Genomic DNA, 140,655 nt, shown 5'->3' on the forward strand with positions numbered 1-140,655 from the left:
TCTGTTCAGTAATTCTGGCCTCTTTGATTAGCTATTCCAGCATCTCTGAATTCAAGTATTAATTAACTGCTATTAATATGGATGGGTCACTGTTCATTTCCCATCTGTGACTCTGCACAGTCTCATTCCCAGTTTGGCAACTGGCAGTGTGACTTCACAAGGTGCTGCCAAGCACAGGAGCTGACCATCCTCAATTATCACTTCCCCTTCCATCCCTAAATAGAGAGGACATGTGCAGAAGCACAAGCATTATATATTATATTATATTACATCACATATTATATTTTGCATTGTATATTACATTACATTATATATTATATTTTGCATTATATATTATATTATATTATATTACATTATATATTATATTTTACATTATACATTACATTACATTATACATAACATTACATTATATATTACATACCATTGTATATTACATTATATATTATATTTTACATTCTATATTATATTTTACATTATATTATATATTACATTATATATTCTATTACATTACATCATTTCATATTTTATATCATATTTTCCTCACTGTGCTGAGGTTCTTATCACAGTCCAAGGAAAGGGAATTGAGCAGGTTTGTCACAGAAGTCCCACTTGTTTTGGGAGCTGCAGGAGGAGTTCCCAGGTCCTGGAAGGTCCCTTTGGTGACTGTCTGAGGAGTCAGGGACTCCCTGAAAAGCAGCTCTCTGTGACCCATCTGCATTCCAGACAAGGCTAATTGAAGACAGACAAGTCTTGGTAACATTTCTGAGCAGAAGAACCCAGCCTGGCCCATTTCTCACAGCTCTCTTCATTTCTGCCTGTCAGCACCTCAGTGTCAGAGCTCCCCATGGCAGTGCCTGGGGCTGGGGGCAGCATTCCCAGCACCTGCTCTGGGCCAGCAAGGACAATCCATGTCTTGCCACGGGGTGTTTTGGGATGGGTGAAGGATTTAATAATTCCAAGTGGCTCCTGGCAGGGTGGCAGCGTGTCTGTGCACAGCCAGGGCTGCTGGAAGGCAGCACCGTGGGACATGGGGAGTGCAGGTGGAATTGCTGGGGGCTCTCAGTGACATTTCCCCTTCTCCTGTCCCATCTCTTTGCTCCCTTGTGGCATTCACATTCTCTGAAAAAAATTCCCTTTGCCCAGGATTTTCCTCCTGGGAAGCTGAGAGGCCTCAGAGAAAAGGAAAACAGATCTTATCTCATTTGCTTCTCCTGTGTTGTGCTCATGTGGAATGTGTTTGGAGATTGTTCACCCACAGGTGATTGTTCCATTGCATTCTGCTGGGAGTTGTTTTGGCTCATTGGCCAGTTGGGGCCAAGCTGTGTCGAGACTCTGGAAAGATATATAATAATAGAATATTATAATAATACAATAAAAGATATATAATAATATAATAATGTATTAAAAGATATATAATAATAGAATATATTAGATAATTTATTATATTATTAGCTAATAATGAAAGAGTTTTCATTATTATCTTTTTAGCCTTCTGTAAGTATCCTTTCTGTATTCTTTAGTATAGGTTAATTTAGTATTCTTTAATATAATATAGCATCATAAAATAATAAATTAGCCTTCTGAGAGCATGGAGTCAGATTCATCATTCCTCCCTGCAAATACAATAATCCCTCAGTGCTGAGCATCTCCCTGGGGACTCTGCTGGACCCAGCAGGCAGCTTGAGCAAGGTGTGTGTGCAGCACATCAGGCTGGATTCTCCAGACCATTTCCAAACACTCACAGCATCCTTCAGAGAGGCCACTTTTTCTTTTTTTTCCTCCACAAAGCAACTGACCCAAAATTTTGTCTGTTATTTTTGTTAAAATCAAAATAATAACGAGAAGTATGTGGGCTGTTGCCTTGTGTAAATATTAAGATGAGCTGAAGTGGTCCCTGAAATGTTAGGAAGCTGCTCTTGGAACAATCAGCAAAGGGGACTCGTGACTGGAGTCCACCTTCCTTTGGAAATTGCTGCAGCAATAGCATGAAATCCCTATTTTCCTCCTGGATTCAGCTAGTTTCAAAATTTTTTGTGGAATGCTATTCATTGCAGCCTAAACCACAAGTTTTAATTTGGAATTTTACTATGGCCAAATAATACTGTGAAAACGTCTCAGAGTAGCAGGGCCTGCTCCCCCAGCTCAGCCCTGCGAGCACATTGTTTCAAAACATTCCAGAAAGTTAAATGAGGCTTTTGAGCTTGCCTCTGGAAAATCCAATAAGCTATTCCTACTTCTTATTTAATGAAAAAGGTAAAATAAAATTCCCTTGCTTGCAGGAAATGGGAATGAGCATTATGGTTTTCTTTGGAGCAGCCACAGTGGCTGTTCCTCATTTCAGCTTAAATTTGGTGATTAAGCTTTGCTTTTTGTCCTTATTTTAAGAACAGAATTTTGGTGTTGGGTGCTGTTTCAGCAGCTGGCGTTGTTTGAGGGAGGTGTGATGGTAATGAGGCACTTCCACAGTGAAATACTCCCTGCTTGGTGTAACCCTGGAGTTGTGTAACTTGGTGTGGTGTAACCACAGCAGCCTGGTGCTCCAGGGGGAGATCCTGATCCCCCCTGCCCTCCTTCCATCCCTCCTCAGCCTGGTTGGGGGCAAATCCACGGGTTTATTTCAGGGTGGATGATCAACCTGAGCCCCCGGGCTGGCCGGGCATAATGAAAACCAAAACAAAATTCCTAGCAATAACAAACAAAAATTTCACAACTATCTATCTACTATTAAAAAAAATTTAAACATTACAAAAATTAAAGAAATTACAAATTACATTACTAAATTATTCAAATATCTATTCAATAGTTTCCCAAACCCCAGCCTGGTGCTCCAGGGGTAGAACCTGATCCCCCCTGCTCGCCTTCCCTCCCTCCTCAGCCGGGTTTGGGGTAAATCCACGGGTTCATTTCAGGGTGGAGGACCAGCCCCAGTCCCGGGTGGATGCAGCCATGGCTCCCTCGCCTTGGCAGGGTCGCGTTTCTCCACGCGTGGGCTGCGGGGGCAGCTCCGGGCCCGGGCAGCCCCGAGAGCTCCCGCCCGTGCCGGGGGGGGGTCCGGGGCGCTCCCGGGCCCGGCGGTACCTGCGGGGGGCGGAGCGGGACCGCCCCCCCGGCTGAGCCGCCCGCACCGCCCCGCGCATCCCTCTGCTCCGGCCCGCCGCGGCGGCAGCGGCCGCGTCCCGTCCCTGCCGTGTCCCGCTCTGTCCCTGCTCCGTCCCTGCCGTGTCCCGCTTCATCCCTGCTCCGTCCCTGCCGTGTCCCGCTCTGTCCCTGCTCCATCCCTGCCTTGTCCCGTCCCTGCCGTGTCCCGCTCTGTCCCTGCTCCGTCCCTGCCGCGTCCCGCTTCATCCCTGCTCCATCCCTGCCGCGTCCCGTTCTGTCCCTGCTCCATCCCTGTCCCGTCTCGTTCCATCCCTGCCGTGTCCCGCTCCATCCCTGCTCCATCTCTGCCCCGTCCCTGCCGTGTCCCGCTCCATCCCTGTCCCGTCCCGTTCCAGCCCGGTTCAGCCCCGCTCCATCCCCGCTCCGTGCCGCTCCATCTCTGCCCCGTCCCGTCCCGCTCCGTCCGCGCTCTGTCCCCGCTCCGTCCTGCCCCATCCCCGCTCCGTGCCGCTCTCATGGGCCGGCCCTGGGCGCTGCTGTGGTGCCTGGGCTGCCTGGGCGGCATCCCGGGCTGCTCCGGCGAGCACTACCGCTACCTGTGGAGGAGCTGCTACCCCTGCTACCTGGGGCGAGCGGGCTACCCCAACCTGCGGCCAGGTACGTGGGTGCCCTGGGAAGGTCCCTGTGGAACCAGGCTTTTGGCGGATTCCGTGTGCCGGGCTGGGGCTCCCTGCAGGGCTCTGCCTCGAGGGGTTTGTCCCCAGATCCCCCAGCTGCAGCATGGAGGTTCCAGGCTGGCGGCCACCCAAGTGACAGACTGGTGACCTGGCTGTATATGTGCCTGTACTTTGCATTACTGTATTTATTCTTACTTATTTATTAATATTTATTTATTCTTATTTATTATTATTATTATTATTATTGTTATTATTATTCCTAATATTATTATTCTGATTATTATTCCTATTATTATTATTGCTGTTATTACTATTGTTATTGTTATTATTATTCCTCAGTGCATTTCTTACTCTGAAAAATCAGTTCTGGCAGAGGGGGAGAGAAACAGGGGTTTCTTCACATCTCTTGCTGTCCAGCTGGGTTAAAGATAGCTCCTGTGCCACATTCCTTAAAAAGCCAAATGCATGCATTTTGCTGGGGTATGTAGATTCATTTTTTCCTCAGATCCAAAGGACCTCGCCCCAGTGCAGGGCAAAAAGTGAAATGTTCATGTTTTTAACGTGAAAAAACGGTGCCTTTCTCTCTGGGTGAGGTTTGCTGGGGCTGTGTGAGTGTTGCTCAGCAGATTCTCCCCCAGGACAGGGCTCGGTGTTATTTGGGGTTGGGTTTGTGCAAGGGGAATCCTCTGGCAGCAGCAGAGCTGGGCACGGCCGGGGGATGAGGCAGAGGAGCCGTGTCAGGGATCACTGCCCTGGAACATTCAGCCTCAGTGTCTTTGGAAGCAATTCCCAGCCTGCTGCAGCGTGGGAAGAGCTTGGCCAGACTTCCCATGGAGCAGGTGGAGGGGATGGAGCCCTCAGTGCTCCCTCTGCACGTGGCTCACGTGGGGTGGCATCTGGGGACACGGAGCCAGGTGTGGGTTCTGCCACTGCGCCCTCCCTTCCTCCTCTGTGTGTGCTCAGCTGCCTCCACGGCAGGAAAAGCTTGTGGGGATTTAGGAAATAGTAGAGAATATGTGAAGGTCACTGAAGAATTGGGATGCTTGGGTGTAATGCAGACATCAAGGAATGCATTATCTCATCCTGGGATAATGCTGATAAATAAATAAATGCCCCAAGCAGTGATATCAGGAGAGTTGTGAGATAGAGCTTTGGAAAGGGGTGAGTTGCTGCCTTGTTATTTATGGATCAGATGTTTGTCTCAAGCTCACATCGTGTTTGCTGTCTCCATCCAACTGTGTTGGCTCAAAGTAACTCTCCAAATCAAGCTCCTGAGGTCCAGCTTTGTGCTGGATCCAGCCTTCCCTTCCCTAGTGCAGAATTCCTCAGATCCTCATCCTGAGGATCCTGATCCTGTTTCTGCTCCTCTCAGCTCCGTGGACAGGCAGCTCTGTGCAGAGTTGGCTTTATCTTTATCCTTGGTGTGAGGTGCCTCTGGCCCTGCACAGCTGGGAGCTTCCCTGGTGGGTTTTTTATCCATCTCGTGACTCACCCTAAACTGGTATCACTGTGGGTTTGCTTAATTGGGGTAATTTGTGCTTTGCTGCCTGATCTTCTGTGTGACAGGTAAGAGGAGCTCTCTTGGTGCGATTTCAGAGTCCCAGATGTTGTCTTGGTGTGATTTTTAGGGTCAGTGTGCTGCTTTCCCTGCAGCTCCATCTGCCCAGGCAGCCCCCACGTCCCCACAGCCGTGTCCCCTCAGCTGGCAGCTGCCACAAGGCACAAAGCTCTGCTGTGTGCACATCACCGGCGGCTCTGTGCGTGCCAGGAGAGGGAGGAGGTGCTCTCTGCAGTGCCGAGTGGCTCTGGCTGAGCTCTGGGCTCCTTGATGTGCTCCCTGTGTGCAGACAGGGCTCTGCTGGGGCCGATGGCAGCGCTGGGTGTTGTGTCCTTACACAGCCGCCCCTACAGGAGGAGCTTTGTGCTCTGCTGGGGACTCGCAATCCATCATCCCGGTGAGGTGGGTGCTGTGAGATCCTCTCTGAAGCAGCCAGAAACAGCAGAGCTGTTGTTTGATCCTGCTCCGTTAGCTCCTGCAACAGCGACCTGCATTTCCAGCCAGGGGTGTGGGATTCACATTCTCTGAGCACAGAGACAATTTCCAGCCAGGGGTGTGGGATTCACATTCTCTGAGCACAGAGACAATTCTCTCTCTCACGTTTTCTCCTGGAGAACCGAGAATAGAATGATCAAAACAATTCTGACCTCACTGGCTGCTCCTGTGTTTGTGCACAAATGAAATGCACTGTGGAATTGTTTACCTGAAGGGGTTTGGTAATTGGATTCTGGTGTGAGTGTTTTGTTTTCTTGGCCAATCTCTGCAAGCTGTGTCCTGACAGTCAGTCAAGAGAGAGTCACGAGATTTTGTTCAGTTGAGTTCTTGTTGGTGTTCAGTTTAGATGTAGTGTAATATAGTATAATAAAGTGATTAATTAGCCTTCTGATATCATGGAGTGTAAGAGTGTGCTTCTTGTTGATGGAGTGACAAAATTATTTTTTGTCTCCTTAAAAGGAAAGAAGTCCAGAAATTTCTTTCTTTGATTAAGTGAAAAGACACTTCATAGGACTTAGGGGATTTCACTTCAGATTTAAGGATAGCTAACTGGACAGAAACTAAAAAGTCTTGCCTAGGCAATTAACTAAAAAAAGGAATGAACAAAGAAACTAAACTGCTTTTGTGAGGTGTTTTTATTAGAAGCAGGAACGTCTAGCACCTGGCTTAGTTTTTCTGTTTGTGATTTTGCCTTTTATTAAACCTTTTTCTAACACTGCAACAAAAGCCATCCTGCTATTTATTGTACCTCTAAGAGTAGCTGAACTATCTTAATTATGTCATAGGCCTCCTAGAGCTCATTAGACCTCACTGGAAGAAGTTATTATAACAATCCTGCTCATCACTCTTCTTGCCAGTCAGGCAAAATTACACCAATACAGGGGCTCCATTCCCAGCTCCGTGTCTGGGAATCCACAGGGAGATCTTTCACTCAGAGTGACAGCCTGCACAGGGGTAAAAAACAGTGATGAGAGAAGGGTGGAGAGGGTGAGAGCAGCAGCAAGTCCAGGGCAAGTCCGGGTGCTTGTTGCTGCGTGCACCTCTGCTCTGTGCTGAGTAATCCCTAATTACAGCCCCATCCCCAGGCACTCCGGGGGCACAAGTGGGAGCTGGGCCACTCTTCCAGCCCCACTGCTCAGGGGCAGGAAAAGGTGAGCTGAGGACAGAGCCAGGAGCTGAGGCAAAGCAGAGTTTTCAGTGCAGCAGAGTGTTCTGAAGCTGATGCATCCATTCCTGAGGTGCCCTTGGAATCCTCTGCTGGGGATGGCACAGGTGGTGTGGGACAGCTCTGGGCATCTCCCACCTGCAGTGGAAGGAATTCTGGCCTCAATAACTCCCTGCAGCTCTTGAAGGGCTCTCTCAGATGCCTGGTTAAGGATGAGATGAAAGCTGAGGGTGTGGAGGTGCTCTGCCTGCCCCAAATGGCCTTTTCCTTCCCTCCAGTGAGTCACTCACCTTCCCAGCCATCCTTCCTCAGCCTAAAGGAGGGAAAAACTTCCAGGCTATCAGAGAGGAGATGAGGCATTGTCCTCTCCTGTGGTCTCCATGCACTGTTGGACCTTGCCATGGCTGTCTTGTCTGCACACAGGGAGTGTGGAATAACAGGGCATCCAAATTCCTCAGGTTATTCATGTTGGGACTATGTGACACATGCAAGAGATGAAGTAATGCAGAGGGTTTTTTCATTCTAATCTGTGTCCATAGTGTGGGATTGGCTGTGCTCCCCTGCCCAGGAGCAGGGACTGTTGGGTCCTCTCCATGCACTCTTTTTACTCCTTGAAATTGCTGAATTATCTTCCACAAACTGGTACTGGAGAGATAAACTCACTAAATCCCACACATGCTCATCTCAATGGATTTTAATTAACCTTTTCCCTGCAGCCCTGCTCTGTAATCCAGGATAATTGCTGCAGGGATTAGAGCCTGGCACTGCTGCTCAGCCAGACAGAGCAAACCTCAGCAGAGTTCTCCTGCCTGCTCCCAGCTGGGCTCCATCGCCTCCTCCTCAGCCCTGCAAGGAGATAAACTGCCTCCCTACCAAATATTTAATACTTTGCAGAGCTGCTGTTGCCACTTTCTTCCCCCTGATGTGTAGCTCTTGCTGGAGATAAATCAGTATTCCTTTTGGGTTTGTGTTCATCTTCCCTGTGTTTGATTGCTCTATTCCTTGTGTTAGTCCATGCAGGTGTCTAACCAAACCTTATTTTGTGGTTTTGTGTTCATCCTCCCTATGTTTGATTGCTGTATTCCCTGTGTAGGTCCATGTAGATGTCTAACCAAACCTTTTTTGGTTTTGTGTTCACTTTTCCTTTTTTTGATTGCTGTGTTCCCTGTGTTAGTCCATGTAGGTGTCTCACCAGACCTTTTTTATAGGTTTGTGTTCACCTTTCCTGTTTTTCACTGCTGTATTCCCTGTGTTAGTCCCTGTAGGTGTCTGAGGTTTCAGGGATTGTTTCTGCTCAGGGAAGAGGCTGGGATGAGCCTTCCTTGCAGAACTCCAGTTTCTTTACACTTAGATCAATACCTCTGCTATCTCATAGATCCAAACCCCATCCCCAGCCCTTGCTGCGTTGGGCTCCCCCTCAGCTGGCTTTTCCTGGTACCCAGTGCCCTGTGCATGCAGAGCAGGGCTTGGCAAACCCTGTCCTGGCACGGCTCTGCCTTGCTCAGAGTCAGCTGAAGAGAAGCCTGTATGCTTCTCATTTGCTCTCCTTTGGAATTATTAATTCCAACCAGATTTTGTCAGCTCTCCAGGAGGAAAAGAGCCCCGTGCCACGAAGCACAGCTCACATGGTGTCACGTAGGGCTCGGGCTCCTGCTGCCAGGACCTGCACCAGAACATTCCCAGAGCTGCTCCTCCTGGCCCTGGGAGCAGCTCCTGTGGCTTCCCAGTCTATTGCATTTGTAGGGAGGAATGATGAGTCTGACACCCTGTTCTCAGAAGGCTAATTTATTATTTTATGATACTATATTATATTAAAAAATACAGAATATATTATTTTCTGATACTATATTAAAGAATATAGATTATATTATTTTCTGATACTATATTATATTAAAGAATGTAGTTATATTAAGTAATATAGAATATGTTATTATATATGATAGAATATGTTATATACTATATGATATTAAAAATACAGTTATATTAAAGAATATAGAATATATTATATATCAAAGAATATAGAATACTAAACTATACTGAAGAATACAGAAAGGACACTTACAGAATGCTAAAAAGATAATAATGAAAACTCGTGACTCTTTCCAGAGTCCCCACACAGCTTGGCCCTGATTGGCCAATGAGTCAAAACAATTCACATGAAACCAATGAAACAATCTCCAAACACATTCCACATGAGCAAAACACAGGAGAAGCAAATGAGATAAGAATTGTTTTCCTTTTCTCTGAGGCTCCACAGCTTCCCAGGAGGAAAATCCTGGGCAAAGGGATTTGTTCAGAGTGTGAATGCCACACCAGTCCATATTCCCAGCTGACTCACTGCCTGCAGGTGCTGCTGCTGCCAGGGCTGGCTGGTGGATCTGCCCCTGGGGACAGATTTGTTTTGGTCACACCCTGGTGCAGGGTGTCCCAAAATCTCCCTGGTGCTGCAGAGGAGATCAGGGAGGCTCCAGGAGGGACTCTGGGGTTTGGGGCTGGCAGGGAAGGTGATGGGTGATTCTATGGCCCCTCTCCCCAGCCAGGAGGGGGTTGGGATGGGGACAGCCCTCGGCAATCACGGAGATTTAGAGGGTGAAAAGTACAAGGGGGGAAGAGGAGCCATGGAGAGAGGAGATGTAAAATTACTGAGTGTGAGTAATGGGGTGAAAGTAAGAAGTTTACTCAACACATCACTAAGTTTCTTGGACAGTGAATTCTCAACAGTTTCAGATTAGAGTTGAAGGGAAGCAGTGGAATAGTCATTTAAATTCAGACCAAAAAACTTTATTATGCTACATGAAACCTTCCCAAACCCCAGTTTTCCTGTTCTTGAGCTGAACAGAGCCAGTTCTGTGTATTAATAGCTAATCCTGCCCACAGAGATGAGCAGGGAGTGCCTCAGGGGCTCTAGGGCTCTGCAGTGTCCCAAGTGTGTGCAGAGGAAAATGAGTTAATCAGAATTAGGTTGCTTTGACCAGCCTCTCAGACTCATGCCATCACATTTTTCCCCTTGAAAAGCCACTTTGGCTTTGGCTCACTCTTCATAGAGCATCACTCCAAGCTTATGTTTCACCTCAAAAACCTATTCATTTTCCTTTCTTCCAGTATTAAGTGTCTTGGAAAAAAAACAGGAAGAAAATACCAAAACCTCCTAAAAGGCTCAGTCCACTGAATAGAGCAAAGGGCTGGCATTGCAGAAATTAGCATTTTGCTGGGTTAATGGAGAGCACAGCTGCAGTGGGAGCTCTGCAGGAGGAGCCCAGCACTGCCAGTGCAGCAGGACACCCCAAGACAAGGTTGGGGGAATCCCTGGAATCAGAGGAGGGGTTTTTATGATCTCCGAGCTTTAGGTTTTAATGCTTTATGCCTTGCTAAGAAAAGTGCTCCGAGAAAAGATTTTGTATTTGCATGCAATTTGTATTTTGTGTGTAATTTTGTATTATCACTGCACAGCTCAGGAGACTCAAACAGGCATCACCTTTCCCACTTTCCCCTTCCACCCCTGACCCAGACCTTCCCTTGCTGCTGGCTGATTTTCTTGGCAATTAATCTGACGAACGTAACATTTGGCTCAGCCAAGGCTGTGTTTCTCCCTTTTTTTGGTGCCCTTTTCCTGCCCAGTGGGGGCTGTGGGTGAAGCAGAGCTGGGCTGGGGCACTGGGCACGTTCCTGCACCTCTGGCGTGCGCGGACACGGCCGGCTCCCCGCCCTGCCGTGATTCACTCAGGAAATGTTTCTTTATCTTCTCACTAACACTCCTGGATGGGAGCTGAGCTGGGAGCTGAGCTGGCTCAGGGCTGGCCTTGCTGGGAAGGGCTTGGGGGAGCTGGAGGTGAAGAAAGTGCCAAGAGAAACTCAAAGAAAAGCCCAAATGGAGAGACCCAAGCTGCTGAAGTTTTTCTCTCCGTGGGGAAGTGGGGTGGTGTTTTCAGGGGTCCCAGGACGAGGGAAGAGATGAGAATCCTGACTCCATGTTTCAGAAGGCTGATTTATTATTTTATGATATATATTATATTAAAAGAAAATTATATATTAAACCTATACTAAAAGAATAGAAGAAAGGATTTCATCAGAAGGCTAGCAAGGAATAGAAAATAATGGAATGATAATAAAATCTTGTGACTGCTCACAGCCTCGACACAGGTGTCTGTCATTGGTCATCAAGTAAAAACAATTTCACTTGCTGGGTAAACAATTCTCCAAATCTCATTCCAAAGCAGCAAAACATGGAGAAGCTGAAGTTTCCCAGCTTCTCAGGCGAAAAGAACCTGGCAAAAGGATTTTTCATAAAATATGTCTGTGACAGGGAAGGGAATGGCTGGTTGGGTGTTTTGCTGTTCCTGGAGTGGGATCTGGTTGCCCCCTCTGATCCTTTCCAGTCTCAAAGGTTGTGTAGGTGCACAACTGTGCACACCCACAAAGGGCAGGAATTAAGGAACTGTGCAGCTCTGTCCTCATCATCTCCATGTTTCTGATCATGGCACAGGGAAAATCTGCCTCAGAAACTTAACATTTCCTTTGACAAGCAAGGAAGTGTAAAATAAGAATAATCCATTATCCTGGGGTCAGTGGGAAAGGTGACCATTGGCAGGTGATCAGATGAGGATGGTTTGTGCTGACTGACAGATCAAACTGGATTTTTGTGGTTGTTGTTTACTGGTTGCAAGTTTGTCCCTGGAATTTCACAAAACAGCTTGACTGAACATAACAAAATGGCCAGTCTTGTTCCCTTTGCTTTCATTCCTCAGTTCTGGAGTCAGACAGCAGAGGATAAATATTCCTGAGCTTTTCCCCTTGTTTTTTTGCAGATGTTGATGAGTGCCAGGTGCACAACGGGGGCTGCCAGCACCGGTGTGTGAACACCCTGGGCTCCTTCTACTGCGAGTGCCAGCCCGGATTCCGCCTGCACACGGATGGCAGGACCTGCCTCGGTAAGGCTGCCCTGCAAATCCCCTGGCAATCTCTCCTTCCAGCCTTTTTCCTACCAGGAAATCCATGGCAGTGAACAGAAAACCTTGATTTCCTCACTGCCTCCCATGCTCTGTGCCCTGAATGTGAGATAATGCTGATGGGTTTGGGTTCCTCTGTGTCCCTGTGTCTTCCCTCACAGTTTCTGTCCCTGGGTTCAACACATTTCCATGTGGCCACATAAAACTGGGGCTGCTTTGCTGCCCCTGAGTTTATTCTGGTTCAGGAGAAGTAACTCCCAAGTGCTTTGGTGCTTCTGCTTTTGGTTCAGGATGTATCAGATATGGCATTCTCAGAACAGATGCATAAATAAAATGATGAGGATTTTCAAGTCAGGCTTCATTTTGACCTTAGTATTTCCCCAAAATTTCAGTATTTTCTCAGTATTTCTGTGGGCATCGGGTGTGACAGACAAGTGACAGTAAAGGTGGCCGTAATAATCCAAAACCTTCTCCTCTGGGATGCTGGTTTTGCATTCTCTTGGATGGTGCTTGTTCAAACATCACCATCCAGGCACCAGGTTTGCCCTGCAGCTGATTTTGGGGCCAGTTCCTTGAAATGTTCTTGTCTGCCTGCCCCAAACTGGAGCTCAGAGTGGAACTCAGTCTGCCTCCAGCATCTGTGGCTGTTTTAATTAAACCACTTCTCCCCCACAGCCTCATTTGACACATTTTTCCACTATTTGAGGGATATTTTCATGCAAGTGGAAAGAATTCCCGGGCCATGGTGTTTGCAGAGTTTTCTCGGAACACAGTCACGCTCCAGAGTCTGCCTGTGTGTTCCAGTTGGGAATGGTGATGTGAGCAGGAAAAGTCCATCCAGGGAAGCTGTGCCCAGCTCTGCACTGACACACATCTGGCCACAGCTGCCTCCAGTCCATAGTGACACCCAACCAAGTGAGATTTAAGGTGCAGGATCCCCTTATTTCGCTGGAAAAATCCAGAAGGAAAAGGAGGGCAAGGAAGGGACAAAGCCAAGCCTGGCAGCCAGCACTGAACTCCACACTCGTGTCGGGGTGAGGAGCTGCTGCTGCTCACATGTAAGTGTGCTGTGGTCTGTCATCTCCTAATTGTCTCTGGGATATGTTGCTCCCTTTCTTGTGGTGAGCAGCGATCCTGTGTCGCCACATTTCACAGGGAAAAGCAAGGAGCAGTTCTTCCCAAGGATATTTCTGCGTTTCACATTCTCCATACCTCAGAGAATGGAAAACAATTCTTATCTCATTTGCTGTGCCAAAGTAGAATGCAATGTGGAGATTGTTTACCCACAGTGATGGTGTTTTGTTTCCTTGGCCCACCAGGGCCAGGTGTGTGTGTGTGTCGGGACTGTCACAAAAAGTACAGCTATGTACAGAGTCGAGTTCTTAACAGATTCAGTTCAGATGCAATGTAATACAGTGCAATATAATATAGAATAATATAGTATGATTAAGGAATTAATTAGCCTTATGATGTCCATAGAGTCCTCATCATTCCTCTCCTTTGGGGGCAAAAATATCAGTGATAGTCCTGCAGCTGCCTGCGCCGCGCGGAGCGAAACGTGGGACAGGCTGACACCAGGAGTGCTCTGCAGCCCCAGAAGGTGGAACAGCTCTCAGGGAAGCCATTAAATGGATCTCTAGAGGGAGGAATCTCTTCTTAAACAGGAGTTTCCATGATTTTGTTTCGCTCTCCAGGCTTCCCTGCTGGTGTGGCTGAGCATTCCCACAGGATCCAGCCCTGCTCCTGCTGCCCGTGCCCAGCACTGCAAATCTGCTTTGCATTAAACTTGTGAGCAAATATTACCCATAAAGTGCAGTGCTGGAATTTGTCTGCCAAAAGTAAGAGGTCTCTTCATGAAATCTGATCATGAGTGAGTGGGGCAGTTCCTGGAGCCCTGGGGAGCCTGCAGGATCTGCAGTGAGTTTGTGGTGCTGGTACCCCTGGGATCCAGAGCACCCAGGAAAGCAAAGCAGACCAGGCAGGGCAAGTAGAAACTTCTCACTGCATAATTAATAATGTTTCTAAAATGAATCTAAACTGGGGCTTTCTTATTTCAGGACTGGTGGCTTTTTCTCTTTACACATTTGTGCCTGTCCATGTGTGTATGTGACACCTTCACAGAACTCTGTACTAACCCAGGTGTGAGGAGGGGTGGAACATCTTTTCCTTAGAAAAGCTCAGAACAGAGCTCAGAGGTGGCTCCTCTGCTGGTGTTTGTGGCTGTTCTGCTGTACCCACAGACAGCAGGTTGCCTTGTGGTCAGTTCTGAGGGATTTGGGGTTAACTGCTCTAAGCTGTTTTTTTCCTCAAGTTGGGATGTCCCTTCATTTTCTGTAGAGATTCTATGCTGTTAAAACACAAAATATTGCCTCTAGATATAGAGAATAGGCCAGGAATGAAGGGAGCTGGAGACAGTGAGCATCCGTCCGTCCGTCCATCCATCCATCCATCCATCCATCCCTCCATCCATCCATCCATCCATCCCTCCCTCCCTCCATCCATCCCTCCCTCCATCCATCCATCCATCCATCCATCCATCCATCCATCCATCCATCCCTCCATCCATCCATCCATCCATCCATCCCTCCCTCCATCCATCCATCCATCCATCCCTCCCTCCCTCCCTCCATCCATCCATCCATCCATCCATCCATCCATCCATCCCTCCATCCATCCATCCATCCATCCATCCCTCCATCCATCCCTCCATCCATCCATCCATCCATCCATCCATCCATCCATCCATCCATCCATCCATCCATCCATCCATCCATCCATCCTTTTCCTTCTGCTGAGGGAAGCTCGCAGCTCCATGCTGGGACAAGCACAATTTTGGGTGGTAGGAAGCTCCTGACAGCCCCAGCCAGAGTGTTCTGGGTACAGAAAGAGGCCTTGCAGTCAAGTTTCTCATTAAGGGCTGTCAAATCATGGATCTCATTCTTTAAATGCCTTCTGGTCCCCACAAAACCCACAAAGGCTCCGATGATGGATCGGCAGCGCTGAGCTGGAGCTCCACAATTCCCCCACAATGTGCTGGCGTGGCCAAGGGTTAGCTGGTACCTGGGGCTGTCAGGAGAGCCCAAAAATGGCTTAAAACCCCCTTCCTGTGCCCAGCTCTCAGCTGGTGCTCTGCAGCTCCGTTATGCTGGATCCTTTTGTTGTGTCTTTGTTCCAAACGCCGCTGAGAGAGGGAGAAAAGGAGCAGCAGCTTCCACTGCGAGTGAAACAGAACAAAGAGAGGCCTTGGGCGTCCTGAAATCACCTCTGTCTTTATCAGAACCACATGGGCAGGAGGCAGGAAGCTGACATCTCCAGGTCCTTCTCCACTGTTTGAGCAGAGGGATGCAGGCCAGGCTGAGGCAGAGGGGTTTAATGGGAGCCAATTGCTTTTGTTGGCCTGAGGAGCAGAGAGATGGTCTGGATTAACACACAGCATGTTTCTGGAAGTTGTCTGAGGTTAGGAGAAATCACTTTGGGATTACATGATGGAGCCCTGTTTATATGAGGAGAACTTCAAATGAAGAAATCTCAGCGAGAGGGGTGATGTAGTGAACAGAAGGACCACGCCAGGAGGTTTGTGTGGGCCTGAACTTTGTGTGTGCAGGGACCACGTGTGCTTGCTGGGGCTTTCCACTTTGCAGACAACTCGCACATTTTAGGGAATTTGACCTTTTCTTTGCCCAGTCACACATTTTTCAGCCTTTTCTTAGAATTGCTGGGTTTTTGTGACACTGCAGAAGGAACATCCTGCTCAGTTCTAGTTACAGCTGCTCACAGTCACTCTTAGGGCATCAGCTCGCTGCTCAGGGAGGCAAATCACTTGTCTCTGAGGGAAAGGTGAGAGAGAGGAAAGAGGAGAAGTGAGAACAGAGAGGAAAAGTCAGAAGGGCAGCTGGAGGGTGCAGAGATCAGATATTAAATCAACTCCTCTGTTAGGCTGCTGCTGCTGCACAAATCCACTTCCCAGGGGTAATCAGTAGCAAAAATCTCCTTTGCATCCCTCTTTATCCATTTCCCAGGCCTGAGAGGGTCAGAATCTGGGAGCAGCATCTTCCAGCAGCACTGCACTCCCCCAGACAGCGGGACTGGAAGGAACCTCCCTCTCTCAGACACTGAAATATCATCTGTGGAAAATCTGTCTGCGCTGTAATTACAAAAATCTGTGTGATGTACAGGATGACACTGGGCTTGGCAGCCTCGTCACAGAAATGTTAAGCTCGGGCAGAGCATCTGGGAATGGAAATATTTTTAGAGTGGTTCTGTAAACAGAATAAAAACCCTGAGCAGTAATTAAAACAAGGCCAGCAGCGAGGTCTGCTGGCCGTGACTGCGAGGAGCCAGCTGAGGAGACCCAGCCCCACACGGGCTCTCTCTCCTGAAATCTTGTGTGGAAGAGCCCAGACTTTCGATTTTTTTCCTGTTGTCTTGTAGGAATTTGGTTATATTTCAAATTAATCCGAATAACTGCATCCTGGGAGGTTATTTTAGACACAAGATGCATTGGCTTGTTCCATGTTGGCCCAGTGCTTTTCCCAGATGAAGGAATGTTTTGGCAGGCATCAGCATTGTTTGACTTGTTTTCTTTTTTTTTTTTATTTAAAAAAAAAGGCTCTCTCCAACAAGCACATTATTTATGGCTATTTTTGAATATATGTTATTAAACACTTTAATATATTGGAATATTTTTAAATGACCACCCATCTCTGCTAGAGCTTGAGTAGTGTAACTCTGACCTAGAGCTTTTCAGGAACGTTAAGTATTTCTGTTGTTTTCTTCCAAATGGATTAAAGGAAACAGTGCCAGCACAACTAACATAAACCCCGAGTTCTTATGTTTTATATGGCAAAATCTTGACCCTGTCAAGCTGCTTTTATTCCCCCAAATGTTGTTTAGCTGATTAGGGGCATAAAATGAGAAGTTGAGTTATTTTAACATTTGGATTGAGAGTGATCCTCAGCTCTGAGTCAAAGCATTTTTTTTTTTTTTTGCAGGGGAAGGGTGTGCAGGAAAAAAAAGAAAAAAAAAAAATATATTTGCCTTTATTTTTGTCCTGAGTCAAATATTTGTTTTCACTCATGTGCAAGAGCAAGGACCCAACTTGCCTTGGGATTCAGAGGTGTGTTACAAGCAGAGACTTCTGCTGGCAGCTGCCTTCCAGGCTCTGCTGCTTCCCCAGCTCTGGAGGCTGTGGAGGGCACTGTGATCACCTGCAGCATCAGTCTGGGCAGGGATGGTTTTCATTAGAGATATTTTTAGCTTTCCTATAAGATTCCTCTGAGCCAGCACATTAGTTGATTCTGGACTTTGAAAAACAGGTCAGAAACGTGTGAGAGCAGAGCTGATTGTTCTGCTCAGCTCATGGAGCCAGGGCTGGGTTTCCATCCTGGGTTTCCAGCCTGAGCCATGTTCCACCAGCCCAGAGGGCTGGGACACTTTGGTGGCTCCTGAGAGACAGGACAGGCTTTAAAGGCCAATTTCCCAATCCTCATAAGAGACATTACAAGAACGTAAACATCAGAAGGCTCAGAAAAACTTGAAAAAACAGGGTGACACCCTGGTCCTGTGTGAGAGGTGCCCTTCCCTCATGCAGGTGCCAAACCTTGTGTCCCCAGGTGCCACCCAATCTCCTCCTGTGCCAAACCTTGTGTCCCCAGCTGCCACCCAATCTCCTTCTGTGCCAAACCTTGTGTCCCCAGGTGCCACCCAATCTCCTTCTGTGCCAAACCTTGTGTCTCCAGGTGCCACCCAAACTCCTTTTGTGCCAAACCTCGTGTCCCCAGGTGCCACCCAAGCTCCTTTTCTGCCAAAACCTTGTGTCCCTGTGTCCCCAGGTGCCACCCAAACTCCTTTTGTGCTAAACCTTGTGTCCCCAGGTGCCACCCAAACTCCTCCTGTGCCACACCTTGTGTCCCTGTGTCCCCGGGTGCCACCCAAGCTCCCTTTCTGCCACACCTTGTGTCCCTGCAGCTCTGAACTCGTGTGCCCTGAACAACGGAGGCTGTGAGCACGACTGTGTGCAGGTGACCCTGGCCCAGCACCGCTGCCAGTGCAGGCAGCACCACCAGCTGCACGAGGATGGCAAACGCTGCATCCGTGAGTGCTGGGGAGCCCTGGATGCCAGCTGGGAGCTGTGGGATGGTTGGTGGTGTTCACAGGGGCCCCAGGACGAGGGAAGAGATGAGAATCTTGACTCCATGTTTCTGAAGGCTGATTTGTTATTTTGTCGTATATGTTATATTAAAAGAAAATGATATATTAAACTATACTAAAAGAATAGAAGAAAGGATTTCATCAGAAGGCTTGAAAGGAATAGAAAGGAATGATAATAAAATCTTGTGACTGCTCACAGCCTTGACACAGGTGGCTGTCATTGTCATCAAGTAAAAACAGCTCGCATGGACCAATCACAGATGCACCTGTTGCACCCCACAGCAGCAGATAATTATTGTTTTTCTTTTCCTCTGAGGCTTCTCAGCTTCTCAAGAGAAAAAATCCTGTCAAAAAGATTTTTCATAAGATATGTCTGTGACAGGATGGGGATGCTCAGATGTCCAGCAGATCAGGCTGGGGGATTTCCAGTAAAAGCTCTGTGTGTTTGGTTGTCATGGACATATCCTGTGGTTTATTCCAAGGGATGGGAAGAGCTGGAGGAGTTGTAGCCAACAAAAATGAAATTGCATGAAGGCACAGGCTGCTGTGGGAGTGGAAGGACAGCTGAGTGTGGCAGTGGGGTGGGATGTTCTCCCTCTCTGGCTGATCTGCTCCTGGCTCAGGAGGGAGAGAAGCTGAAGGGGACAGAACACAAGGTTGTTCTCGTTCATGGCAGCTGGCATTCAAAAGGCAGGAAGGAGGGAAGTCCTGAGCTGTGAAGTTGCTACAGGAAAAGGAACAAGTGGGATGTTCCAACACAGCAGCCAGAGGGGTTTGGAACATCTGTCCTGGTCCTGGGGCAGGTCAGAGATTGGCAAACCTCTGGGTAGCAGCACTTGGAGCAAACTGCCAGCACTGGCTGTGTAATCTCTGCAGAGGGACGTGCCCATGCCAAGCTTCTGCTGGAAGGGTTTTGCCCAGCTGAATGCCAGCCTTCTGCAGGATCTCCTGCTGGAAGGGTTTCACCCAGCTTAGTGCCAGCCTTCTGCAGGATCTCCTGCTGGAAGGGTTTCACCCAGCTTAATGCCAGCCTTCTGCAGGATCTCCTGCTGGAAGGGCTTTGCCCAGCTTGGTGCCAGCCTTCTGCAGGATCTCACAGTGTGCACATCCCCCCAAACAGGTGGAGCAGGGATTTTCTGCCTGGGATTTTCAGACTGCAGGCTTTCCTGCTGCTCTGTGCAGGATCTGTGTGGGCTGACCCGGGCTCTGTGCTCTGCCTGCAGTGAGGAACCCGTGCTCTGACAGGAACGGGGGCTGCATGCAGCGCTGCCACAGCCACCGCGGCCGCGCGCGCTGCGAGTGCCACCCCGGCTACCTGCTGGCCCCTGATGGCAAGGCCTGTGAAGGTGAGTGCCCTGCAGGGCTCCCCTGCAGGAAAAGCTCTGTGTCTGATGGCTGAGGGAGTGCTCGGTGGGAACAGAGTGGAGGGAAGGACATGCCTTCCCTTGGGTGGCTCAGGTGGTGTCTGTGCCCTGCTGGGGCTGTGTCCCCTGCTCCAGGGGAGATTTAGGCTGGGCATTAGGGGGAGGTTCTTCCCTGAAAGGGGAATCAGGCACTGCAATAGGCTGTCCAAGGAGGTGGTGGAGTCACCATCTTTTATTCTTTATTTAAGAATAAACTGGATGTGGCAGTGGGTGCTGTGGTCTGGTGACAAGGGTTGTTACAGGTCAGAGGTTGGACTCAATGATCTCAAAGGTCTTTTCCAGCCTAATTGAATTTGTGATTCTGTGTGTCCCACTGTCATGTGATCCCATCTCCTGGAAGCTTTACAGCAATTTCAAACTCTTAACTCCGTGTCTTTGTTGGTCTGGACCCCAACAAAGAGTTCAGGGTGCAGAACTCAAATACCATAACAACAGTCCTTTGGAAGGCTGCTTAAAGTTCAGCCTACTTATCTTAGGTGTTCTCCCTCTCCCAGATGTGAACGAGTGCCTGACAGGGCTGGCCATGTGTGCACACCAGTGCCTCAACACCCGGGGCTCCTTCAGGTGCACCTGCAACCCGGGCTACGAGCTGGGGGCGGACGGCAAGCGCTGCTACCGTGAGTACTGCGGGCTCAGCTTCCAGCCTGTGCTCCTGGCTGCCAGGGTCAGGATTAAATGTGTCAGATGGAATTTCTTGTTGGGACTCAGATGTTTGTTAGTTCTTACCTCTGTTACGGTCTCACAAACCCTGAGTTCTGCAGCACTTCACTCCAACAAACTAAAAATGGAGCTGTAGCTCTCTCCACAAGGCCTTTTAAGGATGAACTGTCCAATTAAGAAATGACACCTAAATTATCTTTACTTTTAACCCAATAACCAACCACCTGGGGCCTGAAATGTAGACTTTTTTATCCAATTCCACAAAACCACCCAAACCTGTGGAGAAGAAGGTGAAGAAGAAAGAGAAGAAGGAGAAGAAGAAGGTGAAAAGGTGAAGAAGGAGGAGCAGAAGAAGGAGAAAAAGGAGGAGAAGAAAAAGGAGAGAAGAAGAAGGTGAAGGAGAAGGTGAAGAAGAAGGTGAAGAAGAAGGACCAGCCTCCACCCTAAAACCTCCATCTTGCTCTATATATATTCCTATATTCTAAAACTTTAAACAGTTTTCCACCCTGTGATATCACACACTTCTATTCAAACTCCACACCCACAATCCCAGTTCTGTCATTCCATTCTGGAAGCTTCTCCACAGCCTCAGGTCAATGCAGTGTTCTCTTGGGGGTCAGTGCCTGCCAGCACAGAAAGTCTGCAATTCTTAGCAGCCAGGGCTCCAACACCTAGCCCTGCCCAGCAGGACAGGGTACACCTGGGCTGCTGCAGGCACGTGTTTGTCACTGCCCTCTGGGAATTGCCAGGGCCAAGCTGTGGCAATCTCTGCTGAAGGATTTCACAAGCAGTTTTGAGGCTGTTTACTCCCCCACCAAGATAAAAATCTTGGTCTGATCTTTAAAGTCACCACAAAGCCACTTTAGCTGGTTAAGGCAATTGATTAGGAGCCATTTGGCTTCAAATTAGCCAACTTCTGCTCTTGGGGAGTCTGCTGGACAAGCTCAGTCAGCTGCAGATGTGTCACTGGAGGAATCGAGCCAGTGAAGGGATCACATCTGCTCCCATTAAGGAAAGAAATAAACTCTGTGATGCAAGAGTGAGCTGGACTGTCCTCACATCTTCGTGCAGCTGCTGTACCCCAGCAGGGCCAGGCGGAGCCAGAGCCACCAGCCCCTGACAGATGACAGCCACCGTGGCAGTCCCAGCTGGCAGCTGGTGGTACTGGGAGCTGTGAGGGTCTCCTTGTGCAGCTGCTGGAGCTTGGCAAGGCTTGGCATGCCATAAACAGGTCCTGAAAGGCATCAAACAGAGCGATATGGGACACCAGGATGATGGCATGAGGTTGAACAGCCTAAGTATGTACACAGCTGTCTTAGGGACACAGCCAGTCTCACACCGTGACACTGACATTGCCCTGGGGTCAGCAAAGCAGCCTTTCCACATGAAAGGTTCCTCCCTGCCCTTCCTAGCACGTTTCTTTTAAGCAAAACCCCGTTTTTTGCTGCTTTAATAAGGAAAGGGAAGAGAGAGATGACAATCACGTTGTGAAATCTGGAAAAAGTCTTCCACTGTGGCCCAGCTTTTGTTTTTGACAAGCACAGATCCACTGGGAAGCATCAAGCTCCCTTTCTTTCATCCTCCTTGGGTCTGAATGCATGAAAAACTCAGCGCTCTTGAAGGCAGAAATTGTTTTCCTGAGGTTCAGGACTGAGTCAAAGCTCCATGAAACAAGTTCCTTTTAGTTTAAGAAAGCTTAATTAACTAGACAAGTTTACAGAAACCTTGCCAAGCTGGGATGATCTATGGCTGCAATTGATGTTTGCGCCGACCGCTTTTGACATGTCAGGAGCTAACGATTCTGGCTGCAGGCATCTGGATGTTTCCCTACTTAGCTGTGTTCTGCTGCTCCCATTTCTGCCTGGCACCAGAACAGCTCTGCTCTGAGGCTGAGCCAACTTTTGGTTGGCAGCACATGCTGCTGCTTGGCAGGAGTGGGAGCAGTTTCATCCGCAGCCTGTTCATCCCAGAGACTGTCCAGAGCCTGCTCCGCTGAGAGGCTGCGTGAGATCCAGAGGTTTCTTTTTATACCTCCCAGCCCAGCAGTGGCCTCTGTGCTGAGCTATTTCCATCCTTTCCCACTGCAGATCCCCCTCCTCAGCAGGGATGCAGTGCCAGGAGCTGGTGGGGGCAGGCAGGGGCCAGCTGTGTGTGCAGCTGTGTCCCACAGGATCCTAACCAGGCTGCCTTTTCCAGGGATAGAGATGGAGATTGTGAACAGCTGTGAGACCAACAATGGGGGCTGTTCCCACATGTGCCACCACACCAGCTCTGGCCCAGTCTGCACCTGTAACTTTGGCTTTAGGCTGGAAGAGGACCAGAAGTCGTGCACTGGTAAGGAGCAGGAAAAGGCCACACCTTGATTTCCATCCCAGGTAATGGTGAGGATCCCTCTTGGGATCTTAGGTCAGGATCCCTCTTGGCCACTTCAGACAGGCTAAAGAGGATAGAAACCGATGGAAAGTGAGAGCAGATGAAATATTGCTCTGCTCAAAGATATCCCCAGACTTCCCTCAGGATATACTTGGACAGCACTTGTGACTTGGACAGTAATTATGACTTCCAAACTAATTAGTTTTTCCTGCATTAAACTGCCCCAAGCAGGAGTCAATCAGCTGGAATCACCCTGCTTGTAAGGACACAAAACCTGTAACCACCATTCCCAGCTGGGAATCACAATGAGCTTCCCTCAAGGACTCAGGATTCCTCCCTGGATGGGGAGGATGATCTATTAACACAAAACTCCCTGATTTCAGGAGGAACTGAAATTCTGAATTCTGGCTCAGCTTTTGGCAGCAGAGCAGTAAAAGCTCCCCAGAACTAGTCAGGGAGCAGTGTAACAGCTCCTGCCACCACTCTGCAGTGCATTAACACCCTTTGTTTCTCATTTAGATATCAATGAGTGTGACACGGGCTCTCACTGCTGTCAGCAAGACTGTTACAACTACCCTGGGGGCTACGAGTGCTCCTGCCACGCCGGGTACAGGCTCAGCACGGATGGCTGTGGCTGTGATGGTGAGTGCCAGCACCTCCCTGGGCTCCAGGCAGGGCCAGGGACACACAGGGTCCCTCTACTTCTAATTAGCCTGTTGTCACTCTCCTCAGCTTGTTTAGTGTTGGGCAGCTCGGTTCTAACCCCTGTGCTAAGCCCAGCCCGAGTGGAGAGGATTTTTGGGCACATCAAGGTCAGACTGGGCTAACTCAGAGTGAGCTGGCTCGGGCTTGACCCCATTATTTCACAGAAACCATTTGATGTTCAACCCCAGAGGGAAACACTGCCCATTACTTTCACCCAAGGGATAAAGAGAAATAACAGTGTCTGTACAAAACACAGCCAAGACGGTGACTAATGATGCTTTTAATTAGGAGAACAAGAAATTGTCCTACCTGGTTGCCAACAGCCAGGCATTTCTTCCAGTTTCTCCCAGCTCCTACCAGTTTTCCTGCCAGCTTTCTGATGAGTCACCTTCCCAACAGAAAGAATGTGGGGAAAAATCCCCCTAATAGTTGTTCTCACTTCCAAGGCTCTCAACATTTCCCAGGGGAAGGAGCCAAACACACCCACCTGTTTCTACACAGTTAATAATGGATGGGAACTGAAGCCCAGCACGTTTTTTATTGAAACCCAGGTATCCCTAATCCCTGAAGTGGTTTAACTCTATTTTTAGAGCTGATGGCTTCACATATTTAGCAGAGAGGATGCCACCAGCCTATTTCTGCTGCACAGCCCTGTCACTGCTCCTGTCCCACTGGGGTGTCCCCTGTTTTGTAGATGTGGATGAGTGCTCTGCAAACAACGGTGGGTGTGAACACACGTGCCAGAACCTGCCAGGCTCCTTCCAGTGTGGCTGTGACATTGGGCACAAGCTGGATGAAGACAGAAGGAGATGCATCTGTAAGTGCCTCGTCCCAGCTGCCTCAGGCTGGGCAGTGGGTCCCTCCTCTCCTCCTGTCCGAGCCAGGAGCACACAGATTGGAGCTCCTTAGCCCTGCACCTCACCTCTCTCAGCTCCCTCACAGCACCTGAGCTGTGGCAGTGCCTCAGCCCAGCCCTGGAGAGCTTTCCCAGACAGGACCAGCCCTGTTTCAGCCTGGATCACAGCACTGGCCAGAGAAGTGCAGGGAGTTGTGGCACAGCTCCACCTCCTACAGCTACACAGCCTGCAGTGTTAAACACTGCCTCCATGCTCAACACAGAGCCAGAGCCCCTTCCACAGTCACCAGCCCCTACAGCTTTTCCTTGTAACAAATAATAAATTATTTATTGGTAGCAGTGCAGAGATCTTGAGGTCACATACCTGACCTGGGCCAAAAAATCCTTGAACAAACAACCTGGGAAAGCTTTAGAGGTGTCAAAACAGGGCAGGATCAGCTCTGCAAAGCTGAGAACTACAGAGTTCTGGTTTCCCTTTGCTGCTGCAGAGGTCCTGTCCCACTGTCCCTGCTCCCAGAGAACTTGCAGAGGTCCTGTCCCATTTTTCACCTCCCCGAGACCTTGCAGAGGTCCTGTCCCACTATTCATCTCATAGAGACCTTGCAGAGGTCCTGTCCCATTTTTCACCTCCCCAAGACCTTGCAGAGGTCCTCTCCCCCTGTCCCTGCTCCCAGAGACCTTGCAGAGGTCCTGTCCCACTGTTCACCTATCCCTCTCTCCCTGCTCCTAGAGACCTTGCAGAGGTCCTGTCCCACAGTTCACCTCCCACAGACCTTGCAGAGGTCCTGTCCCACTGTTCACCTGTCCCCGCTCCCAGAGACCCTGCAGAGATCCTGTTCCCCTGTCCCTGCTCCCAGAGACCTTGCAGAGGTCCTGCCCCACTGTCCCTGCTCCCAGAGACCCTGCAGAGGTCCTGTCCCCCTGTCCCTGCTCCCAGAGACCTTGCAGAGATCCTGTTCCCCTGTCCCTGCTCCCAGAGACCTTGCAGAGGTCCTGCCCCACTGTCCCTGCTCCCAGAGACCCTGCAGAGGTCCTGTCCCCCTGTCCCTGCTCCCAGAGACCTTGCAGAGGTCCTGCCCCACTGTCCCTGCTCCCAGAGACCCTGCAGGGGTCCTGTCCCCCTGCTCACCTCCCAGAGACCTTGCAGAGGTCCTGTCCCACTCTTCACCTGTCCCACTGTTCACCTGTCCCTGCTCCCAGAGACCTTGCAGAGGTCCTGTCCCCCTGTCCCTGCTCCCAGAGACCTTGCAGAGGTCCTGTCCCACTGTCCCTGCTCCCAGAGACCCTGCAGGGGTCCTGTCCCCCTGCTCACCCCCCAGAGTCCTTGTCTCGTTCCCGCTGTGACGCTGTCCCCTCTGTCCCTGCTCCCAGCCCTCGAGGACACGGTGGAGGCCCTGGATGGCCGGCGCCCCGTCATCCGCCCCATCCCTCACGTGGCCATCCTGCGGGACGAGCTCACCCAGCTCTTCAGCGACGACTACGAGGAAGAGGAGGAGGAGCTGGAAGCACGAGGGGAGCACACGCTGTCGGAGAAGTTCGGTGGGCGTTGTGCAGCCGCGGTCGGGGCCGTGCTTTGGTTGGAACTTGTGAGAGCCTGAATGAGGGATGTGGGACTCCAGGGGCTCTCCAAAATGCAGTTTGTTACATCCAAGACGTTACAGCAGTTCAGGGTCGTGGGTGACAAAGCTGTGCCTACAGCTGTCAGCTCCAGCTGCAGGCAGGCCTGGACACCCTTTGGTTTTGGTTACAATGCATTATATCCTTTTCTTTGCTGAGCATCTTCATGCAGTAGAACCAATCTGTACCTTAACTATTGTCTGTAGCCTATCATAACTACTGTAATTACCATATTCATGGTACTGTTCTCCAACCACTAAAAGTCAGTACAATACAGTTTAAGCTAGAAGATGTTTTTCAGTTTTCTTGCAGTGGAAAATTCTGAGACCTTTTTTCTGCTTGCCACATTTGCTGACTTCTTTGCCTGTGCTCTCTTTCTGCTTGGTAAAAACATCTTCTTGTTGGAGGTGGGTTTATCCTTTGCTCTAAGCCATACAAACCCCTTCTCACTAACACACCCTTTGCCTCCTTGGTTATCCAGTCAGACTGGCTCAGCAATTCTTTTCTTCTATATCAAAACTTGCTTCCATCTCTATTCCTTCATCAGACTCTACATTCAAAAATCTTTCTGCCAAGCACACATACCTGTGAGACTCTTGTCAAACTTTCATCCTTCCCAACAGAACTCTTCAGGAATGATGGTGCAGGCTGGGTTTAATTGTTTGGTTAACACAGCAGGCCTGTTGAGTGCTTGTTTTGTGTTTAGCTCTGCTGCAGTTGTCTTGGTTTGGACAGATGGGTGTCTGCTAAGGAAGGCAGGAGCCTCCCCTGACATGGAAAAATGTAAATCCCCCTCCCTCCAAATTGTTATGAATTCGAAATTAAGGGGGGGCTTTCAGGCAAAAATATGGGAGCAGGAATACCAGTTCTTTAATAGGGAAGAAAAAAAACAACAATGCAGTAAACCAAAATACACTGCCAGAGCCAGAGCACAGCCTGACAGCCTGTGGGTCAGGGTGCTGGCAGCAGTGCCATTGGAATTGTAGCTCAGCCCTCCTGCAGTGCCAGGGCTGGTTCTGCTGGAGCAGGGATCCTGGAGAAGGGTGCAGTCTTCCTCTGAAGGTCCAGGGGCAGAGGCAGCTGCTGTTCCTCTGGGAAATCCAGTGGAGAAGCTGTGCTGGTGTTCCAGAATCTCAGATTCTATCCAGGTAGGAATGCCTGGCTCCTCCCTCTGGGCTCACATCTCCCAATGGGATGCTGCAGGGACATTCAATGGCCTGTTATCAGCAGATGTCTCCCCGGAGGGTGGATTGTTTGTGGAAAAGATAAAGAAAACTGCCCAACTAACAGAAGACAACTGCCACACCTCTAACAGATGGCAAATAGAAAACACACATTGCCTTGCAATTTGAACAGCAGCCTCCACATGGGGAGGCTCCAAATTGCCCAGGGTGCTGCAGCAGCCTCGGGGGGATTCTCACCTGTGGTGCCTCTCGTTGCAGTCTGCCTGGAGCACACCTTTGGCCCTGACTGCAGCCTGACCTGCGACGACTGCCAGAACGGAGCCACCTGCAGCGCCGAGGGCAGCGGCTGCCTCTGCGCGGCCGGCTGGACCGGCGTGCTCTGCAACCAGAGTGAGTGCAGCTCTGTCCTCTGCTCCAGGCTGTGCTCTGGGGGCAGCCCTGCGAGGCTGTGGCCGGGCTGAGCCTCATCTTCCTCTCCCTCCCCAGCTTGCCCAGCTGGCACCTTCGGCAGCAACTGCAGCCAGAGCTGCCGGTGCCAGAACGGCGGCACCTGTGACCCTGCCAGCGGCGCCTGCCGCTGCCCGCCCGGCGTGGCTGGAGAGCTCTGCCAGGATGGTGAGTGCAGCATCCCCTCACCCTCTCTGTGCTGCTGGGGGCCATCCCTGGCCTCCTCTTTCCTGCAGAGATTTGCCATCACTTGATGCAGTGATGGATTTTCCCCAGCTGGCTCCTGCGCCAGGAGGAGAGGGGCTGTTCCCGGAAAAGCTTTCTGGGCTGTTCCCTGAAAGCAGCACAGGCTGGGATACAGCTGGAGGGCTTAAACTCTGTGGCACAGGTTGGTGAGTGTCCAGAGCAGGAGCAAGGATAAGGGAGAGGTCTTCAGAATGGTTTCCAAAAGGATTTGTTCCATGGAAGGGTCAGGGACCAAAGACACAGAAGGTGGGTGTGTAGGGGTGTTTAATGGGGGCAGTTTGTGGGAGGGGATAAATCAGCAGCTAATTGGAGATATCCTGGTGAGGGGTAAAGGGCAGGGCTCACAAAAGCATCTTCCAATGAGGGAGGTAGGGGAGGGCTTTGGGTCACATGGACTAATGGGATATTGAACTTTAGGGGATTTCTGAAAAGGAATTCCAGGCAGGGGGTTGGCGCCAGTTAGGATTGACAGGGATCTCAGGATAGATTGACAGTGGGGTGGGAGGGTGTAATTTGGACCAAACCATTACCTTGGGCAATAACAGAACATACCATTAGGAGTAAAAACACACCACAACAATCACTGGATAAATGGCTGGTCTGGCCATCACTGGTGCCACTCTCAGATGTCCCAGACGTGCTTCTCTGAAGCCTGGAAGTGTTTCCTGTGGGGTTCCCTCCTTCTGTAGCTGCTCATCAGCAGCATCTTTCAGCTCTCTTGTTGAACAATCCCAGAGAGAGCAGCTTGAGCACACTCCTGTTCCAATTACATCAGCCACTGAGTCTTGTGTGGAAAAATGTCATTTTAAACAGCAAAAGGAGTGGTAAATGGCACTCTTCCCCCACAAAACAGGTGTTCTGTCTTTGCACTCAAAGACCTTTGCAGTCCCTGTTCACTGCTCATCCATGACTGGGGACAGAGATCTCTATTTCATGGGGCATTCAGTGGCAGACACAGGAAAGAATGTCAACCCCACAACTTCCATGTTTAATTTCCGTGGAAACTGTGGAGGTATTTTCCACCCAAAGCATTGGAAAGCTGTGACAGCAGTAGTTACCCAAAGTACCCAGAGTACCCAAAGGAGGTGTCACTGCTGGTGGTGCTCATTTCTTGCTCCCAAAGGGTTAAAATTTGGGGGACATAATTTGGAAACCAGAAAGAGGAAGACAATCAGAGATTCAGACAAAAGGACTTCAGTCACATGTCGGGAGCATATGGGAACTATTACTGAAGGAGGAGAGTGAAGCAGAATGCAAATGAACACAAGAGATACCCCAACCTCTTCTTTCTGTAGGAAGGAGGTGATTGAGGGGGACAGAGAGAAAACAGGAAGGTAAAATGAAAATAAACAATGCAGAATTGCTCTGTTGTCTCAAGGTGGCATTTCCTCTGCTCCTCTGTTCCTAGGGACAAGGCACGTGCTGCTGGGCAGCTGCTGGCCAGAGCACTCTGCTGACACAGCCTGTGTGCCATGTGCTTCCAATATCAAGGTCTTTAGCATAACAGAAAAAACAATAATTTTATTCACTTAATAGTGCAAATATCCCTGTGGCTTTTCAACAAGAGCAGCCTCGTGGGTTGCTTTCTCACGGAGGACAGCCTTGACCTCTCAGAGCCCTGTGGGTGGGTTATTTCTGTCCCAGCCAGCAGAGTTGCTGGTGACTGAGTGCAGAGCAGATGGGTGCCCTGGAGCACCACAAAGTGACATCCCCTGTGACGCTGCACAGCTGATTTGGAGCTGGTGCAGGGAATCTGATCTCTCTCCCCCTGGCTGCATCCCTTCCCTCGGTGCATCCCTGCTCCGGTTCTGAGAACTGAGCACAGCTCTGTTTTTGGCGTGTTTCTCTCAATTAAAACGACCTGCTGAAACTGGCTCATCTTCCCAGGAAACCTCTCTCTGTTTCCAGGGTGCCCCAAGGGATTTTACGGGAAGCACTGCAGGAAGAAGTGCAACTGTGCCAACCGGGGTCACTGCCATCGGATCTACGGCGCCTGCCTGTGCGATCCCGGCTTGTACGGCCGGTTCTGCCACCTGGGTACGCTCGGATTACCCCTGAACCCCAGCCTTTCTGGGAAGGAGCTTTCTGCCCTTGGCTGACCAGCTCTTCCCTCTCCCTGCAGCGTGCCCCAAGTGGGTGTTTGGGGCCGGCTGCTCCGAGGAGTGTCAGTGCCTGCAGCGCAACTCGCGGGACTGCGACGCCAGGGACGGCTCCTGCCGCTGCAAACCCGGCTACCGCGGCCAGCGCTGCCAGGACAGTGAGTGGGGCACATGGTCACACGTCCAGCTGGCTTGGGAGACACCTCTGGGGCCGTCAAACCCAACCCATGGGCCAACAGCACCTTGGCACCCAGACCTGGATGCGCTGAGTGCCGCATCCAGGCTTTTCTGGAACACCTCCAGGGATGGTGACTCCACCACTTCCCTGGGCAGCCCATTCCAATGCCCAATCACCCTTTCTGTGAAGAATTTCTTCCTAATGTCCCACCTAAACCTCCCCTGGTGCAGCTTAAGGCTGTGTGCTCTTGTTGCTGATCCCCCCTGGCTGCACCCTCCTGTCAAGGAGTTGTAGAGAATGCTAAGATCTCCCCTGAGCCTTCTTTCTTCCAGCCTCAACAACCCCAGCTCCCTCAGCTGCTCCTCACAGGACTTGTGCTCCAGACCCCTCCCCAGCCTTGTTGCCCTTCTCTGGACACGCTCCAGCCCCTCCATGTCCTTCCTAAATTGGGGACACAGCACTCGAGATGCTGCCCAAGCAGTGCCCAGCACAGGGGAAGAATCAGTGCCCTGCTCCTGCTGGCCACACCATTCCTGAGCCAGGCCAGGAGCCATTGGCCTTCTTGGCCACCTGGGCACACTGCTGGCTCATGTCCAGCTGCTGTCCATCAGTGCCCCCAGGTTCCTTTCTGCCTGTCACTCTGTCCCCAGCCTGTAGCCCTGCAGGGATTGTTGTGGCCAAAGTTCAGGACCCAGCACTTGGACTTGTTAAACCTCATATCCCTGGATTTATCCCATCTATCCAGCATGTCCAGGTCCCTCTGCAGAGCCCTCCCTCCCTTCAGCAGATCCACACTCACACTGGTGTCATTCTGTCCCCACGAATCCCCCAGAATCCCTCCCCCTTTCTCCTCCCATGGCCTCCTTCCCCCATTAATTTCCTCGGGGGAAAGCTCTGCTTGCTTTCCACCCTCCCAGGCTGTCTCACCTCTTGCTCACTCAGGAGCACCACCATGCTCACACTCAGCCACGTTCAGTGGTCAGCAGGAGCTGTGGGGTGGGTGGGGACAGCTGTGACAGTGGGTGGTGGGGACAGCTGTGACAGGGATGGTGGGACAGCTGTGACAGGGATGGTGGGACAGCTGTGACAGTGGGTGGTGGGGACAGCTGTGACAGGGATGGTGGGACAGCTGTGACAGGGATGGTGGGACAGCTGTGACAGGGGATGGTGGGACAGCTGTGACAGGGATGGTAAGGACAGCTGTGACAGTGGGTGGTGGGGACAGCTGTGACAGGGATGGTGGGACAGCTGTGATGGGGATGGTGGGACAGCTGTGACAGGGATGGTGGGACAGCTGTGACAGGGATGGTAAGGACAGCTGTGACAGGGATGGTGGGGACAGCTGTGACAGGGATGGTGGGACAGCTGTGACAGTGGGTGATGGGACAGCTGTGACAGTGGATGATGGGACAGCTGTGACAGGGACGGTGGGACAGCTGTGACAGGGATGGTGGGACAGCTGTGACAGTGGCTGATGGGGACAGCTGTGACAGGGATGGTGGGACAGCTGTGACAGTGGGTGGTGGAGCTTGGAAGGGTGCTCAGCACCCAGGGGGCAAGGAGTCATTTCAGAGCTTCTTTCTCTCTAATTCTGGCTGTTCACAGGCTGTGACCCTGGCTATTATGGGGATGGCTGCAAGAAGAAGTGCAGCTGCTCTCCAGGAGTGCCCTGTGACCCTGTCACTGGGGAGTGTCACAAGGAGTGTCCCCCAGGCTACCACGGCGAGCACTGTGACCAAGGTAAGGCAGCTCTGTGTGTGCTGGAAACTCACCAGTCCTCAGCATTTTGCTTCACAAAATGACACAAAACCACTTCCAGAATCCCCTGAGAGCCCCAGCCCACTCCAGATGATCTGATGGGTGGCCAGCAGAGACTTCAGGGGACACAGGAGCTGCCATCCACAGGTCTCTGTGAGATGCTGCTGCCTCTTTAAAGTGGGAGCGAGAATTCCTGGTAGAAAATGAGCCTGATTCACAAAAGTAGAACGAGATCTCTCTTCACCCTGCCCCTGGACATCTCTGGGTGGGTAGATGGAGGTGATTGGGATCAAATTATCTTTCCCTGGCCTTGATGTCTTTTCCCTTCCAGGCAATCCCTGTCTAGCACAACATTATCACATTTTCTGCTCTGTTCTCTATTTTTTGTTGAAAACTTTGTTTCATCTGCAAGTGCAAAGGAGTATTTTGCATTTAATTTACATGAAGATTCAAACTTCTGCCTCTGTATGAGCCTCCTAGAGCAGTTTTGTGCTCTTCCATGCAGGGCCAGTTGATGGGATGGTGACTGAGCTGCCCAGCTCTGTGTATGTCTAACTGTGTCCAACACTCAGGCTCTGAGGGTGCAGATTTCAAGATCCTGGGGGTGGTTTGTGTGCCAGAGAGCTTCACTTTGGGCAGACAAAGGTGCTTTGAGAGAACCTAAAGGCAGTGAGTCATTGGCCCGAGGTGATGATTACAAAATATGAACACAGCGTTTGGAAAAGAATAAGTTCTGCCAACCACAGAGCTGAGTGGCGACTGAAAAGTCAACCCACTCCTGCTCTTGTGGGGCTGGGGCCTCCTGAACCCACTTCAGCTGGTTGGGACCTGCAGAAAATGCAAAAAGTTGGGCACTTGGAGACAGACTGCAGCAGCAGAAGGCGCTGCATGGAGAGGTTGGAAGTGGCCAGCATTGGATTTGGATTGGAGCATCCCAGGGGTTTCTGCACTAACTGATGTTCAGCCAAGCACTGCTTCACCCCAGCCCAGAAGCTGCAACCATCAGCCTCATTATCTGCCAGCAAAGGGTGGTGGTGCAGAGCCCCATCTCTGATGGAACAAGAGCTGTAGAAAGCAGCAAAAACCCCAATGCAATTGCTCCCATAGTGCTGGAAGGAGAGGTGGGAGCAACTCCTGCAGGGCTGTGCTCCCTGGCAGGGTCTGAGTGCCCTGAGCCCCCCGTGTGGGGGGATGCTGTGGCCCCTGGAGCCCCTGGAGCCTTGTCAGGCTGGGTGCTCCCGCTCAGGATATTTTTATAAAGGGTAAGAAAGGAGCTGAAGGCTGTAGGGGGGAGTCACAGGAAATAACACAAATATTTGTATAGAAATAGTAGGCTCTTGGCTGTTGTTCGGATCTGGAAATTATTAAAGGGTGAAGACAAACATCTGCCATCAATTAGCAAAGAGGAGGAATAACAAAAACTCCACTGTGTCACTGGAAACGGAGGCGCTGCGTTTCCTCCGCGGTTTGTCAGTGCCCGTGTGCTCCCCTCTGCTGAAGCTTTTCAGAACATTGGCTTTGCTGAGCCTGGAGCTCTCATGGGGGACCCAGAGAGGATTTAGGGATCTTTGCTCTGGGGCCCTCAGTTTGCACGTCAGCAGCTCGTTGCTAAATTGTGGCACGGGGTGCAAAGATCAAAGCGAGCTGGGATCAGCAGAACCACGCTGGCATCCAGAGCAGAGGGAAGGAAAAGCACTTCTTCCTCCTGTGCATGAGGATGTTCCTTCTTTCCTGATTTCCATCTGTGTCCTGCTGCAAACCTGGCTGCTTCTTAAAATCCTGGTGCTCAGATCCTGGAGGCATTCAGCCAGGGAGGTAAAAATCCTCAGAGCACCTTGGAAAAGCCAAGGGGCGGTTTGGTGTGGGGCTGTGACCCTGGTGTCCTGCACCCCAGCCCAGAGACAGCAGGGTGGCTTGGGCAGAGTCCTTGTCCAAAGACTGCAGATCAGTTTGGCCTCAGTTTTTGAGGATGTGAGTGGTCATTCTTGCACAAAGAAATACTTGTTGAAAGGACACACAGCAGGCAGGCAGACCAGGGCAATGCTGGAGGTGACCAGAGTGGCTCACAGAGGGGTCACACCCAGGCTCACAGAATCACTAATGTTGGAAAAGACCTCCAAGATCACCAAGTCCAACCTTTGAGCAAACACCACCATGCCCACTAAACCATGAGCACAGGTGGGTACCTCTCACAGCTGTGGGAATCCCCCAAAAACCCAGAGGCTCTTTCAGCCTGCAGGGCTAGGTTGGTAAAATGCTCTTGGATATCTGGAGGGGGATGTTCTGACCCTGCTGTTCTCCCACAGAGTGCCCTGAGGGGACATTTGGGCCAGGCTGTCAGCATCCCTGTGCCTGTGGAGAAGCATCCTGTGACAGGAGCACGGGGCAGTGCCACTGCCCACCTGGCTGGACAGGACACGACTGTGCCCAAGGTGAGCACGGGCAGCAGAGCAAACTCTCAGGGATTTCAGTGTGGAGGGAGGGATGTAGGTGTAGACCTATTGCTTTTCTTTTACTAAAACTCATTTTGAAAACACCCACTGCAGTTAGAATCATCTTTGTGGAAAATTAGAGAAAATTGCGGCTTGTGATGGTGAGTCTTAAACAACATGATGAAAAAGATGAAGATGTTTTTTGTTGTTGCAGTTCTCAGTGTAGAAGAGGAACCTTTCTTTATTGATGCATGTTTTTAATTGCCTTCACCAGATTACTCTTTAACTGCTGGAAAACTAGAGAGTCTGAAATTGAAAGGTTTTGCATGATTCTGCAGTATTGCAGCAGCTGGAAGGTATTAGTCACATGGAGATGTCCTGCTCCTAAGAGTTTGGCTGAGCAATGAAACTACGTGTGCACAGTGCTTACCATACATTTCAAGCTGCCTTTTTTCCAGGCCCTGGAGCAGCTTAGGACCAGTTGGAGAAGGATTCTTGCCCTGGTTTTAGCAGTTTAGCCTTTTGCTCCTTCTTTGCAACTCCCAGTGGGTCGTGGAGCAGTGACTGATGTGCTGTCCATGGTGTGACGGCAGCTGTGGAGCCCCTCTGCCAGCAGCACCATTTCCCACTGAGAAGCTCTTGGAGCTCCCTGCAAGTGGCTGCAAATCCAAAATTGGCATGAAAATGCTGGAGTGAGCTCAGAATAGCACTTAGAGAGTGCCTGTGGAGCAGGCAGGGCCATGCTGTGCTCGCTGGTAGCCACGTGCTGCGAACAAAATCCACGTCTCGCATGAGCACAGCACTGCTGGCCAGAGGGAGCCCAAAAGGTCTCACATTTCCCTCTGCCACCTCAGCTCTGATCCCTGTGCTGTGTGTTCTCTGTCTGCTCACGCTCCAGCTTGCCCTGAGGGTCTCTGGGGGCCGGGCTGCCAGGAGATCTGCCCTGACTGTGCCAACAACGCCAGCTGTGACCGCGCCACCGGAGCCTGTCTGTGCCCACCTGGCTACACCGGGCAGCGCTGCCAGGATGGTGAGTGCAGGATGGGGTAGGCAGGATGGGGAGTGCAAGATGGGGAGTGCAGGATGGGGAGTGCAAGATGGGGAGTGCAGGATGGGGAATGCAGGATGGGGGGGGCAGGATGGGGAGTGCAGGATGGGGAATGCAGGATGGGATGGGCAGGATGGTGAGTGCAAGATGGGGAGTGCAGGATGGGGAGTGCAGGATGGGGAGTGCAGGATGGGGAATGCAGGATGGGATGGGCAGAATGGTGAGTGCAGGATGGGGAGTGCAGGATGGTGAGTGCAGGATGGGGAGTGCAGGCTGGGATGTGCAGGATGGTGAGTGCAAGATGGGGAGTGCAGGATGGGGAGTGCAGGATGGTGAGTGCAGGCTGGGATGGGCAGGATGGGGAGTGACGCTGGGATGTGCACGATGGTGAGTGCAGGATGGTGAGTGCAGGCTGGGATGGGCAGGATGGGGAGTGCAGGCTCATCTCCAGCAGGAATGGGGGTATCTCAGCTGAGCTGGAGCATCTGCTGGAGCATCCAGTGACCCACCAAGCAGTGCCACGCTCAGCACTGTGCACATCTCTGTTCCCTCACTCATTGGGGTGCAGCCTGGGGACTTCAAAGTCCCTCTAGCCCCATCTCCACTGTAGTAACTTCTGCAGCAGGAGAAAAGAAGGAAAGATGCCGAGCCCCTTGTCGCGTTCAGCCCCTGCACTCGGGGTGTGAGAGCTCTGCCGGAGAACCGCGGTACCCAGCGGCTCCGCCCAGAGCCGGGATTCCCGCAGCCACCTGCAGTCCCTCCCTGTTTCCCTTGGCAGTGTGTCCGCCCGGCTGGTTCGGCCCCGCCTGCCAGCTGAGCTGCAGCTGTGGCAACGAGGGACATTGCCATCCGGTGACGGGGACGTGCAGCTGCCCGCCCGGCTGGACGGGGCACCACTGCCAGCGAGGTACAGCATCTGTGCTCTGCCACCTCGGCCCGTGCCAAGCTATGCTGCCATCGCTCCATTCTCGTCTCCATGCAGGAAATCCCCGGCACATTTCCTCTGCTTCTGCCATGGAAATCTCTCTGAAATCCTTTTGGTTTCTTTGCTGTGTCTGTCTGGTGCTGGCAGTGCCTCTGGTCTCTGTGCGTCGGGTCTTCATTGGCTGAGCAATGACACTACGTGTGCACAGTGCTTACCAAACATTTCCAGCTGCCTTTTTTCCAGGCCCTGGAGCAGCTTGGGACCAGTTGGAGAAGGATTCTTGCCCTGGTTTTAGCAGTTTAGCCTTTTGCTCCTTCTGGGAGCCACTCACTCCTGGGCCACTCTGACCTGTGCCATCTCTCCATTCTCATCTTCATGCAGGAAATCCCTGGCAGATTTCCTGCCTCTGCCAGGGAAATCTCTCTGAAATCCTTTTGGTTTCTTTGCTGTGTCTGTCTGGTGCTGGCAGTGCCTCTGGCCTCTCTGCAGATGTGTTTGTCCCTCTGCCCAAGGGACGTTGTGCCCGCTGGTGAAGGCAGCGCTGTGCCCATGCCATGCTCTCAGGTACTCACCAGTGATGGGCTCCTGCTGTGTTTTTCCAGCCTGTGACCTGGGGCGTTGGGGCCCTGACTGCGCCCACGCCTGCAACTGCAGCAACAGCGACGGCAGCTGCAGCGCCGAGAGCGGGCAGTGCCTGTGCGAGGCCGGCTACACGGGCACCCACTGTGAGCAGAGTGAGTGCTGCCCTGCCTGCCCCTCACCCTCCAGGGCCTGCAGGGCTCCCAGGGAAGGGCATTGCTCCAGCCCAGTCCCCTTCGCTGGCTGTGATGCTGATCCAGTCCCCAGGGTGAGGTGGGTACACACCTGTAAGGGGCACAGCCCAATGGTTGTGGGTTCAGCTGTCAGATATCTTTATTCCATTCAGAATCCAAGCTCCTGCCTTAGGATAGCTTCTCTGGGACCCAGGAAGGGACAGACTCCTCAGTCTCATTTCTTTCAGAGTGCCCAGAGGGGTGGTTTGGGCTGAGCTGTCGGCACCAGTGCCAGTGTGACAATGGAGCCACCTGTGACCACGTCAGTGGGGCCTGCACCTGCAGCCCAGGCTGGCGAGGAACCTTCTGTGAGCACGGTGAGTACCTGACCCTGGGCACCAGGCCTCCATCCCAGAGGGTTTGTGCTCCCTGTCTGACTTTGTCATCCCGTTACAGCAAAGAGAATTCCTCAGGATAGCCAAGGGGGGAACAACAAGACTGCAAGCTGCTGCCTCTGGTTTTATTTCTGGGGGGAAAAGGTTTAGGGGGAAAAAAAGACTATGAAAAAGTAAATAATAGGTGACCCAGTGGTTGCACAGCTGCTGTGGTCGCCTGAGTGGGTACATGTTGCACACAGGGTCTTGGAGCAGCCTCTTGGAGGATCCCTGAATGCAGGGATCCAGCTCCCCCAGCAGCCTCTCCGTGGTCAGGAACCTCAAGCCATCACTCTCCTGATCCACCACTGCCCTCTCCTGTACCTGGAATGTCCACAGTGGACTTGCATCCAGTATCTGCTGCCCTCAGCAGCACTGTCCCACTGGTGCAGCCTCACACTGGCCACAAAGGCCACCTAGGGGCAGGCATCTTTTCCCACTGGTAGGGCTCCAGCTCTGCATTCTGTGTGGATTTCTCCTTTGTTTTCCACAGCCTGCCCTGATGGATTTTATGGACTGGAGTGTCGGCAAGCCTGTGACTGCCTGAATGGTGCCCACTGTGACCCTGTGACAGGACAGTGCCAGTGTCCCCCGGGCTGGACTGGTGCCCGCTGTGCCCAGGGTAGGCATCTGTGCCCAGGGCAGGTGTCTGTGCCCAGGGCAGGTGTCTGTGCCCAGGGCAGGTGTCTGTGGGAGGTGCCCACCCTGTCCTCCATGGCACTCTGGAGCCAGGGCTGTCTCTGCTGCCAGGTCATGGGAACTGGAGTTCTGGGTTGTTCATTCCCCACTGGTGTTTTTCTCTGTGTGGAATTTAATTTGGGTTCTGTCTGAGCATTTGTGATTGGATGCAATGAAGGCTTGGGCATCCAGCAAAACTGCTTCCAAATAGATGAAGGATGTAACACTGATGGTAGCAGTGTCTGCTTGGATGTCACATTATTTCCCTGTAGCCCCACTAAACCCCCTTACAGAGCAGCCAACCACCCCTGACACATCCCCTCCCAGCCCTGGGGAGGCTTGGCAGGAGCCTGGCTGCTGTAATTCCCACCCAGTGCCCACCACTCCTGCCTGCTCTGCTCCCCTGCAGCCTGCCCGGAGAACAGCTACGGCCAGAACTGCAGCCACACCTGCCACTGCTTCAACAACGCCACCTGCAGCCACGTCAGCGGCCACTGCCTCTGCCCCGAGGGGTGGACGGGACCCTCGTGCCAGCAAGGTAACCCTGCCCACACCCTGCCTCCCCAGCAAGGTGACCCTGCCCACACCCTGCCTCCCCAGCAAGGTGACCCTGCCCACACCCTGCTTCCCCAGCAAGGTGACCCTTCCCACACCCTGCTTCCCCAGCAAGGTGACCCTTCCCACACCCTGCTTCCCCAGCAAGGTGACCCTTCCCACACCCTGCTTCCCCAGCAAGGTGACCCTTCCCACAACACCTCCTTCCTCATCAAGGTTACCCTTCCCATACCCTGCTTCCCCAGCAAGGTGACCCTTCCCACAGCCCCTCTACCCCAGCAGGGTGACCCTTCCCACAGCACCTTCACCCCAGCAAGGTGACCCTTCCCACAGCACCTTCACCCCAGCAAGGTGTCCCTTCCCACAGCCCCTCTACCCCAGCAGGGTGACCCTTCCCACAGCCCCTCTACCCCAGCAGGGTGACCCTTCCCACAGCCCCTCTACCCCAGCAGGGTGACCCTTCCCACAGCACCTGCTTCCCCTGCCAGCACGGGGAGCAATGCCACTCCTCGGGGTGGGCAGAATGCTGCTGCCTCTTCCCTGAGCAGGCGACACACCTCGAGTTGTCATTGCATCAAAATCGGTGTTGCTGTGTACCAGACCATCCACCCACGGCTCTGGCAGCATGGCACAAGCCTCCAGAGCTGTGTCCTGATGGGGATGTCTGTCCTGTTTGTCCCTCAGCCTGCCCAGCAGGGTTTTATGGGAAGAACTGCCAGCAGCGCTGCCTCTGCCACAACGGCGGCACCTGTGACCCGGCCACGGGGACCTGCGCTTGCCCTGCGGGCTGGACAGGGCTGGCCTGTGAGCTGGGTGAGGAAACAGCTGGGAAATGGCTCTGGGGCAGACAGGGCCTGCTTTGGAATGCTTTTCTGCCCATTTTCAGCTTCCTTTTTCTACCTCTGTCGGTGTCAGGATTCACTTTCGTGAATAGTTTGCGTTCTGGCTTAGATGTTTAGTATTTCTTATCAATGTTGCAGCCTCACAGCAGTGAGTTCTGCAGCCTTTCACTAGCAAGGCACAAAATGGCCAACTGTCCCTTGTGACAAGTCTTTTAAGGCTGAACTATCCAGTTAAGAAATGACACCTAAATTATTTTTACATTTAACCCAATAATGGATCACTCAGAGTCCGCAATGCGGACTTTTCTGTCCAGTTACAAAATACCACCCAAACTCATGGAGAAGCAGGAAGAAGAAAGTGAAGAAGATGGTAAAGAAGGAGGACCAGCCTCCACCCTAAAACCTCCATCTTGCTTTATATATATTCCTATATTCTAAAACCCCAAACTCTAAGTTTTCCACCATGTGATATCACACATTTCTAATCAACTCCACACCCACAATCCCAGTGCCGTCATTCAATTTTGGAAGCTTCTCCACAGCCTCAGTTAAATGCAGTGCTCTCCTGGGAGTCTGTCAGTACAGAAAGTCTAAAATTCTCAGCATCCAGAGCTCCACCAGTTTTCCTGTGGAGGTTGGAGGTGACGTGTGAGGGGTTGGGGTGTTCGGTCCTTCCTGCGCCTGTGGGGAGCTGGGAGGGTGGGAGCTGGCAGGGTGGGTAGCAGGGCAGTGTCTCACCCTGTCCCCTGCCAGCCTGTGCCCAGGGCCAGCACGGCCTGGAGTGCCAGCAGAGCTGTGAGTGCCAGCACGGGGGGCTCTGTGACCGCCACACCGGGCACTGCCACTGCCAGCCCGGCTGGACCGGTGACAAGTGTGACACAGGTAAGGGGGGCTGATCTGGGCACTGTGGCTCTGCCAGCACCTGGTGCTGCACAGGGAGGGTCTGGGGGCTTAAGCAAAGACAGGAAATCCAATTTCAGCAAGCAGGGAGCTGGCAGTGCTGTGGTTTTGGTTGTGCCCCTGTTTTGCTCTGCCCTTTCTCCTTCCATTGAATCATGGAGGGGTTTGGGTGGGAAGGGACCTTAAAGATCATCCAGTTCCACCCCACCTGGTTCCTGTCATCTGAGGGCTGTCCTGAAAGTGCTGGTGCACACCCAGAGCAGCCTCCTCCTCCTACTATATTCTAAAACCCCAAACTCTCAGTTTTCCACCCTGTGATATTACACACTTCATATCAACTCCACACCCACAATCCCAGTGCTACCAATCAATTTTGGAAGCTTCTCCACAGGCTCAGCTCAAATGCAGTGCTCTCCTGGGAGTCAGAGTCTGTCAGTACACAAAGTCTAAAATTCCAAACTCTAAGTTTTCCACCCTGTGATAGTTTTCCACCCAGTGCTGGTGGGAGGGGGATGGGATTCCCAAAGGCACAGACCCCCAGGCATCAGTGCAAAACCACAGGCTGCAAGCAGGGATGAAGGCAGGGCAGCAACCCTGCCTGGTGAAACTAAAATACCAAGGGAGGACCTTCCTCTGCCAGGATTATTTTAGGGCTAACAGTGGACTGTCCCCTTTCCATCTTCCTTCAGTGTGTCCTTGTTTCAGACTGACCCTCAGGGCCTGGCTTGGGTGCCAAGCCCCAGCAGACCATGGCATCTGTCCCTTGGTGGCTCCATGTCTGCTGTGTCATTAGACCCTGGCTGTGGAAAATGGATTTGTAAAGAATTCTTAAAACTTATTTCTAATTCAATCTCTCTCTCAATGATTGATAATAGAATAAAATCTTTTAAAACACCTCTCAATTGGCCCATCTCTGGAAAAGCTGAGAAAACCAACACCTGGCAATCTCCTTTCCATGAGGAAGGGTTTGAAAAAGCTCTTGGCCTTCAGAGCAGTGACAGGGACCTCACCAGGTATCAGCACACCCAGCAGAGGTCCACAGGCTTCTTCCCTTCTGGGTCATGACACCTCAGCTTGGCACGTCCTTAAATCAGGGTGTGAAGTCCAGTGGCAGCACTTGGCAGCTGTGGCACGAGGGAGCTGCCACCAGCCACTCTCAGGCTTCTTGCTGGGGATGTTTTTCCCTTCAGGAGGCTGTAAACAGCTCTGCTGGCAGCTGAGACTTGGCCACACAAATCACCTCACTGGGTCCTGCCACATCCTGAGGGACAGTGTCCCCTCCCAGCATTGTCACATGCTCCCAGAACCCCACACAGCCTCAGCAGCACGGGGCACCAGGCAGTGTAAAGCACTTCTGGAATTTCTTCCAATATAAATTAATGAAGAAACCCACCCAAAAGGTAGAAATTATGTTGTTTTTGTTTAAAAATAACCAAGCTAGGGTCCTGTCAGCTCCCCATGGCTGTATTTCAAGCTGCCTGTGTGTGCATGAGATCCAGACCCAGTCAGCTGTGGAACCACTGGGAAAAAGCCCCCCCAAAGTCACTTTTTTTGTGCAACTTGTCCTCTCTGCTATGTTTTCACCCCTGAAGCTTGTCCGGAGGGGCAGTTTGGGGCACGCTGTGAGGAGCTCTGTGACTGTGGGGACAACGTCTCGTGCCACCACGTCACCGGAGCTTGTGAGTGCCCCCGGGGCTGGAGGGGCCGGCGCTGTGAGAAAGGTGAGGAACTGCCCTGGCTGAGGGAAACCAGGGGAGCATCTGCTGCTCCAGAGCCTGGGAAAAGGGAAACTTCATTTTTCATGAGAATTACAGTGGCAAAATATTTTGAGGCTGTGACAGAAGATGCTGCTGGGCTGGTTCAGCACTGGGGCAGGAGCCCCTCAGAGGAGGCTCTGGTGCCTTCCAGGCATAGCAACAACTTAAATCCAGGCAGAATGCCCCTTTTCAGCTTCCTTTTCCCTCTGTCGAGGTTGGGAAGGCACTTGAGAGAATGGTTCATGTTCAGAGTCAGGTGTTTGTTATTTATCAATGTTGCAGCCTCACAGCAGTGAGTTCTGCAGCCTTTCATCAGCAAGGCACAAAATGGCCAACTGTCTTTCATTACAAGGTCTTTTAAAGCTAAATTATCCAATTAAGATATGACACCTAAATTATTTTCACTTTTAACCCAATAACCAATCCCTCAGAGTCCTCAATGTGGGCTTTTCTGTCCAGTTACACAAAACCACCCAAACCCATGGAGAAGAACATAAAGGAGGACCAGCCTCCACCCTAAAACCTCCATCTTGCTTTATATATATCGCTATATTCTAAAACCCCAAGTTTTAAGTTTCCCACCATGTGATATTACACAATTCTAACCAACTCCACACCCATAATCCCAGTGCTATTAATCAATTTTGGAAGTTTTCTCCAGGGCCTCAAGTCAATGCAGTGTTCTCTTGGGGGTCAGCACAGAAAGTCTCAAACTCTCCAGAGCTCCAACAGCAGCAGACTCACATCCCACTGTTTGTTTTCCCACAGCCTGCCTGCCAGGTTTCTTTGGGAAGAACTGTGCCAGTCGCTGTGGCTGTCCCCTGGGAGTGCCCTGTCACCATGTCACCGGCCAGTGCGGCTGCCCGCCAGGACTGACCGGCTCTGGATGTGAAAAACGTACGGAGATGGGAATGATCCTCCTGCAGCCCTGCTGGCAGGCTCTGGGAACAGGGTGGGCCAAGCCATTCCTACAGAAAATAGAAGGGGAAAAAAAGATAAACAAGGAGAAACAGCCCAAGAGCAGAGCTGTGCCAGGGAGCAGCTCCCAGGCTGGCAGCTGGGTGCATGCCTGTGGAGTGTTAGCAGGGCAGAGGGAGCCAAGTGGGAAATCAGAGCTGGGTATTTAGTCAGGGGATTAGCAATAAATGGCTGTTAAAATGAGCTCCTGTGGGTATGAGCAAGTCTGGAAGAGACAGAGGTGTGTGAGCACGTTCCTTACACGGAGGACAGTGCTGGATTTGCCATGTCTGTGTGTGGAGCTTGCAGAAATGTGAGGGCAGGAAGGGCTGGCACAGCAAAAGGCATTTAATGCCTTTAAGTACTTGCCTTTCCTTTCAATCCAAGTATTTCCTGGAGTGAATGAACCCTTTGCACGAGAGTCCCTTTGCTTTTTGGGTGGCGGAGAATTTTACTGCCATAAAAGGCTCTCTAAATCCTGGCTTAAAATAAAATGTTTTAAAAAAAGCCTTGCAGAGAGGGGTGGGATGGCTCCTGAGCCACCTTGGTGCCCTGTCTCCTCACAGCCTGCCTGCCAGGGACCTTTGGGGAGGGCTGTGCTCAGATCTGCCAGTGCTCCGGGGCTACCCAGGAATGTCACCCTGTCACCGGGGCCTGTGTCTGTCCCCCTGGCTTCCACGGTCCTGCCTGCCAGCTGGGTGAGTCCTGCTCTGCTCCCACTGCGTCCCTTTTGCTGGCTGTGCCCTCCTGAGATCCTGCTGCCGTGAGGGATGTGTGTGTGTGTGAGTTGAGTTCTGGGCACTTTGGGGCTGGCACAGGCAGAGCTCTCTGCCTCCTCCCAGCTGAAACATCCATGCACATCCACCTGCTGGGTTTCCCGGGCTGTCTGGACCTTCTCCTTGCGTTTGTAGCCGCTGTTTGTTGTCCCCTCAGAGTGCTCCCCGGGCTGGTACGGCCGGGACTGCGAGCGGCGGTGCCGGTGCAGGAACGGGGGACGCTGTGACAGTGCCACGGGGATGTGCCACTGCCCGCCGGGCTTCATCGGCGCCGACTGCGCCATCGGTGAGCTCTGCTCCAGCCACGGGGGCTGGGAAAGCAGGGGAGCCTCCTCAGGGGTGGGAGAGGCAGACCCTGCCCGCAGAAAGGCTGCTGACCCTCCAGGGATGAGCAGCAGACCAAGGACTGACTCCTGGGAAAAGCTCCCTGTGTCCTTTGTCCACCTGTCCTGTCAGCAGTGCCCTCCTGCTGTGTCCCAGGGCAGGAGCCTGCAGATGACCGTGTTTGCTGTCTGCTTCAGCCACAGAAACGTTTTCCTGCTCTGTTTATTTTATGATAAAGTGATTTCTCCTGACACACCGTGCCCTGGCTGTATTGCTGTACAGCCACGGCTGGGCAGGGCTTGGAGCAGCCTGGCTTAGTGGAGATGTCCCTGCCCATGACAGAGGGGTTGGAAACAGATGATCTTTAAGCTCTCTTCCAACCCAAACCATTCCATAATCCTATGGCACAGCAGGGCAGGACTGGAGTCTCCTTCTCATTTCATCACTCAGCTCCAGTGCTGTGCAAAACTTTCCCTCTCCCACCTCCCACCTCCCACCTCCCAAACAGATGACCTTTAAGCTCTCTTCCAACCCAAACCATTCCATGATCCTATGGCAGAGGGCAGGGCTGGAGGGCTCCTTCTCATCCCATCACTCAGCTCCAGTGCTGTGCAAAACTTTCCCTCTCCCACCTCCCAAACAGATGATCTTTAAGCTCTTTTCCAACCCAAACCATTCCATAATCCTATGGCACAGTAGGGCAGGACTGGAGTCTCCTTCTCATTCCATCACTCAGGTCCAGTGCTGTGCAAAACTTTCCCTCTCCCACCTCCCAAACAGATGATCTTTAAGCTCTTTTCCAACCCAAACCATTCCATAATCCTATGGCACAGTAGGGCAGGACTGGAGTCTCCTTCTCATCCCATCACTCAGCTCCAGTGCTGTGCAAAACTTTCCCTCTCCCACCTCCCAAACAGATGATCTTTAAGCTCTCCTCCAACCCAAACCATTCCATAATCCTATGGCACAGCAGGGAAGGGCTGGAGGGCTCCTTCTCCTCCCATCACTCAGCTCCAGTGCTGTGCAAAACTTTCCCTCTCCCAGCTCCCACCTCCCCAGCCCTGCTTTGGCCTGACCCAGGTTTTCCTCCCTCCAGGATGCCCCGCTGGCCGCTACGGCCAGGACTGTGCAGGGCTGTGCCCCTGTGGGGCCGGTGTCCCCTGTCACCCTGTCACTGGAGACTGCGTGTGCCCTCCGGGCAGAGCTGGCCCCACGTGTGAGCAAGGCAAGTGTTGTGCATCGGGGCTGTCAGGGGGTGCATTGGGAAAGATCCTGGGCAGGAAATTATTTCCTTGCCTTGAGATCTCTGTTCGTGCTTCCTGTGCCTGTGGTGGTGTTCGCAGGGGTCCCAGGATGAGGGAAGAGATGAGAATCTTGACTACATGCTCCAGAAGGCTGATTTATTATTTTGTTATATATATTATATTAAAAGAAAATGATCTATTAAAACTATACTAAAAGAATAGAAGAAAGGATTTCATCAGAAGGCTGGCAAGGAATAGAAAGGAATGGAATGAGAATAAAATCTTGTGACTGACCAGAGAGTCCGAGACAACCGGACTGTGATTGGCCATTAATTAAAAACAGCCAGATGAGACCAATCCAAGATGCACCTGTTGCATTCCACAGCAGCAGATAATTATTGTTTACATTTCATTTCTGAGGCCTCTCAGCTTCTCGGGAGAGAAAGACCCTAATGAAAGGATTTTTCATATAATATATCTGTGACCCTGTGCCCACTGCTGCTCCTCTGGCCCTGCAGGTTGTGAGAGGCACCGCTACGGGCCGGGCTGCCAGCAGCGCTGCTCCTGCCGCAACGGGGGGCTCTGCCACCCTGCCGATGGCTCCTGCTCCTGTGCCCCAGGGTGGACGGGCAAATCCTGCGAATCAGGTAACCCTGGCCCGGATCCTGTCTGATTGTGGAGCTCACACCCCGGGTCTGTTTCTGTCATCCCACCCATGCCAGCCCTGCCTCAGCCCAGCCCTCCGGAGTGTGGCTGTGGGGATGCTGAGCTCTGCTGCTCCCTCTGCCTGCAAATCTGATTCACAAATCCTGTGAATCAGGTAACCCTGGCCCGGATCCTGTCTGGCTGTGGAGCTCACACCCCGGGTCCACTTTCTGTCATCCCACCCATGCCAGCCCTGCCTCAGCCCAGCCCTCCAGAGCGTGGCTGTGGGGATGCTGAGCTCTGCTGCTCCCTGTGCCTGCAAATCTGATTCGCAAATCCTGTGAATCAGGTAACCCTGGCCCGGATCCTGTCTGATTGTGGAGCTCACACCCTGGGCCTGTTTCTGTCATCCCACCCATGCCAGCCCTGCCTCAGCCCAGCCCTCCGGAGTGTGGCTGTGGGGATGCTGAGCTCTGCTGCTCCCTCTTCCTGCAAATCTGATTCGCAAATCCTGTGAATCAGGTAACCCTGGCCCGGATCCTGTCTGATTGTGGAGCTCACACCTTGGGTCTGCTTCTGTCATCCCACCCATGCCAGCCCTGCCTCAGCCCAGCCCTCCAGAGCGTGGCTGTGGGGATGCTGAGCTCTGCTGCTCCCTGTGCCCACAGAATGCCCTCCGGGAAGCTTCGGTGCTGCCTGCCAGCTGCGCTGCCCCTGCCTGCACAACGCCACCTGCCACCCGGCCACCGGCGCCTGCCACTGTCCCCACGGCCACTACGGGCCCCTGTGCGAGCACAGTGAGTGCTACACCCTCGGCTTGGGGCATGGGGGGGGTCTCTAGAGCTCGGCCGGAGAGCAGGAGTGCAGGACATGGGTGTTCTCAGGGTTTGTGTTGCTGAAATGGCTCCCGAGGTATTAAAGTCTCTTTCTTCCCAGCCCTGCACTCGAAGAAGTCGAGGTTCCTCGGCTCTGATTTTCAAGGTTGTTTATTTTCTCTTATCTATGACATTCTTTCTCCAACCTGCCGAGATCTGTCCAGCAGGTCAGGTTGTGGCACAGTCCCTGCCCTTGGGGTGGTGTTGGCTTTTTATACTAAGAACTACCTGTGCTTTATTTACAATAATTTCCCAACACCTATCACCTATGTTAGACAGTCTGTCTCTAAACCAAGTGTCACAGCAGAAAATGGAGAACAAGAAGAAGAAGGAGGACAGGACATGCCCAGATTCCTCCATCTTGCCTCTTGAGCCCCCATTCTAAATCCCCAAAATTCTACTTTTTCACAGTGAAAATTCACTGTCATTCTACTTAAACTCTTGTGGCTTGTAACTCTTCACACAAAGTTGGTAATTGTTTCCACGGGTTAAAATTGAAGGCACAGGTGTTTTTGACTCCATGCCAAGGTCTCTGAGCCCCCTGCCAGGTCTCGAGTCCTCCAGGGCAGCCAGAGGAATGTCCTGAGTCCCGACAGGGTGTGACTGTTGCTATAGGATACCAAATAAAATGACGCGGACACGCAGCTCTCCAAGGCAAAAATAAGAGCTTTTAATTCCTGACTCCAACATTTATAGATTTCCAAAAGTGACAGTGGATTGGAGGGTGACAGCGCCACCTCTCCAATGACACTGGACAAACCAACAGTCCATCAAATTTCTCCTCCTCCATAAAGGAATGCGAAGCAATAAGTTGTTTAAAAATAAAGCGTGTGAGAGAGTTTGTTACAAGAATGTAAACATCAGAAGGCTCAGAAAAACTTGAAAAAACACGTGACAGCAGTGTCACACTGCACGGGGCTCTCCCTTTTCCAAGGGTGATTTCTGATCCCTGCGTGACCCCACTGTCACAGTGGTGCCCTCGCAAGGCACACAGGTCTGCAGTGCCCGGCGGTGTTGGGCACCGAGCAAACCCTGTGGGGCTGAACGCGGGGCTTGGAGCGCTGGGCACAAGTTGGGCACAAGTTGGGCACAAGTCGGGCTCTGTGCTCCTCCCTGCCGGGCTGGCCAGGGCTCTGCTGCAGAGTTCTGCTCATCCCCTCTCTAACGAGCTTCTCCCGTCCCAGGCTGTCCCCCGGGGTTCCACGGAGAGGGCTGCCAGCAGCTCTGTGACTGCGAGCACGGGGCGGGCTGTGACCCCGCCACCGGGCGCTGCCGCTGTCCCCCAGGGCTGCGGGGCGAGCGCTGTCACACAGGTACCACCATCCTCCTCCTCCCCCTTCCTCAGGGCATCCCGAGGGCCTGGCAGGGGCTGATTCTGTCTCACACAGGCTGCAAGGAAGGGACCTACGGCGAGGGGTGCCAGCAGCTCTGCGACTGCCCCAGCGATGTCCCCTGCGACCCGGTGACAGGACACTGCCTGTGCCCCCCCGGCAAAACCGGCCCCAGGTGTGCTGCAGGTGAGCTGAGACCGGCTGGGCAGGGCAGGAAGGGGGCTGTGTGATGGGGTTTGCTCCCAGGAGGCTGGGAGAGGCTTTTTTCTGGTGTGGTCACCTCACAGAGCGAGAGGGGCAGTGGCATATTGTATTTGAGGAGTTCCCAGATAAAGGAAGGAATGATGAATCTGACTCCATGTTCTCAGAATTTTTTATTTTATTTTTAGTTTGTTATTTTATTATTTTATATTTTTTATTATATTTTTTATTTTTAAATTTTAATTATTTTATTTATATTTTATTTTTAATGTATTATTTTATGGTATTTTATTATATTATATTAAAGAATAATGTACTGAACTATACTAAAGAATACAGAAAGGATACTTTCAGAAGGCTAAAAAGACAATAATGAAAGACTCCTTCCAGAGCCCTGACATAGCCTGACCCTGACTGGTCATTAAGTCAAAACAATTTGCATTAAACCAATGAAACAATCACTTGTTGGTAAACAATCTCCAAACACATTCCAAAGCAGCAAAACACAGGAGAAGCAAATGAGATAATTATTGTTTTCCTTTTTCTCTGAGGCTTCTCAGCTTCCCAGGAGAAGAATCCTGGGAAGGGGATTTTTCCAGAAAATCTGACGGTGACAGTGGCACTCATCTCTCTGGCCCCTGTTCACAGTCAGGTCTGAATGCAAATTCTCCCCCAGCCTCCAGAGCCTGTGTGTTCAGATTGACACAGTCAAAGGCTGAAGGGACGTCCTGGTGGCCTGGGGATGCTCCGGTGTCCTGTGTCACCACAGCAAAAAGCTCCCTGCCCTCTCCTGCACCCGGCTCTGCCTGCAGCACCCCGGGAGAGCTCTGAGCCTTCCTGCTCAGTGCTGCCACAGGCATCATCCTGAGTCTTGGGGCTTCTGCTGCTCAGAGTGACCCCAAGATGTGTCACAAAGTCTCTTTTCCCAGACTGGCAGTCAAAGAAGGAGTCAGAACTCTTCTGTTCTCACTCTCAAGGTTATTTATCTATAAAATTCTTTCTCCTGTCCTGCCGAGGTCTGTTCAGCAGGACAGACAGAGGCACTCTGCCTGCCCCCAGGGGGGTGTTATCTTTTTATACTAAAAATTACATGTACAATATTTACAATTACTTCCCAATACCCATCACCTATGTTAGACAGTGAGCTTCTACTCTAAACCAATCCATAAGTGCCACCATCACAGCAGAAGATGGAGGCCAAGAAAAAGAAAGACTGGACATGCCCAGATCCCTCCATCTTGCCCCCTGAACCTCCATTCTAAAAACCCCAAAAATCTATTTTTCACCCTGTGACAAACCAATTATTCTACTTAGACTTTCATGGCTTGCAGATCCTCATCTAAGGTTGGTAATTTTTTCCGTGGGTCACAATCAAAGTCACAGGGGTCTTGGGCTCTGTGCCAGGGTCTCTGAGCCCCCTGGCAGGGGTTTGGGCAATCCAGGACTGCCAGAGGGATGTCCTGAATTCCAACACCTGAGCAGCTCTGTGCCCTCTGCAGAGTGCCAGCCCACCCAGTTTGGCCCCGAGTGCCGCCTGGCGTGCCAGTGTGCCCCCAGCAGCTCGTACTGCAACGCCAGGAACGGGCAGTGCCTGTGCCTGCACGGCCACACGGGACCCACCTGCCACGAAGGTGAGGCCACGGAAGGTACAGAGCCCCAGGGGAGGCTGTGCCTGTGCCAGGGGTGGGGTTGGGAGCAGTAAATCAGCTCAGTGCAGTCGCTTAGGGCAGCACCTGCCTCGTGCCAAGCCCCTCAGTTGGTCTCACCTGTTTGCTGTCACTGTGGCCACCAGGGAGGTTTGTGGAGTCTCAGAATTGAAGCTGTTTAGCAGCCTGGCCATAAATGTGCCCCTGGGACAGCCACGGCACAAATCCCACTCTGAGCATGAGCTGGGATGTTGATCCCATGCACCAACCACAGTGCAACCCCCCCACTCCTCATCTCTGCCCAAACCTGTGGGCCCAGAGTGACCCCCGTGGGTGCTGGGTGGGGGCAGGAGGGTCTGACCCAAACCCACAGGCTGAGACCAGTGCTCCCAGCTCCCAGTGGGGAGGGGAATGGGGAGGGAATGTGCCCCCAGGGAGGGCAGCATTGTGGAGGGTCAAACCTGCAGCAGGGCTGCCCAGAGCAAGGACTGACCTGTCCTGGACCTGTCCTGTCTTCTTTTCCAGCCACGCAGTCCCTGCCACCCACCAGGCCACCACCAGCCCCGGAGGGGCTCCAGCCAGCAGAGAAGTAGGTCCTGCTCTGGTTTCACCAAGCAGCACCTGAAGAAGCCAATGACCTGTAATGAACTCATTTTTGAGCCACATGAGCAGCTCTCGCCTCCTGACAGCCCCAGCTGCTGCTTTTGGGGGGTCTGAGTGAGGCTGAAGCACCCAGTATAACCAGTTCACTGTGCCAGCGCGGGCTGGCCCTGAGGACTCGTGTGCCCTGCCCACACCAGGGTGTGCCCTTGGCCAGAGACCAGGTGACCACTCCAGGAGAGATCAGTTCTGCTCAGGGGACAGTGGACTTTGACAGCTTGTGACACATTGCTGGCCTTCAACTTTTGGGTGCTGGGCTTGGGGAGGGGGCTGAAATCGTGGTCCAAATCAGGTATTTATGCATCAATATTTATGGGAAGCTGCACCACAGTGTTGTCAGGGCTGATGGCTGACAGTGCCCAGCTCTCCTGAGATTGGACCTCCTGTGGATGCACCACCTCACTTGAATTATTTTTTATAAATTTGAATTTTCCATGGTGTTTTACTGTGACAATTTGCCAGAGGAAAACACACAGGGCTCCAGCACTCACCTGCAGAGCTGGTGCCTCCTGACAGAACAGGCAGTGCTGGACAAGCTTGTCAGGGGTTTGGAGCCTGTTCTTCATGCCAGGAATTTGCCAGCCCATGGCCCAGGAGTTTGCCAGCCCATGGTGCTGCCCATGTCACTTACTCCAAGAAGAAGGAAACCTAAATCAAGTGTGGAAGTCAGAGATTCTGCATGGATGGAGACAAAGAGCTGGCTCATCTGGTCAAGGCAAATCCCAGCTGGAATGGCCTCTCCCAGCCCTGAATCCTGAGTTATTTTGCCATGCCAGTCGTAGTCAGGAGCTGGCCACCTGCAGCAGTGGGGAATGTCACCACTCCAGTGTCACCACATCTCCCTGGTCAGGGTCCAGGGCCCCCTTTGTCTGTTTGCACAAAGCTCCTGGGCAGGTGAAGCCACTGCCAGAGGAACCCCAGCTCTGCAGAGAAGAGGGACAGCCCCGCCCCATCCCATCCCATCCCATCCCATCCCATCCCATCCCATCCCATCCCATCCCATCCCATCCCATCCCATCCCATCCCATCCCATCCCATCCCATCCCATCCCATCCCATCCCATCCCATCCCATCCCATCCCATCCCATCCCATCCCATCCCATCCCATCCCCATCCCATCCCCATCCCATCCCATCCCCATCCCACCCCATCCCATCCCATCCCATCCCACCCCATCCCATCCCATCCCATCCCATCCCATCCCATCCCATCCCATCCCACCCCCATCCCCATCCCCATCCCATCCCATCCCATCCCATCCCATCCCACCCCCATCCCATCCCATCCCATCCCATCCCATCCCACCCCCATCCCCATCCCCATCCCATCCCATCCCATCCCATCCCATCCCACCCCCATCCCATCCCATCCCATCCCATCCCATCCCATCCCATCCCATCCCATCCCATCCCATCCCATCCCATCCCCACAGGCTGCAGCATAGCCCTGCCCAGGCACTTGGCCTTTAAATTATTCCCACAGGGGCCAACTGAAAATAATAAAAGAATTGTTTCTTTTCCTGATGGAATTTATTTTAATCTGTATAGAACTTGTCATTTTGGGCTAATTCCTTTCTTATTTTATTTCTTCCTTAACAGTATTTTTTTTACATTAGCTATTGTTCTTGTGAAGAAATCCTGTTAATATGAGTGTGTAGTGAAGGACCAAAATGGTGCTGCTGAGGTTGGATGCTGGGTGAGCAGGGAGCAGGAAGATTTTGTCCATGTGCCAAATGAGCCCAGTCAGTGCTGCCAGTGGTGCTGCTCCTCTCCAGACAATCATCCCTCAGCTCCCCTTTGCCTTGCCAGGCTCCCTCCTGGGCCATTAGAGGAAGGTTCCAGTGGTTGGGAGCAGCACAGGAGGAGGAGGAGGCCAGTGGAGATGCTCTGCCCTGATGGCCTTGCTCCAGGAGAACATAGGAACAGCCTTGAACTTGGGGATGGATCCATCCTGTCCCATTCCAGCTGCAGCTCCAGGACTCCTGGCAGCTGCTCAGAGCAAGCCCTGAACCTGTATTTTTATATAATGTTCTTTTCCTGTTCATACTTCTTAATCCAGTTTGTTTGCTTCCTCTTTTCTTGTACTGTCTCCCTTTTTGGATCTTTAATTTAGCACAGATGAAAAAATGTTACTTTCTCCACAGTTAAAAGAAATAAACAGAAAGCCTGGCTGAGTTTCTCCTTATCTTGTCTCTCTCAGTCAAATGCACCTGACAGCTGCTCCAGGTGACAGCAGGCTGGCAGGGGCCCTGGAGGGTGTGTCATGAGGTGTACATATTGTCAGAACATGCAATGCCACCAGCAGAATGAAGCTTCATTTTATGGCTCATGGTTGGGACAACCTTGGAGCTCTCATGCTCAGGGACACTCAGCACTAACAGAGCACACACGGTTCATTGGTATCCAAGAATTTATTGTTACCTTAATTTAGAGTTGGACAGATTGATCAGAACAGTGAATGTGAAGTTTGGCACCCCAAAATTGTAGCTGCCGTGTGCCCTGCACGGGGTGTGAGGGGCTGAGCCCTGGGCAGAGCCCCCTCCCCAGCTGGGAGGAGGGAAAGGCAGGTGGGAGCTGCAGCACTGCTCCTCATCCTGCCCCTGCTTCACCCCCTGCCTGGAGCATATCCCAGTCCTGGCCCCAGAGCTGACTCCATGGGAACAACTCTGGCTTTAAGTATTTTATCAAGTGGCCAAAAGGTGTCTGGCATCACCTCACCTGTGCAGGGCATGGCTCTGCCCAAAGGGCCCAAGAGTTACTGTGGTGGGGGGGGGGAGAGACAGAAAAAGAGAAACAGCAGCAAAAACTGGGTTGAGGAATAAGCCAAGCACATGGATTTAAGCTCCAAACAAAGCCTGACTGGGGTGTGCTCTCCCCACACCAGGTGTGCAGCAGGTGCTGGCCCAGCTGCCAGCAGGGACGGAGACGGTGGCACAGGCACTTCAGAGCCCAGAACAGCTCCAGCTTTCCAACCTGAGCCAAGCCCTTGGCTGCTCCCAGAGCCTGTTCCGGGTCACCAGTGCCAGCCCTGCCAGGAGTGCCTGGTGCCAGCTCTCACAGCGGAGCTGCTGTGTCACAAACCCATCCTGGCTGATGAGATCTGCCACCTGGCACAAGCACAGTTCAAGAAGAAAGGCTCTGCTGCTGCCTCCTCTCCGTGGGCTCAGTCTGCAGAGGTCTGGGGCTCCCTGAGGCAGAGGGTCCCCTCTGGGCTGTCCCTACACGTCAGTCTCGATGCGCAGCCGCTCCATGCGCCGCACGTTGCCCTCGGCGGCCACGCGGCTGGTGATGGGCCTGGCACAGGCCTGGGGGAACCAGCCCTGCTCCCCATCCCGCAAACGCTCCCCCCAGCACCAGCCTAGGAGGGAACAGAGCTGCTGACAGGGCCAGGAAGGGCTGTGGATCCTGGGGGAACCAGCCCTGCTCCCTGTCCCACAGCTGATCCCCCCAGCACCAGCCTAGGGAGAACAGAGCTGCTGACAGGGCCAGGAAGGGCTGCAGGTCCTGGGGGAACCAGCCCCATTCCCCATCCCACAGCTGATCCCCCCTGCACCAGCCTAGGGAGAACAGAGCAGGTGATGGCCAGGAAGGACCCTTGGCAGTGCCACCTCCCTCAGCCCCCCAGGAGCCCACTGTCACCTGCTGAGACACAGCACCAGGTAGTGCCACAGGTCTCACCAGCAGCCTGGGAGCTTCTGCAATTGCTAAAACCCAGTCCCCAGGATCACTGAAGGCTCCCCCTGCCCCAGCTCTGCTGAGGTCAGAGCCTGCCCCACACCCAGCCCCACGCTCCCTGGCACTCACCATCCTCTTCCCCCAGCACCAGGACAACATCTGCCTGCTGCAGGGACAGCTCATCCGCCTCCTTGGCCAGGTAGGCACGGGTGATCTCCACCTGGCTCAGGTCTGCAGGACAGGGGACAGCAGGGACAGTGAGCAGGCACAGCCCCCTGCTCAGCCGTGTCCCCCCAGCTGCCCAGCCAGTGCTCCACAGCACAGCACGCTCCATTCCCTCCTGTCCCTGCCCCTTATCCCTCCAAGCTTGTCAAACCTCCTCTAACAACAGCTGAAGGCATTCCTGGAATTCCACTGTGTCTCCCGGGAAATGTATTTAAGGTCAATTGTGACTGATAACTTCATGGGAGGCAACTCCCAAGGAGCAAGGCGTGGGGTTTTCCTCTCCACTGGCAGGAGTGGAGGAGAACCAGGCAGGAACCTGGGCCTGCAAATGCTCTGGTGTGACAGGGAATCCCAGCAGAGCCAGGCTGCCCTCTGGCACACGGTACCTCCTTTGGGAGTGGTGTCAGGCTTTTCCTTCTCCCTGTGCATCAGAGCTGCAATCCACCGAGCCCGGTCACTCCTGCCAGAGGGAAACACAAAGAGAGCCTTAGCACAGCACCCCTGTGGCCAGCAGCAGCTGGGACATTCCCAGCAGGATGAATGCTTTCCAGGGCAGTCAGATTGATCAGACTGTTCAGTGTAAGGACACTTCCCAAGTGGCACACATGGCCCAGCTGCTTTGCTTTGCTTGGACAGGGGAAGCTGATATGGGAATTACATGGGAGATACAAGAGAGAGGAAGGAACAGAGCCTGGGAGAAGGCTGTGCACATCCCCATTTCCAGAAGAAGTGTGGGGGTAAAGGGAGATCTGCAGAAGCCTCAGAGGATTCCCAGCTCATCCCATGGGGCAGAGCAAAATCCCAGCGTGGCACTCACAGCGTCTCTGCTGACAGCACCACCTCCTCCCGCCGGCCCTCGCTGTCCTTCTCCAGCACCACTCGCAGCAGGTGCCCCCCAGCCTTGCCAGGAGGAGGGGAGGGTGGGTCTGAGCTCTCCACCTTCTCCACGGTGACCTGGTCCAGCGTGGCGTAGTTCATGACCGTGTAGCTCTCCTCGCTGCGGCACAGACGGGATCAGCGCCTCAGCTGTGGGGTCTGGGCCACTTCCCAGCTCCCAGCCTGGCACAGGAGGCTCAGCAGGCATTGCCAGAGCAGTCTGGAGCTGATGCTCAGGGTGGGACATGGCTCTGGGGACTTGCTGGCCACCCACCCACCAAGGCAAAGCCACCGGTGGGACTCTTCTGGCTGACAAGGGACAGCTCACAAAGGTGGAAACAGGGAAATCTCACAGATTTCTCTGCTGTTGCGTTGTGATTTCAGGGTTTACCTTAGAACCTCGGGTCCCTCCCCTGGTAATTCCCTGCCAGGTGTGTCAGTCACCTCTCCTTTCCCCTCCCTGACCCCTGCTGAATACTGTCTGTCAGTCCTGGAATTCCAGAAGGGCAGATTCAAAAGATGCCCTCTACCCCTGGGGGGCATTGGGCCATCCAGGTGTCCTTTGTCCCTTGAGATCTCCTCTACTGTACCTGGTTGGTGGCTTCCTACCCCTTCCCTCCCCCTCTCCCCGGGGTTAAAAGGAGCAGCACCCTCACAGTCAGGGAGTTCTGTTGGAGCTGGTGCTGGATTCAGGGGTCTGTGGGCCAGAATAAAGCTCTGGATCCAAACCCTCCATCAGAACCGACTCCTTTCCTTCACCATCGCCTTAAAGCTTCTCCAGCAGAGGTAACCCTGAGGAGCAGACCCTGTTATGGGGGTAAAGCTCCATCCCACCACCACCAGAGCTCCTGCATGCCTGGACTTGTCTCCAAGCACCCAGCTGCAGCACCCAGCCAGCCAAAAGTGTCTCTGGGGTGAAACACCACAGTGCTGCTGTTTGGTTCAGCACCAAGGGCCAGACAAGCTCAGGCACGTCCCGTCCGGCTAGATTGGTAATTATTCCAATACTCTGCTGGGGAAATTGGAGTTTAATCCCCCTAGCTGTTCTTCAGGGAAAGGCAGGGCCCTCACCTCTTCTTCTTGGTGATGATCAGGACGTCGTTGAAGAGGAAGAGGTGGCAGAGGCGGCCGGCGCCGCGGCGGAATTTGCCGGCCTCCTCCGAGAGCAGCAGGTGCAGCTCCCCCCGCTTCAGCAGCCACCGGGACACCGAGATCAGCGGGAAAGGCTGGAACAGCACCAGAAAAGGCTCAGCCCCTGCCCTCCTCACCAGCAGCAGGCAAAAGTGGTGAATCAAGGCAGGAAGTGAACCTGCAGTTGCCCCAGGGTCAGTTGGGATGGACACACCAGATTTGTTTAAGGGTCTTTTAAAAAGGATTTTCCAGGGGGCAGTGAAAGGCAGAGCAGCCGTGCACCCCATCCCAGCACACCCAGAGATGCAGCCCCTGGACCCCAACAGTGGGTGACGCTGTCATGGCTTTACTGCACTCTTTAGAAACTGCCTGCATCCATCAGTCACAGAACCACAGAATCCCAGAATGATGAGGTTGGAAGAGACCTCTAAGATCATTGAGTCCAACCTGTGTCCTAACTCCTCAACCAGACCGTAGCACCAAGTGCCATTTCCAGTCTTTTTTTAAACACATCCAGAGATGGTGATTCTACCACCTCCCTGGGAAGAGCATTCCAGTACTTTATTATTCTTTTGGTGAAAAATTTCTTCCTAATATCCAACCTATACCTTCCCTGACGTAGCTTGAGACTGTGTCCTCTGGTTCTGTCAGTTGCTGCCTGGTGGAAGACCACTCCAGGCTTCCCAGAAGGATTCCCAGCACGGGTCTGACCTGCCTAAACAGGCCCCAGAAGACTTCTCACCACCAGACCTCACCTTCTTCTTCCCAAATTCCAGCTGTTTCTGCAAGGTGTACATCTGCTCTGTCCTTTCCATAGCCCGAGCTCCCTCATTGCAGCTCTTGACCAGCTGGGAAGAGAAAAACATCCCAAGGGAAATGCAGAAGGGTCAGACACTGAGCCCATCCATCTCCCACACCTCCCCCAGCATTAGGGACTGTCCTGCTGCCCTGAGCAGGAGAGACAGACAGACAATTCCTGGCACAGGCTTCATGCCAGGTTGGGAAAAGGCAGTGGGATGCTGTCCTGCAGAGAGAGATGCTCTTCTGCACGTGGGCTCTGCCTGGAGAAGGACTCAAGTGAACCTGCACCAGAACTGAGGAGCAACAGGAGGAAGAATTAATCATCTGATAAGAGCTCAAGGCAGGAGGATGGACAATCACAGAGAGGAGAGGACTCTGCTCGGATGTGAGAGCAGGACAACTGGGAGCAGCAGGAATGTGCTGCCAAGAGCTGCTCCTCGGGGAGATGAAAGGAAGAGTCACCACTGGCACGGTGGTGGCCGCAGGCTCTGTGGCCCTTTGGCCTGTGTGACTGAGCAGTGGATGGGAAAACACAGGGAGATGAAATCCAGGAGCACAGACAGGGCACAGCTCGTGACTACTGCACTCCACACTTCCCTCTCTGCTTCATTCACTGCCCTTTGCCCAAATCCCCAAAAACCATGGTGAGAACTGCCTCAGGAAGGACAAAGATGGGCCAAAGAGGCAAGAAGAAAAGAGGACAAGAAAAAGGAACAAACCAAGATCAGGTGACAAAGTTGAGAAGGAAGAAGATGTGTTCATCCGGCAGCTGTTTGGAGCAGAGGAGCCTCGAGTGAACTGATGCTGGGAGGGAAATGAGAGGCCAGAATGGCAGCTTTGGATCAGTGCTCCAGAGGGCTGAGCTGGCAGGAGGAGAGGTGGAGGGCTGGCAGCTGGGCCTCACCTTGCTGATGGCCTTCACAGCGCGGGTGGCAGCTCCGTACGCTGCGGTGCGCGCGTTTGTTTTTTGCTGGACGGTCTGGAATTCCAAGATAAGAAGCTTTAGTGACATTGCACGCCAGAGAAGGGAGCATCAGCTGCTTCCCAGGGATTTCAGGATGCCACACGTTGATTGAGCTGTCCCCAATGGTCACAGGAAGGTCTAACAGTGCTGGGAGCTGTGAACCTGGGGGTTTCATGGCTGATATGTGCCTGGCCACCCCCCGGCCCTCAGCCCTGCAACCCCCACAGACTGGGAGCAGTCACTGGAAATCCCACATCCAGCAGCTTGGCATTTAGAGCAGATTTCCACGAAGAATGCAAGACCTGCTTTCCACTCCTGGGCTGCCTGACCAGGACACTTGTGCCACCCCAGCCTGAGACCCAGATATGGCACAGAAGAAGCTCAGGTTGCTCAGGTGAGTGGCACCAAGACATGAAGTGTTATTCACAGAGCTTTAATCTGCACATCTGACAGCCCCCAGAGGAGCAGATTGCTCTGGATATAAATCACAGAACATGCTGAGTTGGGAGGGAGCCATTAAGATCAACTCCTGGCCCTGCACAGGACACCCCAAGAATCCCACCATGTGCCTGAGAGTTTTCCAAATGCTTCTCCTGAATACAGGATCACCCAGGGCCCAGCTCTAGCGCACTGAAGTCCAAGTAGAGGCTGTCCCAGGCTCAGCAAACAAAGGGAATAGCAGAGTCACCTCTTCAGAGGTGCCAAGCAGTGCCACTGTGTGACTACTTACATCTAAGAGCAGAGGAAGCCGTGTTACCCTCTGCATGGGCAGAATGAGAAATGAGATCATTGGCAGGCCTCCACACTCTGGTTTCCTTTCAATTTGTTTCAGGGTCTCTTTAAATAAGGGGTTTGTGGTTCTGGAACAGGATAAGAAAGCTCCATTAACTCTGTTCTTCTGCTGTCAGGATTTTCCAGCAGCTCTCCACACACTGGAAATACAGAGCAGTGATGGCACTGCCTGGGGTGCTCTGCCAGGCTTGGAGTACCCAGCTGGGCAGAAACAGAACTGCTCCCACAGCAGGTGGTGGAAAAGCACCCAGAGAGAGATGGTGAGCCCACCAAAAGGTGGGTAAAGCCACAGATGTACCAACAACAGACTCAGACCTGGCCTGGAGATGAAGAAGGCCCATCCATGTCCCTACGGGCTATGGACCTCTGCAGTCCCTGGAGCCCAGAGCCCCTCAGAGGCAACTCCTTGGCCAGCCCAGGCCCTGTACTCACAGCAGCTTATCCAGTGTTCTCTGCTGATAGACTTCATTGGAGCAGTAGCTGATGTAGGGGTTGAAGTGTTTCGAGGCGTGCTCCTCCACGATGTCACTGATGTCAGGGATCAGGAGGTGCTCCTGGTGTCGCTTCTCCAAGTCCTCAAAGAAGCTGAGGGGAGAATTTAAACAAGCTCACCACATGACTCACTAGGGCAGGACAAACTGAATGTTCCCAGTGCTGCTTTTCCCCAGTTTTCCCAGAGGAGATGGGGCCTGGATCTCTTCTGGCAGGGCAGCTCCAGCAGCTGAGACACCCGCGCCTTCCCCAGAGGCACATGCTTCCTCCATTCCTGCACGGGATCCCTCCTCCACCTCAGCCCTCCAGGAGTTTACTTTCTGCCCCATCAGGAAGCCTTCAACACCCCCACAGCCATTCCCAGGGCTGCTGCATCCTCCTCCTGCTGCCTTCCCACATGGACACAGCTCCCAAGGCATTTCCTCTCCACCTCCCAGTGAGTCCCTTCAACAATCCAAGGGATGGATGGTTTAGCACTACAAATAAAAAGCTCAGGGTCCCCTCCCAGGCCTGCCTGGTCCCAGCCCAGGCCCCACTTGCCTCTTGCTGACTGTCAGGATGTCCCCAATGTTGGAGAAGAGGTGGTGGTGCTCTGTCTGAGTCATGGTCTCCTTCAGCTCCTCTGACCTCATGAAGTGGCTCACCAGGATGTTCAGGCTGTGCATGTAGGAGTACTCAGAAGTGATGATCTCAAACATTGCCTGGAGAAAGTAGGGAAGATGCAACAGCATAAACTGACTGGACAAAGCTGGGAATCAATTGTTAAATCTTATTTATACTCTTTGGCACAGAGCCACTGGAAATTACTTGGCTCCATGTTGGTTCTCTGTGTCACCTCATGCATGGCCTGGCCAATACCAACAATCCCAGTGTGTTTTAGGACACTCAGTCATTAAAAAGCCACAGCGTGAAGATGTTTTCCCTTCCCATCAGCACCCAATGGAGCTGCCTGTTTCCCCACCAATTAGTGCAGGTGAGCCCTCCCAGCACTGCCCAGTCCTGGCGCAGCTGGAAGCAGCAGCACCATGAGCTGAGCCCAGCCCAGCTCCACCTGGAGCTGACCCTGCAGAGCCATGTGTGTCCCACAGCCTCTGTGCCCTGCTGAGCTCCCGGGCACACCCAGGGCTCTCTCACCTCCTGCCGCTTGCGCTCCTCGGGGGAGATCCTCTGCAGGATGCCCGACTCCAGGACCTGGGGATGAGCAGGAACCACGGTCCTTGCACGCCCTCTAGTGCGGTCTGGGGCTGTGTCAGCCACCCCACGGCCCCTCCCACCAGCACACACCAAGGGAACCCATCACCAACCATCACACACTGTGACACACCAGCACACCCCATCAGAATCCATCACAAACCATTAAACACTGTTACACACCACCACAGACCATCACAACCCATCACAAACCCTCACACACTGTAGCACACCAGCACTCACCAAAGGAACCCATCACAAACCATCACAAACCATCAGAAATCATCAGAAACCATCACACACTGCAACACACCACCACACACCGAAGGAACACATTACAAACCTCAGACACCACCCTTATTGTCCACCACCACTCACTCCTTCACCACCCCCTGCAGCATCACCTAGGCCCCCCAGCTCCCAGCAGCTGCTGCCACTCCCTGGATGAAGATTACTCTCCCCAAACACCACAGGGAAAGCCCAGCAAGGAGCACCTGCCTTCCCTCAGTGGTGGGTGAAGCCCAACCACAGCAGCACCACCTGCACCAACAGCTCTGGGCAGACCCTGTGTGTCCCAGCCAGCTCAGAACAGCCCAGTGCAAGCACTAATGATGTGGAATTATCCCCTCAGAGCTCTCAGACCCCCCAGGCTGCTGCCCCTACCTCTGGGAGCTGGCTCCAGGTCACCTGGGCCGGGCGGTAGCTCTGCACCACGATGGCAGCACCCAGAGGAGATGGCTCCTCTGGCAGGGCCTCCTCCAGCAAGTCCTCGTCTGACTCATGGCTGACAGAGTTCAGGCCTCTCTCACGGATCTCCTGATACAGCCGGGGCTCTGCGGAGGACAAGACACGAGGTCAGCACAGCACAGCAGCCTCTCCCAGCTCATGGCTTCCCTTCCCACCACAGCTGCCTTGCCCTGTTGGCCACGAGCCGCAAGTTCCGGGCCAAAAAACTCCCTGATGAGGTTGGACTTTGCACTGCACTGATTACCCAGCGGCTCCTGCTCCCAGCAGCCTCCCACAGCTCTCCCATTTTCCCTGGGAGCCATCCATCTGTGAGCAGGGCAGCAACTGGAGCGTTTTCAGCCCCAGGAGCAGGAAAGCAGGGCAGCAACGCTGCTGTTGCTTCGGGGAAGCAGAGACAAAAGCCATGGCCCCGGGCCATGGGCAGGGAGCAGCACAGTGGGGAAAGCCTGGCAGGGATTTGCTTGGCTGAGGCACAGGGGATGGGGACAGGAGCACTCACGGTCCTTGAATGAGCCACCACGCTTCTCCACCCGCTTCCGCCCGAGGGTTCTCTGCAAGGGCAAGAGGAGAGCCTGCTGTGGTTACCACACTTCTGAGGCCCTGGGAAAACTCCTTCAGGAGAAGGGGGAGTTACCTGTGCCAGTTGGCCCACACCACCCTGTTCTTTCAGCCTGCCTTTTGTGTGGGCTCTGTTTGCCTTACCCAGGTGACTCAGCTTTCACCTCCCATATAACCAGGGTCACGCTCAGAACCATTCTGTACTTGCACTGCCGCTGTCAAATCTCTCTCACACCTGGACTTTGCCTGCTCTGGAGTCTCCCTTTCCCCAGACGTGCTTCACCCATGTTTGTGTACGACTGGAGCCGCTCTCCCGTCCAGCCCCACCCTGCAAACATCCCGCAGCCGCCTGCCAAGCGTCCAGCTCCACTCCCCATGAAAACCATGTCAGCTATTCCCAGCCTCTCCAGGGAGCTGCAGCATCTGCTGGTGACACGGAGCATCCCAAGGCACCAGTCACCACACCAGGCTCAGCAAACCAGCTCCAGCACTGACTGCAGCTGAGGGCTCGGCAGCTCCTCCGTCACCACCTGGAAAGCAGGATCCCATCCCTGCCTGACAGGGGTGACAGCGGGAGCTGAACCCACCTTGCTCCTGCCAGGGCTGCGGTCGGGCAGGGTGCTGCCATCCTCAGACACGGGTTTCAGTGAGGGAGAGGCCTTGGCTGGCTCCATCTCAGCCCCCAGCCCCTTCATGGCCGCGCGGTAGGACATGTTCCTCAGGTTGCGCTTGAGGGCCCCTCCGCCATCATCCTCATCCTCCCCCTCCAGGGCCAGGATGGGGACAGCCGCCCGCTTCGGGTCAGGGCTCAGGGGCTCCCGGCTCGCCCCGAAGCTCTGGGGCCGGGAGGGGCTGTTCTTGGGCTTGGAGGAGACGGCCAAGCTTTTGGGGATGAGCTGCTGCGTCCCCACCTTCAGCGCGGCGGGGCTGTGCGTGCTGAGGACGATGCGACGGGGCTCGGCCGAGGTGGGGGAGCCCAGGGGTGACAGCGGGGTGGCACTGGGAGCTGTGGTGGGGCTGCGCTTCCCAGGGACACACGTCAGGCTGGGTGGCTCCGGCCGCACTGGGTGGCATCGGTACTCCAGGAGCAAGGTCTTGTCATCCATAGAGGTAGCAGAGGAGCCCCGAGACATGGCGGTGGCTGGGAGAGCAGCAAGCTGAGGAGGACAGACAGGCAGACACACAGGTGGCTGAACACCTCCCAGTAAGGCTGCAGGAATTTACACTGAGCCAAGGGAACCTTGGGACAGCAGAGGACACGGCCTCCACCTTCCCAGGGTGCTCCTCAGGCACGGCCTGTATGGATACACTGGGGATGCTGTCACCACCCCACTCCTTCTAGTGCCACCCATATGCCAGGGCTGGGTTGGGGGCTCCAGGACATGGTCAGGAACCAGGAGCAGCCAGTCCATGGGAGCAGCCAGTCCATGGGAGCAGCCAGGCCATGGAGCAGCCAGGCCATGGGAGCATCCAGGCCATGGGAGCAGCCAGGCCATGGAGCAGCCAGGCCATGGAGCATCCAGGCCATGGAGCATCCAGGCCATGGGAGCAGCCAGGCCATGGGAGCAGCCAGGCCATGGGAGCAGCCAGGCCATGGGAGCAGCCAGGCCATGGAGCAGCCAGGCCATGGGAGCAGCCAGGCCATGGGAGCAGCCAGGCCATGGCGCAGCCAGGCCATGGGAGCAGCCAGGCCATGGGAGCAGCCAGGCCATGGGAGCAGCCAGGCCATGGGAGCAGCCAGGCCATGGGAGCAGCCAGGCCATGGGAGCAGCCAGACCATGGGAGCAGCCAGACCATGGGAGCAGCCAGGCCATGGGAGCAGCCAGGCCATGGAGCAGCCAGGCCATGGAGCAGCCAGGACCAGGAGCAGCCAGACCATGGGAGCAGCCAGGCCATGGAGCAGCCAGGCCATGGAGCAGCCAGGCCATGGAGCAGCCAGGACCAGGAGCAGCCAGGCCATGGGAGCAGCCAGACCATGGGAGCAGCCAGACCATGGGAGCAGCCAGGCCATGGGAGCAGCCAGGCCATGGAGCAGCCAGGCCATGGGAGCATCCAGGCCATGGGAGCAGCCAGGCCATGGGAGCAGCCAGACCATGGAGCAGCCAGGCCATGGGAGCAGCCAGGTCATGGAGCAGCCAGGTCATGGGAGCAGCCAGACCATGGGAGCAGCCAGACCATGGAGCATCCAGGCCATGGAGCATCCAGGCCCTGGAGCAGGCACAGGGCAGGCTCAGACCTGAGCCAGGCAGGCCTGGAGCCTCCCCGAGCCCTGCTGCTGCCACACCTCCGTGTCCCCTAATTCCCCTTTGGGGTGCTGCCAGGCACCATGGTCGGTCTGCACCCTCCTGAACGCCACCTCCCTCAGGCTGTGGAATCTCTGTCTGTGAACCCTGTGCTCCTCCAAGCTTGTACCTGCCCCAAACCACTCTGCCCACAGAAACACCTGCTCCGCTCCCTGGGGCTTCCCAGGTGGGGTTAAGGTCACTCATCCCCTCCTGTGCCATGCACAGAACCATGCACCTCTAGAACTCTGCCCCTACAGAACAGACAGAGCATTTTATGCTCTCTGCCTATTACATAACTTCAGGAGAAATTATGGTTTAGCCATCCTCAACTGAGAACCCATTGTGTGCCAGTGCCATCTCCAAGCTGTTCCCTTTCAAAGACCAGGAAACAAACCAAGGCTGGACCGTGGTTCTCCCTGCATGAATGACTGGCAGGAGGACAGCACAGACCCATCAACAACAGCTCGTTTGACAGAGATGCTGCTCATTCCACTGTCCTCGGAAGCGGGACACATGCTCTGTGTCCAGAGGTCTGCCAAGTGTCCCTCGGACGAGCAAAGCGCCACATTCCGCTCTTAACCCCATCCTGCCTGAGGACGAAGCTTACCCTAAGCCCTGGTGGCAATAAACAAGCCAGAACCCAGAAGGTTTGGGGGCGGCAGAATGCACAGCTCTCGGTGCTGGGGTGGAGGGAGGCTCGGGGGCCACACAGGGCATCGATCACCGTGTCACTGCCCGCGGGGGCACACGGGCACAGGCACCGTAACTCGGTACCAGGGCTGCGGCGCAGGGGCAGGGCGGGATACAGCCCTGGGAAGCACCCAAACCCCTCTGCCATGGACCCAACCACCCCTCGGCACCGCTGAGACCCTCGGGGACAGCGGGGACAGAGCCGCGGGAGGACGAGCCCGGCTGCGCCCCGGAGGGACGGCACAGCCGGTCCCCGCCGTCCCCTCCCCGGAAGGCGCTCGGTAGCCGCTCGCTCGGGGCCGCCGCCCGCACGGCTGCCCGGGAGCCCCGGGGCCGGTTCCGGTGGCGGTGCCGGTCCCTCCCCGGCTCCCCGGTCCCTCCGCGGCGCCCCCGCCCCGACCCCGCCGTGCCCGCACCTACCCGCGCCCCTCGGAGCCAGCGCGGCGGCGGCGGGAGGGATGGGAGGGACCGGGAGGGATGGGAGGGACCGGGGGCGGCACCGGGGGAGGTGCCGGTCCGGCCGCCGAGGCCGTGCCGGGATGGAGGTGTGCGATGTCCCGCCCATCCCCGCTCCGAGCAGCGCTCTGCTCCCGTCCTGGGGTCGCCCCGGCTTCCCGGGGGTGAAAAATTAATTTAGCGTCTCTAGGAATAGCGTTTTGCTGCTTCTTGATGAGTGATCGTCAGGTGTGTGCGCCCCTGGAATCTCGGCATTCCCCATCCCCTAAAGCCGCCTCTGCAAGGTCGCTGAAGGCGGGGGAATTATTCGGTGTCGTTCTCCTGTCGCGTTAGCAGGTGACAAACGAGTGTGCCCCGGCTATCCTCGGGGTCTGGCCGACACACACTCGGTATTTCAGCCTTCCCTTACTACAGGCATGTCTGATGCTTTATTTGGGTCTTCAGTGGTCAAAGGTAACCTCGGGCGATCCCTCCGGATGTACAAAACATCATTTCTGCTGCTTTTGGGCGCTGCAGCTACTGGGAAAGAGGATCTGAGGGTCAGGCTGCTGACAGCTGCCCAGTAAGGCTCAACAGTGCTCTGTGTCTTTACTGGGAACAGACTTTTCCTTGACCTTCTCTTTTGCCCCCCTGTTCTGCTCCTCCCCATCCTCCAAATGGGGCCTTTTTCTCACTTGTTTTTGGTGAATCTCAAGCACTTTGTGCATGACAAAGTCCACTTGTCAGCAATATTCTTTGAAATGCTTCTGTTCTCTCCGCTCTGGGGCCTGCCTGACAATCGCCCCATTATCACAGCTTTCTTGTCCCGTGGATTTTTTATCCTTTCCCTCCGGGGCTAATAAGGAGAAAGGCTCCAGCGAGAGGAGGGCTCCTACTCAAGGCTTCAGCTCGGACTGAAACCCTCCCGATCTCCGGGGAAGGGCCATTATCCCGAATGTGGGACACCATCATTTGATCACCATGAATGACTTTTTGAAGCGAGGCCATTCATCAGTTGTGTAATGGGGTTTTTAGCTCAAAGACCCGGCTTTCAAGTAATTTCTGCTCCCAGGGTCCCCTGGAGCTGAACCATCTGACCGCTATCACTGGGCAGTTCACTCGCTCTGGCTCTGGTTGTGAAAGGAAATATGTTTGACATTTTCCATCAGCTCACCGATGCCCCATCATCCCAACACTTTCTCCCACCCTGGAATATCTCACTCCTCTCTGTGCAAGCATCCCATCCCTTCAGTGGGATGTGGTGTGCCTGCTGGGGAGGCTCTGTCCAGCTCTGGGTCCCTCACAACAAGAGAAACATTGAGAGGCTGAAACATTTCCAGAGAAGGGCACGGAGCTGGAGAAGTCCTGTGAGGAGAGGCTGAAGGAGCTGGGGGGGCTCAGCCTGGAGAAAAGGAGGTTCAGGGGGGACCTCTGGCTCTGCACAACTCCCTGACAGGATGACAACAAGAAACAGCCTCAAGTTGTGCTGGGGGAGGTTCAGGTTGGATATGAAGAAGAATTTTTTAATGGACAAGGTGCTCAGGCCTTGGCAGGGGCTGCCCAGGGAGGTTTGGAGTCCTCATCCCTGGAGGTGTCCAAGGAAGGCCTGGATGTGGCACTCAGTGCTCTGTTCTGGGTGGCAAGGTGGGGATCGGACTGAACTGGATGGTCTTGTAGATCTTTTCCAACCTTAATCATTCTGTGATTCCATGATTCTGACCTCAGCAGCAAGTGGGGTGGCCATCATTTAATTTTTGAAGCTCTTTTGAATATTAGAAACCACACACACACACAACATCAGACCCCAGAGGTACCACAGAGCAGCAAAGCCAGACAGTGACACACCAATGTCCCATGACTGGGGACGTTCTCCATGGTTATTCCATGAAAAGAAGCTCACGGGACCACTGCTTATAAAAGCACACAGGTTTATTGCATATCAATCTCATGTATAAATTCATTGTAGCATTGGAAAGATTACATTTGGTATACATTCCTATTCTACAGCATTAACCTCAAAATCAGCTTTTTCTATTCATTATTTTAAAGGAATTTCTCTACACAAGTACATTTGTCTTTTATCACAAGCATCAAAATGAAATTTGTAAAATTGCCTTTTTTTTTTTAATTATTTTCTACACTTCATATCTTTTATTTCATTATGCTCCCAACAAAGCGATTCCATATTAATTAATAACTGCCAACACTTTTTCTTTCTTCCTTGGCAGTTCAAGGCTTCGAGCCTCGGACGCAAAATCTAATCACATATACAATAAGTGCATCTACGGAATTTTTTCTTTTTAATAAAAATTTCACAAACGGACACAATAATGACTGCTAAACACAAGTCATGCACAGTTTACTTATAAACATAACAGAAGCAATATACAATCAAGAATGATATGGAACAAGCACCATCCTCTTTCTCAATGTTTTTTAAACATTATATGAAAACCAGACATTTACAATTGATTTAAAAAAACACTATACAGGTCTAAAGGAAAAAAAAATCCAACCTAAATCATATCTGTATTGTAACAATGGGAAAAGGAATGACATAGGATGCACAGATTTATGATTCTTGCAAGCACAATATATATATGTTTTAAATTACATCTTCTGCAGGCTGGAAATGACATCAGGGCAAAACATCTCTTGCTTTGAAGAGAGCAATGAGAATGTAAAATACACTGAGAATTACTTTCAGAATTACTTTGTTCACATGTGAATTGCACATTTGGAAAATCAAAGCTGCCTTTTTTTTCTTTTTCGTTCTTTTTTTTTTTTTTTTTTTAATTTTTTTAAATGTTTTTTTTTAAATTTTATTTTTAAATTTCTTCTTCCAAAGTGGTAATAAGAATTAATGACAGAAGAAAGAGAAAAAAAGAACCTCGGAATCATTCAAGAACGTTTTAGTCACAGTTTCACTCAACACTACGGAGAAGTTTCATGGCTTTGTGAGAACACTACTGACCACCAGCGAGGAGCAGAGGCTTTTGCCCTTGTGTTGCCAGCACTGACCCGAGCGACGCCGCTCCTGCCCTTGGGGACAGCGCTGTCCCCAAGGGTCAGGATCCCCCCAAAAAGGGGCAGGGTCCCCCGCCTCCCACCACACACACACACACACACAGTACAGCACGTAAAAACCGAGTGGGAATTCAGCAGATTGGCCTGGCCGGGGGGCACGGGGGGCTCACGATCCAGTGCTTCGATGCTCAGCGCCAAACTCGTTCACCTCATTGTGCAAGTGCTTCCAAAAGGCTCCGTGTGCACCACAGCAGCGAGGAGCTGCTCCCAAGGGCAGCCACTGAGGGCCTAAGTGCTGATTGGGGAGGGGGAAAAAGCTTCCTCTGGCTGTGTGAGGGAGGACAGGAGCCCAGCAGGGTGTTTGTCCTGGAATCAGCCGAGCACACCTGCTGGTGTTTGCTCAGCCCCCTTTGGGTTTGGGGTCCCACACATTGATGTCCCCGTGGTGCCTGGCGAGGCATGGCCTGCTGGCCTGGGACACCTTGGAAAGGCACCCAGAGCAGCCTGAGCACCAGAGAGAACATCCCTGGGAAGAACCCAGCGAACCAGTGGGAGAACTGGGTGCCTCAACGTGTCCTGCAGGACCTGGCACCTCAGCACATCCTGTGGGACAACCTCAGCTCATCCCACTGGAGAGCTCCCAGCTGGCTGCACCAGCCACAGTGATCACAGCAGGACCAGCCTCCAGCTCTGAGCTAGTGGGAAGCAGGGAATGCACAGACACGAGACCCACATCCTCCTCCCTGGCCAGCTCAGGCAGGAAAGTCCAGCCCTGGCCAAAGTGAGGGCCCTTCACAGAGCACCAACTCCTCAGCCCTGCACAGCCCCCAGCCCCACCTGACCACTCCAAAAATCCCCAGGGCTTCTCCTCCTCTCTGTGCTGTTGCAGCTGTGAAAATACTTTAAATAAATAGATCCTACACAAAGCTCTGGGTTTAAACCACACCTGGAGCAGTGCCCTGGCTACTGGACACACCACAGCCACTTCCCATCCCTGCCACCCTCACCTGTCCTGGATCCCAGCGTGTCCGTGGGGCTGGACACCACAGCTCCATGTCTCACCAAAGCTCCCAGAGCTTCCCCAGCACTGGGAAGCCAGCAGTGCTCTGCTAGCAGAACATCCTGGACACAAACCTCTCAGGAAGCAGCCTTGAAAAGGTGAGATTCTCTGCTAAAGCAGCAAAATGGAACCTCCACACCTGCTGTGAGCTGCAGCATGTCCCAAGTGCAATCCAATGAAAGGTAGAGGTTAACAGAAGTTCAGTGAGGCTTCCTGTTTCTTTTTCTTAATGAGAAAAACTGAAACTTGTAATCAGTGCTACATTAGAGGAGTCAGGAGATCCTACAACACAAGCTAGAGAAAAGGGGGAGAAACTGAATTGGGAAATATGAAAAAAAAAATCATTATTTTAAACCCTCTATTTTTAATGTCCTCAATCCCTGGCTGGATAATACCTGGCTGGATAATACCTCCTTGGCCAGGGGCCCTCAGGAGATCCATGGAGAGCCAGGATGAGCCTGGGGAGGGGGACAGTGACAGTGTGAGCTCAGTCAGAGCAAGGACCTGACCAACTGCTTCTGGAGAAATGACACAACAGGCAGCAGGGCTAAGAGTGGGATGGAGAAACCATAAATACCCCGAATAAATCCCCACAGTAACACTTGCATTCCTTAGTATTGGCCCACATTTTGGGGTCCAGCTCAGTGCCACTCCCTCGGCTGCTCTGACACCTCCCTGTGCTGTGGAGTGCAATGCTGACCTGCCCTGAGGTTTCTTCAAGGGTGAACAAACCATGGTCAGAGCACACAAACCCTCACTGCTGCCCACAGGTCCTGTTCCAGCACGGCAGAGAGATGCTCAGACGCGTGGTTTGCTCTGAGCAGCTGCCAGGAGTCCTGGAGCTGCAGCTGGAATGGGACAGGATGGATCCATCCCCAAGTTTAAGGTTGTTCCTATGTTCTCCTGGAGCAAGGCCATCGAGGCAGAGCATCTCCACTGGCCTCCTCCTCCTCCTGTGCTGCTCCCAACCACTGGAACCTTCCTCTAATGGCCCAGGAGGGAGCCTGGCAAGGCAAAGGGGAGCTGAGGGATGATTGTCTGGAGAGGAGCAGCACCACTGGCAGCACTGACTGGGCTCATTTGGCACATGGACAAAATCTTCCTGCTCCCTGCTCACCCAGCATCCAACCTCAGCAGCACCATTTTGGTCCTTCACTACACACTCATGTTAACAGGATTTCTTCACAAGAACGATAGCTAATGTAAAAAAAATACTGTTAAGGAAGAAATAAAATAAGAAAGGAATTAGCCCAAAATGACAAGTTCTATACAGATTAAAATAAATTCCATCAGGAAAAGAAACAATTCTTTTATTATTTTCAGTTGGCCCCTGTGGGAATAATTTAAAGGCCAAGTGCCTGGGCAGGGCTGTGCTGCAGCCTGTGGGGATGGGGATGGGATGGGATGGGATGGGATGGGGATGGGGATGGGGATGGGGATGGGGATGGGATGGGATGGGGATGGGATGGGATGGGACAGGGCTGTCCCTCTCCTCCACAGAGCCAGGATTCCCCCAGCAGAGTTGGCTCTCCTACCCAGGAGCTTTGTGCAAATACGTGAAGCAGCTCGCTCACACCGCCTGGTGCTCTCAGAGCCTTGGGCACTTTCACAGGATGTTGTGGAAAACCAAAAAGGGGAGGGTGAATTTTCTTGGGAAAACACACTGCTAATTTACCTTTTGTTCCCTCTGTACCAAAGCCACCCTGGATGCTTTCCTTTGGGGCACTCTGAGGCTCCCCAAAATCAGCCTCACGTGTGCTCCTGGGTGCAAAGCTGACTTGCAAAGATGTCACACCCAGCTCTGACTCTGCTTTGCTCAGGGAGCTGGTTCCGTTGTTTTGGCCTGCTGGAATGAGGCTTCCCACACTAGACTGGCTTAGAACCCTCCATCTGCCCTTTTCCATGGCTTTCCTAACCATTCCAAAAAGGAATGTCAACTCCAAATTCCCTGCTCCAACAGCAGATGGGAATTGCAGTGGAGAACAGCACAAAGCCCACAGGATTTGTGGAGGCTGCTGTGTATCAGTAGACAAGATGAGGTTTGGAAGTGATTGGAAATCACTCATAAAATCTCTATGAGAAGTTTTAGAGTCAGAGAGACAGCTGGATTCTTATCTCTGTGCTCTGCACCCTTCAGGCTGCTGGAGCACAGAAATGTTCATCTTTCTACTTAAATTACAGGCCAAGCAGCAGCAGGTGGCACAGAGGGAAAAACCAGGCCAAAACAACGGTGTGAATCAGAGATCTGTGCCACAGATACCACCAGCACAGGGTGATGTCACCCTGAAACCCTGACACATGAGCAGACGTGTCTGAGCTGCCCTGGGTTTGCCCAGCACACATTTCCTTATGCACAACCAGGGAAGGCTTTGCCCTGTGACCTCTCTGCTCGGGCAAATCCAAGCATTTCCAGGAGCTCCACCAGCCTGGCTCTGTCCCAGGCACTCCCAGCCCGTGCTGGCCTCACAGGAACCAGGAGGGGCAGGGAGCTCTCCCAGCCTTGCTCGGGGCACATCCATGTCCATGTGACACATCTGTCAGCCCAGCCTCAGCACTGTTGCAGCCTGGGAGCTGCATGTGGCTCACGATGACTGCAGGCAACATGGCCTCACCTTGGAGGAGCTTTGCACTGTGCCAGTGTTTGCTGGGAGCAAAGGACTGGATGGTGTTTCTGTGGGAGTGCAGAATTCTTTGGGGGGGTCATTTAACTGGGTTGAATTTGTCTTTCTCTGTCAAAACTCCAGTGGCTGTGTCACAGTTGCACCAGGGACAGGTCACACCTGGCTCTCATTCCTTGGTGCTTCACCATTCAGCTGGAAAAGAAGGAAATGCTGCCCTGTGGTTCCAAGCTGTCATTCCTGCTCAGGCTGTGCTGGCTCAGTGGCACTGGTTTGGAAGGTTGGAAGGGCCAATCTTTGATTGCACTGTTGCAATTCGTGTCTTGCTCATGCTGTTCCTACAGGCTGTGAAATCCTGGGGCTGCTTCAGGGCTATCCAGTTTGGGAGAGGTTCATTGTGATAAATTAGAAAGGAAAACTCTAGAGAGATAAAAATGCAGGACGTGTAGGTCAGATGTGACAGGTTTCCTTCTCAGCCCAAAGTCCAGACGACTCCCTGAGGCCCTCTCATCCATCTTCTGCTCGCTGGGATTTTGCTGGGATGGCTGCAGCACCACCACTGCCTCACCTGGGCTCTGGCCAGTGCCTTGTGGACCTCTCAGAGGTGGTTGATGGGGTTAAAGGTCCCCGACTCTGAAGCTGCTCCTGCCATGTCCAGCCAAGCCCCCAGAGAGTTCTGGGAGGACGTGTGGAGGGGAGCGTTCTCAGACAGGGACAGCATCATTGCATAAGCCTGGGGAGAGAGGGGTGCAAGGGCGTGATGAGAACACAGCGTGGAGGAACCCTGTGTAAAACACAGCACCACCCAACCCTGCCCACCTGGGCCAGCAGCATCCTCTGGGCTGGGCTCAACTCACATCCATCCACCTCTCAAAAAAACCCAGATTTGTCTTGGTTTATAGGGAGAGTCAGAGCATCATTCCCACTGGTTTTCACAGGACTGAACCCATCCTGCACTGCCTGTGCTCAGTCACAAACCTCCACATGATTCCAGGCTCTGCTCCCAGGGGAAAGCAGCTTTAACTGGGGTTTGTTATTAAAAAACCACATCCCCAGAGATCAGTGAGGCTGGGCTGGGCAGCAGTGCCCTGCATAAGCCTGGGGGAGAGAAGGATGCAAGGGCACACAGGATGGAGGAACGCTGTGTAAAACACAGCACCACCCAACCCTGCCCACCTGGGCCAGCAGCATCCTCTGTGCTGGGCTCAACTCACATCCACACTCTGGGATGGCACCCACCTCTCAAAAAACCCAGATTTGTCTTGGTTTATAGGGACAGTCAGGAGAGACCACCATTCCCACTGATTTTCACAGGACTGAACCCATCCTGCACTGCCTGTGCTCAATCACAAACCTCCACATGATTCCAGGCTCTGCTCCCAGGGGAAAGCAGCTGCTGCTGGGGCTTGTTAATAAAAAACCACATCCCCAGAGATCAGTGAGGCTGGGCAATGGGGCAGCAGTGCCCAGTGGGAAGTGGTGAGCAGCTGCTCATCCTGCCTGGCATGGCCCTCTAGTGATGCCAGCGTGGATATTTAGGGATGTGGAATTCTCTTTGGCATGACCAGTGTGCTCAGGGTGGGTTTATTGCTGCAGTGAAACCCTTGAAGGTGTCTGGTGAGAGAAATGCAGTGAGATTTGTTTGTCCTCTAACAAACTGCTGGTTCCTTGGAACCTGGCTGCTCTCCCTCCACCAGGACACAAGATTTGCCTCACCCACCTCTCTGTGCCCTTTCTCAGCCCACACGAGTGATGTGAGGGCTCAGGCAGATATCACCTCATACAGCAGAGGGGAAAACCAATGTCACTGTCACCCATGGCCTGAAAACGAGGAGGACACAGTCCCCACCCTCCCCACCTCTGTGGCCTAGGGAAGAAGTACAGTTTTTGGGTTTTGTGGACACACACACTTCTAAAATTGCTTAAAGCTAAGCCAAAGGAGTGCTGTGCTGCTCACACCAAGGTTTTATATTACCTGCCAAAAGATGGGTCAAATTATCTAAGTTGCTTATTGTGATTCCAGTGTAAAACAGAGTCAAAAATCAAAAATACCTTCTCCCATCCAAGCACAGGCTGTACCAGGGTGGTACATTGGAAAAGAGCAAGCTGCTCCCAAAGAGTTAGTGCATTTGGGATGTTAGTGACAGGACACAGGGGAGAGTCAGGCAAGTGGCTTGTGTTTAAATGGGTGTTACCCCAAAAAATGCTGAGCACTGTCTTCCAGCAGCCCCTCCCCAGCCTCACTACTGGCACCCTCTATGAAGGAGGAAAAAACATTTCCCAAGTTTTGGATTATGCTAATTCAAAAATCATGTTCTGCGTGGTGGCTACACTAACCTACTGCTCTGCTGGGCATTTGAAATAGATTTTGGGATAAATTCTGTTGCTTTAGGGTCAGAAAGGGCCCCTGAGGTGAGAGCTGTACTCATCCCCCAGCAGGGGCTGTGTCCTCTCTCCAGCCCAGCCTCCTGAGGTAACTTCACTGAACAGTTCTTTTGTGAGAATCCTCGTGGAGGGATCAAGAGATCAACTCCATAAACCCAGACTGGGTATTGTGGCTAATGAAAATCAGAAAGCACACACAGACCTGCCCCAAACCTTTAGATTTCTCTCAGAGCTCCAGTGATTCTGAGATGCCATTCTGATGGTTTTTGGTGAGTTTAAACTGGTCTGGCTCACAGGGTTGGGATTTTTCATTTCCATTTTCTGGTTTACTTTTAGAAATCAAGGATATAAACAAGGATTCCCTCTAGACATGCTGGGTTGCAAGTCCTGGATATATTCTTGTCTTTCACACCTGTTTTAATCAAACCCAAGGGCACTTTGTTGCTGTTTCTGCAGACCAAACCTCAGTGGTTACCTCCAGAAGAGCCACCCCAAAGTATAAATAAATAAGGAGTTATAAAAACATTTATACAGACAGATAAAAACACACAAATGCCTCTCTCTTCCTGTACAGCTCCATTCTCACTGCACAGGCTGAGATAAATCCATCCAAAGGTGATGCCCACTCCCTTCCTCCTCTATTTCCATTTAGTCGCAACAAGACACATTCATGTGTGTCCTAGAATTCCTGATGGAAAGGGGGAATAACCTTCTGGAAGGGGAAAATAACCCACTGGAAAGGGGGAATAACCTTCTGGAAGAGGAAAATAACCCACTGGAAAGGGAAAATAACCCTTGGTTGGAGGAGGCCAGCTGCTCCCTAATCCTGCTGTACACGCTGGTGGCAAGCTAGGAAAACGTTCTGGATATACCCACCTGGTTTTTAGCCTGCCTGTACAGAGTCTGTTTTATTGCCTCAGAGTCTAAGGTGGAATTAAACACATCTTTAACTTCAAACGCTTCCTCGGCCGCTTTGCGGAGATCCAGCCCCTTCCCAAAATTCGGCATCTGCTCCAAATCTAACAGGCCGGCTTCGTCCTCCTCAACACACCTGTACCAATGACCAGGGGAAGGGGTGACCTGTGTTAGCTCGTCTGGCCCACAGCCTGCATGCACCACCCACGGGGGCTCACCAGCCACATGCGTGAAGGGATGGACAGACGGACACGGACACGGCATGGGATGGGGAGGAGTGAGGAGGAAGTGGTGTGGCAGGCAAGGGCCTGCAATGCCTCCCTGGCAGTCAGCAGCCTAAGATGGGAAATGCCATGTCATGACTGGACCTAAGAAATCCCTTTTTCCACCTTCAGACCCTTGCTTATCTCTCTGTATGACTACAGGTCACATTCCCCTCGACCCCTACTATCAGACAATTCCTAAAAATCCTGTACTCTATCTAAAGGGTATCTAAAAATATACTCCTATACCCTATATAACTCCTATACCCTATATAAAGGGTTTATAAAGATATACTCCTATACCCTATATAAATCCTATACTCTAAATAACTCCTATACCCTATATCCTATATAACTCCTATACTCCTATACAACTCCTATACCTTATATAACTGCTATACCCTATATAACTCCTATACTCTATATAAGTCCTATACAACTCCTATACTCCTATACCCTATATAACTCCTATATTCTCTATAACTCCTATATGCCTACATCCTATATAACTGCTATACCCTATATAACTCCTCTACCCTATATAACTCCTAAATCCTATATAACTCCTCTACCCTATATAACTCCTAAATCCTATATAACTCCTATACCCTATATAACTCCTAAATCCTATATAACTCCTATACCCTACATAACTCCTATACCCTACATAACTCCTATACCCCTATATCCTATATAACTCCTATACCCCTATATCCTATATAACTCCTAAATCCTATATAAAGGGTATATAAAGAGCTACTTTTGCCCAGCTCAGCAGAAGAGCTGTCCCTGAGACCTTTGCAGAAGATGCTCCTGTGGAACCTCACACAGCTTTCTCCTCTCTCTCCCTGTGTCTGCCCAAAGCAAGCTGAAGAGCTGAATTAAAAATGAGCTGATTATCACTGAAGAGCAGATCTCACTAAGGGCTGAGCTTGCTAAGGTAGCCTGCAGCTCTGGAGCCTACCTGAGGGGCCCAGACAGGTCATGCTTAATTGGACTGCTCTGTCTTGGGCACCCACATTAGCCAGGTCAGGGGGACCCCAAAATGCCAGAATTGCCTCAAAGTGGAAAGCAACAAGCAGCAGGTTCTGCCTGAGGTTTGTGTCACCACATTTCTCTTCACAGAGAAAAGCAAGGCACGACTTCCCAAGAATATTTCTGGGATTCAAATTCTCTGAACCTCAGAAAAAGGAAAAACAATTCTTATCTCAATTGCTGCTCCTGTGTTTGTTCACAAGTGGAATGCATCGTGGAAGATTGTTTACCTGAAGGGAATTGATAATTGGATTCTGGTGTGAGTGTTTTGATTCCCTGACCAATTGGATCCTGGTGTGTGTTGGGACTGTGGGCTGACAGTCACGAGATGCTGTGCACTTGGAGTGCTTGGCAGATTCAGTTTAGATGTAATGTAATATAATGTAATATAATATAGAATAATATAGTATATAATAAAGTAATTAATTAGCCTTTGGTGGCAGCTCTGCACCAAAACCAGTGGTGCTTTTCAAGCTGGGGAAGGCATCACTTGGTGTTGTGTGGCTTGTGCTGGGAGTACCCCCAGAATCTGGGGCAAGCTGCAGCAGAAAGAGAGCTGAGCCTCTGCTGTGTGCAACAATCTTTCATTTTGAAGGTGTTCAGACATGGCTTGATCTTGGGGGAAAAATCCTTCAGTTTTTACAGAACAGTGGGATCTGGTTTGGGTTGGGAGGGACCTTAAAGATCATCTCATTTTATCCTCTGCTATGGGCTGTCCCAGGGTGCTCCAAGCCCTGTCCAGCCTGGCCATGGGCTCTTCCAGGGATCCAGGGGCAGCCACAGCTTCTCTGGGCACCCTGTGCCAGGGCTTCCCCACCCTCACAGGGAAGGATTTTCCTTGAAGATCAGACCTATATCTCTCCTCTTTCAGTGTAAATCCATTCTCCCTGCTCTGTCACTCCAGGCCCTTGGGAAGAGTTCTCCCTTCATATTTCCAGCAGCTTCCTTCAGGCACTGGAAGGTCACCTTGGTGCCTTTTCTCCTCCAGGCTGACCAATCCCAGCTCCCTCAGCCTTTCCTGCCAGCAGAGCTGCTCCATCCCTCTGATTATCCTGGGGCCTCCTCTGGACTCTCTGCAGCAGCTCCATGTCCTGCCTGTGCTGGAACCCCAGGGCTGGAGGCAGCTCTGCAGGTGGGGTCTCACCTGGGCAGGGCAGAGGGACAGAAGCCCCTTTTTGCCAGAGCTCCAAGAACATTTTGCTCTGACTCAAAGGGCCACAGCAGCACCAAAGGTGTTGCCCAGATGCCTCTTCCCTTGCCCTGACCAGAGTTCTGGAGATAAAAATGACATCTGCTGAGCTGTGGTACCCTGAAAACTCTGGGTTTTGTGTCTGTTCTCCTCCAGATTCCTCTTCCCTTGCCCAAAACAGACTTTTGGAGAGAAATGACATCTGATGAGCTGTGATACCCTGAAAACTCTGGGTTTTGTGTCTGTTCTCCTGTTTAGACTCCTCAAGCCTTGGATATCATTCCAGCCTCTCCTTGCAGTCCACTTGTCTCGTGTCTCCCCCCAGAATGATGAAATGAAATCTGGAGTGAAGGTTTGGATCCAACCAGAGGCATGGCATGGCTTGGAGAACAAACCCACAGCACTCATGATGCACCACAGACACGGGCAGGGGGCTGAGCCCCTCAGGAATGGCCCCCTCACCTTCGGGTGTGGTCAAAGCTCATGGTGAGAGACGTGGGCTCCTCATCCTCCTCATCCTCGAACGCTCCCCGGGGCTCCGCCGTGGGCGACGCTGTCTCGTCCTGGGACTTCCCAGTCAGGCTGTCATCATCTTCCTCTTCCAGTTCTTCGTCCTCATCGTCCACATCTTCTGTCTTCTCGTTTGCCAGTCCGTGGCACTGGGAATTGCCATCAATATCCTGGATTTCTGGCCTGAAATGTTTGGTTGAAGGGCAGGGAGGAGAAGAAGAAGAAGAAAGAGAAGGGAAAAAAAAAAAAAGGCAAATGTTTAAGTCGTGTATTTCCACTGGGATGCAAGAATTTGATAATGTTATATACAGATATGAACACAGAGACACATTTATACACATGTACATATTATTTCAAATGGTACAAAGAAGAAAGCCAATATGCTTCAGGCATTTAAAAATCACCCTTCACTGTTCCCAAGGGCCAATGAGCATGTTGAGAATGCACCAACCCCAAGGCTTTTTGAACTACAAAAATTGATTTAAATGCTGGTTTTTCATCTCTTAAAATTAACATTCATGGGACAAGAAGCCTTCCTCCTTCTCTGGGCTCTGTCCATTTGAGCAAAGAGCAGGAGGAAGCTTCTTCCAGCCAGCCTGAATTCCCTCTTTATTACTCTGTTGTCCATGCCAGTCCTGTCAGCAGATAATTTTATTTCCTTGCCTACCTTTTATCTGCTAAAGCTGACGCTTGATTCATCTCGCTGTTGGCAATAAAATTTCTGATTTCTGAGAAATAGGAATCCTCTTTTTCATCTAAAAGTGCATGGTTGTCTGATTCCGAGTTGGGGGAGGAGGCGCTGGTCCCGAGGTGGTTGGTGATGACTCCGGAGTGCTGGCTCACTGTGGGGCAGGAGCAACAACAGGAGAGACAACAGGAGACTCCATCAGGTGCTGGCAAGGCCAGGGTTATGGAGAAACATGAAGTAAGAATGTTCTCAACAGCCCTCTCACTTTATACTGATGGTTTAATACTCAAGAGGAAAGTCATGGAGCAAAGATCCCAGAGAAGATTGTGTTTTCCAGACCAAAGTACAGGTGATATTTAGCATTTATGGACAGTACACACAATTTAACAACCAGGGCAAAGCTGGTTTTACCTACAACTTTTCCATAATATTTTTACTCATTCTGGGAAATCACTTGGCTTCATCACAGCAATTCCTTCCTTTCACTTTTTTTATGTTAAAACAAATCCTATTTGTCTTGAACTTCCAAGAAAACCCTACAAACAACCCTACAAACTCATCCTTTGGGGGACAGTGCATTCCAGGGAGGCTTCCCAAGGGCCTGGAGTCTCCTCTTTCCAGAGATCCCCAGAGTGTTTCCTACCTGGAATGTTCTAGCAAAGGTCCCAGAGGAAGATTGTGTTTTCCAGACCAAAGTACAGGTGATATTTAGCATTTATGGACAGTACACACAATTTAACAACCAGGGCAGAGCTGTTTGCCTACAACTTTTCCATAATGTTTTTACCCATGCTGGGAAATCACTTCACAGCAATTCCTTCCTTTCATTTTTTTATGTCAAAACCTATTTATCCTCCTGAACTTCCAAAAAAACTCTACAAACTACCCTACAAACTCATCCTCTGGGGGACAGTGCATTCCAGGGAGGCTCCACAAGGACCAGGACCGTGGAGTCTCCTCTCTCCAGTGGTGCCCAGGTGTTTTCTTACCTGGAACGTTCTCGTGCTCGTGCTTCTTCAGGTGCCTGTCGAGGTTGGTCTGCTGCCCGAAGCACCTGTTGCACAGGTGGCACTTGAATGGCTTCTCCTTGTTGTGGATGTTCCTGACGTGCCTCTGCAGGTTGGAGGAAATGCTGAATGACCTGTCACAGTATTTACACCTGGAAAACAACAGCAAAGGGTGCAACGTGAGAAAAAAACCAAAAAACCCCCCCCCCAAAAAAAAGAAAGAGAAAAATCTGATTATCAAAACCCCAGGAAATGCTGGTCTATAAATCTTTAGCCAGGAGTAAAGATTGTGCTGGAGGAAGCACAAAGCATTCATCATCCCAGACAAATCTGATATTATTGTTACTCAAGGAGCACAAAGAAAGGATTAGGATTAATTAGGAAGTGAGTGGCCCAAACAAATAAGAGTTTGAAACAAAATAATTACTTTTCCATGCATGGGGGTAGGAATTGAGAGAGGTGGATTTATTCCTTCCACTTTTTTTGAGAGGAATCAGGTGAAATATGGCTGAGGAGGGAGGAAAAGGAAGACAGAAGAAGAAAGAAGGGAGGTGAAATGTATAAAATAGTTATTAACTGGCAAATCCCTGCATGACAGTTAGCTGGACACAGAAAATTCTGGCTTTATTTGTGAAATTCCTTGTGGTACTGGACATGCAGGGATTACAGCATGGCTTTAAAGGTAATTATAACTGTTCTTATAGCAAAACAGCTCCTAAGAAATCCACCATCCTTTCCAAACAGGGTAAGATTTACTCCTTGGAGTGAATATCTGCTCTGTGATGAAAAGCTGGAAGGCAAGGAGCCAAGCCAGGATGTTCAGGGGCGCTGCTGAGTGAAGAGATGTTCCCTCTCAGCTCACTCTCTGCAGGACCCACGGCAGATGGGCTGGGGGCTTCTTCAAAGCCACCACGCCCCTTTTTTTGGGTTGAGATTCCCTCCAAATAAATGGGAATTGCTCGGGGTGGTGGTGTGAGGGCTCCCAGCTCCCAGCGCAGAGCGGGAGCCGCTGATGGACTCAAGGTGGCAGCTCCGAGCTGCGGTGGAGGGTTTGGGTCTAAAACTCCTGAAAACCTCATTCCTGCCCGAATCCCTCGTTCCATCTCCCTTTAAACACGTCACTTGTGCCTCGGCAAAGCTGCTCCCCCACGGCTCTGCTTCCAAAACCCACGAGCAGCAGAATCTGCCTCTGCCACAGAGCTCCGCAAATCCTGGATGCTTCCAAAATTCCAGCTCTTCCCGAGCCCTTGTAATCCCAGAATAAATCCATTCCAGCAGGCTCCAGATTCTGGATTTAATCCAGAATAAATCCACTCTGAGCTCCTCTAACCCACAGCAACATCTGCCCCACGGAGCTGAGCTACTCTTCCATGGGAATCCTGGAATTCCAGAATGGTTTTGGGACTCTAAACCCCCTCCAGTGCCACCCCTGCCATGGGCAGGGACAACTTCCACTGTCCCAGGGTGCTCCAAGCTCTGTCCAACCTGGCCTTGGACACTCCCAGGGATGGAGCAGCCTGTGCCAGAGCCCCCCCAGCACTCCAGGACACGGAGATGGAGATTTTGGGAGTATCAGCAGCTCCTGATGTGCATGGACTCACCCCATGCCTGCCTCACTCAAGGATGGAGCTGGATGTCCCTGGACACTAAGGACATGGGATTCTTCCCTACAGACACAACAGTGGAGTGGAAAAGATCCCTGCTGTGAAACACACACACCCCATTTCCAGATGTGCTCCAGCTGGGATTTTTATTCGGTCTCTAAAAATAAATCGATATTATTTTTGGAAAAAGCCAGGATACATTTATGAAACACTCTCTCTTGCTGAATGTTTATGGATTCCATGTCCACCTCCGAATTTCCTACTGCTAAATCTCCAACAAGAATAAAGATATTTCAAATAATGGGCCTTTATTAGGATTAAGCAAGGCAGAGAGCAAAACTTTTAAACCACAGCATTTCCAGACTTCTAAAGTATTTAGTTTCTCCCTTTTCTTTTTTTTTAAACCCCAAATAACTCTAGAAAACACAAAGTTATTTGAACATCAGCAAGAACAATCACACGGAGATTTATCAAGAACAATCTGTACAGAGAGTTAAACCTGGATTTCCAGCACTGAGGAATTTGCTCTCAGATTCCTGTTCAGCACTCCAGCAAAATGCAATATCCAAACCTGCCAATATCCCAATATTCCTGCAATTCCATGAGACTTTCATGAGTGTTTTATCCAGCTTAGACCAGGAGCTCCCTTCTCATCCTTGATGATGCCAGGGCTTTTCTCTCCCTGCCTGTCCTCACCAGCTCCTAGAAAACCCTTTTTTGGGGAGTCCCAGTGCCTGGCACGGGGAATACCTGGCACAGTGGGCACCAGGACAACCCATGCTCCCAGCCTGGCTGTCCCTGCCAGGAGCAGCTCCAGCCATTTAAAAGCAAACCAAGGCAAGGAACGAGCTGGCCTCCTCCACATCCATTTATTTAGATGTTCAGGAAGCCTTTGAAAAGTTCCCTGTGACAGGTCCTGGCCCTAACCATGAGCTATGTGGATGCAGAGTCGGGAATGGGGGGGATAAAGAGCTTGTTAAAAAAATAGGAAGCAGAGGGGCACTGGCAAGGAGCAGGGAATGCAAAGGGATGAGGGAGATGTCCGGCGTTATTTGTGGTCCCAGAGGGGTCAGTGCTGGGAGCTCTGCTGGTTTTAATCTAAATAAATGGCCCAGGCAGAGGAACCAGCTGAAATTCAGGGAAAGGGGTGAACAGGGAGGGAGGAGGAGAATAAAACTCAAAGGCAGCGGTGTTTGCTCTGCAAACAGCCCGACAAAGCTTCTCCCTTATCAGCTGAAAGGGCTGAAAACATCCAAAGTGGGAGGGAGGGACAGGGCTGGAGCTGGGGAGCTTGGACAGGAAATCCTGGGAGCTGCAGGAGCTCGGGTACCTGGGACAAAGCAGGGAGCAAACCCTGGGAATGTGGGGAGGATTTCCCGAGTCCCTCTCATGAGGCTTTGCACTGATCAGGGTGAGCTGGAGAGGCAGAATTGCAGGAAAAAACAAAAAAACACATGGGTGGCAATTTTCCCTCTGAGTGACTCCTCAGCCTCAAGTGCATTTTTAGCAGGGGTGAGCTCAAGCTGCGTTTTAAATACCAGAAAATGAGAAATATCTTCAATATTTATTGAACTATGTGCAATTTAAATGACATGGTAGATGTCAGCTGTGGCTCTTAATGCAGATAACAGGAAACAAGGCCTCCAAGGGCCTTTTTATTCTGAATTCTGAAATACATAGTCCAGAATTTCAGGTTTGGTGCAGAAAAATAAAAAGAGTGGAAAGAAATATGCTGAAATTCACTGTAGGGCACAGGGGCTCAGAGTGTTTTCAAATAATTTGATTTTTAGGAAGTGCATCACCAGGTATTTCTCACTCTTCAGAAAACATGGTGCATTTTCTCTTTATAAAAAGAATTTGCCTCTTTATTGCTCATGTGCTATTAATTCCTACTTTATACATAATTAGACTTCTTAATTAGAAGTTTGAGTGGCTTCATAGCCCCCCCAAAAAACCTCCAAAATATTTAATCAGTGGCCATCAGGAATCAAACCCAAACCACCTTATTTTCTAGCCTGTTGTCTTTAAGAACATATTAATAATATTTGGATTAATATTTAAATTATTATATATAAAAATATTTTTATAGGGTAAAAAAAAAAATTAAACAATCAAAAACAAAGTTGCAAAGAAGACAACAGTAAAACACTGAGAAATCAGCAACCTCTTTGTACCTGCCTGAAGTCAGCACTTAAAAACCAAGCTTTCAAAACAAGTCTGGCTGCCAAAGCTGCAAATCTCAGTTCTCTGAGAGGAAAAGCAAATCAATGATAATTAAAGCTCGTCTGTGAACACAGCCCTGGCTCTCCGGAGTGCTGTTAGAATGCAACATTGTCCAGGAGTCAGACCTCTAAAAAACCCACACAGGCTATTTTCTGGGAGAAGACCAGATCAAATAAATCTTTATTTTCCTAACCTTTGTTAAGTTGCAAATCTCCTTTTTTGGAAGAAAACTGAACTAAGGATCTCGGAATAATCAGGAGTGAGAGTTGCAGTGGACAGGGAACACACAGGCATATCAAATAACACAACCCCAAACATCACAGCAGGGGTATAATCCAAAATATATGTCTGCTTTGGGGGGTGGTGGTGGTGTATTTTTAATTTACCTAATGTCTGCACTAAAAATGCTGGATGGAAAATAAACGTGATTCTCAGCGTAGCGGGGATTACAATGTGGGAGAGTCAATTCTTAGGTTAAACTGAGCATAAAAATGTGATGTGTTTGACCACATGGCCTTTTGCTGCTCATAAATTTGTGTTTCTCTTTATTTAATAAGTGCTCCATTTGCTTTGTTGTGAACTTATGGCTGTGTATGAAACGCTGCAATATCAGCTACCCAAAACGAAATGGAATTGTTACCATTGTTTGACAACCTGCAAAACACTCCCTCACATCATGGCAAACACAAGGCTGGATTTGCAGCAAGCTCTTGATTCATCATTCCTTCAGGTTTGCTCATTTCTGGACTTCATTCTAACAAAAAAAGGCTTTTTTCCCCTCATTTTTTTTAAAACTGCTTGCAACTTGCTGGGAGAAAATGCAGGGGGGAAGGATTTCCATGAGAAATAGTTATTTATATACTTAGCCACACTTATTACATGTATTTTCTTGTGAGTTTTATTCAGATTTAAAACTTTGACTTGGGCAGGAGCCACAGAACCCACTGGGCTGGGACACTGTCCCTGTGCACACTAAAGCATCAAAATCACATTACCTTGCCCCCAGCTAACAGAAAATAGCTCAGCCTTCTATCTTAAACTCACAAACATGTGAGACTGTGTGAATCCCCCCTCCCAGCTCTCCCTTTAAACTCCATAATTTAAGCTCAGACACTTCCAAAATTCAGTTTTAAGGCAGGTAAATCGACATGTTTTTGCATGTTGCATTTTCTCTTTATAAAAAGAATTTGCCTCGTGTATATTATGTATAAAGTAGGAATTAATGGCACACTGCTCATGTGCTATTAATTCCTACTTTATACATAATTAGACTTCTTAAGTAGAAGTTTGAGTGACTTCATAGCCCCCCCCCCAAAAAAAAAAAACCCTCCAAAAAATTTAATCAGTGACCATCAGGAATCAAACCCAAGCCTTTGTTTTCTGATCCCCTACTCCAGGCACCTCTGATGTGCATTAAGAAGAGAAAAAAAAACCAACCCAGCTAGCCCCAGCAGTGAAGGTCCTGGCAAGCCCTTCAAACCAGCCTGAATTTCAGAGCCATTCAGCACCTTCAGCTGTCCTTGAGATGAATGGTTAACGTGAGTGTGAAACAACACTGCAAATCAGAGCCCTCATTTGCCAGCATACATCTAAATATAAGTTAAGTGTCTATCTTCGAGCTGCCAAGCCTGATTATTTTTGGCTGGTACACATAATATACAACCCTATGAATCACTCTGTGTAATGCTCCAGGCCTGTGGTATTCTGCTGGCACAGCTTTATAGAGGAGGGGGGGAAATACCAGAGTGGTGAGTGAGGAGTGTTTGGGAAAGGGTTTTTTATGGGGGACAACATCACCTGTAAGGCTGCTCCCCAGTGTGTGTCCGCAGATGCCTCGTCAGGTTGGCTGAGCGTGGGAAGATCTTGCCACAGTACCTGGACAGGGAGAGCCAAAGGAAACCATCAGGTGAACCAAAGGAAACCATCAGGAGAACCAAAGGAAACCATCAGGAGAACCAAAGGAAACCATCAGGAGAACCAAAGGTAACCATCAGGAGAGCCCACGGATGCTGTGGGCAATGGATTTGTAGGGAATTCTCCAAGCCTGACAGGAGGCTCCCACAGTGTGCAAACCTGGAGATAAGAAATGCTGACTTGGAAATGCCACGGGATGGGATAGACATTGCTGAGAGAGAAATGGAGCTAGAGACAAGTTTCAAAGGATGGCCTTGAAAATAAGAATGGATACTTTGGAGAAATAGAACTGTGAAAGATGCCACAGCACCACGTGCACCCCTCATTCTGACACCACTCCCAAAATCCCTTTTTGTGCTCACATCATGAGCTCATCCCTGATGGGGAGGACAAATCTCCCACCCCAGGGTCACAGGATTACAGAGCACCAGGAGCAGCTGTGGGAGCTGGGAGGGCTCAGCCTGGAGAAAAGGAAGCTCAGGAAGAACATTCCCACTCCTACAACTCCCTGACAGGAGGGTGCAGCCCAGTGGGGTCGGGTTCTGCTCCCACAGAATGGGGGACAGGACAATAGGAAACAGCCTCAAGTTGCACCAGAGGAGGCTTAGATTGGATACTTGGGATTTTTTTTCACAGAAAGGCTTGTCAAACGTTGGAATGGGATACCCAGGGAGGTGGTGGAATCACTATCCCTGGAAGTGTTCAAAGGAAGTGTGGACAAGGCACTTGAAGACAGGGTCTGGCTACAGCATTCCTGCATCAGGGTACAGAGGGTTTTATCACTGCCTGGGCAGATTGGCACTTGAGATGTTTCTGCATCTCCTTTATAGCCCTGTTGATGTGCTCATCAAACAGAATCTGCTCTTTCATCCTTGGAATTCACAGAATTTTCTCTGGATAAAGGCTGCAGTGCTATGGCTTAGGAGGCTGGCAGCTGCTTAGAGCAAGGAAATGCAGCCGTAGGAAATTAATAAAGGAAGGAATTGTGTTCCCCCATAAATCCAGGTCACAGTAAAATCAAAAAGGTATAAATAAAAACACTAATTGGGAAATAACAGCTCCTATTGTAGGAGGAAGCCATGACAGACTTTCCTTATTTCAGAGATCTTCAGCTGTCCTGAAGATGAACAGTTAATGTGAGTGTTCCCCAGCAATGAAAATCCAAATGTTAACTTGTGAGTGTGCATCTAAAATTTAAGTTTAGTCCCTTTTGTAAGTAGAAACCTCAAATTTCTAAATACTCAACTAAAATCTGAGCCTGCAGCTCTTGTGGCAAAGTTGAACATAAGAGACACATCAGCCAAAGTTTGTACCCACTTTCTGCACCCAAGAAATCCCCTCAGCAGGAGCCACCATGAGAACTTTGAGGTAAAACTGTGACAGCAGACAGAGGTTTATTATTAAATACCCTTGATCTGCTCCAGCTTGGAGCTGGATGGGTACATGACGAGTTCTGTGGATAGAACAGTTTGAAAATTTGTTTCCTGCATGCCATTTTATAAAATTCAATCATTTTTCCATAGCTGAGGTTGGCTATAGCTGGGACTGGCATTGGGAACGGCAGCGCTTGCTGCAGCACGCCAGAGACTTGGCCTGGGGAGCTGGGTTTGCTTGAGAATCTCCAGATCTGCTCCCAAGGTTATTAAAAATTACAAAGCAAACAGAAGATGCTGATTTCCTACCAGACAAAACAAGCTATTTCAGAGGGAATTAGTCATCCCAGCTCTGCTCTAATTCCACCGCTCCTTGTTTTCCCTCCTGGCGGAGATGTCGGTGTGGAGCTGCTCCACTCCCTGCTGGTGCCCAGGGCAGCTGCCCAGCTGGGATGGCACATCCTGGGCTATTCCCACATCCCGGGGTGTTTCCATGCCCCGGGGCTCAGTGTGGATGCCGTGGGATGCCTGGCTCACCTGCAGGTGTAGCGCTCCTTGCCCTTGCGCAGGATGGGGTCGGAGAGCGTGGGCGGCGGCGATCGGAAGTTGAAGGGGTGGTGGGGAAGGGGCTGCAGGGACGAGCCAGAGTCGGCCTTCATGGCTGCAAAGCTCTCCAGTTTCTCTGTCATCGTCTCAATGGCTGACATCTGCAAGGACAAGGAGATAGCTCCTGTCAGAAAAAGGGCAAGATCTGATGCACGGTTTTGGCTGGGCAAAGCCTCCTGCTGGTGTTGGCTCTCTTGGGAGTTGGAGGCACAGTGGGAAATGGAGCCACTGGATCCAGCCAGGAAGGACTGGAGTAGTGCATTGGTCATGGAGAAAGCAGGAAAGGCACAACTGGCAAAGCCAGGCATTTAGGTGCCAGAAATGAGCACTTGTTCACTTTCTGCAGTGTGCATGTGCTCACTTTCAGCACTTCAGATCAAAAATTATCTCAGAATACACTTGAGACATCCATTTTTACTGGGAGAACGCTGAAACTAAACACCATGGTCAGATGCCTGAGGTAGAACTCAATACCCAAGTCCAAACCAAAGTCTTGGGAGGTCTGATTTCTCCTACAACATCCTGGGGGCTCGGAAGGACAGGGCAGTGAGGGGTGGGTGGGCAGGCAGGGACACAAGCCCAGGAGAGGGGGAGCAGGGAAGTTTTGGGCCCAAAGCAGAAGAATTCTGGCGAGAGTGAAGTGGGAGGGATGTGTGAGGCTCCTCAGGGAGCTGAGAGAGGAGAGGAGAGGTGGAAGGGGTGAAGAGGAAAAGAGGAGGAGTTAGGATTGGGCTCAGGATGGAGTGAATCCACAGGGAGCTTGCTGGTGAAGAGGCCAACATTTTAATTATGGGTAGGAAAGGTTCAGCAGCTCCTAAAGGTGATGGAAGGATGGGTGGGAGGTGGCTGAATTTCCTGGACTGAAAGGGAGCTCCAGCCAAACCCCTGGATGTGAGCCGTGGCTGGGTGAGTTACAGTCAGGAGGGGCAACACCTTCACATCCCTTTGGGGTGGGAGCAGCTGGCATGCAGGCCTGGAGCTCGGTCACCAAGCAGAATGTCCCTGGATGCTTGATCAGATTTAGTTTGTATGACTTGGCCTTGTTCTCACAGACATGAGATTAAACACCACACCAGAAAGAGGGAGAAAGGGAAAACCCTGGAGATACAGGAGAAGGAGAAAGCAGAAAAGGAAAGAATGAAGCTGGACCATGTGCAAAAAAGGAAAAAAAATGGATCTGCATAAAAATCCTGCCTAAAGAACAGCACTTTTACTTTCATTGCAGCACAACAGGAAATCCAAGTCCAAGAGAGCAGCGCGGCTCAGAGGACGACGCCGACCCCTCGGACGTCCAGCTTCGTGCACTCCTGAGAGCACTTTGGAGATACCAGGGGCAGAAGAGAGGGCTAAAACAAACAAGGCAGCAATAAAGCTGCCTCCTGGCTGCGCTGACATCAGTGGGACAGGCGGAGGCAGCCGGGGCGGCAGCGAGGAGCGGAAGGCAGTAGGAAGCCATACATCACCCCGAGATGCTCGATTGTACAGGAAGGGCTGACCTTTTGCACGTTTACACTTTATTAAACTGGGCTTTAAAAGGATTGGGGGGGGGGGGCAGAGGGGGAAGAGAGCCAAGATATTGTTTAAAAATATATGGCTATGAAAAAAAAGTTGTCTTAATCACCCCCGAAGACATTGTGAGGGCTGACAAGCATTCATAAGCTGTAAAAAAAGAGGAGTAGTAACCCCCATTTCTCGATAATAGATCCACAGCCCCTTAGCTGGAGGCTCCCAGCCCATGATAAATAGTAAGTAATACTTAGCACCAGCCACTTGAAAAGGTTACTTGATCATTTACAGCACCAGCTCTGCCCCAGCTGCCAGTCATGCAACAAAACCATCACGTTAAAAAGCTCTCCGGACCTTTCAGAGCAGAGCTCTCAGCCCTTCACCGAGGTACCTGGAGCTCTCCTTTGTTGTGCCCTGTTCTTTAGGCACTTAGTCAGAGATATTTGCTGGCTTGAGAGCCGTAGGCTGGTTTTAAAATTCTAAACACTGGCCACGGCCTCTCCAGTGGCAAAGGCACTTTGCTATTTAGGGAACAACTGCCTGGTTATAATAAAACAGAAAGGGGGAAGAAAAGGAACTTAACAGGTGAGGAAAGGCTTTCCATTAAGTTATCAAAAAGTTACATTGGTTATTTATGTTGTCCAGAGTTTCATTTGGAATAGACAATGTAGGAAACTCCCAGGGAGCAAAGGAACTTCTGCCAACGACTGGCTAAGAAATAAGAGCTGCCTGAAATTAATTTTGAGAGAGGAAACGTCTCCTGAATGCTTTTATCACATCTTCTGGCTTCATCACATCCCAGTGAGGGCACTCTGAGAGAGCTGGGGATTAGTCACAGAGGAAAAGGCTGAGACCAGACTCGTGTTTGGAGTGAGAAAAGCCTGGCTAGAACGTGACTCTGACTGACCAGGCACAGGAACGTTGGTCCTAATGAAGAAAGCAGAAGCAGGAACCCTGAAAATGTGATTTCTTAGGAAAAGATCCAGGATCCAGAATTCTTAGCAGTGCTGGATCCAGGGAATGGTCATGGTCTCAAGGCTGCCAGAGCTCTCAGACACAGGGGGGGGATTGTTGGGGTGTCCTGGGCAGGGCACAGGTTGGACTGGATGATCCTTCCAGCTCAGGATATTAATACTGGAGATTCTGTGATAAAACTGGAAGGGGATCTGGTGGTACAAGTCTCCCACATTCTGGAACAAATGCCTCGTGTTCCTCTGCTGTGTCTGAAATACCTGATTGACTGCAGCATGGGAACGGCGCCTCTCCAGATCAAGTGATCTGAGCACAGCACCCGCCTTATTGAAAATCATTATTAAAAATCAGTTATCAGGAAGCTTTGGGCTGGAGTGATTGTGGATTTGAGGCTATTCTGTGTGATAAGCTGCTAGAGATAACCAGACCTTCCAGATCTTTTCACTGCCATGGGAAGAGGACGTGGTCAGGGTTTCAGGAACAATGTTAACAACCTTCCACCCAGAGCTTGCTCCTGCTTGGGGTCTGAATGTTTCTCATCGTCTCCTTGGGTTGCTTTGCCACGCTGGCTCCTCCCTGCTATCAGATTCTTTACAGGCAGATATCCCCACTATTCTAAGCCACACAAACACAGGATGTTCCTGGCCAGCCTGTCACCATTATCCAGCCTGGATGAAGGAAAAATCAGGGGAAGTTATTAACCAAACTCTGAGGCTGGTGCGAAACAATGCGGGAACTAAGTTTAGCTGTGAAAGCAACCAGGACCCAGATTTCACAAACCTGCGAGTTATTTATCTAAGGTGGGAAACATTATCAGGGGAGAACAATGCTTGTGACTATAAAGGAGAGCACAATGAGGAGCAGGGAGCTGGGATCCCAGCCTGGGCACAGCAGGAGGGACAGGGATAGCTGGGGACTGTCACACGCACGGCTGAACCCACTGCCCTGCACTGCCACACACTCCTCATGATGTGGGAACTTCAGGAAGGTGGAAAATGCTGCTGCCTTGGGGCTGGGCAGTCCTCCACCTTCTACCACTGCAAATGACACCTCCCAGGTGTTCCCAAAGGAAAAACCACACGGGCATTGTGGGCTGTGGAAGGGGAGTTTGGCAGAGCCTGTGAGCTGCCCAGACCTCATCCCTGTTTTTCTGGTAATGCAAAGGAAGCAGCGAAGCAGAGCTGCCATCATCCTCAAACTGGGAATTAAATGTGTCTGGAAGGAACTGGTGGAGAACAGTGGAGTTTCCAGCCAGGCCCTAGGATGAGGAGAAGCCTGATCCCAGTGATCCCAGTGTGTACCAGCTCCACCCCAGCATTCCATCAGCAGCATCACTGCCTTTACCTGGGGGTGAAAAAGCAGCGGGGAGGGTCGCAGGTACTTCTCCTTGAGGGCACCCACGGGGTCTGTCACCTTCCGCTTCTCCACCCTGCTGGACAACAACACAGAGGGTTACATACCTCACAGGCAGCCCCACACAGCCACTCTGGGCTGAAATTACACACAGGGTTATTCTCTTCCTCACACAAACAATGCAAAGGGTTATTCTCTTATCCACACAAACGTCTTCCACCCCCTTCTCCTGGACACTACAGATTCTGATGCACAATTGCCCCGCAGAAAGCACTGGAAATAACATGAACACCAATCCCCTCCTTTGGGCAGTAATTTTTTTAGCCTTCAGGCTGATGACTAAGAAAACATTTTGCTCCTGCTCTGCTGCAGTGGTTTGTAAACCTCTGCTGTTGTGAAAGGTCATGGAAAACCTTGCATTTAGAGCAAAACTGTCTGAGCAGGAGAAGCTCTAGGGTCCACAGCAGGCAGCCCCTGCATGGAAAAAAAAAATTGTCTTTGAAAGTTTTTTTATCTGAAGAGTTAACACTGGGCCAGACTCTGCAGCCCCAAGCGTGCTGAAATCATTAGGTGTTTCATATTTGTTTCCTCCCTCACAGCTGAGACATAATTTGCATTGAGTTTCTTTGGCAAGCTCATGTGAACGAAGATTTAAAAAGTGAGGGACTGGTGGGAGAATTCTGAAGTGGCTCAGAAACCTGAGTTGTTCTGATATCACCTTGGCCCACTCAAACATTTCATGTTTAGGCATCTGAGATGCAGAAATGCCCCTGAAGTGAGGCTCCTATTTTTGAAAATATTGGCTTTTCTTCCATGAAATATTCTACTTGCTGGGAAATGGAGGTGTGGAATCACAAAAAAGACAAACTGAGATGTTCTCTGAGGGGAAAAAAGTGTTGAGGAAGTAACTCCAACAAACACAGCTGCATCTTTAAACGGCTGGAATTGAGTCCATCCAGCTAAACCAGCAGAAATCCAAGAGTAAGAGTGATTTTAACTACATTAGTCTAGCATAAATTGAGAGCAAATTATTTTTGCTGCATTTCAGCTGATTGGTGTGTGGATCAAATTACCAAAGAGTTTAAAGAAGAGCCCTGCCGAGTGCAGTCAGCGAACTGTGCTTAATCTGCATTTAATTCTTCTTGGGTAGAGGGAAAGAGAAGAGCTGGATTGGAAACACAGCCAGAATTAGGGGGCTTTGGAAGGTACGTGCTTTTATGGGTCTGAGTTGCCAGAAAAACCAAAGAATGAGTAAAAAGTTGCTCCCTGAGCCCTCTGACCAGCCCAGCTTTGCTCTCCGTGAGGCACTGAACTACCCAAGGGGACATCCCTGATCCCAGCAGAGCCATCTGGGGAGAGCCCTGCCTGCTCTGTGTGCGTAAAACCTGGTGAACTGACAGCATTTCCCCAGCTCTGCCATCTCCCAGCACCAGGAATGGAAAGACAAGGTCCAAACGTCCCCGTCAGAGCCGAATTCCGCAGCGCCTGGAGGATTAAGCCGATGGTTTCAGCCCAGTGCCTGAGAACGTCACCCCCACGGGCTGAGCTAAAAACTGCCCCCATTTCAGACTGTCTGGCCGCATTAAATTATATCACCAGGAGAAAATGTCAAGGATTTAAGTGGCCTTTGGGAGAAAAAAATGAAGGAGCCAAATGATGTGAGAGAGTCTGATAAAGGGAAGTTTAGAAACAAAATATTTCCATATTTTTCAAGCTGGGACTTGGAAGCTGGGCTGTTTCGCTCATTACATCAGAAGTCTGATTCGCAAGCAACGCCACCGCTGACTTTCTATTTTAACACATGACTAAAACTATGTGCATCCCATGGAATGCAACAAACGATGCCCCCATCCTTCACTTCCATCTGTCTTCTGGGCCTTTACGGCTTTCCCGAGGCTGCTGTTTGAATTGGCAATGGCTTTTCCAAGCCGTGTTATTTCAGCATTCCTGCTGAGAATGCCCAGAGGTGGCAGGACCCTACAAGGATTCTTTTGCCTTTCTATCCCATTTATTGATTTTTTTTTTTCCCCCAGGAGTACATTTATGAACACTGTTCACACCATGCCTGATTTCTCCAGGAGGAGATGGCCACGGCACCTCCTGAGCTGGGAGGTGTCCCCATCCCAGATGGCACAGTGTGGGCTCCTCACCCCTGTGAGCTGGCAGAGCCAGAGACACTCATTGAGCCAGCAGCGAGGGCTCACTAATCCTCATCCCAGCCGACAGCTCCTTGGCCTGGCCAGACACTGACATCACTTTTTCCCACAGTTATCAGCCCTGCGACAGAGGCCCGTGGTGACATCTGGGCTGTCGTGGTGCTCACTGCCCTCTGAATGCCCATCCCACCGTCACACCACGGTGACTCTGAGGCTTTCCAGTGCCAGGGACAAGGCAGATCCTGCAGGGGAACAGCCAGAAGCCTTCCAGCAGGCTGGGCACAGCAAGGATCACCACGCATTCAGCACAAGGAATGCAAGGACAAAGCATTCACCTCCATGAACTGAATCCAGGAGCGCTCCAGGACAAGCACATGTATCCAGATGGATGCTGTGGAGCATTTAGACATGGTAATGGCTAATTTAGATGTGTTAATGTCTAAATCAAACTAGTTCAGGACATGCCTTTTCACTGGACTTTGCTAAAATTAAATGTGCCATGTCCACCTTTTCCAAAGGCAATGCCTGGATGGGTAACACACAAATTTACTGTTACCCTCACCACAAAGTTATAATTGCTTTCCTTTGGGAACAGGTTTTATAAAAAGCTCTCAAGCAACAAGAGGCCAAAGTCTTCCCTTTTTGCTTCCTCCTGAATTGATTCCTTCTGGAAGTTTAGCTGACATTTGGATAACTTCATCCTGCCTGCTCTACACACGCCTTCCATGTTCAGCTCATTCTGACGTAACGCATCAGGCCCTCCTCAGAACCATCTGTTCAAGTGACACCAGAAAGGCCTTGTTATCTCCCAAGAAAGATAAATCTGTGAGAAATCTATCTGGGAGAGATCTGGGTAGTAACACGGTACCATGTGTTTACACAGTACTTGTTACTCCAAGAGTAACATGTTTGGCAGGTTGGGTCTGCACCAGCAGCTCCTCCGAACAGAAAAAGACCCAAGAAAAGGCATTAGAAAGGAAAAGGGAGGGAGGGAGAAAGAAAGGTGAAGTGGCTCACAAAAGGCCCTCGAGTCAGTCAGTGGGAGAGCTGCATTTCCAGGCTCCCAGGGCTCCTGACTCATTCCCAAGCCATGAGAGCCCAGGGCTCCAAGGCAATCTGAACTCTGCATTCCTATCGAATCAAACCTCTGGAATTTTTCCAGCAGAAGTGCCATCTTAGCGATGGCTCGTGGGAGAGTCCTTAAATAGGTCAAGTTTCTTCTTTATCAAAATTAGGATGTGTTCCTTACACACTGATTATGAGGGCTCCTTGCAATTACTCAGGCCTTTCCATTCAGGAAATTCAATGTGTCGAGAAGTACAAACAACAACAGGAGATGTTCAACTGTTCTTCCCAACCAACCTGCATCCTCCCCTTCCTCAGGGTGTGGTGTCAGCTGGAAAAGGAGCTGGTTAGGGAAAGGCTTAAGGCAGGGTATGTTAATACCTGTAGATGGGGTCCATGAAAAAGGGCGATGGCTTAGCGTAGTGCAGGGAAGGCTGCTGAGGCAGCTGGGACTGGGAAATCTTAGGTAAGACCTCACTTGCCATCAGCTTCCTCTCCCCATAAATGTGGTTTTTCCGTGGCTCTCTCCCTCCATTCTGGCTGGCTCGGATGCGGTTGCCAATGCTCAGATCCAGTGGCTGCTCCTCCCCTGAGGACGGGGCTGGGAGGACCTTGGAGGGCGGCAGGATTGGCTTAATCTCTTTTGGCTTCGTGGTGAGATCGAAGGGGGACTCCGAGCTGGTGCCACCGACTTTGTGGAGGTCCCTGGGTGACTTTGGTTCGGCCTTGACCAGCAAGTTGTGATTGAGGGTCCGCTCCGTGAAAGGGTAGAGGGAGTGGGGGAAATTGGGGAGGAACTGGAAAGGGAACATGGAATGATACGGGAGCGAACCCATCTTTTTCTCCTGCATCCCCATAAAGCCAGGCCCAAAATACTTCTCTGCGATGGAGGCGATAGCTTTAATAGAGTCATTGGCAGCGCCCGTGGTGGGCAGCAGGTGCTCCTCGGGGGGAGGAAAGAAGGAATGCTGAGAATAGAAGAGAGGGATCTCGCTCGTGGTGTTGGTGGAGCTGGCAGACACCGAGCTACTGACAAAATCTGGCTTGGTCTCCATTTGTTTGCTCTTGTCTTTCGTTTTGTCCCTGTCACTCTCGGCGTCACTGTCCAGGTCAGAGCCCGTGCCGGTCGTGGTGTCCAGATCCGTGCCCGTGGTGGTATTGACATCCTCAAAGTCACTGCCATCGGACATGTCACTGTTCCTGGCTTTTAGCTTCTCCAGGTAGGAGTTTTCCAGGCTGCTTTCACATTTCTCCTCCCCTGAAGGAGCCTGGTTGCTGTTGCTCACTGCAGAGATCAGGGGCAACGCCGGGTTCCCGAGGGGGCTGGGGAGCTTTGCGTCCGGAGTGTGGTTGAGGGGACTTTTGAGCAGCTGCGTGGGTGGTAACAAGGGAGGCCTGGGGTACAGAGAAGGTGGAAAAATCCCCGGGAATCCCGGGGTGAGGGCAGGGAATGCTGGAGGGGCTGGCGAGAACGGGAGCCCGCCGGGGTGCGGGCGGGACGGGAAATACTCGTTAAAGCCCAGGCTGGCGTGGTTGAGGTTGGGAGAGGGCTTGGATTTGTCCATGATGGAGGTGGGCGTGAGGGGCAGCCCGGGGGCGAAGATGCCGGCGGGGCTGTAATGGTTCTTGCCCTCGCAGAAGCGCCGGTGCTTGTTGAGGGAGGAGGTAGTGCTGAACATCTGCCCGCAGTCCTTGCACTTGATCTGGGTGCGGCAGTCCGCGTGCATCCGCTTGTGGCGGCACAGGTTGGAGAACTGCGTGTAGGATTTGTGACAGACCTCACCTAAAGCGTCAACAGGAACCAACAACAAAAGCCATATGAAATTAACAGGAAAAAATGGCAGGGATTCGCCCTGGGATTCACCAGCCCGCCCCCAGGCCGCCCCATCTGCCCCATCCCTGGGATCTCCCGACCCCGAAGAGCAGTGGAACGTCACCGCCTTTCCCTTTGGATGAAGCCCATCCTGGAGAATCTCTCAATCCACAGAAATCTGAGGGGTTGTGCTAGCTCTGCTCAAAGTCTGGGGGAATTTTCAGGAAAGATTATCATGGAATCACAGAATGGTTTGGTTGGGAGGGGCATAAAGCCCATCTCATCCCACCCCCTGCCATGGGCTGTCCCAGATTACTCAAAGCCCTGTCCAGCCTGGCCTTGGACACTTCCAGGGATCCAGGACCATCCACAGCTTCTCTGGACAGCCTGTGCCAGGGCCTGGCCACCCTAGCAGAGAAGAATTCTTCTGTACATCCAACTTACATTCAAATTTCAGTGTGAATGCATTCCCCCTTGCCCTGTCACTCCAAAGTCCCTCTCCAGCTTCCCTGCTGCCCCTGCAGGTCCTGGAAGGTGCTGTGAGACCTCCACACAACCTTCTCCAGGCTGAAGAAATCTCTCAGCCCAGATCCAGAGGGAAGATGCTCCAGTCCCCTCAGAACATGTTTGCCCAAGTCATACATTTTTAATGATAACATCTATTTATCCCAGCTCATCTGCTTCCCATTAGTCCTAGCATGGCTGGAAGCACTGGGGGCTGGAGGGAGAAGAACTTTTCTTCATTTAATCAAACCTGCCCTTCCTTAATGCCCTCAGTAGTGCATAACTCCTACAGGGGGATGCTCTATAAATCCCCTGCCAACCAGGCCTGGCTTCTGCCAGGACTGGGATCTCTTTTTTTAATCCTTTAAATCAGTCCAACACTCCTGCCCAGCTAACTGAAGCCACATCAGCGTTTTCTCTAACAACCTGTAAATACCAAGCTTTCAAAACATGGATTTTTATGACCCCTTTTCACCTCCAGACTTGCTGCTGTGGAAGAAACAGGGCAAAGCGAGACAGAAATCCCACCCCAAACTTTTCTACACATCAAAACACAGTGACTTTTTATTATCTGGTGCCTCTTTCAACATGGGAATAAATGTGGTGGTGAGTTAACACACTCCTTCCCCCGGGGAACGGCTGTTATCACCCTTTTGTGAGCAGGGAAACTGAGACAAAGCAGGGGAAGGACATTGTTTGGGCTTGGACAGGCAAGGACATGAATCCAAGTTCTGACACTCCAGCTCAGGGACTGCTCAGGGCTCCTTCCCTCCTCCCAGCTTTACTGATAGGTGCATGTGAGCATGATTTTCCCTGTATTTTCTCCTAAATCTTTAGGATTTACTTCAGTGCTTGAATATCGAATGACTGGTGGGAGACAATTTCACTAGCAGCTCTGAAAATACAATAAAGTAATAAATTCCAATTGAAATTCAAAGCAGAGATGGATAAAATTCAATGAATTTGACATTTCAGTTCAGATGAGCACCCCAAAATCCAAAGGAGTGTCACTGAAGGCTCTGCTTGCTGACTGCAGTGTAAATTCAGGCTGCACTGTCTTGTCCCCAGAGTATTTAATTGTTTGGCCCTGCCACAGCCCAGAGCTGCAGGGAAACACAAACAGGACAAGAAAGTCATCACAAGAGTTTGCATGTTTGAGCCAATCCTAATTTTTGGATTATTTGGATTATTATTGAGCCAATCCTAATAACTTTAAAATCTTGGATCAGATCTCCTGAATTGCTCTTAGTGCACACACAGAGTTTTATGGCTGTTCTAAGTATTATTTCAGCTACTTGCAAAGAAAAGGTTTACTTGGCTTTTTTACTCCATTTTAAAGGCTTTTCTTTAAAAATATCCAAACAGAGCTCTTAAAAGGAGCACTACTGAATTTATTTTCCATGAAAATTCAGCACTACTGAATCTTATTTCCATGATAGTCTCTTAAATACAACAATCTCTGCTTTTTTTTTTTTTTTTTCAATGGAGTCAGTGATCATCATCCCTGGAACTGCTCGAAAAACCTGTGGATGTGGCAGTTAGGGATGTGGTTTAGTGGTGGCCACTGCAGTCCAAGAGTTGGACTTGATGATCTCAGAGGGCTTTCCCAACTGTAACCATTCTATGATTCCAGGATTCTTCCATTTTTCACCCCAGGAGTTTTTGCTAGATATATAAATACTGCACAAAATTCCCTGAAGAGAAGTGCTGGAGTTCTGAGAGCTCACATCAGCCTTCTAAAATAAGGAAAACTGGAAAATCTCTGTTAAATCTCCAGTTATCCAATGATTTAGTAATTCCTTGTGGAACAGCCTCTCTTGCCCTCCTGATTTCTGCAGTGATAAAGTCACAGGTTTGGGGTCTTTTGAGAGCCAAATATAATATTGTAAAAAATTAAACACAAACACACATAGACCCCTTTTCTTCCACTGAACAGGGGGAAAAAAAAAAGAACCAACTTCCTGGTGAATCCTGCCTGTGGATTTGGAGTTGTTAATGGATTCCACATTGATGGACAAAACAACCTGACACATCTGTCCAGGCAGGATCCCTCTGCAGTTGTTCCACACTCTGATTTGCTCTGACAACTCCCTAATTCTGATGAGGTGAGAGTGAGGAGATTATGAGGAGAAATCCCTCATCTCCCTGCAGCAATCCTGGGAGCCAAATTATCCCTTTCATGTGCCCAGTGAAAGATTGCAGCAAAATGAGCGAGAGGAGCGTTTCTTCTTCCTCTGCTGACACCCAGCTGATTATCTCAGGACCCTGATTACCTCGGGACATTAATGAAATGAGTCTCCCAGGATATTCCTGCATGCTGTTCCCATTATTCCAACAGGGGAAAAAAGGCAGGAGTGGGTTCAGTGGCTTCCCTACCGTAACATCAAAGCCTGGAATCAAACCCAGATCCCAGCCCGTGCCTGAGCAACGTGTTCTGAAGTGTCAGGAAGTGATCCCTAAAGTTCCTGGAGCTTTGTTGTGACACCATCCACCTCCCTGCACAGTTACCCAAACCCAGTGGGTGCTGTGTCAATTAAAAAAATATACAGCCCTGGGAATGACAAGGGCTGAGAGGGGTGGCTCTCCAGGGAAAATGCCCTTCTGGAAATATCCCACCAAGGAGAGCATGAGGACACAGTTCATCTGCTGTTTATTTGGCTCCCAGCATTATCTAGATGAATCATGCAGTAAAGAAAGAAGAAAAAACTTTTTTTTTGAAAAAAAAAAAACACCTTCTCATCTCTGTGATTATTCCAAGCTCTTTACAATGGCTCCAGGATTTGAGGCACCCCTGTAAAACATTTCGATCAGGCTGTGCCAGCTATTTATTTATGTCACCAACAGGAACATTCGAAAGCGATTAAGGCAAAAAAAAAGACGAGAGAAAGAAAAGATATGAGAAAATGGCATCGCTGTGACCGCTGAGAGACTCAGCTTTTAACTTGTCAAGAAAGTCAAAAACTGCCACGAATGTTTACTGAAAAAACAGGGAGCATGCAAAAAAAAAAAAAAAAAAGAAAAAAAAAAATCATCTTGTTCTCTGAGCTATAAAATTACAGCGGCCGGGGATGGGAGGGCTGGGGGGCCCCTGCAGGATCCCTGCAATTACAGGCTGGTGATGGCCGTGACAACTTACATATGAAAGGTTTGACAGTGCTGTGGATGTGCTTGTGCTGCTTGAGGCCCGAGGAGGTGGCGAAGGTCTTGCCGCAGTCGGGGCAGGCGTGGGCCCGCGCGCCCACGTGCTGCGAGCGGATGTGCCGCTGGAGGTTGCTGGGGTCCGTAAACACCTGCAGGGAAAAACACCTTCAGGAGGGGGGGAAAGCACCAGGAGAAGAGCCTGCAGGTGGAAAACTTGTTTTGTTAGGGTTTTTTACAGTGCTGCTTGTGGTTTGAGGAGCGCGGGGTGGATAGGAGAGGAGAGGTCAGGAAAGAGCTTTGTTTGTGCCCTGCCAGGCTGAGAGTGTGGTGCTCATGGTTGGACAGTCTGTGGCACCTCCTTAAGTGTGTGGTGCTCATGGTTGGACAGGTCTGTGGCACCTCCTTGAGTGTTCATAGTTGGACAGGTCTGTGGCACCTCCCCAAGTGTGTGGTGCTCATGGTTGGACAGGTCTGTGGCACCTCCCTGAGTGCTCCTGGTGGGACAGGTGTGTGGCACCTCCTCGAGTTCTCGTGGTTGGACAGTCTGTGGCACCTCCCCAAGTGTGTGGTGCTCATGGTTGGACAGTCTGTGGCACCTCCCTGAGTGTGTGGTGCTCATGGTTGGACAGTCTGTGGCACCTCCTCGAGTGCTCATGGCTGGACAGGTCTGTGGCACCTCCCTGAGTGCTCATGGTTGGACAGGTCTGTGGCACCTCCCTGAGTGCTCATGGTGGGACAGGTGTGTGGCACCTCCTCGAGTTCTCATGGTTGGACAGTCTGTGGCACCTTCTCAAGTGTCAGGTGCTCATGGAGGGACAGGTCTGTAGCACCTCCCCGAGTGCTCATGGCTGGAGAGGTCTGTGGCACCTCCTCAAGTGTGAGGTGCTCATGGAGGGACAGGACTGTGGCACCTCCCCGAGTGTGTGGTGCTCATGGCTGGACAGGTCTGTGGCACCTCCCTGAGTGCTCATGGTCCCAGGTGAATCCCCCCATGGACACTGTGTCCTGCACCCTTTTTCCCAAATCTGAGCACCCACCTCCAGGTGAATCCCCAAGGGACACTGTGTCCTGCACCCCCAGGTCCCAGCACCCACTCCCAGGCAAATCCCCCCAGTGGACACTGTGTCCTGCACCCCCAGCACCCTCCTCCAGGTGAATCCCCCAGGCTGACCAAGTCCTCACTGTACCTTAACACAGTTTTCACATTCAAACCGTTTCCCACTGTCGTGAGACATTTGGTGACGAATCAGGTTGGATTTCCAGTTGAAAGCCTTGGGACACTGGTCACACTTGTACTCCCTCTCCTCAGTGTGGATCACCATGTGCTGCTCCAGGCTGGCAAAGAGACACAGGCTGACCTTCAGACCACCCAAAGCAGGCACTGGGGCAGGTCTGAGACCCAGAGAGGTGACAGAGAACCAGCTGGGGGGCCTGGGGTTTTCCAGATTCTGTGTGCCTCAGAGCAGGAAGGGAGCAGCTCACAGAATTCACAGGATCCCCAGGTTGGAAGAGACCTTCAAGATCATCAAGTCCAACCCAGCCCCAACTCCTCAACTCAACCCTGGCACCCAGGGCCACATCCAGGCTTTGTAGAACACACCCAAGGATGGTGACTGCACCACCTCCCTGGAGAGCCAGTCCAGAACTTTATCACCTTTCTGTAAAAAACTTTATCTCCCTTTCTGTGAAAAACTTTTTCCCAATATCCATCCTATATTTCCCTTGGTGCAGCTTGAGGCTGTGTGCTCTGGTTCTGTCAGCTCCTGGAGAAAGAGCCCAGCCCCAGCTGAGCACAGGCACCTTTCAGGGAGCTGTAGAGTGATGGGCACTAATGGGCACCCCTGAGTCTCTTTTTCTCCAGGCTGAGCACCCCCAGCTCCCTCAGTTGTTCCTCACAGGGTTTGTGTTCCAAACCCCTTGACTGAGAGAAGGGCAGTGACACCCAAACACCATTTGAGGCTTTTGAGATTTATTTCACTGGTGGAAGATGCCCTGTTCTGCCTCCAAATGACCCTGTGTTTATGCTACTTATAAATACCTGAGTCCATTCTCAACGGGGAAAAGGAAAGTAAACCCATCCGTGACCCTAGAGATCCCTGAGGGGAAAAATGGGCACTTTTTGTGGCATCCCCCAGGGGAAAGAAAAGCTATTTGCTGCTGCTGAGCCTCTCATGTGTCCATTTTCATGGGCAGCAGGCCCACGGCTTCCCAGAACACAGGGACTCACCGTTGGGAAGAAACATGATAAGGTGCAAACACGTTTCACTTCTAAATGTCAGACATCTTTGATTACTTCACTCAGCAATTTCACCTTCTGCCAACTGGCAGAGTCTCCAGACTGGGGGGATGATGGCAATCCCGAGTGGCTGCTGGCACAGGGCCATGGCAGGGGTGGCACCTGGTGCTCCAGTGCCCTGGGAAACCTGCCCCTCCCTGCCCAGGAATCCTGCACAGCTCATGTTGGCAATCCTGCACCTCTCAGACCTTAAATCCTGCACCTCTCATGCTGGGAATCCTGCTTCTCCCTGCTCAGAAATCCTGCACCTCTCATGCTGGCAATCCTGCACCTCTCAGACCTTAAAACCTGCACCTCTCATGCTGAGAATCCTGCACCTCTCAGAACTTAAATCCTGCATATTCCTGCCCAGGAATCCTGCACTTCTCATGTTGGGAATCCTGCACATCTCAGTCAGAAATCCTGCACAATTCAGGCCTTAAACTCCGCACCCCTCAGATATGAAATCCTGCATCTCTCAGGCTAGGAATCCTGCACATCTCAGGCTGGGAATCCTGCATGTCTCAGCCAGAAAACCTGCACAATTCAGGCCTTAAACCCTGCACCTCTCAGACATTAAATCCTACATCTCTCAGGCCTTAAATCTTGTGTCTCTGAGGCCAGAAATCCTGCACATCTCAGGCCAGGAATCCTGATCCTTTCAGGCTGGGAATCCTGCTTCTTTTGGACAGAAATCCTGCACCTCTCACGCCAGGAATGCTGCACATCTCAGACCAGAAATCCTGCACATCTCAGACCAGGAATGCTGCACCTCTCAGACAGAAATCCTGCATCTCTCAGTCTGGGAATCCTGCATCTCTCAGCCAGAAATCCTGCACATCTCAGACCAGAAATCCTGTACCTCTCAGCCAGAAATCCTGCACATCTCAGCCAGGAATCCTGCACATTTCAGGCCAGCCCTGTGAAACAAGGGAAGGAAATCTGCATTTTTTCCTTCCTTTGGGGCAGGTTAACAGGAGTTACAAACACTACTCTTACTGTGAGTTCTTTAGAATAACCAGCTCACATGGAATCTGCCCCTCCCTGACACCCCTACACATGGGCATGAAACCCTTCCTACAGAACTTTGAAGCATGGATGTATTTTTAGAGAAACATTAAAGCTGAATACTACTGGAAAATCCTGCACAGTCTTCAGGGAAGATACTCCCTGGGCATTTCTGGCAAGTTCAGGATCCCAGGAATCATGTCAGCCTCGGTCACTCAACACCCCAAACTCCTCCCTTGGAGCACAGATGGATAATTCATATTCATGGGCATGCCCCTCATAAACTGCCAACCCACTGCTTTGAAAGCAGCAATATTCATTTTGCTCAAGAAATGGTGCTCTTAAAATGACCAGATTTTTTAGCACACGCAAAGTAACACAAAATTTTCATATGTGCATCCAGAAATGCGCTCCTGTTAACTGTGATTTATGAGTTTATTTTGAGCAAATATGGACAAGCTAATATGCTGTTCAGAGGCAAGTACCTACTGGGATTAGCAAAACATTTATTTATTTAGTCAGCTGCTAAATGCTCAATTTCAGGTCCCCAGTGGCATCCTTGATTTCATCTGTATTAACTTTGAAAAATTCTAAGACCATCCAGGCACTCTGAGCGGGTTTATTTTGTGTTTTAGTGACTTTAAACTGGGCAGATTGATGGAGGAGAGACTGATGTGGACATTTCCTCCCCACCCCACCAATCCACCAGCATGTCAAAGGCTGAACAAGGATTCTGCTGACTCTCTTTTCCCTTGTCAAAAAAAAAAAAAAACCCAACAAAAAAAACCTTTATGTTACTTATCCCAAAATATTGGGTCTAAAAGGCAAAAAACCCCGAGGCCCCAGTGCCAGTTCAGACCCCTAGGGAGCCAGGAACACACAGAGGGTACAAATAGGATGCAACACACATTTCAAAAGGTTATTTCCTTGCTAACATAAAAATTAGTTATTTCCTTGTTAACATAAAAATTAGTTATTCCTAGTTGACATAAAAATTAGAGAGTCCTGGAAGCTAAAGAGGAGAGAGCTCCTAACACTGATGGATAAAAGAATCTGAATTTTTACTAAAATCCATAACATTGAAAACATTTGAAGGAAGTTCTCCTTGTCTTGTCAGTTTAAAAAAAAGAAGAGAATTGCAGCCTCTTATTTCTAATGGGAGTACCCAACAGAGAGCCACGAGGTGAGGATTAAAAAACCACACTGGGCTAAGAGGACCCACACAGGAATCCCAGATTCTACAACTCCCAAGCTCTTTTCCTTGCAGATACAGGGAATGCTCTGCAGGCTTCACCTTCCTCTGCATCTTTTAAAATAGATTTTTTTCCCCCCCCCACACTTCCTCACCCAGATCAAAGAGCTGAAAGTATCAATGTAATTAAGTTCAAAGTGACAAATGCAGGTTTTTAAATGTTAAACTGAAGTGAAACAGGGGCTTTAACCTCGAGGTTTTTGCTGTGCTCAGGCAGAGCCTGACAGGGGATTGCCAGTTCTCACAGTTTTATAACAAATTTTGTGGTGCACGGGGTTTGTTCACCCAAGAAGGCAAAAGAAATGAGTATGTGAGAACTTCAGCCTCCGGTAAACACAGAAAACTCTGCTTTTATAGAATTTTATAAAGGCTTTTATCAAGGCTTAGGATGCAAATAAACACAATCTTAAAGTGATTTAAAAAAACCCTCAACTTTTAAAGCTGGCTCCTAATATTTAACTATCTGAGTCTCACTTTGCCAATGAATTAGAGAGCTCAAAGATTGCTGTGTTAAAGCTGCGTTTCATTACTACCACATTCTGCTTTAAAAAAAATCAGATTTTAAGTTAAAACCCGAGTTTAAATATTTTCCCTTTTAAAGAGAAGTTTAATTCTTATTTACAGTTGCCGTATAATCATAATAACAACTGAATAATTGTTGCAAATTAAAAAATGAGCTGGAGTTACCCAGCTTTCAATCTTCTTCTTTTTCCTTTTCACATTTCTGTCACAAGAACATTTGGTGGACACAAAGAAAATAAAAAATTTGATTGGGATAGAGTTTTTTAATTGCTCCTGCCAGATCAAATAGGAGCTTGTGGCCACATCACGAGTTCTTAGGGCATTGACACCTCTTTAAACCCACTCATATCAAATGACCAAGAATTAAATTTAAGGGAAGCCTTCATGCACGTGTTGACTGAATTAATATTGGTGGTTTTTTCCTTCAGAACAAGAGAGCAGATGGTGGAAAGATTTCAGGAAAGAACCCCCTAAACTTCCCACCAACAACCCTTGGGTGCTTCTACCAAAGGGCAGTGAAAAGCACAGGTCTGTGAAATCCAGGTGGAATAAAACACTGCCTGACAGCTACAGAGGCCCCAGAGTGAGCATCCCTAAACCTTGTAGGGAAAGGGGAGGTTACTAGGGAAAAAGGAAAGGTTGATCCCAAAAGAAACATTCCTAAAGCCTATGGAGGAAGGAAAGGTTTATCCCAGAAAGAACATTCCTAAAGTTTATGGAGGAAGGAAAGGCTGATCCCAAAAAGAACATTCTGAAATGCTATGGAGGAAGGAAAGGTTGATCCCAAAAGAACATTCCTAAAGCCTATGGAGGAAAGAAAGGTTTATCCCAAAAAAGAACATTCCTAAAGCTTATGGAGGAAAGAAAGGTTTATCCCAAAAAGAAGATTCTGAAATGCTATGGAGAAAGGAAAGGTTTGTCCCAAAAAGGACATTCCTAAAGCTTATGGAGGAAAGAAAATTTTATCCCAAAAAGAACATTCTGAAATGCTATGGAGAAAGGAAAGGTTGATCCCAAAAGAACATTCCTAAAGCCTATGGAGGAAGGAAAGGTTGATCCCAAAAAGAACATTCCTAAAGCTTATGGGGGAAAGAAAGGTTTATCCCAAAAAGAACATTCCGAAAGCTTATGGAGGAAGGAAAGGGTTATCCCAAAAAAGAACATTCCTAAAGCCCATGGAGAAAGGAAAGGTTGATCCCAAAAGGAGGATTCTGAAGTTCTATGGAGGAAGGAAAGGTGCCTATAGGGAAATGGCAGGTTTATCCCAAAAGGAACATTCCTAAAGCCTATGAAGAAAGAAAAGGTGTCGGTGGGGAAAGAAAAGGTTTATCCCAAAAAGAACATACTAAAATTCTATGGAGAAAGGAAAGGTTTATTCCAGAAAGAAGATTCTGAAGTGCTACGGAGGAAGGAAAGGTTGATCCTAAAAGGAACATTCCTAAAGCCTATGGAAGAAGGAGAGGTTTCTATGGAAAGAGGAAAGGTTTCTACAGAGGAAGGAAAGGTTTCTGTGGAAAAAGGAAAGGTTTTTATGGAAAGAGGAAAGGTTTCTCTGGAAGAAGGAAAGGTTTCTATGGAAGGAAGAAAGGTTTCTATGGAAGGAGGAAAGGTTTCTATGGAAGGAGGAAATGTTTCTACAGAGGAAGGAAAGGTTTATCCCAAAAGAACATCCCTAAAGCCTATGGAGGAAGGAAAGGTTTCTACAGAGGAAGGAAAGGTTTCTATGGAGCAAGGAAAGGTCTCTATGGAGGAAGGAAAGGTCTCTGTGGAAAGAGGAAAGGTTTCTATGGAAGGAGGAAAGGTTTCTATGGAAAGAGGAAAGGTTGATCCCTTCAGCCCTCCCCATCACTCCCCTTTGGCCAGGACGCAGAGGGGAGGCCAGAGGAGGGTCTGGCTGTCAGGGGTACCTGTATTTGTTGGGGAACATCCTCTCACAGTCCTTGCACTCGTAGACCTGTCCATCTCCAAGGCCTTCCTGCTTGATGTCGTCGCTGAGGCTCTCGTAGAGGGCCCCCACGGCCCCGCAGCCGTACTTCTTGTGGCGCCGCAGGTCCAGCTTGGACTGGAACAGCTCATCACAGTCCTCACAGCGGAACGAGGGCTCCTCTGCAACACACACAGCAGCCCATGGTCAGCCCTGCCCCAGGAAACACAACCAGAGAGCAGGCAAAGCTCCCCCAGCCCAGCAAACAAACAAACAAAGAGAGAATTTGCAAGTGAGAGGGGAGAGAACCCAAGGGAGGCTGTGCCAGCAGCTGCTTTCACTTTAAGCATTAAGAGAAAAAAAAAAATCAGATCACACAACCAGAGGAGATCTTGTTTTCTTTGTGTCTTGGCCTCTGCTGAGATGGAGGGACCTGCAGGGATTGGGAGACACACAAAATTCTGGGCTCGTTCTGGGGTGCTGCGCTTGTCTGCAAGGAGGGGGTTTGAAATTATGAGTGAGTTTTCCTCAGAAGGGGCTGTCAGGGAAAAAGGAACAAACCAGACTCATATAAACACAGACAGTGAGAAAAGCAAACTGCCACAGCACAAACCTGGAGAAGCTTCTTTCTAAGAAATTGCCTGTCTAATGTTCTCCTCTCAATTTTCCACTGCAGGAGCTCAGGGCTCCATCAGCCTGAGGAGTCCCAGCCCAGAGCACCATGGAAGGAAGAGCAGGGAGCCAAAGGCTTTGTTGCTGTGCTCTTTGCCTTTTTTTTTTTTTTCCCCTCTTTATTTTTTTTTTTTTTTAAGTTCTAATGCACATAATAAATTACTGTAGTCAAGGTCAAACAAATTAAAAAGAGGGCAGCTATTATTAAGTTTACAAGGCAGCATCCTGACCATGGTGCCAAGCCAAACAATCAGCTCAGAGCTGTAAATTTTCCAGGAGAACAAGCTCTGTGAGGGAGTCGGGATAGCTCTGGGTTTCTCCACCCTGGAACAGAAGCTTTCCAGCCCCCTGTGAGTCACTGGAGCCACGTTTCCCTGTCCTCCCCTACCCTCTTCCTCCACGCTCTGAGGTTCTCTTTTTCTGATAACTGCACTCCCAGAAGGAACAGCCTGTGGTGATGCATTATCTCTGAGGGAGGAGTGGGAATATTCTGAGAGCTGCAGCCAAAGGTGATGCTGTGCTGGAGCTGATCCATCCCTGCTCTGCAGAGAGGGGATGTTGGGGTGGGATGTGGCCACACTCACGTTCTCAGGGCAAAATCTTCAAACCCTTTGCTTCAAAGTTCCTCCTTGCACTTTTTTACATCAAATTTTGCACAAATGCAAACACTTAGGCTGAGCTTTAAGGCCTGGAATGGTGGTTTACATAAATCAGGGTTAATTTTGTTATGAGTGTGACAGGAGTGGAACCGTGGGCAGTGTCACACGCAGAGACCTCCGTGCTCCCACCTGGGCACTCACCTCACATCTCCCTTTCTCTGCTTAAAGCTGAGTTTAAAACTGAGCAAGGCAAGGTCCCAGAGGCTGCTGCAGCAGCGATGTGGGCAGAGGAAACCCTCTGCACCCTCTGCACCCTCTGCACACCTACACGGAAAGTACTGACATGGGGAAAATCAAACCCAGCTGAAAAAGAAAGTATCACCAAACCTCAGCCAGCACAGCCTGGCTGAGCCAGGGGGCTGAGCCACCCTCAATATTTGAGGGAATGACTGGCAAATGAAAAAGATCCCCTGTGGTAAATGGAGAGAAAGAGAATTAAATGTAGCTGGAACTTCAGGAGTGTCATTGCACCAAAAAGATTGGGGTTTGTACGTTGGGTGATGAGGAGAAACATCTCTTACTACTGATTGATTTTTTCCTGAATAATAGAACCTGACACAAAACTTTACTTCCTACAGAACCAGGGAGCTCTGATTGTGGGGGTTTGGCAGAGATTTTAGCAGCCCAGCAGCCTGCCCAGTGCTCCCAGAGCCACCCACACCCCCATGGATGATCCCACAGGGCTGCAGGAGCATCTCCTCAGCTCACAACAGAGGGTGGCAAAAAGAAATAAACTCCAGCCAGCCAACAAAGGGATTTTGACTAAAAAAAGAAGACCCAGGGAAAGAAAATACCCAATTGTTCTCATTTCAGCTCATTTCAAGGTTTATACACTCTGAGATTGCTGGCAGCAGCCTCACCATGGGGTGGGTCAGGCCCTGCTCTGCTCCTCAGAGAAATTCTCTTTACTGCAATTTATAGAGCAGTGGATCCCAATGTGTATCCCATGTGTGTCATGTCCCTGGGGAGGGAAGCCTGGAAATCAGGACACCATAACAGCAGAATGGAGAGACTGCCATTAAAATAATCCAAACTACTTTTTATGAGTGAAAAGAAGAAAAAAGGGTAGCATCAAACTCCAGAGACAGGGAACTTCTCTGCTGAGGTGTTTCTCTGCCTCAGAGCCAATGTTTCCCCTCTTTGCTCTCTTGTAAATGCAGCAGTGGCTTAACCAGGAAGGAATTTTTGGAGGAGTGACTGAAATCCTCCAGGCTGGGAAGCCCCAGGTCCCTTCACCTCTTAACAAGCTCCTACCAAACTCCCAGTGTCCCTCAAGCTCCACCTGGCAAATCCCCAGACCTGAAAACACTTGGAATGGAGGAAACAGATTTTTTTTTTTTTTCTTTCCTTTCTTTTGACTTCAGAGAAAATGCAACCAAATTCCTTCCACAAATCCAGGTGGAATTCTTCCTGCTCCAGTTTGAGATTTCCATGATTAATTACAGCTTATTTCACCCAAACTCTCCTGTAGGAAGCAGAAATCCTCTCTGGGTTTGGAAAAGCAGCCATGGAGAGAAATTTCCTCCATACCTGGCTGGAGGATAACTGCCTCCCCTCCCACTGCCCTGCCTGCTCTTACCAGTGACACATTTTTGTCCTTTCTCTGAGATTACAGAGCAGGGAAAGAGGTGAAATATCTTAACTGCCTCAAGAATGTTTTAGAAAAGAGATTTAGCCTCTCATTCTCCTGGTCCTTTGCCATCTCTCACCCAAATCACACAGGATCCAAGAGGACATCAGACACAGAAGCTTTTCCACAGGTGGAAAAGCTGGAGGAGAGGAAAAGAAATTCCTGTGCTTCAGAGTATCTGGGTTTGGAAAAAGAAATTTGTATTGAAAGAAGGCTTAGAGAGCTGACAAAAATATGATTAAAAGCCTTGTAGCCACGTGTTCTTCATGTTGCCACTGGTTGTAAATCCTGTTTTGATGCTCAGACAGGCTAAAGAGAGGAAAGCCAGATCAGGTGGGAGAGCAGCTGAGGGTGGGGAGGCCCTGGGAGAGCAGCTGTGGCTGCCCTGCATCCCTGGAAGTGTCCAAGGCCAGGCTGGAGGGGACTGGAGCAGCCTGGGACAGTGGCAGGTGTCCCTGCCATGGAATGGGGTGGGATAAAATCATCCTCCAGCTCCCTTCCAGCCCAGATCATTCCATGAGAACTGCTCCAAATCCTTCCCCCATTCCTTAGGCATTCCCAGCAAATCCCAAACCAGACTCCTCAATAAACACCCTGCAGGGGAAGGACCTGAGCCTGGCTTAGGACCAGACCATGCCCTGCAAAACCAAAACCTAAACCAGCTCAGGGCTGAGCTGAGACCTGGTGCTGATTCTGTGTCTGTACCTCACACCCACTTTGCAGGCTCCAGGTTCATTCAACTGTTCCTTTTTTCCCTGCCTGTAAGTACCAAAAATAAAAAGGTCACCCTTCAAAGCACGCTCTCATTAAAGTTTTCCCCTTTTTTTCACAAAAATAGTGCCCTTCACAAAGGTAACTGTGTGACAGGGAGAAGGGGCTGCAAAGAAAAGAGCAACCCCAGTCACACCGAAATTGCTGCCTGCTCTCTGTGTCGTGTTTGTCAAATCTGTGGTTATGTGTGCCTATCTGAAGTTCCATCAGTAACACTCAGGACAAAGCAGGAATGCAACAGAAAAATAAATCAGTGCCTAATAGCTTTCAGAGAAACCAAGGGGAACACAATTATGTGGCATCTACATGCTAATCTACCAGACTCGAATCTCAAAGGAGTTCAAGTGCCCTACTCAAAATTCCTGCAGTGATAAGGGGTCTGCTGTGTTTGGCTGGGGTTGGGAGGAAAGATTTTTATGATAATTATCTTTGTGTGGAACAATTTTGCATTTTCTCTCCTGTTAATTCCAAAGTGAGCTGGGGGTGCGAGGCAGCAGGAAGATAGCCCTGCTGAAAGTAAAAAGTATTAAGGAGTCAAATATTTAATGTTGGCCTGGCATAATTTGACAGCAATTATGCAGCAAAAGCACTAGACACGTTACCAGGAAGATCCAGATAAATGTTCCATAATGACAGAGATGGAAAACAAGGAGCACTTTTTGCTTGTTCACATAAAAGCCTGCTAGAAACTGAAATGCAGAACAGCAGTGAGTTTTCATTCAGATTTCTCCTTGATATCAAAAAAAGGTGCAGAAATTATTCATCTCTCTGTGTTGGTGTTGAGAAAATCATTAGCTTTTTTGGGGGGAGAGCTGTGAAAAAATAGTCCCAAACCTGGTATGAGTGAGGCAGCAAATACCACACTTCACCCCCAGCCCTTCAGCAAATGAACTTCCAGCAGCACAAATCCTCAAACTATCTCATTTCTCTGAAATATTGGAACCTGATTGTTCAGGGTTTGACTGCAAATTTGCATCAGAAATTATACTTATGTATAGGTCAAAAAAACCCAGAGTATTGTGGGGTGCACTGAGAGAACTCCAATTTCAGAAATTTATTTTATAGAGCATTATTTCCATCTACTAGTTTAAAAACACCTGGTGAATGAGAATTTACCAGTATTTATAGAAATTATTTAGAGAGTATTTATAGAAATAAATCATGGAATAATGATGTTGGGTAATCCTTCCCAGTTTTCCTCAGAGGTCACTTCCTTGCACAGTGAATGTGGGAAAAAGCATCCTGAGAGAGGAAAACCAGTGCTGGGAGCACTCTTAGATTTCCAGAGCACTCCATGTGTGTGTCCTGCTACCTGCCCACAGCTGCTGCAGAGAAAGATGAGGTGTCTTTATTCCAGCAATGATAATTTCAATGATGACTCTTCCACCCCTTGCCTGGACCCCTCTTTTCCAGATTCCCTAAATCTCTGCAGGCTGGTGTCCACCAAGAGGGGTGTTTTCCATCCTTGGGGTGGTTTGGCCGTTTTTATTGCACCCTGGAGATGGAAAAGGCACCTCTGGTCATACCCAAATCCACAAAGAGAAGAAAATGATGCTGATCAATGGAAAAGGCACCTCTGGTCATACCCAAGTCCACAAGGAGAAGAAAATGATGCTGATCAATGGAAAAGGCACCTCTGATCATACCCAAACCCACAAAGAGGTGGAACTGAGGCTGAGAAATGGAAAAGGCACCTCTGGTCATACCCAAATCCACAAAGAGGTGGAACTGAGGCTGATAAATGGAAAAGGCACCTCTGATCATACCCAAACCCACAAAGAGAAGGAAATGAGGCTGATAAATGGAAAAGGCACCTCTGGTCATACCCAAATCCACAAAGAGGTGGAACTGAGGCTGATAAATGGAAAAGGCACCTCTGATCATACCCAAACCCACAAAGAGAAGGAAATGAGGCTGATCAATGGAAAAGGCACCTCTGGTCATACCCAAATCCACAAGGAGAAGGAACTGAGGCTGATAAAAAACTCATTGCTGTGGACTGAGCGTCTCTCACCAGGAGAAGAGTGAAAATGAGCCCCAAATCCATTCAGAGACAGAAGGGCAGGTCCTGGCTCGGGTTTTGTCAGGTTTTGTCCCAGCCCTGCCCTGGCTGAGGGTGCAGGGTGCTGCAGAGAGGAGCAGAAGCTCCTGGGGAGCCTTACCTTCCATGCTGGGTGCCATGTTCCCCAGGGAATAACCTCCTTCCTTCAGACACACCAGGAGCTCTTCTCCCGGCTCAATCTCTTTAATAACTTTATAATAGACCTGGGAATCACAAACAGAACACACAGGGTAAGTATGCAAAGGCTTGTGGTTTCTGTTTTAACCAATAATTCAAATTACTTTCATTAATAGGGGAGGCTGTCCCTTGATTTGGGATGATTGCTGCTCACAGCTCATTTTCCTGCCTTTATTTGACTCTTTGGGTGTCAGAGTTTCACAGGGTTTGGACAATAAAAAAAGATTTTGGGAAACAAATTATCTCTCCCTCAAATTACAAAAAATCTTCCCATTTTTCTCCTGTCCTCCTATGAGCTCAGTGTGTTTGTCACAGTGCAGGGAAGATTAAACTGATGGAATGGTCATTTTTAAAGCTCTGCTCTCTGAGCCAGGATTGGCCTCATGGTTAGAGCTGAATTATCACATCTCCACAGAAAGATTTTGTTGATAATCTTCCCCAACATCCTAGGCCTGACCCCTAAACACAAACATGAACCCCTCCAGGTGAGCAGTTTGCCCACATTCTGAGCTAAAATAAAATAAAATAAAATAAAATAAGATAAACCAGCCTAGACCTGACCCCTAAACACAGACATGAACCCCTCCAGGTGAGCAGTTTGCCCACATTCTGAGCTCCTGTCTGAGCTCATTTCTGGGGATTCCACTGCAAAATAAAAATTGTCTAAAATTTTCCTTTTTCTCATTATCTTTTTCATTTTCACTTCAGTGCTTCTCCCTACTTGTTTTACAAAAAAAGCTTTTCCCAGGACCAAACCACAGTGAACTTAAGGGGAAAAGTACCTGAAAAAAACCCAAAAAGCAGTGAGCTCAGAGCTCAGGACTGACTCAGAAAAATAGGAGTTGGGATGGGCAAAGCTAAGAGAATAAATAATATAAAATAATATAAAATAAGATAAAATAAGACAAATGAAATACATTAAGATAAATAAAATAAAATTTAAAAATAAATAAAATAAAAAATAAAAACCAAACCAAAATAAAATAATAAAATAATAATAAAATAATAATAAAAAATAAAATAAAATAAAATAAAATATAATAAAATAAAATAAAATAAAATAAAATAAAATAAAATAAAATAAAATAAAATAAAATAAAATATAAAATAAAATATAAAATAAAATAAAGTAAACCAGCCCAGACCTGACCCTTGAACACAGCCATGAAGCACTCCAGGCGAGCAGTTTGCCCACATTCTCTGCTCCTGTCTCAGCACAGAGCCTGGACCTTCCACAATGTCCTGAGCACAGCTCTGTTCCTCTCCTGGACCTTTGTCACTGCACCAGGAGAAACCCCCAGAACAGAAACAGGACCCAGACAGGGGCAGAGCCCACTCACCTCCCACTGTCCCACCCCAAACCCCGCAGACACCAGGGCAGGGGTCCAGGGACAGCTGGGTCCCACCTGAGCCTCATCCCCTAATCTGCACCTGCTCCAGGAGCTCTTTTGTCCCGAGGAGATTCAGTGTCCTCCAGATGTTTCCCAAATTTTTGGAGTACACTGGACCCCGTCCTAACACAATACCCTGAGAATTCACCTGGTAACTGTTATTAACTTCCAGGGTGTTTTAGCACTGCATTTAACAGCAATCCAAGAAATTCTGTTTTGGGGTAAAAACCACATTTCACCCAGAACAATTCCCGAAATTTGCTGCCACTCTGCCTCTGCCAGCCTGTGCTTGTGGGGAAGGAACACACACAACTCCCAAATTCCCGCCCGGCTTGCATTAATTGTGTCACCACCGTGCGTTTCTCTTCCCAGGGTCCCTTTCCTTCCCTCCTGGCACGGAGCACGAGGCTTTGGCAGATCCCGACCCCGGCCCGGAGGGAGCAGCGGCTGCCTGGGGTGCTCCCAAAATTGTCCTCCCGGTACCGGAGCTGCGGCTGCGGGGAGATGTGATGGCAGGGACAGGGACGCGATTCCAGGGACAGGCGGCTGCAGGGACAGGGGACATCACTCCCAGAGCTGCAGGGACACGGGACATCGCTTTTAGAGCTGCAGGGACAGGGGACATCGCTCCCAGAGCTTCAGGGACACGGGACAGGGGACATCGCTTTGAGAGCTGCAGGGACAGGGACCATCCCTCCCAGAGCTGCAGGGACAGGGGGCACCGCTTTGAGAGCTGCAGGAATAGGGGACATCCCTCCAAGAGCTTCAGGGACACGGGACATCGCTCCCAGAACTGCAGGGACACGGGACATCACTCCCAGAGCCACCACGCGGTGCGGCGGGGACCTGGGGCGCGGTTGCCGCTCAGAACTTTCCCTCCGCACCGAGGTCAGGACGCTCCCGGACCGATCAGCCCGCGTTCCGCCGGGACGGCCCGCGATCCGCACCGGTCCCCGCACTGGTTCCCGGTCCCGGTTAGGCAGGAGCGCCCGCAGCTCCTCGAGCGGAGCCGTTCTCCATCGCTCGAGATAATTACGATCCCCATCCCCCGGGATAATTAACTCTCTCCGCCGCCCCTGCCGCTGCCCGGCGCCTCCCGATCCCGCTCCGGCGGGGAAGGGCGAGGGCTCTCAGCAGCCGTACCGGGGCTCCCCCCTCTCCTCGGGACACACCGAGGAAAAGTTGCCGGTGGGGCGCTCCCACAGCTGCCGGGACCGGGAGCGGGATGGGGCCAGGACCAGGAGTGGAACCGGGATCGGGAATTGGGATGGGGATCGGGGTTGGGATGGGGATCGGGATGGAGATTGGGATGGAGATTGGGACCGGGATCGGGATGGAGATTGGGATCGGGATTGGGATCGGGATGGCCATCGGGGCCCGGAGCGCGGCCCCTGCCCGCCCCAGCAGGTGGCAGACGCCGCCCGCCACCGGCCCCGCCGCCACCGCGGGGACCCCGCCGGTGCCTCGGAGCCGGTGCCGGGCAATGCGAACGGAGCGGGCCTGGCCGGGCCGGGCCGGGCCGGGTTCCCCTGACCTGCTCGCTCCTGTCCCGCGGCCGCTGCGCTCCTCCGGTGCCGGCGGCCGGGCCGATCGGGGGGAGGGCAGGGAAGGGAAGAGGAGGGAACGGGAGGGGAGGGAAGGGAAGAAGGGCAGCCGGGCCGTGTCTGTGCAGCAGCTCCAAGGCCGGGGCAGACGGAGTCACAGCCGCCCCCACGACCGAGGGGCTGCGGGGCGGCACTTAGAGCGAGCTCCGGTACCGAGTGCTGTGACACGGCCCTTACCGGGGGTACAGCCCTTACCGAGCACTGGGTACAGCCCTAACCGAGTGCTGTGACACGGCCCTTACCGGGAGTACAGCCCTTACCGAGCACCGGGTACAGCCCTCACTGAACACCCGGGAGAGCCCTAACCGGGAGCTCCGGTACTGCCTTAACCCAGCGCTGTGACACAGCCCTTACCGGGGGTACAGCCCCCACCGAGCACTCGGTACAGCCCTTACCGAGCACCCAGTACAGCTTTTATCGGGAGCTCCGGTACAGCCTTAACCGAGTGCTCGGACACAACATTTACTGGGGGTACAGCCCTAACCGGGAGCTCCGGTACCGAGCGCTGTGACACAGCCCTTACCGGGGTTACATCCCTTACAGAGCGCTCGGTACAGCCCTAACCGGGTGCTGTGACACAGCCCTTACCGGGGGTACAGCCCTCACCGAGCACTTTGCCCAGCCCTAACCGGGTGCTGTGACACATCCCTTAGCGAGTGCTGTGACACAGCCCTCACCGAGCACTCGGTACAGCCCTAACCGGGAGCTCCGGTGCATCCCGGTCCTCACCGGCCGGTTGCTGGCCGTGCCTCCCTCCCTCCCTGCCGGGCTGACGCCTCCCCGCAGCCCCAGTGCGAATCACCGGTGCCTGAACTCCGAACTCGCCCGAGCTGCGGCACCCAGCACTGCCCGGGCAGCTCTCACTGGGAGCTTCAAAGCAGGGATGGTCACAAACACAAAGATTTGGGATGGGAAATGAAATCCCACCGCTGACAAAACACCCCAGACTGCCCAGACACCCAACCCTGAGCTGCCAGGATCCTGCTGTGATTCCACCCCTGGTTTCCACTGCTTTGCAAACACTTCTCCCGGGGCAGGCACTTCTGTCCCCATCCAGCTGGGAGGCCAAAAACGGGACCTGCTGCTGTGGGCAGGATCTGGGATCTCCCTGGACCTGCTCAGCTCCAAAATCCCAGGTGGAAACCCCGAGCAGCACCAGGCTGACACAGGACACACACCTGTGCCCAGGTGAGAACAGTGCTGAGACCCCTGCTCCACCCAGCCCGGGGAGCTCATTTCTGGGGATTTCCCTGCAAAATAAAAATTGTCTAAAATTTTCCTTTTTCTCATAATCTTTTTCATTTGCACTTCAGTGCTTCTCCCTGCTTGTTCTACAAAAAAGCTTTTCCCAGGACCAAACCACAGTGAACTTAAGGGGAAAAGTGCCTGAAAAAACCCCAAAAAGCAGCCTAAGAGTGAGCCCAGAACTCAGGTCTGACTTGGAAAAACAGGAGTAGGGATGGGCCAAGCTAAGAGAAAAAAATAACTAAAATAAAATAACTAAAATAAAATAAAATAAAATAAAATAAAATAAAATAATAAAATTGCCATTAACAGATGTGCTGCTGGCAACCCAAACCAGCACTAAAACACCAGCTGTGGTCTAAAAGGTGCATCAAGTTCAGAGATAGGCACAAATTTTACAGGGAAAAATCCTTCAGAATGGCCCTGCCAAGGGCTGACACTGCCCTGGTCTCACCCTTCAGCTCCTTTTCCTCCCTGTTTGTTCTCAGAATAAAGTAGCTCCCTGTATTTCAAAACATCTCCTGCAGTCCTTCCAGAAAATAGGACAGGCTCCTTTAACGATCAGGGAAAAGTTGGATTCTGCTGGAGCCACATTAATTTCATCAAACCTTTCATTATGGTAATTAACATCATCTTTCAGTCATACTGCTGATGGTTTGTGCTCATCAAAGCCTTTTTTATTTGTCGAGCACTGAAAAAGCTCAGATTCACTAATCCAGCAGAAGATTTACAATCACAAATCAATTCTGTTTGTTTATTGAAAAGTTCCACACTTGATCATTTTGCACTTCCCACCACAGCATAGGCAGCTCTCCAAATTACCAGCTTTGTTTGACACTAAATAGTTAACAGGATAAGGAGGGTTTGGTGGTACTGAGAACACTCCTTCTCTTGATTTTTATCAAAATTATTCTGGGCACGGGGTGTTGAAAAAAAAAAATAAAAGGAAAGAAAAAATAGCAAACAAACAAACAAAAAAACCCTCAAGAAACCCAACACTCCCAAAAAAACCTAACAACCAAAACAAACAAAAACCAAATAAACAAACAAGCAAAAGGGAAAGTGGAAATAACCCAGAGGAATCCTGTTCCAGCCTGGGTGGATACAGGGATCTGCTGTGGATGTGAACTTGGGGCAGCAGAAATCAGGCTCTGGCCGTCTAATTTTGCTGCTAAAACAGAATAATTTGGTACAATCACCAAAATATCGTCCCTGCAGAACCACAACAACCACAATCTGGGGTTTTTCTTTCTCAGAGCCCAGCACCACCTCACCTTTCCACTGAGAAAAGGAGTTCTGGAGCAGACAGAGCCTAGGAGGGAGGTTTAACATTCCCAGAGCCACAGCAAGGGATGGAGATGGAGCACAGTGAGAGGGAGAAGTCCATCCCAGAATTACCTCATTAATCAGGGCCCTTCCTAAGAACCAGCCCTATTTCTCTGCTGCAGGGATTTTTATTTATCTGAGCTTCCATATGTTTGTACTTCAGGGGGAAAAGAGCATTAAAAGGGGAGGAAGCAGCTGCTGTGTTCACCCAAAATCAAAAACCCACCCACAGACACATCAGAGCAGCAGAGGGGCTCAAAAACTCAAAACCAGCCTGAGAAAAGGTTCTTTGTGTCCTTGTCTCACCACTAACTCACTCCACAGGCAGCCCACTGAGGATCTGTCCCTCCTGCTCCCTCTGTCCGTGTGTCCAGCTCTGGGCAGGGAAAATTTGGCCTGGGGCATGTCCAGCCAGGACAGGGCTGCACATTTTGCTTTTGTTCCTTTGTTTTCCTCCTTTGGAATTGCCTCCTCTTTGTTTCTACCCAGCCACGTTGCTGATTTCCTCTTTTTAAGTCACTTTCTGAGGTATTGGGAATCCTGACTGGAGTTACCAAATCTCTACAAAATACACCCAAAATCTCTGCATTGCACACACACCTCACATTGGCTGATTAAACACAGACCTGATTTTTTTTCTATCTCCTGTTACTCCTTTTCCCACCCAATATCTGCACCCCAACTAAAAGCAGCAGCTGTCACCCTGATTATTATCAATATATACTAATTATATTCATGGCAATGAGCTGGCCATGAAGATAATTACTATATATCATAAATATATTATTATGTAGATTCTGTTTAGTATTTCAGACTTGATCTGCTCAGATATTTTCCTTCTCAAGGCAGGAGTAGCAACAGCAAAAAATAAAACATTTCCCTTTTAGTGAAGGATATCATCTATTTAGCATTTTTTCCAGTCCCCCTTCAGAATCACAATTATCTCCAACAATCAAGGATCTTCTTTTCAAATACCTCTCCAGCACTAATAAATACAAGGAAAACTGGCTAATGTTATTCTGTATGTGAAAATTTGCTTTGTAATTGAAAAGTCGTGAATGAAACATCTCAATTAACCTCTTTCTTGATAGAGAAATAAATACATTTTAAATATATTTTAATCTGTTGATGGGGAGGGAGTGGGGGGATGTAATTGAGTGGTCCAGATCTTGCTGTCAATTACTTCACTAAGAATGCAGGAAAATTCTCTGTGCATTCCTGGGACTGTTTCTGGGTTACAGGACTAAAGAAGAACAGAAGGATCCTGAGCCAGGGTCTGGATCATGGATCAGGGACTGGATCCTGAATCAGGGACTAGATCACCAGTCAGGGACAGGATCCTGAGTCAGGGTCTGGCTCATGGATCAGGGACTGGATCCTGAATCAGGGACTAGATCACCAGTCAGGGACAGGATCCTGAGTCAGGGACTGGATCCTGAATCAGGGACTTGATCCTGAGTGAGGCACTGGATCACAAGTCAGGCACAGGATCACAAGTCAGGCACAGGATCACAAGTCAGGGTCTGGATCCTGAGTCAAGGGCTAGATCACAAGTCAGGGACACAAATCTCAGCAAAAGGATCCTGAATCAGGGTCTAGCTCACAAGCCAGGCACTGGATCCCGAGTCAGGGACTGGATCCTGAATTAGGGACAGGATCCTGAATTAGGGACAGGATCCTGAGTCAGGGACTGGATCATAAATCAGGGCCTGTATCCTGAGCCAGGGACAGGATCCTGAATTAGGGACAGGATCCCAGGTCAGGGACTGGCCCATAAATCTGGAGGTTTTTGCTCACCCCAGGGCTGATCCATCCCTCGGTCACGTCCCCTGGATGCTGGCACTGCCCAGCAGCCCTGGCCGAGCCCCCCAGCCCGTGCTGGGTGCCAGGGGAGCCCAGCAGCCCCGGGGGGGGTGGTTACCTGCTCGTTGATGTGGCACACAGCCAGGTTCTGCTCGTCGCAGGAGCAGCACGCTCGGATGTACTTCAGCCAGTTCCCAGCCCCGCCCTGGCCGCCGTCCCCGCAGAACTTCTCAGTGCCCAGGGCATCGGGAATCTGCGGGAGAACCGACAGGAAAGGGGTCAGCTGGGCACACATGGCAGCCACGGAGGGGAGAGGGGGAGGAATAGGGTTTGCAGGGCACAACTCCCAACAAGAAATAGAAAGGAGACAGGTAGGGGATGGATGTAATAGATAAAGGGACTGGTGACAAGGATAAAATCAGCTCTCAGCCATTATCTGAAGGTGCTGGCTGGCAGAACCTCCAAGGACACGGCTCAGAGTGGTCCATGAGTAAAAGGTTCAGGAGTACAAATATTCTGGAAAACAGCTCTGGAACCACAGCTCAGGTAACCAAAGCAGGGAACTCCTCCAAACCACACTGATTTTAATGACAAGGTCCTTAACTGCTCATTCTTCACATCATCAGTTTCATCCTTTCATGCAGGATTATTTTTAATTACAAACCTTTCAATAAGCTCTCAAACCGGGTCACAGAGCTGTGAGGTTCTATTTTAAAAATCCCTTTACCCAATGCGCTACTTTCATTTATCTGGGTACAGCCTGAGAAATTCACCGGCCACATCTTTGTGGCTGAAGGTGAGATACAAGTTGGCTGCTGTGAAAAAGAGGAATCCTTCAACATAAAACCCCCTCAGATATTTAAAGTCCAGGTGGGGGGGGGGGGGGGGGGGGGGGGGGAAAGGGTTAATGAAGGGGTTGCAGTCCAAAGAAAGTCACTGGTTTGGCAGGAAGAGACTCTTCCTCTCTTAAGGCAGTGGAGTTTGGTGAGAGAACCAGAGGAGATGCTCAGCACTCCAGAACAACCTTGGCATGATCCAGTTTGCAATCCACTCAAAAAGGCACATTGTGAAAATGACACAGCACACCCTGAAAACAAGGAGAAGCCCTTTGAGTCCCAGCATAGCAAGGCTCTGCTCTGCTCCTAAATGGGCCTCCCTGCTCCAGAAACTCCTTTTTTCCTGAGATTCACATTTCCCTCTACCCCATCCAGCCCCTGTGTCAGTGCAAATTACTTCAGTCATCAAAAGCTCTTAACATGCTTTTACTAGCAATTAATTCTCTCAGAATCTCGTGGGACACGATTATATTTTCCCATCTATTTCAAGACACAGGAAAAAAAAAAAGGAGGGAAATCAAAGGAGAGGAAAAATTAAAGCTCAGCAATGACAGCAACAAGTTGAGGCTAAGGCTGGACTGAGAAACCTCAGAGGGGCAGGTCCAGTTCAGGCTCTGGCTCCAAGTTTTGGACTCCTGGGAGGACCAGGACCTGGCAGAAGCACCAGGACAGCTCCCAGCTCCCTGCACTGTCCCAGCAGACATTTCCTGCTCTCCATCCCCACCACCAACCCTTCCTTCTCCAGCTCCATGGCTGAAAAGGGATGAGGGAAAATCCCACCATTAGTGCTGGGCTTCTTCCTTCCTAACCAGAGCATGGCGCTGGGAGTCACTGAAATGCTGCACTGGGACTGATCTGGTAGGAGAAAAAACCTGGCTGTGCTCAGTTTCTTCATCCCCTGCCTAGGAACACTCAGGGTCATTCACTCATCCCTAGCTAGAGCCTGGAACTTTCCAGACACCCTTGGTCATCTCCTGGCAGCATCAAAGGTCTGAGGTGGGCATTGATGGCATAGGAAGCCAATTCTGTGTTGTTTGGAAGTTTTGTTAAAAAAAACCCAAAAAAACCAACAAAACCCAAAAAAACCCCAACTAACCAACCAAAAAAAAAAAAAACAACAATAAAATTTGTTCTTAATGTGGCTCAACCATTACTGAGTTCACTCAAGCTAAAATATCAATAACTTCTGTTTTATCTCAGGGAGCTACAGGGACACTGAGGCTGCCTAATGCTGGTGGAAGAAAGAGTTTCTCTTGGCTTTTTTGACCTCAAATTGAGCAGCCCAGCCAATCCAGCCCCTCGAGTGGGGACACACCCAGACACCAAGAGACAGCAGCTTCCAGAGAAACACTCTGGAAAACCAAATGAAACAAATCATTGATGCTCAGCTGGTCTGAAGCCACTGAAGAGTTTGGGTAGAGTTTGTGGTGGTTTGAGGAGCCAGCAGCCCACAAACCTCCCAGTGCCAGCAATTGGTGACATCCAGTGGCCCTGGGAACACAAGATGGCAAATCCAGGACACATAAATAAGACCTTTAATTTCACAGCTGTATCTTACAGATGGTCCCTTTCATCTTCTAGAATTGTTTGAGAGGACATTTAGGGCCACTGAGTGGCTTAGGATGGAAGGGACCTTAAGGATCATTTAGTTCCAACCTCCTGCCCTGGGCAGAGAGCTCAGGGAATGTGGAAGAGGTTCTACAGGGACTTCTGTGAACCAGTGAGAAATTTGGTGAGATGATCCATGTTTACTCCTGAAAGAATTTTCTAACAAGGTTGTTGACATAGAAATCAAGAAATAAAGAAGGATAAATAAGAGAAACCTGCAACTGCCTCTTCCAATCAGCACTGTGTTTGTCTTTCCTGACCAATGAGCAAAGTGTAGACTTAGCAGTTTTTTAAGAATGTATGAAAAGCATGCATGCTATAATAAAAATGGTTTTGAAGCTTTCAGAAAATTGTTTTTTTTTTGTATTGTCTGCATCTCAGCTATGACTGGAGAAAGGAAAATTCAGCTCAAATTCGTTTTGCAGGGTCCTGCTCACCAGCTGTGCCTCTGGAGGAGGCTCTGCTGTAGCTCGAAATCACCTGAAACTCTGTGGTTTTATCTGCGTGGGGGCATTAAAACCCAAGCTGGGGGTGTGAAATCTGACAGATCAAAATGAGAGAGAAAGAGGTGCTGTGAGAGCCTGAGAACCTGAGCTGCTGTTCTCACACACCCTCACTGCCCTCCACACACAGAGCCTGGCACCATGGGCCAAAGGCCAAAACAGGGACAGCACCCAGCCACCCCTCATCTGATGTCAACCTTTACCTGCCCAGGAAAACAGGTGTGGATGGTTTGGGATTAAAGCTGCTGCTGAGTCCTGGACAGGGAGGGACTTAGTTCTGGTTTTAACTGTGAATAAACAAATTTCATAGAGCTGGAGAAGCCTGTTTGGATAAGAGCATCCCCAGGTGGGTGGCTGCGAGGAGCTGAGCCTTCCAAGAGTGGGGTGAATCCCTCTGCTGGCACCCAGCAGGACCCTCTGAAAATGGACTAAATGGGGGGATCAGCTGGTTCAGAGTGCTGCAGGACCAGTGCCAGAGGCAGGGCAGCCCCTGGGCCAGCTCAGCCCTCTGTGGCCAACACCTCTAATTAAAGATCAGGTTCACACGCTCACTGATGGTCGCTATCAAAGTTATTTCACAGCTTAACAACACTGCAGCAGTCACCCAGCACTATCTGCAGTATCTGTTCTTTCTTCTGTCAAATGTTCACACACAGAGTAATATTTTAAGTATCTCTTCCCCCTGCCACCCCCAACATGAGAAAACTCCGGAAAAAACAAACTGAAACCTTTTACCACATCTTCTTCCAGTTCAGACCAGAAGGAAATCAGAAATTTCCTCTGGCGAAATTCTGAAAACCAACTGTTTACAAGTCTTTTTCAGTAAGTAAAAAGAAAAAAACCTAAAAAATAAAAAGAAAGTATTCCAGTTTGAAAATGCTCCTGGGATGTTCATGGAACATTGGTTTTTCCCTGTTCTTTTGAAGAACCAAGGGATATCCCATGCGCTAGGACAGGTGGAGAAGGAAAATGGAGGCAAAAAGTTTTGGGAATGGGCAAATTAAAGATCCCAGATTCACTCCACTCCTGGAAGGCTCAGCTCCCCACACCACCCACCTGGGGATGCACTTACCCCAACAGGCATCTCCAGCTCTATGAAATCTGTTTATTCACAGGTAAAACCAGAACTAAGTCCCTCCCTGTCCAGGGTTCAGCAGCAGCTTTAATCCCAAAACCATCCACACCTGTTTTCCTGGACAGGTAAAGGTTGATATCAGATATTTAGCACCAACAGCAAAAAACCCCAGAGATGCCACAGGAAGGAAAAACCCATCAGAAAATGCAGTGTAATTATTAGCAGGAGTCTGACTTGGTGGAGCTGACATGGAATTTCTGCCTGTGCTCTCTGCTCAGGCTGGCTCTGTATCAGTGGAGATGTCTCTCCTGAGAGTAATTTGGCTTAGACATTAAAAGAAGTTGTCAGAGGGAAAAGAGAGGTGAAAAAAAAGGTGGGAAGAGACGGGAGAGGAGAAAACAAAATAAAATCAGTTTATAGTTAGTAATTGGTGCTGGTTTTGCAAGTCTATAACCATCATGTGCTGCTATTCCACTCAATTTTGGGAAGTGCATTTCACGTCTTTAATCCCTTTGGCTCTGAGCATCCTTGCCCCATGGAGCTGGGCTCCCTGCAGGAACAAGATTTGTCCCTTTTTCTTTGTCCCCATGTTAAACCCCAGCAGTCTGGGACAGCCCCTGCCCTGGAGATGTGCTGGAAAAGCAGACTTTCATCTGGCCTGCAGCCTGCAGACACACTCAGAAAGTTAATTATTGTGAGAGCACTTCCTCTGGCCGCTCTTCCATTTCATCCCTCCCACCCCACCAGGATTTCTCCCCGCTCCTTTTTTCATCACTGAACACGCCAAAACTTCAGTTCATCTTTTCTCCTTCTGCTGCAGATGGTGAGTTCAGTCTTTATTTATTAACCCACGGCACCTCCCAGCACTTTTGTCTTCAAATCCAACAGCTCATCTAAGAATTCCCAATTCCCCTTCCCTTCCCTGCCAGTAACAGTGCCATGATTTTGTCTCGTGGAGTTTTCACAGAGCTCTCCTTGCTCTGAAATCCTCCAGCCTCCTCCTCTCCAGTCTATCCCCTCCAAACAAATGCACCTTCACGTTCCCTGGGATTACAGGGCTTTGACTGGCCCTCTGCAGAGACACGGATTTGGGACGCAGAGCCAGAGCTCTGGCTGTGCCTGTGCTTCAGATCCATCCCCAGCCAGCCAAAAGGAAATTGTTGTCATGTTCCAGGGCTCACTTTGCAGCTTCATCTGTGTCTGCTGAGCAGTGCTCGGGGTTTGGATCCAAAAAGCTCCTTGATCTCGCAGAGGCTCCGCTCCATAATTTATTAACATCAGAAATGCTGAGTTATGGGGCAGAAGTTATGGAAAAATCCTCTCGAACGTTTACAATTTTTTTTGCACATCATTTGAGGTTTCCTGCCCCTCTAATTTGTGGGCTCTCTGTTGGGTTGTTTCTTTCACATTTTAATGGGCAGAGTCCAAGGTTTGGCCCCGGCAGAGGTGTGCCGGGGGGCTGGAATGCCTGCGGATCTGTCGTCAGTTGGCTTAATGGATTCCTAGTGTGCATGGAGAAACGGAGCAACCAGGAGTTTGCCATCACTGACCCAGCGTCCTGTTGCTATAACATCCCTCCCCAGAAGCCCGGAGTGTAATAAACCTTCTCATCCCATGGTCACAGAATCTGCCTCTGACAGCTTGGCTGATGTGCACATTTTATTTGGCAGGAGTTGGAGATTTTTTTTCCTTTTTTTTTTTTCCCTCCCTTTTTTTGCTTTAATGACCCACGAGCTGATTTAGAGCAATAAACTGTTGCCATGAAGTTTTGTTGTGTTTCTTTTAAATAAAGGGAAGGGAGGGACTGCTGCAATTTATGACTTTCAGAAGTAACTGAAACAGAAAGTCCATTCTTGCCACGAAATGAAGAGAAAAAGACTTCATCCAGAGAAACACCTCTGTCAGTGTGTAGACATGAAGCCTAGATGAACTCATAAATTCAGCACTCTGCCTGCAATTAAGCAGGCTTCCTGGTGATTTGACAAAGAGTTAATGAGAAACGTGTCAGACGAAAACAGGTCACAGCACTGGGAAGAGCAGCTGAGCCAAACCCAACTTGTCTGCTCAGGGCCACAGGAAAAGCTTGGAGTGTTCTCAGGGACAGCTACTTTGAGTGATGGACAGTAAACTTCTTGTGCAAATGGAAGGTCCTGGCAGCAGCTCCTAGCTCCAAACCCACCAGATGAAGAGGGAAGAGGCTGCAGGGCTCTCACCACCACCCTCTGTGTGATGGTCACACCTCCATCCTCAGCGTGACCCCCTGGGACATGGGCAGTGCAAGCTCTAAGGACTGCAGGATCACAGAGCCCAGTTCATCTCCTGGCTCTGTGAGCAGGATCCTGTCCTCAGGAATTCTCCTCACCACCCCCATCCCATCCCCTCTGCAGACCCTTGGATAACCAAATGAGAAAAATTGTTGATGCTCAGCTGGTCTGAAGCCACTGAAGAGTTTGGGCAGAGTTTGTAGTGGTTTGAGGAACCAGCAGCCCCCAAACCTCCCAGTGGCTTTCCAGCAGCACAGCACAGGACCCACCAGCTCTGTGACAAAACCTCAGTGTACCCAAACACTCTGAATGCTCAGAGGGGAGCAAAACAAATCTTTATGGCTCTCCTCCTGTCAAACAATCATGTTCCTGCTCCTTCCAAACTCGGCCAAGAGCTGGGAACCAGGAACATGAGGAAACTCAGCTGGATTGCACGGGGGCAGTGGGATTGGTGATGCCAGGCAGAGGCAGCTGAGCCCAATGGCACTGTGGAGCCAGGTGACACTGCCAAGGCTGGAGACATTGCTGGCTTTGGTGACAGGGTTGAGTTTGGTGACACTGCCAAGCCTGGAGACATTGCTGGCTTTGGTGACAGGGTTGAGTTTGGTGACACTGCCAAGCCTGGAGACATTGCTGGCTTTGGTGACAGGGTTGAGTTTGGTGACACTGCCAAGCCTGGAAGGGGCTCATGGGGGGCAGAGTGCTGCTCTAGCTGATGAGACAGAGACCAAGACAGGTTTTTAAAAAGCTAGATGGTTTTGAGCTTCCACTCCCACCCAAGCCACACATCTGGAGTGGGAATTTTCCACTGGCGTGTGCGTTTCTGAGCTGCTGCTGGGCTGCTGCATCCTCTGGCTTCACGAAGGGTCTGGAGGAAAACCATCCCAAGGAAGGCTGGTCCTGGGACGTATTTCTGTCACAAGAAATAACCTTCTCATTCTTTTTCCCCCACCACATCTAAAGCACATGAGGAATCACATGAAAGAAGGCTGTTTTCTCCCAAAAGTCCCTGTCCAGCTTCCAAGCAGAGGAGCCTGGATGGCTCACAGGAGCTTGGGAAGCAAGGCTGGGTTTCTGGAGAGTGTTTGAATCCAGCAGAGCCTTTTGAAGGGCTGCCCACTATTAACTGCTCTTCTCTTGCACACCAGCACTGTGAGTACTTCCCGAATGTCTGCTCTGCATCAGGATATAAAGGGCTGGCAAAAGCTGCAGTGGCACTGCTGTGTCCTTCAGGCACTGTAGATTCGCTCCAGCTGAAGGAACATGGGACCTGACCCTATGCACAAAGCCTCAGGAAGAACCAACAGCACAAAGAATCATCCAGGGCACCATTTACATTAAATTTACATTTACACCCATTAAATACCATCTCCAGGAAAGCACCTCCTGCTCTCCACAGCAGAGAGACACCATGGATACATGACAGAGCAATGGGGCACAGAGGAGAAATTAAGAAATCTTAAGAAAAATCCACCCTGGCTCTGCTTTTGCTCCCCTGTACCTATAATTCCTTCTATTCCCATTTTGGAGATGCAGTTTTGCTGCCCAGAAGATTCCCTGAATGAGCCAGGATGCCACAGAAGATGCTGCCAATGCTGATTCCTGCTGATGCAGGAACCCAATCCCCCTTGTTTCTCTCCCCAGTTTTCCTCCTCTCTGAGGGCAATCAGCTCCCCTTGCACAGCAAGATCTCATCACCACGCAGAAAAACACCGAGTAAAGATGTCAAAACAGAAGACAACTTCCAAGCTGATGGCAGGCATTTATCTCAACAAAAGCTCATTTCTCAGCACTAACGTAATTCATACCACACTGATTTAAATTAAACTGTAAACCATAAAAAACTGTCCTCGAATCAGATCCCAGGGCTGCCTCAGATATTGTACACACGAGGCAAGGAAGGGATTTCCAGTTCTTTGTAATATACACACACAAAAACTTTGATGTTTTCCTCCATGCCGAAAGGGTTCAGGACATCCCATTTTTGTATCCTACAGCATTTTGGCTTGTTCCTAAAGAATTGTAATTGTAAAGTTCTAAATAGATGAGGAAAAAATGGGAACTTGGGAGAAATCTTCCTCTGATTAAAAAAAAAAAAAAAAAGACAGAGGCTACCACAGGCAGGAGAATCTCAGGACATTTCACTGCTTTGGGGAGAGGGAGAAGCAGCAGGAGGTGCAGCAGTGCTGAGCTCCCAGGGCTGTTCCCAGGGGTTAAAACAGACAAAAATCACTTGTATCCCAGAGCTTTTGTGGTGATCCAAAAGGCTTTAGGGTCTGATTCCTCTGCTGCTATTTCCAAAGGAAGATGTGGGCTAAAATGGCTCCCTAATGACCGGGTGCCAATTAGCCTGGGGGGAGGAAGAGCAGGGCAGCTCTCCTGGCAGAAGGGAGCGGGCACAGAAGCTGAACAGAACTTTATTGTATGAAGATGGGAACATTTTCTGATGGTAATTTGTCCAAGAGTCCTCTTAGCACTGAGGCACAGCTGCTTCCCTTATCCAGACCCAAAAGGTTCTTCTGCTGTAAGGAAAACACAGCCAACCTTAAAAATAAATTCTGATCAGCTTCTTGAGGTGCATCCTGGCAGTTCCACTGGATCAGGACTGACAGAGGGAGCTCCTGCTTGCTTTAAACAATTTTTTGTTACTCCAGCTTGGTTTTAGTAACGTTTTGGGAACGGAGCTGTGGAACACCACGAGCGTGGAGGCCTCTCCAGGGTGATTTATGGGCAGCACTTGGTGCCAAACCCATCTGCTGCATTTCACACTCTGGCCAAAAAAGCAGCAGAGCCTTCAACTGCCCATTCCTGGTGCTGGTATCAGCTCCAAAGCGTCAGCCTGGAAAAGGCCACTGGTGGTCCCAGCAGGAGAAGACCCCATGAAATGACATTGTCTTATGGTCTCCTCTGAGCCCCTTCCTTGAGAAGAACCCAGACTGTCACCCAAGAGCCCTGGCAAACCCACTGCCTCCCCCTGCAGAGGCTCTGGGATTACACAAGATTGTTAATAACATATGAAACAAACTCCAACAACACTTATTGTTGAATGTGTATGAATTCAGAGAGCTAAGGGTCTTGAAATAGCACCCATTTTCAATTCATTAACAGATTTGGGGGTATATGGCCCAAGTTCAAGTAAGAGGGGACACAGATAAGGTAGGCCATGCCCTGAGGTGTATTTGATGGACACATCTGAGTGTTTCACTCCTGAAACCTGAGAGTGCTGTTCTTAAAGCTTGATACCTGGAGTTACCCTGCAGCCTGCTTCTGGTGGTTGGGCCATGTTTGGACACCTCAGCACAGCACAAGTCAAACTTTCTGCCAGGAATGAAAACTACAGGGAATCAGAAGTGAAGGGAACTTCACTTCAAGGTGTTGAATGTCTGAAGAGGCTGGGAAGGATGTGACTTTCATTCCACGTGTGACTGGTGCCAGTTGCAGCTGTGCAATGACAACCACTGTGTTGGTCTCACTTGTGTCTTCTCCCAGAGCTTCTGCACCTGCTTTAGGTGCTGTTTAAACAAGGACTGACTGCTACCACCACACAGCCACGAAAATAAGGGAATCACCATCAAAAACCTGCCAGAGGTGTGGTTCAGAGTGGCAAGGCAAGCCCCAAGACACACAGGTATCACACTCTTCTAGCACTAATTTTAGGAGGTTAAGAGAAGATGATTATCTCTCCTTACTTTCCCCATCAACATGGATAACAACAACTCAGCAATCCAGAAACACCTCTCCTCCCACTGGCTTTAAAAGTCTTGAGTTTACAGGCCCAAAGGCTTCGTATTCCCAAGGTTTAATCATGACATGACACTTTCAGAAGAGAGACTTACAAAAAATAAAGACAAAACCAAAACCAAAACAAAAAAACCCCAAACAATTTCCCCCAAAACGACAACAAAAACTCCTTGAATTTATAGGCTGAAAGACTACGTATTCCCAAGGTTTAACCATGACCTCACACTTTCAGAACAGAGATAAACAAAGAAACCAAAAACAAAACCAAAAAAACAAACAAAAACTTCTAAACCCCCCCAAAAAACCCCACCCCACATCCCCCAAAAAGCCTTGAATTTACAGGCCCAAAGGCTACGTATTCCCAGGGTTTAACCATGACCTGACACTTTCACAACAGAGATACACAAAACCAAACACAAAACCAAACAATAACAACAACAACAAAAAACCAAACAAAAAAAAAAAACAACCAAAAAAACCCCAAACACCACCCCACCAAAAGAAAAAAAGCCTCGAATTTACAGGCCCAAAGGCTACGTATTCCCAGGGTTTAACTGTGACCTGACACTTTCACAACAGAGATAAACAAACCCAAAAACCAACAAAAAACCAAACAAAAAACAAACCCCCCAAAAAACCAAACCAACCAAACCAAACAAACCCACTAGAAAAAAAGAAAAGGAGGAAAAAAACCCCACCAAAAAGCAGCCCGAGCAGGGCTGTGCCTTCCCCCACGAGCACAGCCGTGCCCCTGACACAGGAAACCCCCCCAGAGGGCCACGCTGGGACGGGGAAGCCCCGTCCTCCTAATCTTTGTTATCAGCAGCAGCTGCTCTCCTGCCCTTCAGAAGGTGTGAAATAGATCAGTTCGAGCTGGGCTGGCACTGAGAAAGAGAACCAGAGGATATTCGAGGTTCAAAACCTTCAAAACCAGCAGCCCTCTCTTTGAGGAGCTCAGGAAACAAAGCAGCCCCGGGGCAGATTTTCTCTCTCAAGGTGCTGCTCACCCCGCAGAGAGCTGAGATGTGTGATCTCCTTAGAGGGATATTTACTGAAAACATGGCCCAGAGAAGGTGCTAAACGAGGCCTGTGGGCCTGGCCCAGAGTCCCACCAGGGCCCTACATCCTGCAGGAGAGCTGGTTTGTCTTAGAAATGTCACCAAGAGTGACAGCAAGAGGCCTTCCCAGCAGGAAGGAAGGGCTGTGAGGGAATCTGGGGGCGCTCAGGGTGTGCTCCCATCAAAAATGAGAGCAAAAGGCCTTCAGAGCACAAAGGAAGGGCTGGCCATTGCTGTGAGGGAATTTGGGGGTGCTCAGGGTGTGCTGTCACCAAAAATGAGAGCAAGAGGCCTTCCCAGCACAAAAAAAGGGGTGTGAGGGAAATTGGGGGTGCTCAGGGTGTGCGCTCACCAAAATTGAGAGTTAGAGGCCTTCCCAGCACAAAGGAAAAGCTGTGAGGGAATTTGGGGATGCTCAGGGTGGGCTTCCACCAAAAGTGAGAGCAAGAGGCCTTCCCAGCATGAAGGAAGAACTGTGAGAAAATTTGGGGGTGCTCAGTGTTTGCTCCCACCAAAATTGAGAGTTAGAGGCCTTCCCAGCACAAAAAAAAAAAAAAGGCTGTGATGGAATTTGGGGGTGCTTAGGGTGTGCTGTCACCAAAAATGAGAGCAAAAGGCCTTCAGAGCACAAAGGAAGGGCTGGCCATTGCTGTGAGGGAATTTGGGGGTGCTCAGGGTGGGCTCCCACCAAAATTAAAAGTTAGAGGCCTTCCCAGCACAAAAAAAAAAAGGGCTGTGAGGGAATTTGGGGTGCTCAGGGTGTGCTCTCATCAAAAATGAGAGCAAGAGGCCTTCCCAGCATGAAGGAAGAGCTGTGAGGGAATTTGGGGGTGCAGGGCAGGAGAGGCACAACCCAAGGCTCAGAGCACCAACCTCCATCTGCTCCCCTTGCCTTGGGCTGCTGGAAGCACAGCAAGGACCTGGGCGGAGGGAGCTGTTCCTCAGTTAAAATTTCCTCTTTGCTGTGGGTTTTTAAAGCATCCAGGCTTATCCCAAACCTTTTGCCTTTGGATATTGGCTGAAGAGTGAGAGCAAGGCCAGAGAAGCAGATTTTCAGGGCACTTCCAGGAAAACTGCTCCCAGAAAATCTGCTTTAGGGTTGGTCTGCCTCCTGAGGGACATGAAGATTATTCACATGATCTAAATCTTGAGCAAGAAATTCTTCAATGTGTAAGCATAACACGCAGTTTGTCTTCAATGTGAGCATCACTGAAGTCAGAACTGGGGACACCAGGGTGGACATTTTGCCTCAGGTTTTCTTCTACGTGAGAAAAGAAGGTTTTGGAGTCAGTTGTCACCTAAAGATATGAAAGACTTTTACAGAAGGGGAGTCCCCCCCACAGCAGCCCGACAGCTGCCTGTGGGTTTAGCAACAGTCTCACTCACAGATACACAAAGTAAATGTGCAAAGTGTTCTGCCCTCAGATTTATGCTGTGAATGTGGTTATTTCCCCCTCCAACACCGTGAGTCACACTTGTAAAGAAATTCTAGGGTGCTCATTTTCCACCAAAATCTCTGAACCAATAATTTTCTGCTGGTTGGATGATGAGACATCCATGAGAGGTTCACAAACCTTCAAGCCAAACCTTGTTCCTTCTTTGCAAATTATGACAAGGAGGGACTGATTAAACGATTTCTCCCTGCAGCTCTGCCCCCCTCTGCAGCTGAAAGCAAAGCAGCATCTTGTCTGACATCACCAAAAGAGCTGAAATCTCAGCCATAAGGAAGTACAAGGGTAAAACTGCACAGTCCCAAGTGCCACTGGGGTGAACTTTACCCCAAGCCAATTCACCTACTTATGAAATGATCCATCCCAGGGAATTGATGCTGATGATAAATCTGCCCTTTGAATTTGCTGAGAAACAACATTTCAAAATCTCCAGCTCAGATCTGATCCAATCTCTGGGTCAAAAGACAGCTGAGCAGGGTGGTGGTGTCGAGATGGAGCCACAGGAGAGCTGTGGAGTGAGGGGGACCCCGATGCCTCTGCTCAGGATGTTTTACTGAGGCAATGCCAGCACATCTGGCTCTCTGACAGCAGGGCGCAAAACAAAGCTGATCTGACACTGCAGACAGCTCACACTGCCCCAGCAGGGCAGGTTTGAGTTAGGGAAATGCTGATAACCTCCACTCAGAGTTCCTTATCTTCTACAGACACCTGTGCCCAGGCTGAGGGACAGCACCCAGCAGCTCCCTTCCCTCCCTGCTCCACATCCTGACCTGGCAGGAGAAGATCTCTGCTCCTTTTAAGTTGGGTTGTTTTGAAGCCAGATGGGAAGGATGAAAAATATACCAGCATCTGCCTTTGGAGCTGATTTCTCACCTCTCAGAAAGCCAGACTTCCACCCAAAGGTGGAGCTGAGGATGACAAATACTTCCTTTACACATCAGGATTCCCTGGGCAGGAAAAGGGAATCCTCTTCCTTTATATATCAGGATTCCTTGGGCAGGAAAAGGGAATCCTCCTCCTTTATACACCAGGATTCCCTGGGCAGGAAAAGGGAATCCTCCTCCTTTATACACCAGGATTCCCTGGGCAGGAAAAAGGAATCCTCCTCCTTTACACACCAGGATTCCCTGGGCAGGAAAAGGGAACCCTCCTCCTTTATACATCAGGATTCCCTGGGCAGGAAAAGGGAATCCTCCTCCTTTATACACCAGGATTCCCTTGGCAGGAAAAGGGAATCCTCCTTCTTTCTGGGGCACTCTGATCTTTAAGGTCTCTTCCAAGCCAAACCAATCTAGGATTATTTTCTCAGTCAACTCTCAGTTACAATAAATGGGAGGATGGTTTTTTCTCTTAAACACAAATACTCTTGGAAAAAAAATCAGACTTGAGGTATTTAGAAGGTTCACCTGATAATGATCTCAAAGACTTCCTCATTAACAGATGGAAACTTTTTTTTCTGATAGATTTCTTCTTATTTTGAAGTTTAAAATCCTCAATTATAGAACACAAGATTTAAAACCCTCTCAGCCCTACTAAAAAGCATTTAATATAATGCTAAGTAGAAATTATCACATTTTTAAGCAGTGCTTCAGCACCCAAAACAAACAAACGTGGTGAGGATATTATTGTCTCCGTTCCCTTCACAGAAACTCACACAAAAGTTGAAGCAACTGCCCAAGCCTTGAAATGCTGCCCAAACAGTTTCTTGTGCTCTAATCCTGCAGCTTTTAAAGCAATCCATGGTGTAAATGATTCCTGCCTGTATCTGGCAGACCTGGGAGTTCTCTGAGGATGAACATAAATTCAATTATACCAAATTAAATGGGAACATACATAAACCACATAACATTTTAATTGGGGGTGAACCTTCACTTTTTCTGGAAGAACTGTACAATAGCTGAGTCCACAAAGATGATATGACACATCTGCTTTCTCCCTGGAGCTGCCTGCTTTTATTAATTACACTGCAGAGATATATTTATATTGATGTAGTCAGAGTGTGAACAAAACCTCATGGAGGAAAAATGGTTTCATTAAGGAAGGAAAACGTGGTTTACGGGTGCTGAGAAAATCTGGTCTTTAGAGTCAGTAAAAGTTTCATAAGTGATTAGATAAAAATAAATCCTAGGGAAATATTTGCACCAAATATGTCTTTGACATTTCATGCTGGAGAATTGGATAAAAAAAGTTCCTGACTTAAAAATCCATTGGCTGCACCTGGGGCTGAGTTCAGACCACTCCAGCTCTCTCACTCACTTTTCCCCTGCTCTGATTAACAAATCTGCCTCTGCTGCCCCAGAGTGCTCCCTCCCTGCACCCCCGAGCCGGCATTAACTTCCCAAAATTAGGCAGAGGCAGGACCAAGCTGTGCCCTGTCCCACTCTGCCTCGTGGTGCCCAGCACCAGCACAGCCACTCTGGACTGGGGCAGCAGTGAACAGGAGCAGAGCTTTCCCTGCCTGTTTCAGGAGCCAAAAGATGAGTCTGCCTGTAAATGCCACAGAAATGCTGGCAAACCGCTTTGCAGAGGAACAAACATCGCAGCCGGCGACACTCAGGTGTGCACAAAACACACCTGGCTGTGCCAGCCCGGGCCTCGCTCTGTGTTTAACAGCAGACACCGAAAGAGGGGCTGAAGGGAAGAGTTTCACCCTGTCCCCGTCCCAGGGAGGCAGAGAACAGGGCAGGAAAACCCAGAGCACCGGGATGGCCCCGGAGCGCCCCTGCCCCCGGCACAACGCGCTCTTTGTGGGACGATGCTCCTGCGAGAGAGACGCTGCCTCAGCCCAAAGCCCGGCCAGAGATGGAGATCTCACACGCTAATAAATAAAAATAAATATCTGACCTCAAGTAAAAGATCCTTCGTTTGACACTCCTGATCATTTTTTATACTTCAAGCTCAGTTTTTACTGGACAGGATCCAGCCATCCTATGGAAATGGAACAGTCTTTTTCTTTAGGTGAACAAAAGTCCTTTTCTAGTCCTGAGGGCCGGCGAGTTTATCCAAATATTCTCAGTTTACTACTAGCCCCTTTTGGAGCCGATACACTCAATACAAGCACACTTTGTATCTGCGGGGCAGCGCCAGGACAGGGCTGAGCCCGGCGCGGGGCCGGAGCCGCCCGGCGGGGAGGGACCACGGAGCCCCTGCCCTCCTCATCCTCCCCCTTTTCCTCTTCATCCTCCCCCTTTTCCACTTCATCCTCCCCTTTGTCGTCCTTATGTCCCCCTGTCCTCCTCATCCTCCCCCTATCCTCCTCATCCTCCCCTTTGTCGTCCTTATGTCCTCCCCTGCCCTCCTCCTCCTCCCCCTTTTCCTCCTCATCCTCTTCCTTTTCCTCCTCATCCTCCTTTGTTCTCCTCATCCTTTCCCTTGTCCTCCTCATCTTTGCCCCTGCCCTCCTCATCCTCCTCCTGCCCTCTTCATACTCCTCCCTGTTCCTCCTTCTCCTCCCCCTTACTCTCCCCATCCACCCCCTGCCCTCCTCCTCTCCCCCCTGCCCTCCTCATCCTCCTCCTTTTCCTCTTCATCCTCCCTTGCTCTCCTCATCCTCCTCCCTTTTCCTCCTCATTCTCTTTCCTATCCTCCTCATCCTCCCCCTGCCCTCCTCCTCCTCCCCGGCATCTCTGCCCACATCTGATAGCGCCTCAGAACAGAAACCACGGGGCCAGCGCAGCGCCTCCTCCCCTCCTGCCATCTCCCCGGGAAGAATGTTTGGAAATGCTAAACGCTCTTTTCCATGTTTCTACATCAGTTCTTATTTCTCGTCCAGCCCGTGAGCGGCTGCCAAGTGCATGAAGTAATGAGAAAGCTTCGGGAGAGGGGCTGACTTCGCTCCAGCGCCGCTGCAGAAACACACCCAGCGTGTCCCGGGCTGTCAGCACGGCGCTGGACGGGACCTCATTAGCGAATTTTGACTTTCCCAGCCGGAGGAGACGCGTTCCTGAGTGTCACCGTCCCTCCACATCACATCCTGCCCTGCCCTTCCCTGTCCCACCTTCCCTTCCCCGTCATACCTTCCCTCATCCTGCCCTGTCACACCTGCCCTGCCCTTCCCTGTCACACCTTCCCGCATCCTGCCCCGTGCAGCTGGGAATGTCCCAGCAGAGCACTCTTTGCCCCCAGACGTGCCCTGGGGCTGGTGACAATGACCTCAGCAGCCCCCGAGGCTGGCAGGGATGTGTAGAGGAGGAAAAGGCAGGACACAAACGCTCACCTGAGGCTCGGTGGCTGCACGGGGATGTGGCTCCGGCGCCCGGTGCACAAAGGCTGTGCTGGGGGAGGTCTGTCATAACCTGCCCCCTGTACAGGGAAATGCTTAAATGCCGGATTTGAACTCCTCTGTGAAATTACGTCCTGTCGGGGGACACAAAGGGACCCGAGCCCTCAGGAGAGGGAGGCACTTTCACATGGAAAGCGTTGGAAGGGCAGCTGATGGGGCAGTGCTCACCAGGGAAGAGGGAGAAACTCGAGAAGGGAAGGAGGGTCTGGAAACTGGGATCACTGGAGTTGTCACACCTTGAGGAGACTGAGGGATGGGGTGTAAAGACATTCAGTTCAGACACTGAGACTTTAACAGGCAAGAGGGACAATGACCAACAAAGGTCACAGAGCTTCTGTCTGTAAACACAGGTCAGACAAACACCCAGACAAACAGCTGGAGGTCCTGCAGTGGCCTGAGCGGGATGTGAACTGGAAACGGAAGGGTTTGTGTGCAGCAGTGAGCAGATGGGTAACATCAAGTTGTTACCTAGTGGCCTTTGGAAATAGCTGCAAACTGCTCTCAGCGCTTACTCTGCAAGTGCTGCTATTTGAGGGGGAAAATATTCAATGGAAATTCCTTCTCTCACTGAATCAGCAGAGGAATCCAACACAACACATCCAACCCCTTCAGCACGTGCCCAGGGATACATTTAAAAAATAATATATTAGGAAGGGTAATTTTATTCATACAAGCCTTGCCCACACAGTGACACCAAAATTTCAATAGATAAGGGTCCATAAATCTCTTTACCTTATTAGAATGACTCCTAGTTGAAGAAAATGAGCCCAGCTTATCCCTGGAGCCTTTTGGACAAGGGCTTTGCAATAACACAAGAGAACACAAGAGAAGGGGGCTGAGCCCTGTGCTGTAATTTCCATGGGGCCGAGTGCCACAGGTGCACTAATATAGGCATTAGTGAATGATTAGGCCCCATAAAATATATGAATGCTGTTTCTTTAAGAAGCCATAAAATTTTATTGAGGAAAAAATCCATGTGCAAGGCTTTTGGTTCGTTTCATGCGGTCATTCAGAATTTCACTCATTTCTGACAGGACTATGATAATTAAAACTGGGTCTGGTTTCTATAAAGTCCATCTGGCCTTCCGCGATGGAGACTTTTGGAAGGATGTAATTGCCTGGGCAGCAAATAACTATTTTGCCATCCGCAGTAGTTTAATTTTGTCCCTGCAGCAGGGGAGCCAAGTCAGAGGGGCAAAAGATCATTAAGGTCTGTGGGGGAAGAGGGGCTCCCAGAGCCGGGGCTGGCCTGGATTTGTTGAAACGCTTGACACCAATGGGCCCCATTAATGCATGGGTTAGATACAATCTGTGGAAAAGGGTCTATTATAAAGGGATTATTTGGAAGTGTTCTGTAGTTGGGGGTGGGTGTGATTGAAGGACTTAAAACTGTTACATTAACCCTTAGGGCACTCCAGGCAGTAACAAACCTGGCATTAAAGCGCTGGTGTTTGTCACAATTTCTCCACTTCCCTCCTTCCCTGCCACAAGGTCAAAGAGATTAAAAACATCCATAATGCACTCTTCGGAGCTACAAAGATGAAGCTTGTTTTCTGTCCACTTTATGGCTGCTGCAGCTCCCCCCCTCCCTGCCTCCCCTGCTCCCACCCCAAACACAATCGTTAAACAACAAAACAAATGGCAAAGGACAGACAGCGGCGATTATTTTATATATACACGGAATATAGGCATGTATTTACTTACACATCAAAAGAAAGCCAGCACAGATGGAGTGGTGACAGGAGAAGCTCTAGAGCTCTGCTTTAAACACCCAAAATATGCCTGTTCATATTTTGCTTGACTTGAAAACAGAGCTGGAAATTTCAGGCTCGTGAGTCAATACCTTTCCTGGGAAGCTGTCTTGTTCTGCCACGTTCCTTTGAATGTCACAGCTCAACAAAACTACTCAGGGACTTGATAGACTCTCAAATACTTTCCAGAAATCCAGCCTCATTTGCATTCTAAACATTTTAGGCATTTGGTGGGTTTTCTTCTGTCTTGTCAGCAGTGCATGTGTGACTCCTCTGGGAGACCAAAATCCAAACTGGGACATTGTGGGGCTGAAGCTCATGAAGGGATCAAAAATCTGCACCACCAAGGGCAGCCACTTTAACCAGCACCCAGAACTGCTCAGGTTTGCAGTTTTTACACTTATGCACATCCTTCAATTCCCCCCATGTTCTACACAGAGGGATTTCAGCCTTCTCTGCAGCAAGTTCAACTGCAAACCCAACCAAACTATGTTTCTGTTTTGGCCTGAGGATGAGGCACTGCTTTGTCAATCATTTAAAAAGAAGAGGTGAGCCTGAACCAACTGAATTTGGGCATTCTGAGTGTTTTGAAAATTAATTTGTGGGATAAGAGGTGGAAAGCGTCACAAAAAATAATGGAAAGATCAATGCATGAGGAAATGAAATACATCTCAATGTGGAAAGCTATGAGGGGTTGGAATCCTGGAACACTTGAACATCACCTCAAGATTCTTGTGTTCTCTGCCTGGCCATGATGAGGGATTAAGGAGGAAAGGCCAGGGGAGGACACAAGCTCCAGGCACTGGCAGACCCAGTCCAGGAGGACCCAGAGCTCTATCCTCTCCCTCTGGCTGCAGCTTGTCACTGTGACAAATTATTCACACAATTGTGTGCCACAGTAACCCCAAAGCCTGCGACCATCAGCCATTCCCAGGGCAATTTTCTCTGGAATAAGTGACTTCTGTTTTGCTTTCTTTTCCAAGGGTTCATCCATTTCATCTGATCTTGTATGATCCCCAAATCAATCACCTGATTCATGGGCTGTTTGCAAGAATATTGAGAATGTGGGAAAAGCCCCAAGGGCCAAAGAATGTCCCATTTTCCTGGAGTTTGTGCCACTCTTTGCTGCAGGAATGTTTGTGACAAGCTTTTCTCCTCTGGGCAGCTCTGGGAGCTCTGAGGGAAAACATGTGCATATGAAGTGTTCCCCAGACCCCACTGGAAACAGCAACAGAGATAATGGAGTGGAGAGCACACTTTGGAGAGAATGATTGAAATTGTGACTTCTAATACAGTAGAAATCTCTGTTTGCTTTGGCATGTCCAGCTCTGCTCACCACAGCAATCAGCACAGTCAGA

The 140,655-nt window shown here is 50.5% G+C and overlaps 3 protein-coding genes across 5 annotated transcripts in view; 1 reads left to right on the plus strand and 2 right to left on the minus strand.

Moving 5' to 3' along the window:
• Positions 1 to 3,174: 3,174 nt before the first annotated feature.
• LOC132337793 (multiple epidermal growth factor-like domains protein 6) lies at positions 3,175 to 51,052 on the plus strand. The gene is made up of 34 exons (XM_059866684.1): positions 3,175 to 3,756; positions 11,800 to 11,922; positions 17,908 to 18,033; positions 19,314 to 19,436; positions 20,009 to 20,131; positions 22,371 to 22,508; positions 23,067 to 23,189; positions 23,947 to 24,069; positions 25,480 to 25,647; positions 27,168 to 27,299; positions 27,396 to 27,524; positions 29,511 to 29,639; positions 29,725 to 29,859; positions 31,485 to 31,619; positions 33,944 to 34,069; positions 34,968 to 35,099; positions 35,896 to 36,024; positions 36,645 to 36,776; positions 37,043 to 37,171; positions 37,722 to 37,850; positions 38,316 to 38,444; positions 39,146 to 39,274; positions 40,057 to 40,185; positions 41,796 to 41,924; positions 42,729 to 42,857; positions 43,484 to 43,615; positions 43,851 to 43,979; positions 45,114 to 45,242; positions 45,780 to 45,908; positions 46,575 to 46,703; positions 47,966 to 48,094; positions 48,170 to 48,298; positions 49,813 to 49,944; positions 50,485 to 51,052. Exons 1-34 carry the CDS (start codon positions 3,615 to 3,617, stop codon positions 50,550 to 50,552), a joined length of 4,377 nt encoding a protein of 1,458 aa, XP_059722667.1. The 5' UTR covers positions 3,175 to 3,614; the 3' UTR covers positions 50,553 to 51,052.
• A 1,962-nt stretch (positions 51,053 to 53,014) lies between these two features.
• Positions 53,015 to 65,523, minus strand: ARHGEF16 (Rho guanine nucleotide exchange factor 16). Its single transcript, XM_059866673.1, has 15 exons — positions 65,466 to 65,523; positions 62,658 to 63,227; positions 62,012 to 62,063; positions 61,429 to 61,598; positions 60,709 to 60,765; positions 60,115 to 60,275; positions 59,515 to 59,667; positions 59,021 to 59,150; positions 58,231 to 58,305; positions 57,281 to 57,373; positions 56,466 to 56,620; positions 55,336 to 55,515; positions 54,905 to 54,978; positions 54,423 to 54,524; positions 53,015 to 53,976 (listed from the first exon to the last, which is right to left on the minus strand). The coding sequence occupies exons 2-15, from the start codon at positions 63,201 to 63,203 to the stop codon at positions 53,837 to 53,839; spliced, it is 2,088 nt and encodes a 695-aa protein (XP_059722656.1). The 5' UTR covers positions 63,204 to 63,227; positions 65,466 to 65,523; the 3' UTR covers positions 53,015 to 53,836.
• Positions 65,524 to 67,391: 1,868 nt separating this feature from the next.
• PRDM16 (PR/SET domain 16) overlaps positions 67,392 to 140,655 on the minus strand; it is a 320,553-nt gene continuing 247,289 nt past the window's right edge. Inside the window, exons 4-17 of one of the 3 annotated variants that reach the window (XM_059866706.1) lie at positions 120,847 to 120,981; positions 113,283 to 113,385; positions 107,372 to 107,570; positions 101,595 to 101,742; positions 100,403 to 100,556; positions 95,331 to 96,732; positions 91,720 to 91,804; positions 87,829 to 87,998; positions 85,802 to 85,879; positions 80,160 to 80,329; positions 79,150 to 79,324; positions 78,435 to 78,665; positions 75,447 to 75,621; positions 67,392 to 72,918 (exon numbers count right to left, since the gene is read on the minus strand). In XM_059866706.1, coding sequence (XP_059722689.1) covers positions 72,784 to 72,918; positions 75,447 to 75,621; positions 78,435 to 78,665; positions 79,150 to 79,324; positions 80,160 to 80,329; positions 85,802 to 85,879; positions 87,829 to 87,998; positions 91,720 to 91,804; positions 95,331 to 96,732; positions 100,403 to 100,556; positions 101,595 to 101,742; positions 107,372 to 107,570; positions 113,283 to 113,385; positions 120,847 to 120,981 — 3,360 coding nt within the window. In that variant the 3' untranslated portion in view covers positions 67,392 to 72,783. Of the gene's footprint in view, positions 72,919 to 75,446; positions 75,622 to 78,434; positions 78,666 to 79,149; positions 79,325 to 80,159; positions 80,330 to 85,801; positions 85,880 to 87,828; positions 87,999 to 91,719; positions 91,808 to 95,330; positions 96,733 to 100,402; positions 100,557 to 101,594; positions 101,743 to 107,371; positions 107,571 to 113,282; positions 113,386 to 120,846; positions 120,982 to 140,655 lie in introns of all 3 variants that reach the window. The other 2 variants (XM_059866705.1, XM_059866707.1) reach the window with 2 other exon arrangements.

The sequence above is a fragment of the Haemorhous mexicanus genome, chromosome 23 (genome assembly GCF_027477595.1).
Source record: "Haemorhous mexicanus isolate bHaeMex1 chromosome 23, bHaeMex1.pri, whole genome shotgun sequence".
NCBI classification, from domain to species: domain Eukaryota; kingdom Metazoa; phylum Chordata; class Aves; order Passeriformes; family Fringillidae; genus Haemorhous; species Haemorhous mexicanus.

Coding starts and splice junctions, on each gene's coding strand:
- LOC132337793 (XM_059866684.1), top strand. CDS start 3,615: ATGGGCCGGCCCTGGGCGCTGCTGTGGTGCCTGGGCTGCCTGGGCGGC. Junction 27,300..27,395: donor CGGCGTGCTCTGCAACCAGA/GTGAGTGCAGCT, acceptor CTCCCTCCCCAG/CTTGCCCAGCTGGCACCTTC. Junction 46,704..47,965: donor CGGGCCCCTGTGCGAGCACA/GTGAGTGCTACA, acceptor CTCCCGTCCCAG/GCTGTCCCCCGGGGTTCCAC.
- ARHGEF16 (XM_059866673.1), bottom strand. CDS start 63,203: ATGTCTCGGGGCTCCTCTGCTACCTCTATGGATGACAAGACCTTGCTC. Junction 60,276..60,708: donor AGGAGCGCAAGCGGCAGGAG/GTGAGAGAGCCC, acceptor TACTTTCTCCAG/GCAATGTTTGAGATCATCAC. Junction 57,374..58,230: donor CTGTGAAGGCCATCAGCAAG/GTGAGGCCCAGC, acceptor TTCTCTTCCCAG/CTGGTCAAGAGCTGCAATGA.